Source organism: Mustela lutreola, chromosome 15, assembly GCF_030435805.1.
Source record: "Mustela lutreola isolate mMusLut2 chromosome 15, mMusLut2.pri, whole genome shotgun sequence".
In the NCBI taxonomy this organism is placed as follows: domain Eukaryota; kingdom Metazoa; phylum Chordata; class Mammalia; order Carnivora; family Mustelidae; genus Mustela; species Mustela lutreola.
This window is the reverse complement of record NC_081304.1, coordinates 24,683,366-24,825,639: the sequence shown is the minus strand read 5'-3', so window position 1 is coordinate 24,825,639 and position 142,274 is coordinate 24,683,366. Positions and strand designations below refer to the sequence as shown.

Below are 142,274 nucleotides of genomic sequence, written 5' to 3'. Positions count from 1 at the left end.
AAGAATGCTGCTCTCCCAGAGAGGGGTCTCAGAGTTGGGGTTGGCAGAGGGGAGGAATTCAGTGAGGAAAGAGACTTCAGGGAGACCCAGTGGTTCCATAAGGTGAGGCGCTCAGTGAGGGGAGAGAATCTCAGTAGGGCAGGGCGTTCTGGAAGAAAGTGAGGACCCAGATCTAGAAACACGTTTAGGAACGCAAACCTGGCCAAAAGACCTGGTTTGCCAGCCTCTGTTTACCTTGGCAGCCCCCACCACAAACACAGCAGGCACAGGAGATCAGAGCGCCCTGGGCTCTCATCCCCTGTGTGGGCGGGGCTCCAGGGGCTGCCCCTGCCCCCAGGGACAGGTGCCACCACCCTGCTTCCCCTTGCTGGCGCTATGTCCGGAGCACCGGAAGGTGGGGAGATTCTGCCTCACTAGCTCTGGGGAGGAAAGAGTGGAACACCTGCCAGCAGGAATGCGGAAGGGCCAGGAGCTGTCATCAGTTTGGGGCTGTCCCCAGGGCAGGTGTGTGATGCGCACTCACGTGCCTGGGAGTGGATGGGCCTCTGTGAGGATGCCCATGTCTGTCTGGGCTTCTGGCTCAGGCTGGGTAGCTGTGCCAAGCCCTTTCCCCAACAAGCAGCCGGGCGATTTTTCCTGTCTCCCTCCTGCTGTGGTCAGAAAGCCCGGGACCAGCCCAGTGGTCAACCGACCATCATTGGGCTCTGAACTCACCCCTCAGCTATGCCCCCAGGACAATGGGGTTCTTTCTGCACAAGATGGGCACGAGGGACCCTGTCATCGACTTGTGACCTGAGAAACAGAACTGCCCTAGGGTACACCCCCAGTCTTGATCACACTTGTGGACACTGCCTGGCCTAGAGCCAGAGTAGACCAAAGAGAAAGAGAGGTTCTCCTTCCCGCCTGCCTCAGGAAGGCTTCCTGGGGGAGGGGGCCAGTGCTCTCCCCAAGCTCCCTGATATTCCCTGGTTCTAATGTTCTGGTTGGCCTGCACGCACGGGGCTCCCCTCAGTGCAAGCAGGAGCCGGAATGGGCACGTTACCTGTCTCCTGGAGTGCCAACGCTCCCGTGCCTGCAGGCCGACCCCAAGTAGAAAGGTGGGAAATTCAGCTAGAGGAAAAATCAGAGCCAGATCTGTTGGAAGACAGAGCGCCCTGCCCTGCCCTCAGAGAACTGAGCTGGAGAGAAGGAGATGTGTCCACAGTCTCCCTGGGAGCCGTAATGTAATCAGAGACTCAATCCTAGTTCCCTTCCTAGCTAAATCTCCCCCCAACTCTGAGAGCACCCCCCTCACTGAAGGAAGGGTCAGTCTGGCTGGGGGGGAATTTGTCCACTCGGGGTTCATGCCTTCTCACCCCCCCCCCCAAGAACAGAGACCAACGCAACCCGGTGAATAGGCTTTGAGGAGGAGGAACAGATGAGGAAAGGGCCCACCCCTCAAAGAGAAGACTGGGAGGGCTTCCTGGAGCAGGGGAGGGTGGGGCTGGGCCGGGACCTGCGGCAGGGACTCTCTGGGCCTGGGGACATAACCTAGTAAGGGCTCAAAAGAGGGTGAGGGTATAGGAAAGAGCTTCCCGAATGGTCTCCTTCCCGTTTATCTGGAGCCCCTCAAAACCTGGCCCAGAGAAGCTGTCTCTGCCCCCAGGTAACATAGCTCAAGAGAAGAAAGGGCACAAGACTTTAGCCCAGGTTTCTGACTCCACACCAAAGCCTTTCCCCTCCTCTTCCCCCTTCCCTTGCAGCCCACACCCCCCAGGCAGCCCGGAGAGATCAGTGGGGGGCAGGAAGCTCTGCGCCCTCGGCCTGGACAGCTGTTCTACGCAGCTGCTGGGGGCTCTGGGGGCTGCGGCGGATTTGATTTGATTCAGGCCCCAAAATAGCCGTCCTAGCAGGAAGCAGCCCCCCTTCCAAAACCCCTCCAGGACTCTGCATCCGGGGGCTGAGTTGACACCTTAGAGGTTCTGTCCCCTCCTCCTCCCCTGCACTCACCCCCTTGTCTCCATTTAACCCCCATAGCTCACAACCATTGTCCTTCCGCTTCTCCTCCTCCAGGAAGCCCGCCCTGGTCTCCCCTTCCCCCCACTGGGTCTGTTGCAGTCCTTTGCCCACACACGATCCTGCCCCTCCCCCACTAGAGCCCCGCTCTTGGGGAGAGCGGGTCGCTGGGAAGGGTTGGGGGGCAGTCTAGGGCTAGGGGCCCGTGGCCAGGCACGGGCGGGCTGCGGAGGGCACACAAAGACGAGGGCTGCTCTGGCCTTTGATGAGTAATCGCTGTTCCCTGGAGCCACGATTCCACTCCGCCGCCTAGACCCCCGCCCCCGCCCCCCTCCAACTCCTCAAATAAGACTCGTTTTTGTTCAGAGGACACAATGCGAGAAAATGTCACCCAGGGGGCGTGCCCTCTGGCCCCAGCCCTGACAACCGGAGCTCTTAATCACCCGGCCTCCTTCCTCCCCAGCTTCCCTCTCCAGCAGCTGGCTGAGCTGGGGGAGGAGGGGAAATTAAGGGTAGGGGACGCTACCACCTCCTGGGTCCCAGATTTCTTCCAGCCTGAAAGTCTAAGGCCTTCATGTTTCTCCCACTCTGGGGTTCAGCCTCCCCCTCACAAGGGCTCTGTTCTCAGCTCTTCTCTCTCCATCAAAACCTGCCAAGTTCCCTGGAGCTTTCTAGAGAAAGCTCTAGAAGGGAGCTGCCCCAGGGAACTAGGCCAACACTTGGATAAGTACAACAAAGCAAGTTAAGGGTATGGAAGCAAGTGATGGTAGGGAGAGGGCCAGAAGTTATCTCTCCAGCAAGGCCCCCAGCAAAGCAAGAGCCTTCTGTGCAAAGGACCTGTGGCCTGTGGTCATGTTTGAGTGGTTTGGAGGGACAAACCCTCCCTCTCCATGATGCCCGGAAGCATCCCTCTTTGCCTGCTCCGTAAAAAATGCACTCTAAATAAAAACAGTGTGCTTGCTATGCACACAGCTTCTAGCAATTTCCCCGACCCCTCTTCTGACCCAATGACTGCCCCCCAAGCCCATCTATATAGAAATTCTGGAATCTTCATTGCTTCGATCTTTTTCTTTCTTGATCGGCACATCACTCGCACCGGCCAAGATGATCTGCTCTCCCTCCAGAGCCTATACCACTTATCCAGTTCCTCTCTCTCCACCACCAGCCCTCCCGCTCACCCCATCTCTCATCTGTGCCTCTTCAGTAGCCTCTGTCTGGTCTCCCAGCCGCACTTTGCCCCCTGCAACGCATTCTCCACATGGCAGACACAGCAATCTTTATAAAATGAAAATCATATTATGTCACTCCCTGGCTTAAAAGCCTCCGAAGACTTCTCATTCCTCCAAGAATGCAAGCCTAACTCTCCCACAAGTAGAGGTAGCCGGAAGATCTGCACGAGATACGTGTTTGGGGGTTCTCACCGTGTGTAAAGGGAGAGACCGAGAACATGGTCCGAGGGCAATGGCAGTGACAAGGGCGATGATAGCCCTCCTCTGCCTCCGAGGTATAAGCTCATTGATTAAATCTGGGTACCTGAGATCCAGTAAAGGGGAAAAAAAAAAAGAAGAAGAAGAAGCCAACCTCCTTATTTTGGTCTGCAAGGCCTCAGCTGGTCTGGTCTCCCCCACTGTCCCCACCCATCTCCTGCCACTCTGGCCTTTCCCCGGCTCAGTGGGCTCCAGCAGAGCAAAAGGGAAGATTTCAACCGAGCGTGCAGTTTCCCAGGCTATGCATTCAAACGCTTGCGTTGCATCCTACCACCCATCAAGCACTGATCAGATATGGAGACAAGATCACAACAGGGGCTTACAGCCTAGCAGGGGAGATAATAGGAATGGAGAGAAGTATGATGGGATACTTGGGAAAGGCTTCACAGCCTTGAGCTCTGTTTTCAAGGAGAAGTCCAAGTTCACCAAGCAAAACTCAGGGTCAGGATTCTTGGCTGAGGGGACCATGTCTGCAAAGGCAATGACCCTGAACGAACATGGGCTGATCAGGGACATGGTGGGGAAAGGGTGGCATGGGTGGACCAAGGAGCATGCTGGGAGGTGAGCTTGGACTGGGAAACAAGGGTTGGACCATGAATGCACTTGGAAGCCTCATTAGGACTTCGGATTTATCTTTCGGCCACAAGGCTACAGCCAAGATTTTGAGGCAGAGATGTGCATAATCAGATTAGTGTTTTAGAGAGAGCTCTCTGGTAGCAGCACAGATGGGTGATAGATTGGAGAGAGAACAGACTGGAGTCAGAGAGACCAACTAGTTCCGGAAAGAAATGATGCCGCCCTGAACTAGGGCAGGAGCAGCCAGAGAGCGAGAAGTGGACACCCAAGGTAAGGTAAGAGTGGCCGGACTTTGGGTCACGTGATAGGGAGGCAGAAGTGTGAGATGGTAGGGATGGTTGTTAATACCCGGACCTCAGTCTTGGCTCACTGGGAGGGTGCCGGGGCTACCCCTGACATGAATACCCCTGACAGTCTGGAGTCGGACTGTGTGCTAGGGTGCAGGTGCCTGAGAGATGTGCAGGCAGAGAGCCTGCTTAAGAAGCTGGGAACCCTGTCTGTACCTGGGAATGAACTATGGATTGAGAGGCCCAGGCGATACCAAGAGCATTGATCTTGATAGAGGTCACCAGTCTCCCAGAGACTCTACTTCTTATCTCTACACACAGTGGAATGTCCCTAAATTGGGGTGGGGGGCAGGAAAGGGGACAGGTAGCTTGGCAGTGGGAAGGGCTGGGGCGCACCTTGCAGGTCCGTGAAGGGCCATGGGGGAGGCAGGGGAGGGGAGAGGCCAGTGCTGGGAACTCGAAAACCGCAGGATCCCCATGGCTATGGAATCCTTGCTTTAAATGAAGCGTGGGATCTCAGAGATCATCTCGCAGATGGGGAAATTGAGGCCGGGATGGAGCAGAATGCCCTGGCTAAAACTGCCCCCCTACGTTGCTCATAATCTGGGTTGGTAAATTGTAGTGTTGATCGGTTTTGATTTATGCACAAGCTGTCTATTTTCATAGAACCTGGAACCCCACTCCCCACTACAACCATGTGTGTGACAGAGAAAGAGCTAGCCCAGGGTCAAAGGAGAGGTGTTTGGGAGAGGCCTGAAGACCCCTGATGCCATCTTTCCCCATCCCTAGAGAGCACCACCCTGTAGCCCGCTTGAGGACGCTGGCTCCTCCTAGCGGCCATAAAGAGCACTGTTCCTGGTCCCAGGTCAGTTTGGAGTCGGAGTCCGCGGGGCATGGGACTCAATTCCTTCTGAGCAATCTCCAAAATGGGCCCAGTACCAGTTATCAGTCCCCAACAGATATTCTGCCTGCCCCTGTAGGATTCGTTCTTGAGGCTTGACCCCAGCAAGACACTGTCTTCTCCAGGCCAGAGTCCTGGGTCATGATGGATGTGTTTCCATGGCTGCCGATGAGGGGCAGGACCCATATCCCACGCAGTCATATGCAAAGGCTTTCCACCAGACTAAGAGCCCCTCGAGGGTGAGAACCATGCTTACTTCACCTTCGTTTCCTTAGGGTCTGACCTAATTCAGAAAAAAGGCGAGACACAAAGGTGCATATTACCCTGATTCTGATTATTCCTATATTAAAAATGAAAGAAAGACCAAAATTCTAACAGCAATTATTCAGTGAATGTTGAAGTTAGAGGTGGTTTTAATTTGCTTTTGTATGCTTTTCGTTTTTCCTTTTTTCTACCGTGAATACATTTTTCCATTTTCTGATTCAAAAATCAAATATCAGAGCACCTGGGTGGCTCAGTCGTTAAGCATCTGCCTTTGGCTCAGGTCATGGCCCCAGGGTCCTGGGATCAAGCCCCACATCGGGCTCCCTGCTCGGTGGGAAGTCTGCTTCTTCCTCTCCCTCTGCTGCTCCTCTGCTGGTGTTCCCTCTCTCACTGTCTCTGTCAAATAAATAGATAAAATCCTTTGAAAAAAATGAAATATTATACAAAAGAGGAGAGACATCTCCCTCTGGCTAAATGCCCGTTGTGATTCTGGGGTTGCCTGGGTTGCTCAGTTGGTTAAGCATCTGACTTTGATTTCGGCTCAGGTCATGATCTAAGAGTCGTGAGATCAAGCCCTGTGTGGGGCTCCACGCTCCGTGGGGAGTCTGCTTGAGATTCCCTCCCTCTGCCCCTTCCCCCCCAAATCATAAACAAATCTTAAAAAAAAAAAAAAGTTGGTTGTATTTCTGCCTAGGAAGAATAGATGTTTTCTTACACTGCCTCATTATCATGGCCTTCATCATCTTAATTATTTGTAGCAGTTCAGGGAGCTAACTTCTGCTGTATGTTCTGGTATGCTCATGTATCCACTTCCTCCTTTAAGTTATCTTCCGTCTCTTTTTTTATTTTATTTTTTATCAAAGATACATATGCATACAGTTAAAGAACTCAAAGAGTTCCAGGAGGCTTAAAAAGACAACCAGAAGTTCCCATTCCTCTTTTCACCCAAATTCCTGCTTCCCAGAGGCCAACACTTGCAATTTTTTTTTTTTATCTATTTCTCTTGGTATTTCTCTCCGTTGTTTCTAAGTCACATGCTTTATTCAACTGTAAGTTTTTGGCTGTAAATATTACTTGCTGTCTTCCTGGAATGGAAGATGGAGATTTAGTTCACTCACATACACACCATCTTTCCCTTCCCCCATCTTCCCCTAGAGCTGCCATCTTGTATTTTATGAGATCATTAAGTACTTACATTATTATGACTGTGAAAATGTTATTCATAACTGAGTCACGTAGTATACTATGATACTATTTCCTATCTTAAATAACTCCACTTCTCCTGGAATTATATTTGTCTCTCTTTTTTATTTTTTTAAAGTGTTTTTTTTTTTTTAAAGATTTTACTCATTTATTTAATAGAGAGAGACACAGTGAGAGAGGGAGCACAAGCAGGGGGAGTAGGAGAGAGAGAATCAGGCTTCCCACCGAGCAAGGAGCCTGATGAGGGGCTCAATCCCAGGACCCTGGGATCAGGACCTGAGCCGAAGGCAGATGCTTAACGACTGAGCCACCCAGGCACCCCTGTCTCTCTTTTTTAAAATGTGCTTACTGGAGCACCTGGCTGGCACAGTACATGGAACATGCTACTCTTTAAACTCTTTTAAAAAATAAATAAATTATGCTTACTTCTCTATGTACTTGTTGCTAATTATTCCCCACATTTTCCGACAGTAATTGAAATTCTCAGTATTTTCTAACAAATTTTTTTTTCTTTCTTTCTTTCTCTCCTGGAACCCTGTTTCCTTCTGTTCCCATCTGGTCTGGGTGATTTCTAGGGTCCTCTAGGCCCTCTTTTTGCCTCTCTCATGTTTGGATCATCCACTTCCTGAATCCTATGTTTTATCTTTAGTTTTTTGCTCTTTTTTCTGCTGCATCTCATCCTTAAGTAACTTCCTGAGAAATAATGCATAGAAGGTAAATTCTTAGGGACCTTGTATTCTGAAAATGTCTTGATTTTAGCATCTCACTTGATCATTTGGGTGGGTATACAAAACTAGGTAGCGAGGCAGTTTTCCTTAGAATTTGAAAGCATTGTTTCTTCGTATCTAAGTTCCAGTGGGGCTGGTAAGATGTCCGGGTCATCCTGACTCTGGTTCTTTCCTCCTTGTAGGCATTCAAAATCTTTTTGTCCTCGTTGTTCTGAGAGTTCAGGATGATGAGTTTTGGCATCAGCCTTTCTCATTCATTAAGTTATACTTGGAATGACCTTTTTTTTTTTTTTAAGATTTTATTTCTTTATTTGAGAAAGAGAGAGTGAGCGAGAGAGAACATGAGCAGGGAGTAGAGGGAGAAGCAGGCTCCCTGTGGGCAGGGATCACGATGTGGGTTTCGATCCCAGGATCCTGAGAGCATGACCCAAGCTGAAGGCAGACACCTAACCCACTGAGCCACCCAGGCACCCGGGAATGATCTTTTAATCTTAAGTTCATGTCCTTAAGTTCATGATATTACTTATTTGATCATCTGTTTTCTCTGTTCTCATTTTCTGCAATTCCTACTTATCACATTTTTTTTAAGATCTACGGTTTGTGTTTCTGTGTTCTACGTAAGAAATTTTTACCATAGTCATGAAGATTTTCTCTTGCTTTTCTCCTAGAAGTTGAATAGTTTTATTTTATTATTATTACTTTTTAGTAGGCTCTACACCCAACATGGGGACTGAACTCACAACCCCTAGATCAAGAGTCGCATGCTCTACCGAATGAGCCAGCCAGGCGCCCCAGTTTGATGGTTTTAGCTTTTATGTTTGGGTCTGTGATCTGCTTCAGGCTAATGTTTGTGTATTGTATAAGATAAGGGTCAAATACTTTATTTTCCTCAAATACAGATGATCGGTTACTCCAGTGCCATTTTCTGAAAAGACTATCTATTCGCCATTGGATAACATTGTTAGCTCTGTCAAAAATCAATTGACACAGATGTGCAGGTTTATTGCTGGATTCTCTGTTCTGTTCTGCTGAGAACCAATACCAACACTCCAGATTATTGTAGTTTTAATGGATGAGTGAACATATCCTTCAAGTACACTAAACCTTTCAACCTTGTTCTCTTTTTCAAAATTGTTTTGATTCAATTCTGCAATTCCATCTAAATTCTAGAGTTAACTTGTCGACATCTATAAAAGAAAGCTTGGTGAAATTTTGGTTAAGATTGCTTTGAATCTATAGACCAGTGTGAAGAGAATTGACATTGTAACAATATTGAATTTTCTCTTCAATGAATATGGTGTCTATTTTTCCACTTATTTCAGTCTTCTTTCATTTCTCTCAGCAATGTTTGTAGTTAGTGTTTGTATGTTTGTTTGTTTGTTTGTTTGAAGCAGGATCCAAGTGCAGCATGGAGCCAAACATGGTGCTTGAGCTTGAAACCTTGAGTTCAAGACCTGAGCTGGGTTCAAGAGTTGAGCCATCCACATACCCCAATGTTTGTAGTCTTTATTGCACAGGTGTCATTAAATTCATCCCTAAGTATTTCATGGTTTTGATGCTATCATAAATGGTATTTTTAACTTTCAATTTCCAAACGTTTATTGTTGATTTTTATAAATTGACATTATGGCCTGCATCCTTGCTAAACTCACTTATTAGTTCCAGTAGGCTTGTTTTGTTTTGTTTTGTTCTAATAGTTTTTTAAAATCATTTTTTAAGGATTTTCTTCATACACAATACAGTTTTGTTTCTTCTTTCCCAGTCTAAATGCCTATTTCTTTTCCTTTTTTTAAAAATATTTTCTTCTGGGGCTCCTGGGTGGCTCAGTGGGTGAAAGCCTCTGCCTTCAGCTCTGGTCGTGATCCCAGGGTCCTGGGATCGAGCCCCACATCGGGCTCTCTGCTCAGCGGGGAGCCTGCTTCCTCCTCTTTCTCTCTGCCTGCCTCTCTGCCTACTTGTGATCTGTCAAATAAATAAATAAATAAATAAATAAAATCTTTAAAAATAAAATAAATTTAAAAAGATAAAAATATTTTCTTTTGTCCTAGGAACCACTGTTTATTCAAGTCTTCCTCTTCCTATAACACACAATCAGATTTATATGTGGTTTTTTTTTCTGTATAATATTTCATCCGCTTTTTAAAAAAATTTCTTTTCAGTGTACCAGAATTCATTGTTTATGCACCACACCCAGTGCTCCATGCAACACATGCCCTCCATAATACCCACCACCAGGCTCACCTGACTTCCCACCCCCCACCCCTTCAAAACTCTCAGATTGTTTTTCAGAGTCCATAGTTCATCTCTCCCTCATCCATGGTTCATCTCTCCCTCCAATTTCCCCCAACTCCCTTCTCCTCTCCATCTCCCCATGTCCTCCATGTTATTTCTTATGCTCTTTAAAAAATATTTTTAAAGATAACAGGGGCACCTGGGTGGCTCAGGTGGCTAACTGTCTGCCTTCACCTCAGGTCACAATTCTCGGGCCCTGGGATCAAGCCCCTTCTCAGGCTCCTTGCTCAGTGAGGAGCCTGTTTCTCCCTCTCCCTCTGCCCCTCCTTCTGCTTGTGTTCCCTCTCTGTCTCTATGTCAAATAAATACATCTTTAAAAAATAAATAAATAAAATAAAAGCTTAAAAAAGATAACAGACTTTACTGCCCAGCCATTAGAAGTATTCAAACATGTATTTTCCTACATAACTTAAACTGTGAGGTGACCAATGTTAAATAAAATGTTCATTTTCATCATCTGCTTCAGTTCAGGTCTTCTTGACCAATTCTTCATTTTTCCTTCCAGCTGCAAGCTTTTGAGGCAATAAAGTTTTTTTTTGGGGGGGGGGTTGCAGTGAAGAATTTTTAACCACAATAGGTGGGTACTTGAACATTCATTGGCTTGTAACCACTGGTATTCGCTTGTTACATGCAGCCATGTTCCTCTTGGTTTGATCACAGCTGTCTTCTGAAATGTTTCTGGAAAACATCAAGATGACCTTCATTCACCTTCACTTCATAGGCTGGTGTTGTACCTCAAAGAGCCCAGTGGGTGGCCTGTGGACATTGCCACCCAGCATTGCGGGCCCTGCAATGGGGCTTCACATGGCCCTCTGGCCTCAGTGACCACGCAGAAAGTTTCCTATTTATTTCTCTTGTCTATTGTAGGCTCTTATACTGGCTAAGACCTCCTAATGTTGGTTAGAAATGGTGAGAGTGGGCAGCTTTGCCTTGTTCTTGACTCTGAGGGGGAAAACATTCAGCCTTTCATCTCTACCTATCTTACTTAATAGCATCTTGTTCTAGGTTCGTGGGTAGTTGGATCTTTCCCTTCTAGGGTTATATTGTTTAGCATTTTCATGCTCCTTGCTTTGTCTATGATTCTGCCAACTATTTTCTTTGTGTGGCTTTTGTTTTGTTTTTCTTAGCTGTTTGTGTCTGGATTTTCTCTCTCATGTTATGGCTTTTCTCAAATTTGGCCTTTGTCACTTTCTGAATGTTCTGTTTGAGAGTAAGGTACTCAGAACTGCTGGTTAGCCCTCAAATCCCTTCTTCCTGTCTTTTTGGCTGCCCAGCTAAAGAATACATTTTCCAGCCCCTTTTGTGACTAGATGAGGTCACGTAACCAAGTTTTCATCAATAAAATAGAATAGAATTTATATGTGCTTCTTCTGGCTCGTTTGCTTAACAACAAAACTACTGTCCTAAATTTCCTGTTTTCCCTTCCTGCAGGCTGCAACACAGATGGCCCAGTTAGGTTAGGTAAAGACAATCTTTTAGGGGGTGGCCAACCCATGAGATGAAAGGAAACTAGGCCCGTGAATGGCCCATGGAGCAAAGAGAAATTAACTTCTAACTTCTTTAGTCCACTCACTGTATTTGGGGGGGGGGGGGTGACTCCTTAACACAGCAACTTAGACTTTGTTCTAACTAATGATGTGGTTTTGGAATATAGGTGAGGTTGGGAGCCTAAGACCAAGAAAGAATTCTTGAGGCGTTTTTGGTGCAAAATGGTGGGTTATTAAAGGACAGAACAGCAACCGTGGGCAGACAGAGCTGCTGCCCTGGGGTTGTGAGGCGTGGCTGATTATTTTTATATATATGAATATTGGGGGGGAGAGGTAAGGAAAAAGGGAGGTTTCAAAAGAACTTTCATATACTAAAGAGGACCTATAAGATACCTGTGGCCTTGCCATTTTCAAGTTAAGGCTGTTTTCCCCTCCAGCAAGGCATTAACATTAAGACAGTCCAGCGATTCCTGGAAGAATGTCACACATGTCAACCCAGGAGTGGAGGTGGCAGGGAGGTTGTGGGGTGTCCGCTTCTGCTTTGTCTTCAGCTTGCCTTCTGCTCCTTCATCTCACTAATATCCCAAGTAACTCAAGCACAGAAGAGTTGGTCAGAAGCTTCATGGGCTTGAGTGCTCATCCAGTGGCAGGTTTCTCTCCAAGACAGTGACCCTCCAGATGCCAAGCACTGTTGCATGTTCTGGGAACAGAGCATTGAAGACAGCCAGCTAAACCTTCAGCTATCATAGAGCTTGCATTCTGGAAGTCAGAGGAAAAAACTGTGGTTGGTTAGGGCAGACTCATACCATCCGAAGGATGCCACTGTGGCTATCTCTGGTCATTTGACTGCACCAAGTGGAGCCAAAGAAAGGGGCAGAGAAGAGAGGAAAAGCAGGAAAAAGAAGCTGCAAAAATCCAGTCCTACTAGAATCCAGAAATGGATCTAGTTTTGTTAAAATTAAGTGTCCATACACCACTTGGGTAGTAATCCAGTTAAAAACTCAAAACCTGTATGGAATCATGAAGAAACATCAGACAAAAGCAAAATGAGAAATACGCCTTTTGTTTGTTTTAATGTAATACAAGGAAGGCTGAGGACAATTTTCAGATTAAAGGAGATTAAAGAGACATGAGAAATAAATACAGTACCTAATATTAGACTGCATCCTGTATGGGGGTGGGAGTGTGTGGAGATTGCTATAAAGTTCATTATTGGGTCAGTGGATAAAATTGGAATGCAGGGGATAAACTTAAGTTATATAAGAGGATGCCCCTATTCTTAGAAAAATACAGAGAGAGAAGATGGGATGAGAGGGAGAAAACAAATGATAAAGCATATGGAGCAAAATGTTAGCCATAGACGTATTTGAGTAAAGGAGATAATGTGTTCTTTGTATTATTCTTGCCACTCTTCCGAATAAGTTTGTGTGTGCGCGTGCATGTCCAGGGGACACAGACTCTTGAGCCCAGAGAAATTGCGCAATTGGTGCATAGGCGTGAATGAATCCCTTCCCCTCTCTAGCCCTCTTTTTCTAGTCCAGATGGTTTCTAAGATTCTTTCTGGCTCTGGCAATCAATGTCCAAGACTCAGGACTCCTATTTCCTGACAGGGCTTTGGAAAGATGGCCCTATCTGCTCCTTTCAAGGTCTCTCAGCCCACCAGTTACCTCCCCACAACTTTCTCCAGGGTGCCCACCTATCTCCCTTCATCAGCCGTAATCTTGGCCCGGCCCATCCCTGTCACCACCAGCCACTCTTTACGGAAGCCCTATGGCCCACCTCCTGGCAGGGTCCAACACCTATTCAGGACCCGCACGTGTATTTAACCCCAAGGCACTACAACCCCCAATAGGCTTTGCGACAACCCTTCGTCAGTTCCCACCAAAGAGGAAAGGGTTTTCAGCGCGGGCCAGGCACTGAATGGCTTTTTGGGAATTGTAGTTCATTTGCGAAGAGCCGGGAGCAAGGATAGGGCCACAAGCCACCCTTCCCAGAATGCACAGCGCTCATTCTCACCAATCGGAGGCTCGAATCTTGGAAGGGGGCGGGGAAGAGAAGGAGCTGCCCAGCGCATGCGTGGTATGTGTGGCTGGGGAATTCATGTGGAGGTCAGAGTGGAAGCAGGTGAGAATCGAGGGAAGGTTCGGACCGACGTCCGGCGTCTCTGCAGATCCCTTCTGTGTTCCCATTCGCAATTTGGGCGGGTGGGGTCTGTGCGTTGGTCTGCCTCGCTTCGGAGGGGGAGAGGTGGTGAGCCCGGGACGAGCCTGGGGTTGCTTCGAGTAAGGAAGGTGTGTATGGGGGCGGGGTGAGGAATAATCCAGAAGCTATTGGAAATGGAAAGACTGAGGGGTCCGGACTGTATGCCCCGGCCTCGGGTAAGGAACGCTGAAGTGCACCGGGAGAGATCACGGAAGCCTCGGGTCTAGGAGGGAAGAAGGGAAGATTTCAAGGGGAGACGACGCTGGGGCGGGGCATTAAAAAGTTCAGTGCGGGAGTAGGTTCTAGTTAGGTCAGTGGTGCTCCCGCGCCCCCCCCCCGCCTCAGCCCCGCCCTCCCACCTCTTCCAGGGTTCTCCTTTGCAGTGCAGCTGTGGAGAGAGCCTGTTTGCCCCTTTGGTTCTTCTGATATCTTGGTCCCAGGATGTCGCCCACCGCCTGCTTCCATAATAACTGGTTATTCTTAATAGCTGATGGTGGAGAACCGCTCCGGTGAGGAGTTAAATCGTTCCTGCTAGACTTGGACCTCCAGGTTCTAATCCTGCTTCCACCATGGAATGGCTGTGTGGTCTTTGGCTTCTCTTGTAACCTTGCTGTGTGCCTCAGTTTCCTCCCCTGTAAGAACCTGCTTCTTAGGGGTTGGTGTGAGGATTAAGTAATTACCCTTAGAGGATTGCCTCCTGGAATAAAAGCTAGCTGTTAGTGTTATTTTTGCTGTTGGAATCACCATGTAGCGCATTCTTTGAGTTACTTTCCCAAACCAGAATTGTCCAGAACCAACCACACAGCCTTCATCTTGGGGTCCTGCTTGTCCAGCAAATGGAATGGTGGTTTAGTGTGGTGCGGAGTTCTCTGTGGATATCCAGCCCATGCCTTGTTCCCATTACTGAATTAGGTGCCCCAGACCGCTTTTCCTTAGTGGTAGAAAAAGAAGAAAGAAGTGGAAAATTTTGAAAAGCAGAAGAATCGATACTACACTTTTCCAAGCTGTAAAGTTACTTATGAGGGGTCCTTCATTGCATGATTTAGAGCTCTCACAAGTGGGGAAAGAAAGAGCCAGCGTGAGAAGTGAATATGTTGTCTCAGTGAAGGCTTTCTCTTTGAATTTTGGGATCGAGTTGTTTTGTTTTGTTTTGTTTTTATTCCCATAGGTGTGAGTGGGTCCAGCCGAAGGAGACATGGCTGCCAAGGTGTTTGAGTCCATCGGCAAGTTTGGCCTTGCCTTAGCTGTTGCAGGAGGAGTAGTGAACTCTGCCTTGTATAATGGTGAGGCACTGGGGTAGTGGGTCACTGCCCTTTGCTGGAGGATTCCCATTGGTTTGCACAGCCCATGCGACACTCCTGGTGGCAGCCGCTGTCTGTGAATGTGCTTGTGACCAAAAGGGTCACCTGCTGCCATCCCACACCATATGGTTGCCTTGTCAGTCGAGCCTCTGTCATTCCTTGTAGCCATAGGTTCTCTCAGAGCCTTTCTTCCCAAAGAGCCTCCCAGCCTGCTTGTTAATGAAACATTCCCTGTTGCTCTTGTTGGTTTGAAGGGAAGCCGCAACTTCCCTTGTGTCAGGGATCTCACTGGCTAGCTGCGAAGGAGAGCTCATCTGTTCCCCTTCTGCCTCCGTGTGGAGTAACTCAGCAAGGGCTTTAGCTCTGGTGCCTTTATCCAAGCAGGAGCTTTTGCTCTGCTGCACGTGGGTCATTCCAGACAAAATATCTTCAAGGTGCATTGCCCAGCTTTCAACAGCGTGGCAGTGGCTTAAGCTGACGTTCCTTCCAACTTTCTTGTGTGACCTTAGGCAAGCTATTTCCCCCTCCGGAGGTCTCAACTGCTTCTCTGATTGAGCGGTAGGACTGAACTGGTTTATCTTCCAACTCTGGTAATCTCTGGCTCTCATGGTTGGAAAGCAGCAATAAATGGACCTACCTCATGTGTGACTGGCAAGAGGAGGATTGCATTGAGAGTGAACATATTTGGAGCAACTTTAAAGTCCAGTAAGGCAGAGACAGAGAGCCCCTGACGAGAAAAGCTTACTTGGTTTAAACGGCACAGCTCTGTGCTCTGATCTTTTAGCCACTCCGCACAACTAGACCGTAATTACTGGCACTGATTTCCTTTTGAATCAAAAGAACAGCTCTGTTAACCCTTAAAACCTGAGAGAAACCAAGTTCTTGGAAAGAGCAGGATCTTCCAAATTTTAGGATTTCCACAGTTAGGGCGCTGCTTCTGGGAACACTGGCTTAAATTGGAACTAGGATGGAATGTAGTAACAGTGAAGACCTGGGTGAGTTTTAGGAAGAAGTTTTGGGAGGTGATTTCCTGAACATGTGTTGGGGGATGGGATAGTTAATCAGAAAATCAGCATCAAGTTGTTTCAAAGAGAAAAGATGCTGAAGAACAGCTCCTCTTACCAGAGTCCTTGGGAAGACCCTAGAATGGGAGGGGACTGCTGAGTTCTGTGGCTATTTAGAAGCTGCTAGGGCCCACAAGTGTGGGAAGACAGAGCAGGAGAGGGGAGACTTAATAACAGAAAGCACCAAGGTACTTTCACAGATAGCCTTTTGGTTAAAAGGTGAAGGGATTTTTAGTTTTCTTTTCTTTTTCTTTTTTTTTTAAAGATTTTATTTATTTGAGAGAGAGAGAGATCACAAGCAGTGGGGGAACGGTAGAGGGAGAAACAGACTATCTCCTGAGCAGGGAGCCCGATCAAGACTTAATCCCAGGACCCTGGGATCATGACCTGAGCGGAAGGCAGATGCTAATGACGGAGCGACCCAGGTGCCCCTGAAGAGATTTTGCTGACTTGTCATTATCATTCGTTCCTAGTGGATGCTGGGCACAGAGCTGTCATCTTTGACCGGTTCCGTGGAGTCCAGGACATTGTGGTGGGAGAAGGGACTCACTTTCTCATCCCCTGGGTACAGAAGCCTATTATCTTTGATTGCCGCTCTCGACCACGTAATGTGCCAGTGATCACTGGTAGCAAAGGTGAGTCTTGCCTGTGGGCCACATAAAGGAGGGTGTGTGGGAGGGTTGCTGTAGGATTCCGAGGAAGCTGACCCTCCCCTAATAAGAATTCCTTGCATATTTTTTCTGGATAATTTTAACGTAGATTCATAGAAATATGTACCCAAGGTGGACACACAGACAGCTGTACAGATTTAGAGAAATACATGAAGGTCTATTTCAAAAGTTGTGTAGTGCTCCAGTTTTTTTTTTCTTTTTTTTAAAGATTTTATTTATTTATTTGACAGAGATCACAAGTAGGCAGAGAGGCAGGCAGAGAGAGAGGGGAAGCAGGCTCCCCACTGAGCAGAGTCTGATGTGGGGCTTGATCCCAAGACCCCGAGACCATGACCTGAGCTGAAGGAAAGGCTTTATCCCACTGAGCCACCCAGGTGCCCCAGTGCTCCAGTTTTAAATCTAAAAGTGCCTTTGCTCCCTCGGTTGTCCCTTCCCGTTTCGCATTCCCCGCAGTGACTGTGTAACTGGGCTACAGCCCTTCTGTGCGCCTTCACAGCCCACTTACCCTTTGCCTTGTTCTCTGAGGCCTCTGTTGCCAGCAGTGCTGGCCTCACACTGTCACTTAGAGCTATTTTTTTTTTTTTAAGAGAGGGAGAGAGAGAATCTTAAGCAGGCTCCATGCCCAGCATGGATCCCAAGCCAGCGCTCCATCCCAGGACCCTGAGATCATGACCTGAGCCGAAATCAAGTCGCTCACGGGACTGCACCACCCTAGGGCCCCTTGCACTGTTATCTCATAGGCAGTGGCCTGAGTCCCTGAGAGCAGACCCTTGGCTGACGTGCCACTGGATTGCCAGGGAGCCCAGAACGAACTGCCATCACCAGTCTCCTACCAGCGTGCAGAGAGAAATGCACGTAGCAGGCGGTGGCCCAGCAGTGACTGCGCTGCAAGAGGCGAGGGTCGTGTGGATGTTGGTTTATTATCTCGGGAACATTTGATGCCTTCAGGGCTGTTCCCCGACAGATGTGTGCTTACTGAGACCGTCAGGTTTTGTGTTGGGTTGCAGGGTAGGAGGGCGGTTCAAAGATACCTGAAGCGGGGGCCTCAGGGAGCTCAGTCCCCCAGGGCTGTAGACATGAATGCGTAGTTAGAGTGAGCGCGGGGAGTCCTAGAGTCAAGGGTGTGCGGCGGAGGGGAGCAGAGAAGAGAATGACCAGCCCCACGGGTAGCTGCGCAGGCACCTGGGAGGAACTGGGTTTGGGCTGGGACAGCCCTGCGGCTCAGGCAGAGGCGGGGAGGGGTAAGCCGGCGTTGAGCAACCTGGCCGGTCAAGGGTCTGGCTGGCCTCCCACAGGAGCTCAAAGGTGGGGTTAATCGAGAAAAATAAAATTTTAACTTAGGAGCGTAGTTCTAAGCTTTCCTCCTCTTTAGTGGTGCTTTCTCTGCCGTTGTACAGCCCTTATAAGGATACGTTACTTATCTTCAGAACTGTTGGTAGGCAGTTCCAGAGATTGGGAACTAGCGGGCGTGCATTTCCTGCTTCTCTGCTGCCTGATTCGGGACTAGCCCATAGGCACTTGGTCTCTGTCATGGACAACTGCAAACACACTGACCACGCTTCAGCCTCAGGCAGGCCTGCCTCGTGGCGGGGAGGTTGTAACTCCTGTCATGTGCCCTCCGCTCCTTTGCCTGGGCCAAGTCATGAGAGGCAGGCTCCAGAAGAATCTGACGGCCCCTTCTAGCTGTTGTGCATTTGACACGGTCCTCCTTCACTTCCCGAGACGTTCCAGGAAGGCAGATGGAATGACCCCCATTCTGACAGGCACGGAAATAGGCCGAGATCGGTTGAGGCTCATTGAGGTCACATCATTCGCAAACAGCAAGGTAGGACGGCAGCCCAGGCCTTCCGATGGCTGGTCCAGCCAGAGTGGACTGTTTCCGCTGGACCTGTGATGACCTCCAAGGCATCCTCCTGACAGGGGCCTTGGAAAGTCTTCACCAGAAAATTCTTGCCATTGGCCTGTTTCCTTAGAACATTTGCTGTTTCAAACACCACGTGGTAGCTAGCTCTCAGACACGGAAGCTGGACTGCGTCTATCAGAGGGCATTGGGTATTTAACAAAAAGCTATCATCACCACAAGCCTTTAGGAATTTCTAGCTCTGCTGCTCGGCTGGGTTCTGTACCAAGGAAGCTATGCCCAGGGCTCCTGCCCTCTAGGATCTTAACAGCAGCAACTTTACTTACAAATCACAGCAGATTGAGGGTAGGAGAGGTCCTCTAGAAGGCCACTGTGGTTGTTACTTGTAACACCAGTGTCTGCCCCCGCCCTCAGATTTACAGAACGTCAACATCACCCTGCGCATCCTCTTCCGGCCCGTTGCCAGCCAGCTTCCCCGCATCTTCACCAGCATTGGGGAGGACTACGATGAGCGCGTGCTGCCGTCCATCACCACGGAGATCCTCAAGTCCGTTGTGGTGAGTGACGGGGCTGCGGCCTGGAGCCCGGCCCCCAATAGATGGCGAGGGGGCAGGAGGAGAGTGGCACTGGCCAGTAGTTCTCGTGGCCTCTCTGCTTCGTCGTCCTCTTGACCAGCTTCTCTGCCCTTCTTTGGAACCAGGCTCGCTTTGATGCTGGCGAACTGATCACTCAGAGAGAGCTGGTGTCCAGGCAGGTGAGCGATGACCTTACAGAGCGAGCAGCAACCTTCGGGCTCATCCTGGACGACGTGTCCTTGGTAATCTCCGCGGGGAGCCTGTGGGAAAAGGGGCTGCGGTTCTTGTTCGGGGGCTTGGCTCCATTTCTGGGTGGACGCTCTTGGTGCGGCCTTTCACTTCCCTAGATGTGAGGCTCGAAAATGCAGAACCTTCTTGACTCTCAGGCAGTCTTCTCGGCTTTGTTTGCAAATGAGGCTTCTTTTGCTCTCCTCTGCCACACCCATTTTTCTTCTGACTTCCAGCCCTACCCAACCTAGGATCCCTAAGCACTAGATTTTCCACCTTCCCAACGCTGTGAGTGTTCCCCGGAGCTTCCTAGGAAGCAGTGTCTGGCTAGCCCCGTTTGATGTAAGAAGAAACCACCTAATGAGGCTAGAGAGGGCTCAGAGAGTCTTTGTCCCCAGTGCAGACCTCCAGCCTGACCCTCGGGAATTTCCTGACACTTAGGGTCTGAAACTCAGTGAAGTGAGTTCTGGGAGCCCCCGGTGAAAGGTGATAGAGTGTGAATGAGTGGTTCTGCTCCCCAACGCCTGGTGTGGGGGGCAAGGGACATTTCTGAGGTGTGAGGTAGCCTCCGGAGACTGTATAGTGTGTGTATTTATAGGACATTGAATGCCGTAACTCAGAACGCAGTACAGGCAGGATAGCGTTTCAGATCAAGGAGGGAGGGGAAGGGGTCGTGTTTCTAGATTTTCTGGGAAAAATCACTTGGAGTGATTTGTTCGGATAGCAAGGTGGGGTGTTTCCTGTTCGCTCTCCTGTGCATCGCCGGGGAAAGGTACCATTTCCCCCCCAACATCTGTGCAGCTGTTTAAACAGCCGAGCTCCACGGCATCCAGACACCCAACGCCCACCCAGGTCCACCTTGTGGTAGTCGCCGGCGGCAGAAGGGCCTCCGGGCTCCCTCTACTGGCAGGAGGCCAGGCTGCAGCCGCTCATCTCCCGGGCGAGCAGTTCCTCGGGCTGTGAACCCGAACACCTCGGCTGTGAGAAAACCCTAAGTAAAAACCAGAGGAGAAGCTTGGCATTTCGCTAGGCTTTAACCACATACTCCATTCTGGGGAAATGTGGGCTGACCGCAAGAAACCGTATCTAAGAGGTGTGAGAAGAAAATTAGATTTCATGGGGAATTTGCTGCCCTCACCTGGCCTTTTGAGAAAGAAACTTTATTCCATAATTACGCATCTCATTTTTCATTTCTCAGGACTATATTTTCCTCCCCAGACTTTGAACCCGAGTCCAGAAATGGAACAGGCGAGCTACAACAGCTGCAGTTTAAGAGCGAGGCATGTTAAAAGTTGTGGAAGACAGTGGGACTAGGATTGACTCCTGAGGAGAAGTTTTGGGGCGGCTTATGTTGTTTTTTTTCTAAAGCCGAGTTTGGGAGGGTCGGGGAGGAGAGGAGGCAAATAGATTTTGATAGCAAAACCAGTGCCACCCTTCCCTGCATTTCTTCCTTTTTAATGTAAAGTTGGATAAAGGAGTAAGTTGCTCTAGACCAGGCATCAGGAGTGGAGTTCTGTCCCATTTCCGCTGTCACTGCACACCATCGCCTCAGCCAAGTCTCAGTGATAACGTGTCAGTGGAGAAGGTCTGTGGGTAGTCAGAGTTGTAAACCCTCACCCTAAGCAATAGCTTTCCCTGCCTTCTCTCTTAAACCCTTTACCAGAAGCGCTCACACATGGGGAATAATACCAGGATTTGCGTTCCACCGTCCCGTGTCCTCTTCCTGTTTCGCGGTGGGGCTGCCGTGAGAAGGGAGTGGACTGGTTAAGCCATAAGCAGAGAACATCACGCCCTTGAATCCCTGAGAACCAGCTGCATCCTTCCCTCTCAGGGGCTCAGTTTTCCATCTGGCCTCTCTGAGGGCTCAGAACAGGCCATCAAAGGACCTTGGATGAGCCCTAGTTGGAGGTGGGGGTCCGAGAACCCACAGTCTCTTCCCCTGGGGAGGTGGTCAGTTGAGCAGGTACCTTCTGGGGCCCACGGGCCATTTTCTGCCTGAGTGCTCCATGCCACAGGCGACAGAGTGACTTGCAGGCACTGTGGAGGCAGCCCAGGCTTCTGGGGTGTGAGTTCAGTCTGGACACGGATGTGGAGGTGGAAGGGTGTTCTGGCCTCCAGAGGCCTCCAGCTGCTAGAGCCATTCCCAGCCTCTTCCTTCCCAAGGCCAGGGGGTCAGGGGGCCTCACGGCGGCGCTGCCGGAGCAATTACACCGCCTCATCTCGCGTGCGCGCTCTCTCCCCTTAGACGCATCTGACCTTCGGGAAGGAGTTCACAGAAGCGGTGGAAGCCAAACAGGTGGCTCAGCAGGAAGCAGAAAGGGCCAGATTTGTGGTGGAAAAGGTGAGCGTTCAACCAGATGGCAGGAGCCTCTCTCCCCTCTCTCCTGTGCTCAGCCTCCCTGTTTGCTGGGTGGCCTGGAAATTCATCATCTGTCATCTGTCCTTCCGGGATCATCGGAAGGGGATTGAAGGAATCGTCCTCCTGCAATTGGTTCCAGAGTCTTTGGGGGCTAGTCAGGGATATGTGGAGTTATGTTCCGAAATCACCGAAGGGTCATTTTTCTTCCACTTCCCTAAGATCAAAAAAACTCTCCTGCAAATAAAAATGTTTTCTCCTGGAATATTTTCAGCTTCCCTGCAAAGTCATTTTTAACCATGGTCATGCAGTGAAAGCTGACAGCAAAAAGGATCAAACGTTGTGCCAGATGCACTATCGTCACTAGTTTTTTCAAGCCCTAAATCCATCCAGATGTGGTGGAGCGTGCTGGGACACGCTGTATTTGCACAGCAGCCTGGTCTTCTGGTCTTTGCAAAAGTGTTATTTTTTGTTGTTCCCTCTTCCCACTGCTAGTTTTTCTTGGGTTAGTTCTCATCCAAGAACCCTTGGTCCTCTAAAGCAGAGAAAAGAGCGATATATGGGCAGCCAACATTTAATTTTAGGGAAGGTAAACTCTTTGTCGGCTGGGACTTCCTTGCTTCCCCCACATCCCCCTGCCGGCCATCTCCAGAGCCTAGAACGTGTCAAAGATCTTACTTGGGAATACTTAGTAGATGCTCAGTTAACATTTGTTGGTACCTTCCTCCCATGACTGAGTTGTGCATCACACATAAGGAGATCATCCTGTTCATGCGGGCAGGGAGAGCCTAGAGATCTCATTCTGTCACCAGGGTTCCTAGTCAGGAACCAGCTTAGCCCAGGGGCAGCTCACGGGTGGGGCGTCCCATGTGCCTGCAGCTCCTGCTCAGCTGCTGTTTCCTTAGGTGTGTTAGAGGAATGTCTCCTGGACTTGGGACAGGAGGGACAGGCGAGCCTGAATGTGGCTTCTACCTTTTCTCTCTCTCCTGTTTTCCTTGGTTTGGATCCTCCTAGCTCAGAGTAAGGCGGCTGGGCAGGATTGCTGTTCACATTAACAAGGACTTTGAAATAAGACAGTTACGCAGCCGACAGAGATGTGTCACCAGGAGGACGAGAAGTGGGCAGTGTGCTGCAGGAGAGAGGAGGGTTGGGTGGGTAGTGTTTGTTGAGCCTGTCCGGTGGAGATGAAGGTAGATTCCAGAATTCCTGCGGGAGCCAATGAGGGCCTGTAGCCTGGTCCTTCCAAGGCTGCTGGATGGCAGGCAGCACCCTAAAGTGTGATCTTGGTCTCCCCCTACCTCCACTGTCTTAGGCTGAGCAGCAGAAGAAGGCGGCCATTATCTCTGCCGAGGGCGACTCCAAGGCCGCCGAGCTGATTGCCAACTCGCTCGCCACTGCAGGCGATGGCCTCATCGAGCTGCGCAAGCTGGAGGCCGCAGAGGACATCGCATACCAGCTCTCGCGCTCCCGAAACATCACCTACCTGCCAGCTGGGCAGTCCGTGCTCCTGCAGCTGCCCCAGTGAGGCCCGGCCACCCGGGGCCCAGCCCTGAGCACTCTCCACACCGCCATCCCTCTGCCCCCGCCCCAGAAATCACTGTGAAATTTCATGATTGGCTTAAAGTGAAGGAAATAAAAGTGAAATCACTTCAGATCTCTAATTATCAGATGAAGCTTTTTCATTCTTCCCATTTCTATCCACTTTTTGATCCACCTCCCTCCCCCAAGTTGCCAAGTGCCTACGCAGCCCAGGGCCCGCTGGCGCTCGGACCTAGGCACCGGTGGTGGTCGGCAGGAGATCGGCTGGGCTGCGGTGTCGTGGGCCGGGAGCACTGGGAGCTGCCAGTCTGTCCTTTAGGCGAGATGTGAGGAAGTTGGCACACGCAGCTGTATGGAGAGCACAGGTCTCCATGTTTCCCAGCGGTTTCTCCACAGACCCAGCTGAAGAGCTGACGGGCAGGGTCAGAGAGGAAGTCATCTGTCTTACCAGAAGGCTGATTCTCTTTAACCACGGGGCCAGTGGAAGCAGGTGTGAACAGCAGGGCACAGACCCGAGACTCTGCCCTTGGGAAGGTGGGTGGCCCTGACGCACTCCCCAACCAGGGGCCGGCCGCCAGGATGGACTTGGAGAGCGAGCAAGCAGGCCTGGACAGAGACGTGAGTCCTGTTGAAGACTTCCTTTCCACCCCCAACCTTGAAGTCTCAGAACACCCGACGGAATTCCAGCTTGAAGGATCACATCCTGCCGAGTCTGAACACGCCTGCCAAAGACGTGTGCGTCCTGCGTTCCTGGCTCCCTCCTTCAGAGACCACGCTTCCAGGAGGCTCTGTGTGCTCGGAAGGAAATGTCATGGGAAGAAAACAAATGTGTGTAAACTGCAGTCAATAAATGACACCCAGAACCTTCTAGCTCAGTCTTCTGGGTTTGCTTTTTTGTTTGTGGGAGCCGTGGGCTCAGAACAGAGCATTCTAGCAGTTTCCACGCGCACATGTTTGCATCGCCAGCTGGGACAATCTCCAGCAAGGCAGAGAATGGTTTGGTTTTAGAAAATCTAGCTTTGTGCTGTGTTCTAGATCCTCCCCAGCCTGAAATAAATTTCCACTGTGTGTGGCTTTTGGGACCACTGTGCCTTCCCCCTCGCAGGAAGGGGCAAGCGGCACGGGGTACACGTGCAGTTCAGTGCCCACAAGTTCAATGTTCCGTAAATGGCTTCAGATGTCTGTGGTGGGTTTATATGGCTTACTCTGTTTTGCCTTGTTTTAGAAATGACTTGGCATTTGAGGGGGCGAACTTGGTGCATTTTGGATGATGGGGAGGGAAAGCAGACCCACCACTGAGAAATGGACCAGTCTCCCACCAAAAATCCTTCCAGGAGCAAGACAGAAACCACAGTGCAGTGAGCACTCAGTGGACACTTTAACCCTGTGCTCAGTTTAATCCCTGGGTTCCCCACCTGGCCGAGGACAGCGGTCTTTTAAGAGGACTCTGCAGCCGGGTCTCTGACCTGAATTCACATTCCCTCTCCCTGAGGGGGGGCCAGCGGTCAGTAGTCAGTGGTCATTCCTGCACCTGCTCCCCTCCCAGGGCTTTTGAGTGGGGGTCCAGTCCCTTCCCATTCTCCCGGAGCACTCCGAAAGTGCAATGGGCCTAGCTAACCCTCCCCCCAAAGCCTGGTCCTGCTTGACACCCATGAACCCTCGTCTGGCCCAACTCCCTCACCTGCCCTGGCACCCTTTGTCTCCGGGTGTCTCTTCCTACTTGCTTCTTGCTGTAAGATTAGTGAGGCCTGCAAATGAGGTACCTGCCCTCCAAGCAGGTCACAACCCCGAGCAGAGAGCCGAATTCCTAAATAACTTCCAGAAAGGCTTCCTCCTTTCCTGCTGTTTATTGCTGTGGACGCCCCTTTTGGGGGATGGGGGAGAGGGCAGCAAGGGGCAGGGCGGCAGACCCTCCCCACCACCTCCAGGCACTTTATAAAAAGAGCAGTTGTGTTTCTTGCATTTGGTGGGAGATTGGGTTTCTTCCTCCAGGTGTCTGCAGGGGAGCCCTCCACAGCTTGTGTGTCCCCCCCTCCGCCTCCAGGCCAGCTCTTCTAGCTGCAGACAGGTTCCTGCTGGTTTGGCCTGTGGACGGAGGAGGCCGCTGGCAGCCCAGGGGCCTCATTCTGCCTTGACTTCCGCCAAGTCATTCTTTCCACAAATGCTCAAGTGATGTTAACTGGCTCCTTAGTCCGGGAGCCCCCTGATGGCCTCTGGGTTTCTCCAGAAGCTGCCACAATGGGCCTTTATCAGCTTGGGATTCTCTGGGCCTTGGATCAAAAGCCATGTCTTGTCCCAGCCAGGGAAGGGCCAGAGTTAGGGAGTGCTGTCCTCCCTCTCTCCTTGGGTCAGGCTGAATTGCCTCCTTGTTCTGGCACTGAGAGGTCCTTGCTTACTAAGGCGGCAGTGGACCCTGGATAGGCAGGGGAGAGAAGAATTCTCAAAGGGTTGTTTTTTCCTTCCTTCTGCTAGTTTGACACAAACTCTGCCAGTGTGGACCAAGGGAGGAGGAGTTGCACTGTGGGCATGCCCAGGTGGGTTGATCCGAAAGACAGGAAGAGGCAATGGAATAGTAGTCAAATCCTCATTTAGCAAGTGCTATTCTAATAGGCCATTTCAGCGATGGGCAGGGGGGACGTGCCGTTAGGACGTCTCCTTAACCTTTTTTTTCTTTTTTTTTCCCTTGACCTTTGACATCCACCAATAATTGTGAGCTAAACAGCCCACCCTGATTAAAGATAACTTGGGTGAAAAGGTCCTAAGAGGTTATAACAGATTTCCTTGCCTTTCTTAGGCCTTCCATTCATCCTGCACATTGTTCCAAACTGCATTTTTCTTTTTTAAAATTTTCTTTATTTATGTGACAGAGAGAAACAGCAAGAGCAGAAACACAAGCAGGGGGTTTGGGAGAGGGAAAGTAGGCTTCCCACTGAGCAGGGAGCCCAACTCGGGGCTCGATCCCAGGACTCTGGGATCATGACCTGAGCCAAAGGCAGATGCTTAATGACTGAGCCACCCAGGCACCCCTAAACTTCATTCTTCTAAAGGAGACCTTCTCTCCTCCCTCCTGGAAAACCTTCAGTGGTGACTCCTTGCTCACTTCATAAAGTGCAAGTTCTTATCCTGGCATTCAAGGCCCTCCCTGGTCCTGCTAACCACGGACTACCTTTCTAGTTCAAGTTCATAGTTTCCTACTTGCCTTCACAAACCAACTTAGTGGCTCCAGGGGAGTGGGGAGTGTTGAGAACGCCAGCACCTAGTGGTTTTGGGGAAGGAGGGTGGCAGGAATGCTACAAGACCTACTTTGTATGGGACAGACTCCTAATAAAGAATTGCCTCCAAAGAAACGCCAGTAACAACCCTCCCCCAGTGAAAACACAGATTGAGTTCTTGTCTACACTGGCCCATGCTTTCCCTGCACCCTCTTTGCTCAGTGTTACCTCAAACGGAGAGCCCTCCCCCCACATTTCACAGGTCCAGATATCCCCACCATCCAGGACTTTCTCTTCCACAGGACATCTGCGAAGTCACCTCTGCCCCCTATTCTTGACCTTGACTTGCCAGGGTTCCTATCCACATACCCATGAGGCATTTAACACTCTCTGCATCAGGTTGTAGTGTGTGGTGTGTGTTCTCTGTCCTACTCTACATTTAAAAAGGGCAGGACCTTTTCATGATTAAGCATTCCCCCTTCCTCTTCTTTCCCCCAACCACTGCCCAATCTTTCCCCCCAGTCAAAGGTCCCTGCTCCCCGTGGGAGTTCCTGAGTGTTTGTTGAAGGACCAGATGAAGAGCTATAGTCAGCACGGGACCAAGGTTGGGACGGAGGGTCAAAAGCAGGGCCCCTGAGCTCTCCCCCTGCCACATCACATTAAGTTACTTCAAGCTCCTCTGGATCCAAGGCTCAGGGTGGAGCAGCCCAACCCCTCCACTGATGTGCCCCCTAGCCCGACGTCACAGTGCCCTCACTCTCTTGCTTCAGATGGCCTCCATGTGGGACTCTGCCCTTGCCACCGTCGCCTGCCTGCAGCTCAGTGCCTCCTGCTTCTGTCTTGAACTTCTTTCTCTCTCCCTCCATGAGTCCCGGTCCTTCTCCCTGTTTTGGGCCCAACTTAAAGTCCCTCCTCTGAAGGAATTCGTCTGTGGCCGATTTGTCCCAGCTTTCCAAGCATATAAAGTCTCGCTTTATAAGAAGAACATGGGCTCTGGATGCCGGCAACACGGGGATTGAGAATTCAACAAGGAAAGAGCCATGAGGCCTGCCCGAGCTGGTAGAAGCCTGGATGCTTGGGCAAGGCCGGGTGCCCAGAGCTGGAAGCGAGAACATGGAAATGTACTGGCTCAGGGAAACCACTTATAGGTGAAAGAGAACCCCTTTGCATGGAACCCTGGGTGGATGGAGAGGAGGGGATCTTTCTAGCACCCTCCAATCAAGCTACCTTGGAAGAGAGAGAAAAGCCAAAAGGACAAGGCCACTTTGGGGGAGCTGAAAGCTGTTGTCACCCCTGAAGTGTAAGCCCAGCCATCCAGATTAGCCACAAAGGCCAGGATCGAACAAAGGCTTGGGCCACCTGATTTTGGCTGAACCACCTCCAAACACTTGGGTCAGGGGTCTGGTCCCCCGGGCCACGGGCCCACTGGCTGAGAACAGCGCAACTGTATAGCTTACAAGCTAACAGTAGTATTTATGCTTCTGAATGGTTGGGGGAAATCAAAAAAGAAAGACAATTTGGTGACTCATGAAAATTAGGTGAAATTCAAACTTCAGTGTCCACAAGTCAAGTGTTGTTGGAACATAGCTATGCCCATTACCCTTCAGCAGCAGGGCTGGAGAGTTCCAGCAGACCCCCTCATGGCCTGCAGAGCCAAAAGTATTCACCCTTCCTCCCACTTTGCAGGACAAGTTTGCACAGCCCTGACTCAGGGGATTGGATAGTCTTGGAGAAGAAGAGGAAGAAGCCCGGAATTTGGAAGTCTCAGGCACCAAGCAGGCTGAGGGCTTTAAGTCTGATACAGTGTAATTGTCACCAGAGTTCCTTCTCGTGACAAGGCTGAGGCTTTTGGCGATCTGGAAAACAGAGTGACACCAGGGCCCTGGCACACAGATTTATGATGCCCACTGATCTCCGTGGTTTGCACATGTTTCTGAACTAGATAGGAGGTGGGAATGAATGGCAGTAGCAAACAGATGGGAATTAGGAAGGACCTGATGGTCCCCTAGAGTTTCGAGGATCTCCACATCTGGAGTAAAAGCACTTCCTTTCCACCCTTTTGCCCTCCAGGTGGGTTTTGCTGCTGGACCGTCCTTCCAAAGCAAGGAGAGGCCACAGCTAAGAAAGGGAGCCCAGTGCTCAAAGACTCCCAGAAACAGGAGACTCTGGGAGTTTTAGCCCCTGGGTGGAGAAGTCTCTTGGTTAAGACCACATCTATCGGGGCACCTGGGTGGCTCAGTGGGTTAAGCCTCTGCCTTCGGCTCAGGTCATGATCCCAGGGTCCTGGGATCGAGCCTCACATCAGGCTCTCTGCTCAGTGGGGAGCCTGCTTCCTCCTCTCTCTCTGCCTGCCTCTCTGCCTACTTGTGATCTCTGTCTGTCAAATAAATAAATAAACTCTTTAAAAAATAAAAATTAAAAAAAAATACCACCTCTATCCTGGGGACACCAGGGTGGCTCCATTGGTTAAGTGTCTGCTTTTGGCTCAGGTCATGATCCCAGGGTCCTGGGATGGAGCTCCTCGTGGCGGGAGGGTGAGGGGCAGTCCCTGCTCAGCGGGGAGTCTGCTTCTCCCTCTGCCTCTGCCCCTCCCCCTGCCCATGCACCCACACATGGTCTCTCAAATAAGTAAACAAAATCTTTTTTAAAAAGGACCACATCGGTCCTGGATAACCTGGATAAAAGAGCTACAGATGCTGTTCAGTGTGGATTGTGCCAGGCCGAAATTCTCCCAAGCATTCAACAGCAGGAGCTTGCCGCCTCTCGCTAGCCACTGCCTCTTGTCCCTGCTTGCCTTTGTCAACCTCTCAGTGTGAGCATTTCCCTCCTCCAACCCTCCCTTCTTCAAGATCCTGTCCAAAACTCACTTCCTTCAGGGCTCCTTCCTTGTCTGACTCCGCCCCTGCCAAAATCACAACAGGAGAAAACTGAGCAAGAGACTTTCACATCCTCAGGAACAAACCCTTCCTCGAGGTGAGGAGGGAGAGGGGACTTGCCCTACGTCCCACAGGATGCGGGTGACAAAGCCAGGGGTGGAGTTCAGGCCTCCTGACCCTCTGACCAGGGCTGCTTTCATCCCACCTCTAGTTTGCCAGTCTTAGATCTGAGGCTCCGTGTCATAGAAATCTTTCCTTGCACTCACAGGTGAGTGAGCGCGTGTGAAGTCTTCATCACTTCCCCAAGCATACTTTCTTCCCTGTCTAGACTCTCGTAGGTGAGGGACAGAGACAATGTCTTCCCTTTGGGGAGGCCCTGACCCAAGGCAAGTCTGGGCTGGGCTGGACTTCCCAAATTTCTTGCTCCAGAAAGCAACTCCATTTATTGGAAACAAACGGGTTCTAGAATTAGAAAGATTTGGGATTGGAGTCTGATTCTGCCATTTATTAGGTTGGGAGACATTCAGTAAATTACTTAAATACTTCAAGCATTCTTTTTTTCTCTTAGCAAAAAAAAACTGAGGAAATGGGAGTGCCTGGCTAGCCCAGTCGGTAGATAGCACACGACACTTTATTTTTTTTTATTTTTATTTTTTGGCACATGAAGCCCAATGCGGGGCTTGAACTCATAACCCTGAGATCAAGACCTGAGCTAAGAGTTGGATCCTTAACCAACTGAGTCACCCAGGTGCCTGGAGCATCCAACTCTGGATCTCAAGGTCGTGAGTTTGAGCCCCACATTGGGTGTAGAGATTACTTAAAAAATAAATAAGTAGGGGCGCCTGGGTGGCTCAGTGGGTTAAGTCTCTGCCTTCGGCCCAGGTCATGGTCCCAGGGTCCTGAGATCGAGCCCCACATCGGGCTCTCTGCTGAGCAGGGAGCCTGCTTCTCCCTCTCTCTCTCTGCCTGCTTCTCCACCTACTTGTGATCTCTGTCTGTTAAATAATTTTAAAAAATAATAAATTTTTTAAAAAATTTAAAAATTAAAAAAAATAAGTAAAATATTTTTTTTTAAACCTGGGAATAAATATCCACATCACAGCGTTGTTGAGGAGTCAATGAGCAAATGTGAAAATGCAGGCCTCAGCGCACAGTAGATGCTCAAAATATTCTTGTTCCCTATTTGTGTTCTGTGGGACTGGCTGCGTCTTCCAGTGTCAGAGACCCAGAAACTTCTTTGGCATCCTGAGATAGCAATGGGCATCTCTGTGCCCCTGATTGCATGCTGGCTATCGAGAAGGGAACATAGGGACCATGATGGGTCCGACTCTGATTTGATTCAAACAAAAAGATGCAGGAGGAGTAGGGTTCAGGGCTTCTCCTCCCCAGGAACCCAGATATCTTGGAATAGATGTTTTGACTGAGCACTCAGCACAAGCTGGGTCCAGCCCATGTTTGTACCATGTTTGTACAAGTTGACTGGGCCAATGCCCAAGTGCATTTTGTACAAGGACTCTGTGTTCTAGCCTTCCTATGCCACTGTTTGCACAGGTCGCTTCATATCCCCAAGGCTCCGTTTTCCCATCCTTACAATGATAGCAGCAGTCCATTAGCCATATGCCAACGGAGCTCAGGGGAGAGTGTCCCTCAGGTCCAGTGGGGCTCTGAGTCCCTCCTTCCCCTGCTGCAGCCAGAGTAGTGAATTGATCAGTCCAACATGAAGACCCTAGCCATTGCTGTCATTTGAAGGAAGGACTCCATGGCTGCAAAAGTTTGAAAGCCGTAATCCCGGTTGCCAGAGGTTCCTTCCATTACCCTTGGATTTCAGGCCAGCCTGGGTAGGCAGTGGTCTCTCTTCTCCACTAGATGGCAGCAGCCTGCCTGCTCCCGCAGGTGCCAGGCTACCCCGGTGAGTACAGGATGTTCAGAAAAAGATCTCAGGGAAGGACTAGCAGGCTGTCAGCGCCAGCCCTGAGGACAAGTAAGTAGGTCGAGGTGACCCTTTGTAGACAACTTCTGGATATAGAAACCCTGGGGCATCTATGGCTGTAAATATACCAAGTGTCCTGCCCCAACTACCAGCCAAACGGGTGCTACCCCTCTTTGCCAGGTGGGAGATTGCCACCCAGCTCAGCTTTACTTCTTTCTTAGACCCGGGAGGCTCCTGGGGAGCTGGGTACTCAGGCTTTGGCAGCCGGAGGTCCATCTGGGGAGCTCCCGCAGTTGTTAATGAACTAATGAAACTCAAAGGAGATGTCAGAATCTCTTTCTGAGACTCCAGGAGTTTCCTTCCAATTTCTCAAAGCACACCTAAGGAGGAGCAAACAGTAGAGAACAAGTACCATTTCCACAAGTTGCTCCATGCATTCACCCACTAATGATTGTCGGGTACCCACTGTGCACGGTCCTGGGATGAGAAGACAAATCAGACACAGGTCCTTTATACAGAAGCTCTTACAAGTTGGTCCAAATGACAGGTGATCATGTCATGGGTATCAAAGTACCTTCTATTGTTTTTCTTCTTCCCTTCAGATTTCTCTTCCTTGTTGTTTGGTTTGGGTCAAAAGCAAAATGATGAGGCCATGGAATGGGGAACGAAAGTGGGAGTGGAGGTGTTTGGAAGGAAGCCACAGACAGCTCAAACGTTTGCCGTAAGGAATCCACGGAGTGGAATGAAGAACCGGCCATGCTGTCCCTTACTGATGCGTACAGATCTTAAAACAAAGCGTTTTCCCGTCCTCTCCCATAAATTTTCCTGGAGAGTCTCTGACCCACCAGCTTCATCTTATAAATGCACACTGCCTGATTCTTTATATTGCCTTAAAAATAACCCTTAGTGGTTCAATGCCATTTTTTAAGTTTGTGGGGTTTTTTAAAAGATTTTATTTATTTATTTGACAGAGAAAGAGATCATAAGTAGGCAGAGAGGCAGGCGGAGAGGGTTGGGGTGAAGCAGGCTCTCTGCTGGGCAGAGAGCCTGACGCGGGGCTCGATCCCAGAACCCTGAGATCATGACCTGAGCCACCCAGGTACCCCTGTTTTGTTTTGTTTAAAGTAATCGCTCTACCCAACATGGGGCTCGAACTCACAACCCAGAGATGAAGATTTTGCATGCTCTTGTGACAGAACCAGCCAGGCACCCCGATGCTTTTTATTTTAAAGGATCCAGAGACATGTAAGGAAGAAAACGGAATGGAGCAGAATTCCATTGTCCGCAGGTAATATTTTTGAAATATATAAACCTTACTAAAAAAGGCAAACAGTCCCAAAAGATAACTAATGCAGAGTGAAACCTTCCTACCACTTTTCTCCCAGTTCCTCTCCCTCAAAATAACCACTGTCAGGTTGCTTCAATTTCTTTCCAGACACGAAAAATCATGCATTCTTGCCACAGCAGCATCTACTAAGCCGCCCCCTTCTTCTGCTACGGCATTTTTCTCTGTACGGATCTATCATGTTTTGTTGTCACCAGTTGGTTTGCGGAGGACTTGGTGGTGGTTTGCAAGTATTTTGCTGTTGCAAACAAAACCACAGTGCATGCTGCCTGATTTCTTTTAAATGACCTAGTGATCGGTGATCTCCACACAGGATTTCTCTAGAGAGCAAGAGAGTTGTGCCTAGGATCCTAGGAAATAAGCTTTGGGGTCAGGGAAAGGCAGTGCTTGAGCCCTCTCCCCCCTGCAAGCCGCGCAGAGGCTTTGTGTTATGAATGCGTGACTCTGGCTTTTTTAAGGAAGTCATTACTTCACCTCCTGTCCCTGCCAAGCTGGCATGACTGCTACGGGGCCAGCCAGCTGAGCATGGCCACCCCAGGACACATCTCCCAGCTGGTTGAGGGCTGGCTGAATGGGTGGATGGGCTCCCTGGCACCCTCGGCTTGGGCCAAGGTTGCTCAGCTCAGCTGGTGTTCGTGGCTACACGGGCTGCTCTGAGATTCACAAACAAACAGGAAGCCAGTCCACTTCCTCCTTGCTGGGGCTGGTCCCCCGTCCTTATCGCCTGTTAGCCTGGAGGGGAAGGGGCTGCTCAGGATTCCCAAGGCAGTTTCCTGGCAGAGGTGGCTGGGCAATCATGGGTCCTCCTGCCAAGATGGGCTCCCCATCTCTGTGCACCCATTTGCCCAACTGGGACAGCTTCATCGACGGCCAAAGTTAAGCTCAGCTCTCTCCCCTTCGGGAAGCCTTTTCTGATAAATCCCACCATGTTTGTCTCCCTCTCCTCCTGTTAATTCTGAGATGCCTAGCACGGGGCTCTCTAGGTGCTTGTGGTGGGAGAGTTTTCTCCCTGGAGAAAACTGACCTACTTCCTTTTGCCGCCTCCTCCTACCCACCCAGCATGGCTCTTTCTGCCCAAGGGGGACACCTGAAAAAGGTGTGTAGACTGAATGACTGACCAACTCATAAAGAAGGGCCAGGACAAAGGAGACGGAACAATGTTGCAGCCACAATGTTGCAACCCTCATGGTGGGGCCAGGAGGCATCGCTCCTTGGGACCCTGGGACAGTTGCTCCGGGGTGGTGACAATCACCAGAGCGTGAAACAGAGGTGTGGCCAGGGTGGAGGCAGGAGATGAGAGGGACTGATATTCTGTCTCATCAGTGAGTCCTCAAGGCCCTCTGGTCCGCGTGGAAAATCTGTTCCCTGCTTTTTAATCCGTAGTACGTTATACAGGGGGGCTCATTTTTTAAGGAATTTTAAAACACGGTCGACAGAAAAACAAGGCCCTTGCTCCTTGGCAGTGACTCAGAGCTTGCAGTAGGCCACAGCAGTGCCCGGGGCCGTCATTAAGACTATGGCTTACTTTCTTTGGAGAACATTAGCCCTGGGCCCAGCAGGCCGCAGTGAGTCACCGTCAGTTGCTTTAAAACAAATGAAAAAAAAATCTCTGACACCAACTTGTTTAGTTGCCACTGTTCTCTTTTTTGAGAAAGCCGGGCACAGAAACCGAACTTCAAAACAAGCAACAATTACAACAGAACCTTGAAAGGCCAGTTATCTCCCCATTTTGCAGTTGCTGAGGCTTCAAACAAAATTTCTCTGTTGAGCTCCTGGGGTGCAGAGAATCATGAGACATGAGACAGGGTGGGGCCTGGAGATCAGCAGGTGAGGACGGAGTGGAGAGTAGCTGGGAGGCTGGGCTGGGGGCTGAGGTCAGAGAGCTAGGAGCACAAAGGGTTTCCTGGTAGCAGAGACCTTCCAGAAGTTTTGAAGAGGGCAGTTGGGGGTGGGGGCGGGGAGCAGCGGTGAGGGGAGCTCTCTGAGCTGCATCTCCCAGGATGAGAGAATTCCCCAGAAGTCCCCCTAGAGCCTCCAAAGGGCATCAGGAATGTGGGTCACACAGGTGGCCTCAGAGATGGCCCTGGTGGCCCTTCTGGGGATGTGTGAGGCTCTGGCACTCTTGAACTTCACCTGGCTCCACAGATGGTCTTCACTGCCTCCCCCAGGGCTAAGCTCAGCTCCCCATGTGTCCTGTACAGTTCCCAAGGCTTCAACCCACAGCCAGTGTGGGGGGTGTTTACTCCCCCAGCAGAGGAGGGAGAGCTTACCAGAAGGGAGGGTGGGGGCTAAGGCTGGAGCCAGTGGTGAGGGACACAGCGGTGGCCTCCGAGGCTGGCATGCCGCTCTCAGCCCTCCAGCATGCCCGCAGCCCTGCCCAGTCCTAGCTGGACAGTGAGAGGTGAGTGAAAACCTCAGGTTAAAAATACCCACTCTTGTTGTAAAGAGAAAGAAGAACAGGAAGGAAGCGTGGGGAGGCAAGGCAGAAGAGACAGAGAGCCCCAGAGGAGAATGAGCTGTTATTAATGGCCCAAGCCAATTGGGTAGAAAGGTGGGGAATGCCCTCCAGGTGCCCGAGGGGCCAGTGGGCAGGGGACAGGGTTGAGGGTGTGCTTCAGGCAGCCCCTCCCAGAAGAGTGATAGGGTCCCACTGATGCCAGTTTTCAGATCTCCCAGCAAAGAGCCTTGGCCCAGGAATGGAGTGAGCAGGCAGAGAGCTACCCCCAACCCCCACCTGGCAAGAACAACAGGGTGGGGGGCACCTGGGTGGCTCAGTGGGTTAAAGCCTCTGCCTTTGGCTCAGGTCATGATCCCAGAGTCCTGGGATCAAGCCCCATGTTGGGCTCTCTGCTCAGCCGGGGGCCTGCTTCCCCTTCTCTTTCTCTCTCTGCCTGCCTCTCTGCCTATTTGTGACCTCTGTCTGTCAAATAAATAAATAAAATCTTTAAAAAAAAAAAAAAGAAGAAGAACAACGGGGACACAGTTGTGCCTGTCACTTGTCCAGGGGAGAGAGCCATCTGGGTCACAAGTCCCTCAGCCTTGTGCAGGGTGGAAGGTTGTTCCACTGGCCTTGGGAACAGCAGCCACTCTTGTGGAGGGAAGGGAGAGGGGTGAAGGTCAGTGAGGTATGGGGCACTGCCGGTGCCGTAGAGGTCACGATCAGAGCTCCGGATCCAGGAGGCAGAGTGTGACTTCTAGCTGTGCCCTCGACTAGCTGCGTGACCTAGGCCTGTCAGGAGGCTTCCCCAGACATCAGTTTGCTCATCTATAAAATGGACACGCCAGAAGTGCCCACATTACACGGCGCTATGGTCAGCATGGGGTCAGCTGATATACCCAAGACGGCTAGAGCCATACCCGGTGCCTAGTAATCACTTTAAGTGTTAGGTGTGGGGGTGTGGAAGGGGGGAGTAGTGCAGGTGACAATGGGGAAGAAAGGCCTGACACCGCAGGTCCGTGGGACAGCTCTTCCCAGAGAGTCTGCCACCACACCGGGCAAGGAGGGAGCAGGAAGAGGAAGGTAGAGAGAGAAACAACATTTGTGCCCAAGTGTTCAAGAACCAGCATCGAGGGGAGGATACAAGCAACTCAACCATCACATGTCGGCTTAGGGAGTTTCCTTCCAAGCACTACGGTGTGGAGAGATGCAACAATTTTCAAACACTTCGGTGTTTGGAAGGTGCCAGGCTGCTGGTCTTGGAGGTTAAGTGACAGAATTCAGCAGGCAGAGCAGAAAGAACGTGAATTGCTGAGTAAGAGTGAACACGGGCCTCGGCCACTCCTGGGTGGTTGGCTAGGGGTGACCAGTCTGGAAAGGTCTGTAGGGTGAAGCCGAGAGTTCACACTTTCCCCTATTGGCATGTGGCAAATGGAGAGGCTAGGAAGAGGGGAGACCCCAATCGGGCTTGTGTGTCTGGCAGATTTCTCTGGCAGAGATGTGGAGAGTGAAAGAAGGGAAGAGCGTGGCGGGAGGCTGAAATGTCCCTAGCAGGGGTCAGGGTGCTCCGCCACGGATCGGGTTTGCGGTTCCTCGTCTGTACGACGGAGCATTTCATGGGGCCCTTAATGGACCTTGGGAATAAAGCGAGAGAAGTGGGCTTTACAAAGAAGGCTTTGGAAGTGACCTTGAGGTGGGCTGAGAGAGCCAGGAGGGCGTTGGAGATGGCTGAACTGGCGCGTGCGCTGATGGAAAGGAGGTGGGATGGCAGAAGAGCCCCTGCTCAAACTGAGTCAAGGCAACAACTTCACTGTGATTCCAACACGGGACTGGACGGGAGCGGAGGGCCATTGTGTGCCCCATGGGGGCTCCTGGGGGAAGCATGGGAGCATGGAGGACAAGGCTCTCTCCACCTTTACAGATCACAGCTGGAAAACCGCAGAGGATCACAGTTTACGTTACCGGGTTAAGTGACATTATGGATTCTGTTATCTAACTTGAACGGAATCAACTTCCCCAAAAGTGGATGCGGGGGCAGGTGGGGGTGAAAAAGATTCCTGCAGGTGCCTGGGTGGCTCAGTCCGTTGAGCGGCTGACTCTTGATTTCGGCTCAGGCCACAGTCGTGATCTTGTGGTGGGGGTGGGGCTGTGAGATTGAACCTCACATCGTGTAGGACTCCCCAGTCCACAGGGTATCTGCTTCGCTCCCTCTCTCTGCCCCTTCCCCTGCTCACTCTTTCTCCCAAACAAATGGATGAATCTTTAAAAAAAAAAAAATATATATATATATATAGAGAGAGAGAGAGAGAGAGAAATTCCTGCAAAGACACCCCAGAGCAAAAATTCCTAATTCGGCACAGGAGAAAATAACATGGCTGCAGCTTCTCAGATGAGCTTTTTATTTATTTATTTATTTGTCTGTTTGTTTATTTATTTATTTATTTGACAGACAGAGATCACAAATAGGCAGAGAGGCAGGCAGAGAGAGAGGGAAGCAGGTTCCCCACTGAGCAGGAAGCCCGACGCGAGGCTCGATCCCAGGACCCCAGGATCATGACCTGAGCCAACGGCAGAGGCTTTAACCCACTGAGCCACCCAGGAGCCCCTGAGCTCTTTTTTAAGCCCCATCACGAGGTGAAAATGTCTACAGTCTGAACAGGTCTAACATGAAGAGAGCCACAAAGAACTCTTTTGTCATTTGTAATTATCAATTATATTGAAACGGGAAGTAACCAGGACACCTGGCTGGCTCAGTCAGTGACTCTTGATCTTGGGGTTGTGAGTTCAGGCCCCACAGAGGGCATGGAGCTTACTTTAAAACAAAACAAACAAAAAAGAATAAAAGAAGTATGAGCTTACCCTTCTACCATGGTTGAAAACGAACCTCACCCCAAGTTTACACTGTCTTGAGATCCATGTCACGGCATGCGTATTCGGGGTTCAATGCTCAAATCCCGTCACTGATGAGCACTGATGGCACGGGAGTTGTCACTTGTGCATCGGTTTGATGCGGGCAAGCGTTCCTGAAGGCAGAGCTTTCGGGTCCCAGGGTACGCACTGGTCTCCTACTCGATCAGTTTCATACACCTGTCATACTACAGATTGCATTTACCTCTTAGAACAAGGAATGCTTCTATTCAAAGCATGGCCGCAATGGCTCACCTCTCTTTCATTGCCTGGGTCCCTCTCTTCCTTCTGGAGGAGAAGATTAGTCAAGCTCCCTGGAGAAAAGCATTCAGTAGAAAAGCATTCAGTAGAAAAGCATTCAGGCGTTACTGAAGTCACGTTACTATTATTAACAACAAGAACAGGCCGGGTTGAACACCGCTCTGAGGGTTCTACTAAGGACCCAGGTGAGAGGTTTCTAAACACATCCCACATCATTCAATCTCTTTCACCTTATGACCCCAGGGGGCCTTCTGGTGTATAAGTCCTTTGGGGCATGGACATTGCTGGGGCTTTGAAAAACGGAAGCCCCCAGAGGGTGGGACTGCCCTTCTCCAAGGAGGGAAGGGCTCACCTCCTACTAGGAAAGGTTCGAGGTCACACTGGACCCACAACTGCTCGGGGAAAGCATCCCACGGGTCAGCCCAGGAGTCAAAGCCAAGGAACCAATACCTTTACGGGAGACCCAGGGGCCCACTCCCCACTAGCGAGGATGCTGAGAGGGCAGAAGTACAAGCATAAACTTTTATATTAAAATAATTGTGAAATGGATGCATTCCTAGAAACATATAAACTACCATAACTGAACCAGAAAGAAATAGAAAGCCTGAACAGACCCATAACCAGTAAGGAGATTGAAACAGTCATTAAAATAATTATTTTTATTTTTTTTATATTTTATTTATTTATTTGACAGACATCACAAGTAGACAGAGAGACAGGCGGGGAGGGGGGAGTGGCGGGCAGCAGGCTCCCTGCTGAGCAGAGTCCAATGCAGGGCTTGATGCCAGGACCCTGAGACCATGACCTGAGCTGAAGGCAAGGGCTTAACCCACTGAGCCACCCAGGCGCCCCTTATTTTTATTTTTTCAAAGCACAATTGTGTGGGGAATTGTAGAGGGTGGGGATGATTTTTGGCTATAATTTATGTCCCACACTTACTGAGCACGTTCCTCGTGCACAAGGCGTTGTACTAGGCAGATGGGGACAGGCAGATGAATGAGACTTGAGCACAGAGATGATCCACGCAAGCAGGGCTCCTGGATGGCACAGTTGGTTGGGCGGCCAACTTTTGGTTTCTGCTCAGGTTGTGTGATCTTGGGGTCATGGGATTGGGCCCTGCCTCCAGCCCTCTACTTAGCTTGGAGTCTGCTTGGTTTCTCTCTCCCTCTCCCTCTGCCCATTCCCTGCTCTCTCTCTCTCTCACTCTGTCTTTTAAATAGATAAATAAATCTTTAAAAACAAAACAAAACAAAACAAAAAACAAAGATAAGCAAGCAAGCCCCACAGGAGGTGGCTCCCAGAACTCGAGAGCTTTACCCAAAGAGGAACCAACATTCCGTGGTGGGACGAGAGTCAAGCATACCTACGCTGGCAATGAACTCTGGCTGGGGCTTTGAAGGCTAGGATGGGCTGACCAGGTGTAGATGAAGGACATGATATTTCCCAAGCAGGACTGGAGCGACGCATGAAAAAGCATGGACTACGTATGACCAACAGTGAGCGGTTACTTCCGGCCAGCGTCTAGAGGATAAAGAAGAGCGGGGCTGGAAAATTGGATAAGAACCAGATTTTAAACAGCCACACACTAGACTGTGAGATCCAGAGTTTATCTTCAGTGAGCAATGGGGAGTCTCTGAAAGTTTTGGGGCAGGTGAGGCAGCGAACCCAAAGAAGTCAGAAAAAACACCAAACTCGCCCACGGTCCTACGGCGAGTCAGTCTGTGGGCCAGCCAGGCCTTGAAGTCAGAGTTGTATTGACACAGGCAATGCTCCTGGGCCCCACGGTGACCAGACCCAGATGGCTCTGTGGGAAAGTGCTCCAGGCCAGGTGCGGGCAGGCAGCTTCTCTGGGAAAGCCTGGAGCCCGAGTTTCCAGGGAGCTGGGCGTTCTGTCCTGCCGTTGGCTTGGGTCATGTTGAGCCGAATCTTCCCATGGAACCTGGGTGGTGGATGAGCTGGTGGCTGGACTGCACTCCTTGGGAACCCAGAAGGGTTGGGCTGGGAATGGCAGACTGTGGGATCGTTGCAATAAAATGAAGGGAGAGGAGCCCTTCGAGTGTCCTGGGGTGTGAGGCGCACAGGGCGTGGGGCCTTGCATTCCTGGAGGGTTAAGACGCCACCACTGATGATTATCATTATTATTCCTGCTCTGGCTTCTCTGAGCTTTCATCCTGCAGGACCCTGCCTTGCTGGCCTGGCCCCACCAACCAGCGAGGCCTCCTGGGGCAGGGCACGGTGGGCGGCTCCTGGCTGCGAGGAAACGCAGCCAGACTATAGGTTTCTTACCCCGTGAGCTCAGGGAACTTTCTAGTGCTGAGCAGCTTCCTAACCCTAGAAGCACGGTCAGAATTTCTCAAGGGGGAAACTGAGGCACGGAGTTGAGGAATGATTCGACCTAGGTCCTAGAGTAGAGACCCTCCCTCCCCCTCCCATCCGCTACCACTAGGCCAGGCTTACTTATCCTTCCCCAACTGGGGCAGATCTTGTCAGCCTGGAGGAGACCCAGGGAAGGTGTGGATTCTAGAAGAGAGAATTGGACTGTGGCCAGGACAGCAGAGCTGGTTCTCTGCTTGCCAGACGCTGCGGGCATCATGAGGTCAGGTTCTTGGTTTCGCGTCTCCCTGGAAGGTCCTGCCATATGGGCGGATCTTGCCCAAGCCCCTAAGGGAGGCCAGCCCTGCAGACGTGCAGAACGCCCAGCTCTCTCGCATCAGAGGCCACAGTCAGCACAGCATCCCGGGAGAGGAAGAGTCTTGTAAAGATGGGTCAGGCTAGAGGCAGAGGGACAGACAGTGACTCAGAGACAAGGAAAGTGGTGTGTGTGTGTGTGTGTTTGCATTTGTTAACACAAGGAGGCTCCATGGTGACATGCTGCTGCTTGTCAAGATGCTAGGATGGGGAACTGAGCGGGACCCCACAATCTGCAAGGACCCAGTCTAGCCATGGGAGCCCCAGGAGAAGGGAGGGCGTGGCCCGCAAAGCTGCAGGTTGAGACCCAGCCTTGTAGGGGCTAGAATCGCCCTCTCTACTACTTCGGGTCCACCTAGAGTGTAACAATCTTTGGGAACATCGTATGGTTTTTATTTTGTTCATTTGTTTGGTTTTTGGTTTGTTTGTTTGTTTGTTTTAAAGATTTTATTTATTTGACAGAGATCACAAGTAGGCAGAGAGGCAGGCAGAGAGAGGAAGGGAAGCAGGCTCCCTGCTGAGCAGAGAGCCCGATGCGGGGCTCAATCCCAGGACCCTGAGATCATGACCCAAGCTGAAGGCAGATGCTTTAACCCACTGAGCTGCCCAGGTGCCCCCATTGTCTGGTTTAAAACAGAGGAGGGATGGCTTAGAAGAATAGACCAAAGCACTTGGAGCAGAAAAGATAGGCAAGAGAACTCCGATGGCCTCCACGTGCTCTCAGGCCTCCCAGAGTCGGCCAACCAGCCAAACTCACCTTTTCCAAATGTTCATTTAGCAGCTACTGCGTGTAAGGCCCTTTTCTTGGAGCTACGGGTGTAGATACATAAGACCTCTGTCAGGGACACCTGGCTGGTTGGAAGAGTGTGCGACTCTTGATCTCAGGGTTGTGAGTTGGAGCCCAAGCTGGGTGCAGAGATGAATAAACAAATAAACTTAAAAAAAAAAAAAGAACAAAAAACAAAAACAAAAACAAAAAAACCCATGATGGCCTCTGTCCTCAGGAAGCTCTCTCTGGAAAAAGACAAATCTTCTCTTTTGGCTTCACCCCCACTCCATGCAATAGGACACCAGAATCCTGATGAATCTTCTTCCTCCTTGCCCGGCCGTTCTTGGCCTTGAGCGTGCTGGCTTCGGCTCCTGCTCCAACCACCACCTCCCTGAGCTCACACAGGAGTAGCGCTCATCCTGACGGCCACCCCGCTGAAACATTCCGCCTCTGGCCATGAAAGTCACCTCTGGAGCTTGCCATAGTGACCAAGCCACTCCAAGAAGCACTGTTCTTTGGTGACCCTCCAGTCTTCCAGATCAAACGCAGCCTGTTAAGCCTCCACCCACTCACCGGCTCCTGGGGGTGACCTGAAGACCTTGCACTCATTTCCCTGTTGCTTAGCAGATACAGTTGGAACTTTTCGGCTATATTCCAAGGGCTACCTAAGTCTTTCTAACTATCATCATTATCATCATCATCATCATTATTATTATTACCCAACAGCGTCCCTTCTCATCCCCAGCACACCAGTGTTTGCGTGTCGCTCTGCTTCAGAACAAGAGCGAGGAGCTCTTTAAGGGAATCCCTTCCAAGTTCAAGGTTGATTGTTGATTTATTGAACAAACATTTACTGAACCGTGGCTGTGTACCCGGCACTGTGACAGGTACTGAGCCAGCTCCGATGGCCACGAGGACAGACATGCCTCCTGCCCTGGGGGAGCCCATGAACTCGCAGGGAGGACAGACACCAGTGATGAAAGTAGAGTTTGGTGTGTGGTCAGACTGGATGGCCACCCGGGGCCGAGAGTCTGGGCTGTCCTTCCACCATGGCTTCTTAGATCTCTTTGACTTCCTGCTTGGATTCCCCACAGAGTGGATTGTATCTTGCTGAGGAGGCGGGGACAAGAGTCCCACAGGATGTCCACATGGTAAGACCCTAAAGGCGCCAGCCCCCATTCTGTGTCCCCCCCCCCCCGCCCCCCAGAGGTGAGGTCCCTCCCTTCCCGAATTCCAAATTCCGTCTCCTAGGGAAGTGAGGCAGGAAGCAGGGTCGGAACAAGAGCCTAAGAATTCCACATACAAACAAACCCATTTTTAGTGAGGAGCCCCTTCACAATGTCGCCTCCCTGCCAGGAGCGGTCAGATCCCTCCAGAAAGCTGCCACCTTGCTGCCTGTGAAATCCACTCTCCCTCCTCTGGTCTCTGACGGCACTGCCCCTGACAGGTGGTGCTGTCGTGTCTCATTTTGAGACTTGTCAGTGAATGAAGGCTCGGACACCTCCTGAGGCTGTGGGCTGTTGAGTCAGTGTTTAACCACTATAATTGGGAGAAACGTCTTCCAACTGTCTAACCCAGACGAGACAGACGCTGCAGATTCCACCCCCTTGCTCGTGGGCTGCCCTCTGCAGAATGTAGAAAACAAGGACAAGTCATAAAGAGCTCCCTACTCCCCAGGCTCCCGAAAATCCTCTATAAAACCAACATAAGTAAAAGGCCTTTGGATCCAAAGACTCTCCTTCTTTCTCTCCTTCTTTCCAAGTGTCAGCATCCCGGGCAGAGTTGATTTCGAGGGTAGGGAGGGCTTGGGGGGGTGGGTGCTTGCCTGGGGCACACGGGTGGGTGCCCTTCTCTCCCCACTTGATGCCTCTGTCACTGGCTGTGGGGTGATGTGCATGATCAAGGAACTCTGAAATGGGCCCTAGGAATGCTGGGGGATAGGGGGTGAGTGGGGGATGGGGCTGTGCATAAGAATTGTGGTCGAGGGTTCCTTCTTAGGTGTGCCTGGTAAAAGTGAAAGTGGCTGGAGCAATAAAATGAGAAACACATTAGAGAAAGAAAAAAATTTTTTTTGAAACTTTTATTTATTTATTTGACAGAGAGAGAGAGATCACAAGTAGGCAGAGGCAGGCAGAGAGGGGGAAGCAGGCTTCCTGCCCAGCAGGGAGCCCAATGCAGGGCTCCACCCCAGGACCCTTAGATCATGACCTGGGGAGAGACCATGAGGCAGCTGCTTAACCATCTGAGCCACCCAGGTGCCCCAAGAAAGAAAATTTTCGAAGGCTGCTGCCCTAAGTCTGTGGGGGTTTCTGAAATGGAGGGGCGACTCACAATACTGCGAAGAGTTTCCTTCCTTTCCTTTCTTCTCTTTTCCTTTCTTCTCCCCCCACCCTCCTTCTCCCTCCCTCCCTCTCTGTCCCTCTCTCTTCCAAAATCTAAACCAGTGAGCTCCTAGATGAGGAGCTCATCTCTCTAGAGCCACATCCCAAACACATTCCTATTCTGTCCTGCAGCCTCAGCTCTGCTCTCCTTTCAGGTGGAGCTAAAGCATAGCATCTTCGATGCCACCTTTCCCTAATCTCTGGTGGAATGCTTCTTTCTCTGACATTTCCTTTAATTCCCATTAAACTATGCAGCTTGGTGTTGATCACACAGCGGCCCAGTCCCCTGCTTCCCCACTGTTCCATACACAAGAATCTTGTCTTCTCAACCAGGTTGCAAACTTCTAGAGGGCAGAGGCCATTCCGTATGTTTTGGACTCCTTTGGCACACTGAGCACAGGGCCGGGTACATAATAGACCTTTACTGAGACCTCCATTTGCCTTTTACTTCTCATTAAACATCAGAGAATTCATACAGGGGGAAAAAATTCGTAAGTGTTATAAACATGAGTAAGTCTTTCTTTGGGTGGAGTAACCATCTCATACAACATCAGAGAATTCCTACTGGAAAGAAACTCCGTGTCTGATGTGTCCATGGGAGAGCCCTCAGGTGAGTTTGGAGGCTCGGAAGACACATCTGACTCAGTATTCTGGAACTCAGTCCCATGAATGCAGTGACTGTGGGGAAACCTTTGCTCAAGATGATACCTAACGTCGGCGTGCCTATTAGAAACCACAAACCCTAAGAATGTGGGAAAGTCTCCCCCAAGATCTTCAGCACCCAACACCGGAGAACTCACTCGAGAGTAAAGAGCAGTGCTAAGCGCGGGGGTCGGGGTTGCGGGGGTAGCGGGGATACAATGGGGTTCAAAACCAGCACAGCTCCTGTTTCTGTGTATCTTGTTTCTAGACTCATTTCCCAGCTCAAGAAACCGAGACCCAGAGAAGAAGCATGGTACGCAGTAGATACCATGGGACTGTGACAAAACTTTGATTTGTACCTTCTTCTTTTTTGAACATGAAACAGTGCCATGCCTGATTTCCTTTGTCTTCATCTCTCACTAGGAAGGGGGAAGGGAGAAAAGGGGAGGAGATGGGGGGTGGGAGGGAAGGTTCTCCCAATGCTTGTTATCCAAGGAGAGGTGGGGCTGGAGGGGTTGCATTACGTCCAGGGCACAAGTCTGGGTAAGAGCTCTAGTCTCCGGGGACCTTTATTTCACATGCCAAGGACTGTGCTGGGTGCAAAGGGAGATCGAAGGCGAGAAGAGAGGTCCTGTGCCCTCAAATAGCTTATAGTCCAGGACGGGGACAGACAGGTCCTTTAATGGGAGTGCATATGAAATGCAAGAAAGGAGCCCCAGGAAAGGCTTCACAGAGGAGGTATTGTTTGAGCTGAGACAGAAAGGATGAGAACTTTGCCAGACAAACAAGTGAGGAGTCTGTGATCCAGGTGGAAGAAATAGCACGTGCGAATGCACGGGAGTGAGAGAGGCCCTGGCCCCTTGAAGATCCTGGAGAAGTTCAACCTGTCAAGCCTGGCAGGCCATGTGGGTGGGGGTGGGGACCGGGGCTGATAACTCAAGCCCCCCCCCTTTTTAAAGATTTTATTTATTTATTTGACAGAGAGAGATCACAAGTAGGCAGAGAGGCAGGCAGAGAGAGAGGAAGGGAAGCAAGCTCCCCGCTGAGCAGAGAGCCCGATGCAGGACTCGATCCCAGGACCCTGAGACCATGACCTGAGCCGAAGGCAGAGGCTTTAACCCACTGAGCCACCCAGGCGCCCCTCAAGCCCCTTTGAACGCCTTGCAGAGCCGATCCAATTTCCCTATAAGTCATGGGGAGCTGTATTCGTGTTCTACTCTACGGCTGTTATAACGCTTTAGCAGCCATGCAATGGCTTCAACAACACAGATTTATTATGCTACAGTTCTGGAGGTCAGAGGTTTTGCGGGACCAAAATCAAGGTGTCCGCAGCTTATGTTCCTTTTGGAGGCTCTACGGGAGATCAGTTCTTTGCCTACTCATTGCTCGAGGCTGTCCACACTCCTTGACTCACGTTCCTCTCCCATCTTCAGAGCAAGCGCTCACAGCTTCCCGGCCCTTGCTTCCATGGCACGTCTCCCTCTCTGCCTCCTGCGCTCCCGTCTCTCTCTTCTAAGGACCTTCATGATTACACGGGATAATCGAGGATACAGTCTGCATCTCAGGATCCTTACCTCGATCTCAGCTGCAAAGTCACAGGTGTTAGGAATTGGGATGTGGACATCTTGAGAATATGGACATCTTTCAGGGGCCATTGTTTGCTTACCGCAGAAACCATTGAAGAGCTCTGAGCAGAAGGCTGGTGTGACTGTATTAGGGTGTTAGGCAGTGTAGAGTCTAGGTTAAAACAGCAGGCTTAGGGGTCTAAACCTGGGTTCAATGCTGAGCCCACCATGAAAGAGCTCTGTAACCTTGGATCATTTCTACTTCATTTTTCTCTGCCTTGGTTTTCTCATCTGTAAAATGGAGCTACCTACCCCAAATGGCGGTTGGGAGGATTATACGGGACAATAGAAGTGAAACAAGATAGCGGAAAGCACTCAATGAATCGGGAACATCTTGGTACTCCATAAGTGTTAAGCATAGAGACCTGAACAAGAAAACGCCATTCACAGTCCACGTCATGAAGAAGAGCAAAACCTAGGCCCCTACGGGCCCATTTCCCCCAGGACCATCAGCGAGATAAGGAAGGGGGTACCTGAGCACCAGAGGATTCTCTGGTCCAGAGGGAAACAGGCAGCTCCTCCAAATGGCACATTTCTTTGTGGGGCATTTTTCTTCCTCCTCTCTTTTGGCATAAAGAAATGAGGGAAGGAGACTGCCCTGATCTGTTCCAGTTATAAGGTGGGATTCTGTCTGGATGTTGGATAATACTAAGGAGTAGACAATGGTTTGTCTTAAGCTTTCTTCTGTGAGATGGTGAAATAATCATTTAGTTTGATGTGGGAGCCAGTGAAAGACTTGGTGACATTTGTATCCATGTACCCTGTATGTTGATGAGTGTGCTTATCAGAGTTGGTGGGCACCTGGTTCTGGGTCCCTTGATTCCTTCAATACATTTTGGCCATCTTCTCTGTTCCCATTTGCCAGAACCAATAAACCTGAAGTTCTCAAAGTATGCCTCTCCTCCCCGTCGCTTTTTTCTCTAAGAAATTCCAAAAGAGTGAATACGAATCTCCTAGCAGTCAACCTACAAGTAGGCTTGCCAGATAAAATACAAGACAATCAGTGCATCTGAATTTCAAATAAACAATGAATAATTTTAGTATTTAGTACTAAATGTTTAGTACTACTGTGTTAACCAGATTCTTTTATTAACCAGAACATTCTGTTCCCAGCTTCAGTGTGTGACACTTTACTGCATATTCTTTGATGCAGTCTACGAAGTTCTGAAAGTTCTAGTACCTTCTCACGGGTGACTTTTTCTGCAGTGACTCAGAGAAGGACAGGAAGGCCATGATTCTGGAAGGATAGCAAGGGTCAGGAGAGTGAGGGTTGGTCACTGTCCTAAACCATGACAGAGTCTTCTGCTACTGCTCAACTCTGAGATTCAGATAAGCTTAGCTCTTGCTCTGGATCTCACGTGCCTCCTTTATTCATGGGGAGAATCATGCCACCACTGTGACCTAAGGACTACCAGAATACCCTGTTTAAGTATATTGAGATTTTTTGTTTAAAAACGTGCTACACAAGGCACGCTCTAATTGTCTTTGATCTTGACCAGGATAAGGATGATGGCTCTCACGGTCTACGGGATGCAAATGAAAGCATGTCTTTGGACTAGGTGCATACACTTTGTAGTACTCACTGTTATGTGAAATACAGAAAATGAAACAACCGTTGAAATCGACAAGGCTGGTCATTGTTGGCACTCAAGTTTTCTCAAGGCTTTGGCTCTCAGGCTCCACCCCACGTGATTCCCCTAACGTAGAATAAGCCCCCTCTGTTAACTAGCCTTGAGTTTTCGCTCTAAATTTCCCTCCTTGGTCTGCGGCAGGTAGCCACCCCAAGTCCTCCAATTCACCTTGTTTGCAACCGAGGCTCAGCCTCGCCACTAGTTAGGGCTTCACAGGTGGTCACTGGTCACTTCCAAGTCCGTCTCCATTGTGACACACTTGACCTGGTGCTCTAGGGTGGGGCTTGAGTTTTCACATCAAAGTTGTTTAGGCATTTGTGGAGACTGAGTTCTACATTTTTGTACTCATCCCATTTACACATCATTTCTAAATAAATGCAAGAGCTTGTAACAGTTGATGAAGCCCCCCCCTTTTTTAAAGATTTTATTTATTTATTTGACAGAGATCACAAGTAGGCAGAAGCAGGCAGAGAGAGAGGATGGGAAGCAGACTTCCTGCTGAGCAGAGAGCCTGATGCGGGGCTCAGATCCCAGGACCCTGGGATCATGACCTGAGCGGAAGGCAGAGGCCTTAACCCACTGAGCCACCCAGGCGCCCCAGATTATGAAGTCCTTAAGAACCCTGGATTTTTAAACGAACTAACCCATCCAGCCAATAGCAACGGGCAGAAAGGCACAAGGATCGCCTGTGTCCTCTTGCACTCCCATTACTTCTAGAAAAAGGTGGCCCGAGGGGCCAGGGGAATTAATGACTTAATGCCTACAAAGCTCTAAGAATAACTTGCTGCAGATAAGGTCTCATTATCGTTAATTGTTATTATTATTGTTATTATTGTTATTAACTCAACCCGTATGAAAAGCTGCCACAGCTTTGTTAAGCACCCCTCAGGTCAGGGGTTTAATTAATGCCTCCTCTGAATGCCAGAGGCCCACAGGCCATGTTCCCGCCCCCACATGCGGGCTCCACCTCCTCTGAGCTCCACCCACAGGGTCCTCTCCACCCCCAGTCTTTGAGGTCCTCTTGCCCCTTGACCGCCCCTCCCCATAGTCTTGCATACCTCCTTGAACCTTGCCTTCCCTTTCCCGCAGTTGCCTACCCCTGCCCAACACACTTATTTTGGCACCCAAGCAGTTCTCAAGAGCCAAGATTCTGGGGGATTCTGAAAGTTAGGAGAGTGTCCCCTGACTCCCCCACCACACACACATGCACAACCCCCCAACCCCGCAAAAAAAAAAAAAAAAAAAAAAAAATCCCCCTTGGAGCCCTTGTCTCCTGCACTGCCTCCTGGGTCTCCCGTCCCACTTCCCTGAGAACCTCAGGATTGCTCCTGGAGTGGTGAGGCCGGTTGGGTGGGTTGGCTGGTTTAGGGTTACGGAGTTTGGCACTAACTCACAGCCCATGTAGAGCTGCCTTCTTTAATTAATTAATTCCAATTTTTGAAAAACCATCACTTCAATTGGACCACGGTCCATGCCTCTGGGGTATATGTCACATCAATTACAGACAACAATCAAGCATGCTGCCTAGATGAATCCGTGAGCCTCTTTAAAGACTCAAATACAATTCAGACTTAACAGCCTTAGATCACTCTGCTGGCGAAAGACCCTGAGGCAGAACCCCCAGAGGAGGTATCGGCCTGCCATAGTTGGGATAGAAGGATGTTCTGCTGGGTGAAGCTGCCCACATCCCTAACCCCAGGGTCCTCTCTGCCTTTGCCTAGCTACTCGGAAGCTAAGCTGTTGCAGGTGGGGCGGTGGCCTAGCTTTTCTGGAATAGTACTAATGTCCCCCAAATTCCAAATCCACCTCTGTGCTGTCCTAACCTGCTGTCTTGTATGGCTAAGGATGAATCTCAGGCTCTCTATGGATAGGATAGACACTGAATCCATCTGTCCTTTTCCCATCAGCAGAGGTGGTAGAGGCAGGTTGAATGGAAGCTTTTGCAACAGTTTGCTATTAGGAAAAGGGTTGAAGATGTCACTTAAGGGCAGAGATGATTTCATAATGATGGTTCTTGATTCGCTCTTGGGTGACACTTGGTAGATGTTTCCAGGAACATTGACACAACTTTGAAGACAGGGAGCCAAAATAGTGAAAGAGTGCGCAGCACAGCTACAGTGTTTTTCCATGTGCAAAGCAAGTAGGCAGAGGTGGGACTGGCTGAAGACCTTAGCCTCATTAATAGTGCCCTCTCCCTGGGGTGCCTGAGTGGCTCAGCTGGTTAAGCGTCTGCCTTCAGGTCAGGCTCAGGTCATGATCCCAGGCTCCTGGGATCGAGTCCTATGTCCTGCTCCCCCTGCTTGTGCTCTCTTTCTCTCCCAAATAAGTAAATAAAATCTTCAAAAAATATATTGCCTTAAAAAAATTAGTAGACCCAGTAAACCTAGCTTTCCTTATCTACTCAACTCATTTATTTATTGGGAACTGATTGTGAATCACTTTGCCCTGTTATGTTTGCCAGAACTGTGGCTGTCCATTTAAGTCCAAACTTCCAGAGAGCAGAGACCATATCTGTTTAATTTGCTTTGTATGGCATCCAGCAAAGGACCGCAGCACAGTGTCACAAAGTCCGGAGCTTGGATCTTAGAGACCCAAGTTCTGGCCATGTGATCCTTAACATCCAGATCTCCTTCTTATTTGCTGTTGTTATTAAAAAAAAAAAAAAAGGGGCGGGGGGTGGGGGCGCCTGGGTGGCTCAGTCCGTTGGGCATCTGCCTTTGGCTCAGGTCACGATCCCAGCGTCCTGGGATCAAGTCCCAAATTGGGGTCCTTGTTCAGTGGGGAGCCTGCTTCTCCCCCTGCTTATGCGGTCTCTTGCACATATGCATTCTCTCTGACAAATGAATAAAAAATAAAATCTTATAAATATCTATATATTGTAAAAATAATTATAAAATGCATTTTGGCATATAGAGACCCTAGCTGGGGGACTGTGACTCAAATGATGGCCCCAGGTCATGCTGCAGCTGAACTAAGCTTTGCCTGAAGGGACACTGTCTCTTCCCATAGCCTCCCTCACCTCTATCCCCAGCACAAAACAGCCGCATTCATGGGTCTGGCCTTTTAGGGTGTCCTTTCTTTTTCTTCCAAGACATCCTGGCATTTATTTCACCTCTTCACTAGAATTCAAGCAGGTGTGGTGGGAGGTGAGGGGGCAAGGAGTCAAAGTGCCCTTGACCCATATCCCTTTAATACTGGGCATAAACATAAACATATGCATGCAAGCCCTATGGCAGAAAAGCCAAAAGTCCAGCTTTCTGAGCTGTCTGTAAACACCATCACTTAGAGAAGTGAATAAAACAGGAGAGCCCAGGCCAGCTTTATTCATTCTGTGAAGGGGGCAGTTTCTTGTAGAAAGGGCTCGGAGATAGGAACTGGATAGTGATTCTTAGCGAAGGAATGGCATTGTAAGACATTAGCGAACAAAGTCAACTTTCTAGAATAGAATCCTAGGTATTGGATCTGGGAGGCTGTAAGAGCCAGATAATCCCGTCTTTTTACAGAGTCTAAAATGTGAAGGGAATGAGCAAAGGTTGCAGCACGGCAACTATGAGAACCTCGGAGCCCATGACCAGGGCCCTAGCCGCAAGTCTGATGTGCTAGGACTGGGTCTTATTAATAAGGGGACAAGGAGTCCCAGCCACCGTCCCTATGTAAGTAGAGATCTTAAGAACTAGCGGTGACTGCGGGTATGTTCTTGGAAGCTTGGGGAGTGTGGAAATGCAGTGAACTGGGAGCTTGCAGAAGGCCGTTTAGGAACCAGATATATCTGTTTGCTGTTTCAATGACATCTCTGAAGGTTTTCAGAACTGTCAAAGTGTGCAGAACTGTACTAAAATTATGTCTTTGTTTATTTGAGTATAATTGGCAAACGGTGTTTCATTAGTTCCAGGTGTAAAACACAGAGGTTCAGCTGCCCTCTACCTTATCCTGTACTCACCATGAGTGTAGCTATCACCTGTCACCATACAATCCTGTTATGATATCATTTTTTTAAAATTTCATTTATTTGACAGAGATCATAAGTAGGCAGAGAGAGAGAAGGGGAAGCAGGCTCCCCACTGAGCAGAGAGCCAGATGCAGGGCTTGATCCCAGGACCCCGAGATCATGACCCGAGCAGAAGACAGAGGCTCAACCCACTGAGCCATCCAGGTGCCCCCATTACGATAGCATTGACTATATTCCCTCCACTGTGCCTTTTATTCCTGTGACTTATTCTATGACTAGAAGCCTGTACCTCCCACTCCCCGCACCCCATTTTTTCCAACCTCACCTTTCTTCCCCTCCAGCAACCATCACTTTGTTCTCTGCATTTGTAGGTCTGATTCTGCTTTTTGTTTGTTCATTTGTTTTTTTAGATTCCACTTCTAACAGATATCATATGGTATTTGTTTTTCTCTTAGTTCATTTGGCATAATACTCTAGGTCCCTCCTTGTTGTAAATGGCAAGATCTCATCCTTTTTTATGGCTGAGTAATATTCATGTGTGTGTGTGTGTGTGTGTGTGTGTCTACTAAACCTTTTTTTAAAAATTGGCTTTTATGGGGTGCCTGGGTGGCTCAGTCAGTTATGCAGCTGCCATCAGCTCAGGTCACAATCACAGGATTCCTGGATCAGGCCCTATGTTGGGTTCCTTGCTCAATGAGGAGTCTGTTTCTCCTTCTCTCTCTGCCACTCCCCCTGGCTCATGCTCTCTCTCTCTCTGTTAAATAAATAAATAAAATCTTTTTTTAAAAAAATGGCTTCTTCTGGGTTTTGTCCACTGCCTTAATGAAGAAGTCAGTGAAGAACTATCCACGGCCAGGAAACCAGGATGACAGAAGCCTGATCTTCCAGGGAGGCCAGATGTGGGTACTAAATGGTGCTTGCATTGACTGTCGGCTGTAGTGTCAGCCGCTGAAGAAGGGGGGATGGGCTTAGCAGTCTGGCTGAGAGCAGATGCCTTCTTCTTGTGACACATTGACAGAGGACACTGTTTGGCAGCTACCTGCTGCGGGTAGATATATGAAAGGGAAGAATTAAGAGAGAGCAGAGCAACTGGGTTCTCCTTGCCAGCCCTGTGGCCCCAAAGGCTTCCAAAGTACTGGTCACCAAGGCTTCAGAAAAACAGGGGCCAACTCTAGGGTCCTGAAGAGAAGAAAAGCGGGAATACACGTGGAAGAGAGGAGACACAGGTATAGATAGAATTGTCCATTAAAATTATTCTCTATCACGTGCCAAGGCTACCTATTTTTACCCACAGGAATATGTAGCAGTCTTTCAGAGTCAAACCCTCCATTGTTTTCTGGGTTGAGTGATTGACTGGGCCATTAAATATTCCTTGGCCCAAATTTCCTTCACTGTAATAATACCTGTCTTGCCTGCCTCATAGACAGGATCTCATGAGATAATGGACATAATCTCCCTTCAGAAACCATAAAGCACTCCTCGAGTAGAAGGTAATAATATTGCTATTCTAATTACTAGGACCCCTTTGGGGGACTGGCCTGTGGGTGGAGAGTCACAGACAATTGGAAGGTTATGTTGCTTCTTTAGCCATTGCTATGCACTGCGGTCTTCTAAGCTGGATTGCCCTGACAGGCAGAGTAGGGAATGGATTAAATGTCCTAGAAGGGCAACACTAGACATCTCAGTTGGATGTTCTGAGCTCATCAGTCCCTGTGGAGGCCAAGTTCTTTCTTGCATTAAATCTAAGTCCTTTTTTTTTTAAGATTTTATTTTACTTATTTATTTAATAATCTCTACACCCAAAGTGGGCTCAAATTTACAAACCTGAGATCAAGAATCACATGCCCCACCAACTGGGCCAACCAGGTGCCCCTAAGTGTTTCCTTTTATTATTTATACATGCGTATTTCCTCCTGCTCTGCCTGAAGATTTTCTCTCTACCTGCTGTATTATGATGTCGTTTTTAGTGTTTATCCACCGAAGGCGCTCACTACTGAGGAACACAACCCAAAGGTGCCAAATTACACTCCCTGGAGTGTGGAGTCCAAGGATAATAAAGACCAAGCATCTGTTTTCAGAAAAGGGGCCAAGGACAGAGCTAGCCCTGGAATACTTTTGTGTATCAAGTTTCAATCTCTCCCCTAACCCTATCCCAGATTCAGGTCATTTTACTTGCTATAGGGATTTTCTTTTTGGGGGGGTAGGGGGGCAAAGGAAGGAATGGTTATTTGGGAGAGAAGTAGTTGCATTGAAAATGGGTCAAGAGGTAGGTCTTAATGCAAAGATATTTATTAAGTGTGTTTTTCATAATGGAAGGAAGATGAGGAGTTCCAATGGAGATAAGATTTAACATCGGGGAAGTTTGGTTTCTGGTGGGAAAGGGTCATCCTGACCCTCCAAGTTACTGTCTTGGGTCCTCTCTTCCCCAGGTCTTTACCTTGCCTGCCTCACTTCCTTCTCCCAACGCCAAGCACTTACAATTACGGACACCCTCTCTTGGCTCGGAACTCACATAAATGCTACCTTGTTAGCTAATAGTACCATTAATTATATTAATGATTAATAGCTAATTAGTCATATTGCTGTAATACTTTCAATGGAGGCTTCCTTTCTTACAGCAATTCGGTGTCTCAAGCACACACACATCCCCTTCCCTATTCCTGGCTACAGAACAAACGCGGCTCTAAATTTGTTTTTCTGACCGTTCCGGCAATCTCTAAATTTCCCCAGGTTTTCTTAGCTGTCCCATTTATCTGGTGAATGACCGCTACTGCTTATATTTTGTCTCCTTTATTTCTGTCCTCTGTCACTCACCCTACCCTCCAGTAACAGAAGCTACAGTCAAGATTTCTTAAAACATTTTATTTCATAAGCCAAAGGCTCCTTTACTTCTAAATCTCACTTGGTCCCACTTTCCTATTTCGGCCCCCTTTCTCCACTTTTACCTTTCCTTAATCCTAACCCGCCCCTACTTCGGGGAGGCTCACACCCTCCGCCCCCAGCTCCCTCCCACTCTGCGTTCTGGCTTCCTTTCAGCAACCACGCCCCCAGACCCAGGGAGAGCGGTGCGCACGCGCAGTCCACGCCTTTACCTGGGCGCTCAGCAGTGGGCGGAGTGGGGGAGGGCGGGGGTGGAGCGGGAGTCGGCGGTTATCTGGGCGGCAGGGCGCTCACATTGTGGCAGCGGGGAGAAAAGGTGCGCCAGGGCTGGCCCCAGGGGCTGCGCATGCGCGCCGCCGCGCCCAGCGGCCGGGATGCCAGGGGGGCGGGCGGAGGGAGGTGTCGGCTCCCCGTTGGGCGGGGGGGGGAAGGCGGGCGAGGGACGGGGCGCGGGCGCGCGCGCGCTCTCGCCGCCGCTCGCTTTCCCTCCCTGCCCCCGGCTCCGCACACACAACCACACACGCACACCCCCTCCCCTGCCTCCCTCCCCGCGCGCCGCCCGCCCCGCCGGCCCCGCTCGCCCTCGCGCGCTCGGAAGGGAGTCGCGAGACGTCGGAGCGGCGGCCACGTAGCGCTGCGGCGGCGGCGGCGGCGGCGGCGGCGGCGGCCGAGGCCGGGTCTGTGGAGCGGCCCTGAGGACAGACGTTGGGCGGGGGGGAGGGGCCGGCCCGGCCGGCGGTTGTTACTCGAGCGCCGCGGCTACAGGCCCCCCGCCGCAGGGATGGACCGCCGAGGCGGCGGTCGGGGCGGCGGAGGCGGAGGCGGCCGGCCAGGGTGAGTAGGGGCCCCTGCCCCCCACGCACACGCCACAGTCGCGGCTGCGCCCCTTGCAGCAGCCCTTCCTCCGCCGCCCGGGGTTCGGGCGCCGGGTTAACCCTTCGCCGAGGCAGCTGCGTGCACTAGGCCGGAGCAGCCCCCATCCGGCGGGGAGGCCCGGGGCACTGCGCTCCCCTGGTCGCGAGCTTGGGCCGGGGGCGCCCGCTTCTGCTCCTTCGTCCCCTCGCTCCCGGACCCGGGCCGGGCTCCAGTTTTGCAGAGAGCCCGCTCGCCCAGAGGCCCGAGGGGAAGCTGGGGTTGCCTGGGTTAGCGGGCCGAGGGAGATTTGCACCGGTCCTCCTGCGAGCATTCCCCTGCCCTGCAGCTGGCAGCTTGCACCCGTTGCCTCCCCGGCCCTGCGGTTGCGCCCAGACCTCCAACCTCTGGGAGTATTGTGCCGCCCGAGATAAAATGCATCGGTGTATACCCGAACGACACTCACCCCAGAGGGTAATGCAGACCTTTCTCCACCCCCACCCCCTCCTCCCCTCCAATCAGCCTCTACTTAAGATTCTTAGATGGGAGACACTAATGGTAGTGACACCCCCGTTACATCTGCACATAACATGCTCATTGTCGAGGGATGTCTTCTGTAGAAATGATAAATGCCCCTGCCTCACCCTCGAAGTCTGTCTTGACGATTTGAGATCCCATATGTTCTTCTTTGAAGAGGACCAGTCTTTGATCACATTTAGTACATCCCTCCCCCACAACATACACACACGCGCGCGCACACACACACACACACACACACACTTCCTGATTGCCAGAGCAGCCCCTGTCATTGCGGATCCATTGTCAGGAAGGGCTTGTGCCAATCAAAGGAATGTGCTTTTGCTTTTGGAGAAGGGTTCTTTCCACAACCATGGTCTCAGGATGTTCCTGCGTGAGTGTGTCTTTGATTGTCCCCATGTTCAAGCATCGTTATCCTAGTGTTTTCCTGATCTGCATCGCCTGTGTACCCTCAGCAACACCTGAGTGATGCTTTTTTCCCCTCAGTTGATTAGATGCATTTCATTTATTTTGTCTCCGTATTTAAGATCGTCGTCAAGACATAGTAAATAAATAGGGTCATGTTTGGGGAAGAATGTGTATTTTTTTTTTTCCAGAGATGGCCAGGCCTGTATTGTTCTGGGAATGACAACTAGCACATGCTTTGTTGACAACATGTGTATGCTTAAGGAATGAAGAGCTGCTGGGGCTGGCATGTGTGTGCAGGCTGAATGCGGGGGGGGGGGGGGGTGTGTGTTCCCGCCTAGGGCTCATTTGAGAGGGGTCAGCTGCACAGAGATGGTCAGTACTGGCAGGCAGCTTGGTTGCCTGTGTGGGGACTGTGCCCATGCATTTAGATAGATAATTCCTTTAGTATAATTTTGTTTAAAATGTTCACTTCTGAGTTTTAGCAATTCCGGAAATGTCTTCTTCAGTGGTTCTTAACCTTTCTTTGGGATCATGGAAGCCTTCAGGATCCTCTTCTTGGTGAAAGAGACACTCCTAATTTTTGTGTGCATTACAGTCCTCTTGAAGCTAGTCCTGGGACGGTCAGGTTGAGATCTGTATTATGCAAAAGTGAAAGGAACTTGAGTTTTGTGTTTTGTTTTGTTTCTTAAGGATTGACATTACAGTACTTTGGTCCTGAGCAACAAAGTAGGTGATGTGTGTGTATCCTTGTGTTTTGTTCTTTGATTACAGCGGGTTAGGGGTCTGTAAGGTATCATTCCCTGTTTTCCTGTAAAAAGGAGATGTGTGAGAGCATTTCAGAAAAAGTTCAGACTGGAGTCAAGATAATTTGTCTGAATTTGACCAGTTGATGATGTACGTTCCTTGCCCTGTTTTCTAAAGATAGCAGATTTCAAAAGCAAAGTCAGTGGTCTGTTTCATGATGCCTGTCCACGATGTGCTTATGGAGGTTGATTTGATATCTTAAAAGAAGGCTTTATCTTTCCCATAATAGAGCACCTGCTCCGTGCAGATTTTTTTGACTTTATTAGATATGATTTCATGTCATAATTCAGGATGACATTGCCACCAGAATCATCGATTTTAAAATTTTGTTTTAATGGAAGGATCTTGGTTGCAGTTATGGAATTCAGTCTCCGTGTTTAGAATTTAGAACAAGGGATGAATGTTGCACTTTTCTATCAACAAGCAGGGGGTAGGGACCCCTGGGTGGCTCAGTTGGTTGGACGACTGCCTTCGGCTCGGGTCATGATCCTGGAGTCCCGGGATCGAGTCCCGCATCGGACTCCCGGCTCCATGGGGAGTCTGCTTCTCTCTCTGACCTTCTCCTCATTCATGCTCTCTCTCACTGTCTCTCTCTCAAGTAAATAAATAAAATCTTTAAAAAAAAAAAAAAAAAAAAAAAAAAAACAAGCAGGGGGTAAATATCAGCTATTCTTTCTAAATCATTCTGGATCCAGCTTTGCCCTTTTGATTATATTTCAACCAAGGGGGATTTATTCTACTTGTGATAGTGTTGTGATGGGCAGTGACATTAAAAAAACATAGTCCCCAGGTCTCCAGGAGCTTACAATTCTGACATTTTTTACTTAAGGAAGAAATCCTTCGACTTTCTTTCTTTCTTTTCTTTCTTTCTTTCTTTCCTTTTTACATTTTTGGGTTTCTGAGAGGCTAAGCAATTCATGGTTTTAACATTTCTTTGGAAGGTTTGGAAGGCAGGGGGGCTTTGGAATCTTGCACAGAACCTGTTCCACACGCCTGAAGAACAGCATCTATTCTAATAATTATGCAGTGTACCCTGTGAAGTTTGAAAGCATGCTGAGATGGCAAATATTGCATTTTTTATTATCTAATAAACATGCTTGAAGTGACTTGGATTACAGGTTATATTTTTTGTTCGTGTCACGCCTAGAGCATTACTGTTGGAAATTATTTGCCTATCCTAACCCCAAACCATTTCAAAGTTACAAATAATGTTACTTTGTCAGCGTCGTCCTATAGTGACAGATCACTAAAATCTCAGGGGATGGTGTGCTTCCTTGATTTAAAATTGCAGAACCTCTTCTTACCAGTCACTTACCTAGTTAAACACCCACACACCACAGAGCAGCTGATCGCAGAACACGTATGGTTGTGAGAACAGCATTCTGTCTGCCAGATTCAGAGCTTGGAAGCTGGGAAACAATTGCACGGCAGAGAAACACTTAAGAAGCAGTAGTGCCAGCAGCTCCCTCATTAATACAAACAGCTTGCTTTAGTTTCTTCAACACTCTTCCTCAGACACCCTTCCCTTAGGAGGTTTCAGATCAGCGGCTCCTACTCAGGGGAAACAGCACCTACCTCCTTTCTGCAACTGTGGCCTCCAGATCTGATTCGTGACGCCCAGAGCTGTTTCCATTTCTGCTCAAAGTATGGGAAGTAATCTTGTAGCGTGGTAAGAAAATACTTTTCAAGTCTGTAGAAGAAAGTTGATTAGTAATGCTGCTGATGCGCTTTTGCTTTTGAAAGTGTCCGGAGCCTAGCAAAGCAGTAAACTGTAAAAGTGAACTGTTAAAAAAAAAAAAAAAATCACCCTTTACTCAAGGGTTTTAGGTAATTTCACAAAAAATGTGAATATACCCTTGAGTTTCATTTCCCTTGTTGTAAAAAGTCAGTGGAGAGACCGCCAATAGCAACAACAACAAAAACCCCGGTGGAGTCTCTTACATTTTGAGCCATAGCCTCTGGACCTAGGTATGTTACAGGCGGTGAAGGCGTTTCCTTGTGGGGAACTCTTGGATCTTGTGCTCCAGCTGTAGGTATGGTTGTCTTCTCAGCTACTGTCACCATTACTTTTCTTTTCTTTTCCTTTTTTAAAGATTATATTTATTTGACAGGCAGAGATCACAAGTAGGCAGACGGGGGGGGGGGGCGGAGACGGGGGGGGGGGGAGGCGGGGACGGGGGTGGGGGAAGCAGGCTCCCCGCTGAGCAGAGAGCCTGATGCAGGGCTTGATCCTGGGACCCTGAGATCATGACCGGAGCCGGAAGGCAGAGGCTTTAACCCACTGAGCCACCCAGGCACCCCTACTGTCACCATGTCTGACAGCACTTGAATTTTTGAATTTACTTTGATAGAGGGAAACTATGCTGCAGGTAGTGAATTTAGCTGAAGGAAGATCGGGGAGATGGTCCTTTGGGGCCCGGCAGGACAGGATTTGAATCCGCTCCACCAGTTACCAGCTTTCCGGCATGGGGCTAATCACCTTGACCTCTCTGGCCTCAGTTTCCTCAGCAATAGGATGGGATTTGTTTTAAGGGGTAGAGCTAAGATATGCAAGCTGCTAGCACAGTTCCTGCCGCATGTCCATGTCCTTAGTAAGGACTCAGTAAATGCTAGGACACAGCGGATGCAGGGAAGAGAAATCATTTTGGCTGGCAAGAGGCCTGGTGCGAAGATCTGCATACTTTCATTTGTGCAGATTTGGGATGAAAAAATGGCAAATATTTGACTTGGAGCATACCTAAGCCTTGCAGGTGCAGTGTGCTTATTGGAACTTTGATTTGTTGCTCCATGGCTGGCTGAACATGGTGAAGACGACAAAACTTGGCCCCAAATTCTGCAGTGCTACCCACAGGCTGTGCTTGTTTTAAGCCTATTCAGAGCTTGTGTGGTGAAAGGGGTGTCTTAGGACATTAACGTGTCTCAATGAGTTCTGTGTCCAGAGTTGAATCACGTGCAAAGCCTTGTGTAAATTTTCATGGTTAATGCAAGCCATAAAGTGCTTGACAGAATCGTGAAGACATCAGAGGCTTATTTTAGTTAATCTGTTTGTTTATATAGCAGTTATGTTTGATTTGAAAAAAAAAAAAAACACTTATGAACATTTTCTCCTAAAGAATTCCCATTGCTCATCTGAGGTTTTGATCATAAACTGTTATTTGGGTTATAAATTTGAGTGCCTTAGGCATTTTTGCTTTGGTGGGTGAAGGAAAGAAAAGTCAAGTCCGCCGACCTGTCACATTTTATCGACTCTCCACTTTAGGTCTATACCTACAGATTGTGGGTGTGTATCCCTAGCCTTGTTTTTAGGCCGAAAGGTAACCTTATGGTAAAATGTGACTTTTTTTTTTTTCTCTTTAAACCCTAGTTTAAGAGATGGAGTCCTTTGGAAAGTAGATTCTATTCAGTGCATAGAGCTTTTAAAATAGAATTTCTTGGCTTATGTAGAATTAAATTATACTGTCATTTTTGCAGGATACCATTGTGATAAGTCTGTAAACCCACAAGAGTTACCTCGAGACTTTTCTGATAAGGTAGACACATCGGTAATGCATTAGGCTTTACCTCAAGGGACCCTGCTAATCCTTATTTTCTTTATTACTGAGCCATGTAAGGCTTTCCCATCAATGAAATCAGTCACTAGTATTGGATTGCTGATAAAGAGGGATTGGCAAATAATGGTCTTAGACTTGCCTTAGATTTTGCAGAACACTTGAAAAAATTTAATCTCAGCCAGATGTATAATAATAATAATAATAAGAGCACTTGTGCTATGTGAGCCCAGACTGACTAAACAAATGAAATTGAGATGATCGAGTTACATATTTTTTTTCTCAACTCTTAAGACATTTTGCTAAGTAAACTTTTTCTGGGGAGGAGAAACTTTTTTTTTTTTAAACTATTATTTTTTCTGGTATAGTAGAGTCAAAGGCCTAGCCAAGCTATAGTTGCTTCTGTCAGTTTCTTGATAAACCAATCAGTGTGTGGCGAGAAGGGATTGTTGGAAGGGAGCAGAAAGAGGAAGAGGCATGGTGGGAGTATGACCCCAGAGCCTGATTTCTTGGTCTTGCTATGCGTGTGGTACCAGAGGGCTCTTACTCTTAGCTGGATTTCACAAAGACAGTGTTGGGTGATTCCTTTTGTTTTTAATGCTAGTGAAGGATAGAGTCTTTAACCGCTTTGGAATTTAGACTTTTCAGCTTTTTGATTCAGTTTTGGAGATTCGATGGAGTATGATTTCTTTTTTTTTTTTTTAAGATTTTATTTATTTATTTGACAGAAATCACAAGCAGGCAGAGAGGGGGGAGAAGCAGGCTCCCTGCTGAGCAGAGAGCCCGATGTGGGGCTCCATCCCAGGACCCCAGGATCATGACCTGAGCCGAAGGCAGAGGCTTTAACCCACTGAGCCACCCAGGCGCCCCTGGAGTATGATTTCTTACTTACTCTGTGTGGCCTACAAAAAGAGATTTTAACTAGGCCCTTATGAATTGTTTTCATCCTTTCACAAGTATCATATTAATGTCTCTAAAGTATTATCTGTGGCCTGTGAACATTGAAACACATGGTGAGGTGTGGGGTTTTTTGAGGGTTTTTTGGTTTGTTTGTTTTTTTGTTATGAGGGGAAGAGGAGAGTGTATGTGATCTTAGTTGTAGAGGTAAGTCTATGTTTTTTCCCCAGTTCCTCTTAAGACTGTGACACTGCTGCCCAGAGACTTTTCCTGTATTAATATACTCTTAGAGCTGGGATTTGAAGTTACCTTGCCTAAAAGATCCTCCTTATAGAGAACCCTACGGTTTTCTTTCTAGCATACAAATTCATCTAAATAAACTCGGCAAAAGTTTGGGTAAAACCTAAATGTCTGTCAGTGGAGACTTGGTAAATAAATTAGGGTATATTCATGCACTAGAATATATTTTTCAGCTGCAAAAAAGAATGAGGAAACTCTGTGTATTGCTGTGGAAAATCTCTAAGCTGTACATAGGTGAAATACAGTGTGTACTCACTCATGTGTGTATAGTGTCCTTAGCTCAAAATTATGTTTATAAAATTCACTCATGTTTTCATGTGTCACAACAATTAGTTTTTCCTCATGTAATATTTAGTTGTATGAATATATTATAATTTATTTGTCCATTCTACCTTTGATGGACATTTGGATTATTTCTGGTTTGGGCTGTTATGAGTAGTGGTGCTCTGTTCACTATATTTTTTTCTGTACTTAAATTTCTTTTTAAAGATTTTATTTATTTGTTTGACAGAGATCACAAGTAGGCAAAGAGAGAGGGGGGAAGTAGGCTCCCTGCTGAGCAGAGAGATGATGCGGATGTGGGGCTTAATCCTAGAACCCTGAGATCATGACCTGAGCTGAAGGCAGAGGCTTAACCCACTGAGCCAGCCAGGCGCCCTGTACTTAAAATATTTGATCCAATGTATACCCACTAAATAATTTTTTCATTAAAAAAGCATCCTTCAGCTATCCATAGGAAAATTATAATGTCCTATTTTAAATTAAATATTGAAATATTTAGTGGAGCAAAATAATTTCGAACTTTTTTTTTTTTTTTAAGTACATTCTCAAAGGCCTAGCTTGGTTTTTACAATATTAAGAGAATCCCCAAATCTACCTGAGAGTAAACCCTATATACTTTTATCCTTAAAGAGGGGTTAAATATGACAGAATATGTCTTAAAAATAGTTAAACATCTCTTGAAAGATTTATCTTTTAACTGCTAAATATTTCTTTCATTGCCTCATTTCATAATAATGACATAATAATCCTTCTTGCATTATTAATTATTTAAAATGTTTATTTAATATTTTTATAACTGTGATACATTTAAACTTTTTGGAAACCCAAGGTTTTAAACAAATAGCAACAGGAGAAAAGTACTTCAGTATAGTTAACCTGGCTTGGAGTGTTGTGAAGTGCAGTGGGCCTGCCCCCAAAGCCCTGTGGGGGTGTGGGGGGTAGGGGGTGGGGTAGGTGCTTCTGATGGCCACCTGGGCCTGGCCCATAATCCCTGCTGGGGCTCCATGTTTCTGTTGAAAAGTGCACTTGGTTACATTTTTTTGCTGTAATTGCACTATTGTCATTTTCTCTCTCTTCTTGTCCAAACATGGAAATAATGATTAAAATACAAACCTGTAGAGCAGTGGTTCTCAGCCAAGGGCAATTTTGCCTCCAGGAGATGTTGGGTGATGGCTGGAGAGATCTCTGCCGCAAGTGAAACCTGGGGGGTACTACTGGCATCCAGAGGGCGGGGGCCAGAGAAGCTGTGGACCATCCTACAGGGCACAGCACAGCCCCTCACAACAAAGAGTGGTCTGCTCCCAAATGTCAGCTGTGCTGAGGTTGATAACCCCTGCTCTACACAACTCACTCGCTGAGGTGATGCTACAAGGCCGGGAGCAATTTTAGCATTGACTTTGTTCGATTTAGCACACGAAAGTCCTATTTAGCTTATCTAGTGTAGAGAAGAGATATGCTAGGAAATTGCCTAAATTGTAATAAGGTTTTAAATATGAAAACGGATTTGAGTATAAGTTTTAGTGAATAAGTCACCTTAAAAATTTACTATTCTTTTTTTTTTTTTTAAAGATGTTATTTATTTATTTGACTGAGATTACAAGTAGGCAGAGCAGCAGGCAGAGAGAGAGGGGGAAGCATGCTCCCCGTTGAACAGAGAGCTCGATGCAGAGCTTAATCCCAGGACCCTGGGATTATGACCCAAGCCTAAGGCAGAGGCTTTAACTCACTGAGCCACCCAGGTGCCCCAATTTTTTACTATTCTTAAATAAGGTTTACCCCCAACCTGGGCCTCGAATTCATGACCCCAAGTCTAAGAATCACATGCCCTATTGAATGAGCCAGCCAGGTGCTCCTAGTCATCTTTTAAGAAAATAGGCTATTTATTTGGGGTGCCTGGGTGGCTCAGTGGATTAAAGCCTCTGTCTTCAGCTCAGGTCATGATCCCAGTGTCCTGGGATCAAGCCCCACATAGGGCTCTCTGCTCAGCAGGGAGCCTGCTTCCTCCTCTCTCTGCCTGCCTCTCTGCCTACTTGTAATCTCTGTCAAATAAATAAATAAAATCTTAAAAAAAAAAAAAAAAGAAAGAAAATAGGCTAATTATAGTCTCCTAGTGGGTGAAACCAGATTGTTTTGGAAGATAGTTCTTATCTATAAGATTTTTCACAAAGAGAAAAAATCTTTGTATATATTACACAGTGTGAAGACTTCTCTTTTAAAAAAAATTTATTTATTTATGACAGAGAGAGATAGGGAGAGAGGGAACACAAGCAGGGGGAGTGGGAGAGGGAGAAGCAGGCTCCCTGCTGAGCAGGGAGTGGGATATGGGGCTTGATCCCAGGACCCTGCCATCATGACCTAAGCTGAAGGTAGACCCTTAATGACTGAGCCACCCAGCACCTCGACTTCTTTTTCAAAAGCAGATACATTTTAAAGTGTATCTTGTTCTGCTCTAAAAGAAAATACTTGGTTGTTCGACATAAAGTATATTTAAATCTTGTATACTGTGTTAAGTTAAACTTAATATTGGAAAGGGACCCAATGTTTAAATTAAATTTGGAAAATACATGCATAGTAAACAATTTTCTGCTTTCAAATGGCTAGTTTCTTCCTGTTAGGTTATGGTAAAGAATGTATAGAATTCTGGGGCACCTGGGTTACTCAGTCGATTAAGTCTCCAGCTCTTGGTTTTGACTTAGGTCGTGAGCAGAGATTCTTTCTCCCCTTCTTCCTCTGCCCCTCCCCCGCCTCCCCCCCCCCCCCCGCATGCATGTGCTCTCTCTCAAATAAATAAAATCTTAAAAAAAAAAAAAAAAGAGGGCACCTGGGTGGCGCAGTGGGTTAAGCCGCTGCCTTCAGCTCAGGTCATGATCTCAGGGTCCTGGGATCAAGCCCCACATCGGGCTCTCTGCTCAGCAGGGAGCCTGCTTCTTCCTCTCTCTCTCTGCCTGCCTCTCTGCCTACTTGTGATCTCTCTCTATTGAATAAATAAATAAAATCTTTAAAAAAAAAAAAAAAAAAGAACGTATACACTTAGGCATCTATTCCACCTTGTAGGTATTACAACAATATCCAAAAGACAGTTTGTTCCGCCTCCCAGTCTCCAACCTTTTCATCAATTCAAATGGAAAGTTAGATTTTCTCTTTCTTTGAAGATGACTTCTGTCTCTAAGGCCAGGTGCTGCAGTGAGCACTGAAAGACTTGTCCACAGAAGCCAGAGAGTGCAGAATTGGACTCTTCTCATTCCAGAACTGTTTACTGAATTCCCTATAGCACTCTTTCTTAAACTTTTTTGACCATGACCCCCAGTAAGCAGCAGTGCACGTGTGGTCCTATGTGTTCTCATATTCATACCCCACCCACAACTGAAACGAAACCTTCAGAAAACAGTACTTACCCTTACTGGTTGTGAGGCAGTCTGTTGTTTTTTTTATTCCAATTCATTTCTCAAAACTGGGGTGGGTCAGGCAGTTTGAAAATCACCCTATGTGAAAATCACCCTTTTGTGCTTAGCAAAAATTATTTTCTTGAAGTCGATCCTAAGCGGAGACTTACTAGATTAAATGGGGTGTGGGAGAGTGCTAAAATTAAAAGCTATGCTTAGAGGTAGTTTGAAGTAGAAATCCAAGTAATGTGGCATGGAGAAAACCATTTTATTTATGACCTTATTCCATGTAGAAAGTAATTTTTTAAAAATATTTTTTAAAAATTTATTTATTTGACAAAGATCACAGGTAGGCAGAGAGAGTGAAGGGGAAGCAGGCTCTCTGCTGAGCAGAGAGCCCAATGTGCGGCTCGATCCCAGGACCCTGGGATCATGACCCGAGCCTAAGGCAGAGGCTTTAACCCGCTGAGCCACCCAGGTGCCCCTAGAAAGGCAATTCTTTTTTTCTTTTTTTCTAAAGATTTTATTTATTTGACAGACAAAGATCACAAGTAGGCAGAGAGGTAGGCAGAGAGAGAGAGAAAAGGAAGCAGGCTCCCCGCAGAGCAGAGAGCCTAATGTGGGGCTCGATCCCAGGACCCTGGGATCATGACCTGAGCCGAAGGCAGAGGCTTTAACCCACTGAGCCACCCAGGCGCCCCTGGAAAAGCAATTCTTTTTTTTTTTAATTTTTTATTTTTTATAAACATATATTTTTATCCCCAGGGGTACAGGTCTGTGAATCGCCAGGTTTACACACTTCACAGCACTCACCAAAGCATATACCCTCCCCAATGTCCATAACCCCACCCCCCTTCTCCCAACACCCCTCCCCCCAGCAATGGTCAGTTTGTTTTGTGAGATTAAGAGTCACTTAGGGTTTGTCTCCCTCCCAATCCCATCTTGTTTCATTGATTCTTCTCCTACCCACTTAAGCCCCCATGTTGCATCACCACTTCCTCATATCAGGGAGATCATATGATAGTTGTCTTTCTCTGCTGGACTTATTTCGCTAAGCATGATACGCTCTAGTTCTATCCATGTTGTCCCAAATGGCAAGATTTCATTTCTTTTGATGGCTGCATAGTATTCCATTGTGTATATATACCACATCTTTTTTATCCATTCATCTGTTGATGGATATCTAGGTTCTTTCCATAGTTTGGCTATTGTGGACATAGCTGCTATAAACATTCGGGTGCACGTGCCCCTTTGGATCACTACATTTGTATCTTTAGGGTAAATACCCAGTAGTGCAATTGCTGGGTCATAGGGCAGTTCTATTTTCAACATTTTGAGGAACCTCCATGCTGTTTTCCAGAGTGGTTGCACCAGCTTGCATTCCCACCAACAGCGTAGGAGGGTTCCCCTTTCTCCACATCCTTGCCAGCATCTGTCATTTCCTGACTTGTTGATTTTAGCCATTCTGACTGGTGTGAGGTGATATCTCATTGTGGTTTTGATTTGTATTTCCCTGATGCCGAGTGATATGGAGCACTTCTTCATGTGTCTGTTGGCCATCTGGATGTCTTCTTTGCAGAAATGTCTGTTCATGTCCTCTGCCCATTTCTTGATTGGATTATTTGTTCTTTGGGTGTTGAGTTTGCTAAGTTCTTTATAGATTTTGGAACTAGTCCTTTATCTGATATGTCGTTTGCGAATATCTTCTCCCATTCTGTCAGTTGTCTTTTGATTTTGTTAACTGTTTCCTTTGCTGTGCAAAAGCTTTTGATCTTGATGAAATCCCAATAGTTCATTTTTGCCCTTGCTTCCTTTGAGTTTGGCGATGTTCCTAGGAAGATGTTGCTGCGGCTGAGGTCAAAGAGGTTGCTGCCTGTGTTCTCCTCAAGGATTTTGATGGATTCTGGAAAGGCAATTCTTAAAGACCAAAAACTCTAGAAGGGTTATGGTTGGATCCTCATTTTGCCTAGTGTTTTAAGCTATGGTATTCCAAGAGGTAGTACACCTGCTGCTGCTTAATAGACAGACAGACAAACAGACTACACCTGCTGTTGCTTAATAGACAGACACACACACACACACATACACACGGTCTACCTGTTATTTATTAAGTTAAATGGAGCTGAGGAGATTAACGAATATGTGGAAAGATTTTTTTTTTTAACTCCATAACATGACTTTCTTTAACACAGAGCTGGTTTAGACAATAATTTGCTTATGTAGAATGGTTACAGAATAAAAATCTCCCAAGGACTCAGCAGTGAGTGTTCACTTCTCTGTAAAAATCCAGTTCCAGGGTTGGACTACATTCAGAGACAGCTCTGTCAGAAAAGCACTCATCGGAACCTAGTTCTCCAGAAGGATAACACTTTAAAGTCACTTGGTTGACACTGTCTTTGATTTCTGTCTCCAGAGTTATATATACTGTCTGTATTTTTGTTATTCATCAACCTTTACAAAGCATTTGCTATTTAATCCTCATATAACCCTTTGAGGTAGTATATTATTATTACTCCATTTTACCAGCAGGGAAATTGAGACAAAGTGAGGTTATGTAACTTGCCAAGTTAAATATGTTCTTTTCTTGGCAGTGAGATTTTATGAGAAAGGGCCTGTTAAATCATTCTATTTTGTTGATTAAAAACTGAAGTTTAGAGGTATCTGGGCAGCTCAGTCTCATTTAAATGTCTGACTCTTGATTTCACTTCGTCATGATCTCAGGGTTGTGGGATCGAGCCCCACGTCAGACTCTGACACAGTGTGGTGTCTGCTTGAAGATTCTCTCTCCCTCTCCTTCTGCCCCTTCCTCCCGCTCACTTGCACATGTACACACTCTTTCTCTCAAAAAAATAAATCTTAAAAAAAAAACAAAAACTGGGGCACCTGGGTGGCTCAGTGGGTTAAAGCCTCTGCCTTAGGCTCGGGTCATGATCCCAGGGTCCTGGGATCGAGCCCCACATCGGGCTCTCTGCTCAATGGGGAGCCTGCTTCCCCTCTCTCTCTGGCTGCTGCTCTGCCTACTTGTAATCTCTGTCTGTCAAATAAATAAATAAAAATCTTAAAAAAAAAAAAAAAAACAACCCTGAAGTTTAAAAATAGAATTTAAAAACCCATAAGTATTTCTGGCTTTAATTTTTTTTTTAAGATTTTATTTATTTATTTGACAGAGACACAATGAGAGAGGGAACACAAGCAGGAGGAGTGGAAGAGGGAGAGGCAGACTCCCTGCCAAGTGGGGAGCCTGATGTGGGGCTCGATCCCAGGACCCCAGGATCATGACCTGAGCCAAAGACAGCTGCTTAACAACTGAACCACCCAGGCGCCTAGTATTTCTGGCTTTTAGAAACCAGAGACTGAATAAGTCCCTTGTTTTAACTTTCAAAGTAAGGTACAGTAAAATTGACATTGTGGTGTATACCATTATGTGAATACCCGTACATATTAGAGATTCATGTAACCTCCACCACAGTCAGGATACAGAACAATTCTGTCACCTGAAAACGCTCCCTGCTGCAGCACCTTGGCCTTCAGACACCGCTCTGCCCCCCGGCCCCCACCATGACCTCTTGCTAATCCCTATCCTTTTCTCTTCTGGAGAATGTTCTATAAATGGGATCATACCATATGTAACCTTTGAGACTGATTTCTTTTGGCATAATGCCTTTGAGATACATCCCAGTTTTTGTGTGTCTCAGCTGTTCCTTTTTTATTGCCAAGTAATATTCCATTGATGTGAATGGATCACAGATTGTTTTTCCATTCACCTGTTGAAGGACATTTGGATTATTTCCATTTTTGGAAATGGAACCTGTCCATACATATTCACGGACAGGTTTCGGGATGAATGGTGAGTTTTCATTTCTCGAGGGTGACTCCCAGGGAACGGCCCCTCTGGGTCATACTGTGCTGTGTGGGTCGATCTGTTTTCCAGAGCCATGTGTTCTTTTGCATTGACACCGGAAACATATGAAAGTTCCAGTTGTTCTGGATCTTTGTCAGTGCCTGATATTGTTGGTATTTTTCTTTTTTTAAATTTTAGCCATTCTAACAGGTGTATAGAAATAATTCATTTTGGGCCTTATATGACCAGAATCTGGGTGGTAGGACCAGCTCTGCTGGCAACTAGCTATTGACTTTAAAGGAGCCCTATAACTTTTCTGAGCTTCTTGTTTCCTCGTCTCTCATATAATAGGGAGTACTGAATGTGCTGTGAGTTCTCCTGCAATTCCTAAATTCGTTGATGTGGAAAGAGAAATCCTTGGCAAGAGGACAGATTTATGTTTGCTTATGTACCAAAAGTCTCTTGACTGATCTTCTGAGCTAAAGTAAAAACACTAGAAGCAGTATACATATTTATAAATGGAATCCGTATGAAATTACTTGATATTTATAACTATAGTTTTGTCTTTTGGAGCTAAACATAATATTGTGATGGTGTGTGTCACATCTAGAAGCAAAAATTACATAGCTAATGTTAACTGTTAGCACTGACAACCTATAATCTTTTGGCTAATGTCTGACGTTATAATATAACTTTCTCAGCTTTCTGAGGTTACAGTTTATAAGGTTTAATCACAAATATTTTGCCATTTCCTGTCATGAATGGGGGATCTTTTTTTTTTAAAGATTACATATTTAGGAACTTGCCCTTAATGACTTTTTTGAGTATGAGACAAATTGCTTCTATATAGCATAAAAAAGAATAGGCTTATTATTTTTCTAAAAAAAAAAATTATACATGCTTATTTACAGTTATTTAAGGATTACAGAAAAGTGTAAAGAAAGAATCTCCTTCCCCACCCTCACCCCATCCTAGGATGTCTCTAGGTGTGACTGTACATATGCGTACTGTAAAGTCATAGCTTCTACATTAATGAGATGGCATGATCCTGCCCTTTAGTCTTTTTTTTTCTGATGTGGACTTATTTTTGTGTTAATTAATATAAATCTATATCATAATTTGGATGGCTACGTAGTATGCCAGTGTCTGTGCATACCATTACTTGGGCTTCAAGTTTTTTGTTATAATAAATAATGCTACAGCGATTGCCCTTGTATATACAACTTTTTATGCTTGTGGCATTATCTTCTAATGGTGAATTCTTGGATGGCTGGGTCCAAAAGTATGCACACTTCACACTTAGGAAAATAGCACTGACCCCCTCTAAGGAAGATTACACCGTACTTTGGTAATTGGCTGTGCCCAGTAATGTCACACATCAGTCAGGCTCCCCTGGCATTAGCCGGTTTGGGATTCAAGCCACAAAATGTGTGCACGCATGTTTGTACATGGATCCTGTTGAAAAAAACCAGCCCATTTGCTAATGGATAGTCTTTACCAAGTAAACCTGAGAATGTTTAGAAATATCAAAGCTTAAAAAGGCAAAGTCAGTTTTAAAAAAACCTCACTTTGGAGAAAAATAAACAGATAAAGCAATATGCTTTTTTATATTCAAAGTTAATCTTTTCTTTTTAAGATTTTATTTATTTATCTGACAGACACACAGAGAGAGAAGGAACACAAGCAGGCGGAGTGGGAGAGGGAGAAGCAGGCTTCCCGCTGAGCAGGGAGCCCAATGTGGGCCTCAATCCCAAGACCCTGGGATCATGACCTGAGCTGAAGGCAGCAACTTAATGACTGAGCCACCCATGTGCCCCAAAGACAATCTTTTTTTTTTTTTTTTTAAGATTTTATTTATTTGACAGACAGAGATCACAAGTAGGCAGAGAGGCAGGCAGAGAGAGAGGAAGAAGCAGGCTCCCTGCAGAGCAGAGAGCCCGATGGGGGGCTCGATCCCAGGACACTGGGATCATGACCTGAGCCGAAGGCAGAGGCTTTAACCCACTGAGCCACCCAGGCACCCCCCACCCAAAGACAATCTTAATTAAGGTGGTTATAACTCAATTTTTGTAATCCCAATAAGTCTCTTTTAAAATTTTTTAGATTTTATTTTATTTTTATTTATTTTTTTTTTTTAAAGATTTTATTTATTTATTTAACAGACAGAGATCACAAGTAGGCAGAGAGGCAGGCAGAGAGAGAGAGGAGGAAGCAGGCTCTCCGCAGAACAGACAACCCGATGCAGGGCTCGATCCCAGGACCCTGGGATCATGACCTGAGCCGAAGGCAGAGGCCTTAACCCACTGAGCCACCCAGGCGCCCCTAGATTTTATTTTTAAATAATCTCTATACCCAGCGTGGGGATTGAACTCACAATCCCAAGGTCAGGCGTGCACTGAGTCTGTCAGGTGCCCCTCTTTTTAAATTTTTTAAAATAAGTTTTAAATTTTGGAATAGCTTGAGGTTGACAGAAAAGTTGCAGAAAGAATATTTGTATACCCCTCATCCAGTTCCCAATTGTTAAATTCTTACCTAACCATGTTAAAATATTACATAAACTGAGGAAGCACGATTGGTATATTACTGTCAACTCCAGAGTTAATTCAGATTTCACTAGGTTTTCAACTAATATCCCTTTTCAATTTCGAAACATCCTAAATCAGGTTTTTAAACCCTATGCTTAGGTGCCTCCTTAGCGCAGTAGGTAGCGTGTCAGTCTTGTAAACTCTATGCTTAAATGAGCACAAATATCTGTTCATAAATTAATTTGAGTCGTACATGGTATGCGTCATATATAATGCATCTGATCTCCACTCAGATAAATTTCAGTTCTCTTTAACATTGATGCCTTGAAAGTTATCTTTTGGCATTTTCAGACAGTTCTGCCCAAGGCCATTTTAGGGTATGCTTAAAGGTTTTTTCCCTACCCCTCTGTGTTCCATATAAAAACACGATCTATAATGTGGAGGAGTGTAACTCATTCACAGTGGAACTATGCATTCCGGTATACTTACGAGCTGCTGTCTCCCAGAGCACACGAGACGGAGCCATCTTTTGTCTATAAGGAAATTAACTTGTCTGTTAATCGCAAGTGATAGTCACCAGTTTACTATGCCGGATGGTTTCACACACTCTGCGATGACTGGCTTTTCTTGAGGAAAAGGTGCTGGCCTTGAGGCAGAATACTATTATAGATAGGGAAATATGTGGGTATCTTTTACTCCACACTTGCTAATGCGCAGAATCCCCCCTAAGGCAAACCATGGCATCTCAGCTCATGATACTAATTTGAATTGTTCCTTGAAGCTATGGAAGAGGAGGAAGGAATTGGCAACATCAAACAGATGTGGGTTTTTAAAAATCACTTTCCCCCCAGAATAAGTGGAACTCTTTAAGTCATTTAACTCATTAACATGCCACTTTTTTTTTCCTAAACAACCAAAAAGTCCTCTTATTCTAGGAAACAAAAACGGGGTCAAGAAAAGCTTCAAGAGGAAGGTGCATTTGAGCCAGGTCTTGAAAGATGGCTAGGATTTTATAATTGAATGGCGTGGAGCAGTGTTTTAGGCAGAAGGAAAGGATGACATAGTCAGAGGTTTAGAGGTGGAAAAAATCAAGGTGTATTTGAAAAATAGCATGAGGAGGTTAGGTAGGAGAGGCGGCCTTTGGGAGCCAACACTAAAAAAGTGGGGCTCAGATGGTGGAGGGCTTTTGGAATGCTCTGCTGAGGAGCTGTATTTTCTTCCAAGGCTTTAGAAACCAATAAAGGTTTTGTAGCTAGGAAATTATGTGATCCACATTCTTTAGGGAAATGCAGTTTAGAAGATTTCTGTGTAAAGTAATTTAAAAGAGGGAATCAGAGATTGTTCTAAGCTGTGTATGAGGTGATCAGGGCCTGGACTGGGAGGTTGTGTTAGCCATTGGGACAGGGAAGACAAGGCAATTTGTAAACCTAGGACCTACTGGTTCCTTACATCATGGGGCAAGGTAGAGGGAACAGCCAAAAATGAGCAGAAGTTTAGAGCCTCAGTCAGAGAGACTAGAGCAAATTTGTCTGGATCTTCTCAGACTTGACCATAAAATAAAAACTTAATAGCATCTTAGAACTGAGGGGAAATGTGTAGCAGTCTTGTTTTAGAAACAATAGAATATGTGGCTTAGAACTGAGGATACATGAAAATTGCTGACTTAGGATGGAGGGAGCAAACCAGGAAGGGAAGAAGGTGACTTTCTATTTAACAGTGAGAGCTGTGGTTATCACCTGTGCTGACGTTCAATTTTTGTGCAGTGAAATGCTTCAAACCGTTGTGCTCACGGTGACGCGGCAGCATGGACTGAATAAAAAGGAATCGTGGTCATCTCACGGTGTGGCAGAGATAGAAAACCATCTAAAACGATCGTCTTCTCGCACCTGTGTGTCTGTAAACATGTGTGTACTGTGTTTGCATAAGTCTCTTAGGTGGACCTGTTCATACGGAGGTGGCAGAACCGCTGTCGAGGGTACCAGCTTGAGAACACACACAGAGCAGCCTCAGTGCCAGTTCCTGCGGGAACACTGGCTGTGCCCTTGAGCCATATAGATCTACAGCCTCACCTACAGCTGGATTTGCTTAGTTACACATAAAGACCAAGGTTTTGGCTTGGTTTTATTGTTCTGTCCTTGACAAATTAAAAGCAAGATGCGGTGGTGGCTACTGTCTAGAAGGTTAGATTCTAACCTTGACTGAGCAATGACCTTCCTAGGTAAAATGTCTTACTTCTAACATGTTTCATTTTTCCTTTATTTTATTTATTTGACAGAGGTCACAAGTAGGCAGAGAGGCAGGCAGGGAGAGAGAGGGGGAAGCAGGCTCCCTGCTGAGCAGAGAGCCCGATGTGGGACTCGATCCCAGGACCCTGGGATTATGACCTGAGCCGAAGGCAGAGGCCTTAACCCACTAAGCCACCCAGGTGCCCCGATTTTTCCTTTATTTTTGATCATTATGTGCGAGCATATTTGGGATTAAATTAAATCAGAAATATATCATATTGCCTGCATTAGTTTTGAGAGAGGAATTTAAGTTGTATAAAATAGGCAGTAGTCCTAATATGAAGGGATTTTCGCACTATATTTTATGTGCTCCCCACTTCCTTCATCATACCAAAAATTAATTTAGATTTGATTCTGGTTGTACAATATTTTTTTCTCAGGTTAGGGTCCTATTATGTTTCTAAATTATGGTACTGTTTTTGGTCTCTCAAAGGAGATAATGCTGCTTTTGAAAAAGAAAACCTTTTTATATTATAAAAATTCTCAAATATAAAAAATAAAAAGTGTGACAAACCTAATATGCCCATTTCCCATGGCCAGTCTATTTCATATATAGCTACCCTCACTGTACTCACCTTTCCAATTACTTTGAAGCAATTCTAGGAGCACATAGCTGCCTGGCTTAGTTGGTAGAGCATCTGACTCATGATCTCTGGTTTGTGAGCTCTAGCCCCATGTTTGGTGTAGAAATTACTTAAAAAACATTCTAGACATCATAACATATTATTTATAAATATAAGAATTCTTTCTTTATAAGACAACTGCCATACCATTATTACACTAAAAAACTTCCTGAACATCATTAAGTATTTAGTCAGTGTTTATGTTTCCCAGTGAACTCATAATTGTTTTTTCAATCTTTTTTTTTTTTTTTTTTTTTTAAACAGACACTGGCTAGGATGTTGAATTGGGGTCCAAATAAGAGTGATTAGTTAATATGTCTGTTAAGTCTCTTTAATCTTATAGATGCTCCTTCCTTTGTTCTCTCTCTCTCTCTCTCTCGTTTTTTCCCTTACAGTTTTAGTTGAAGAATCTGGATCATTTGTTGTATAATTTCTCAGTCTGGATTTTGCAGATTGCATCAATGTGGGGTTATTTAACATGTTCCCCAGTCCCTTTTATTTTTTATAAATTAGTTTTTAGAGCTACAAGCTTTTTTTTTTTAAAGATTTTATTTATTTTATTTGACAGACAGAGATTACAAGTAGGCAGAGAGGCAGACAGAGAGAGAGGAGGAAGCAGGCTCCCTGCTGAGCAGAGAGCCCGATGTGGGGCTCCATCCCAGGACCCCAGGATCATGACCCGAGCCAAAGGCAGAGGCTTTAACCCACTGAGCCACCCAGGCGCACCCCATTAGAACTACAAGCTTTTTGTTGTGTTTTGTTTTTTAATGTTCAATGTCACAGAGTTGCATTTTATTTTATTTTTTATTATTTTTTAAGTTGTCTCCATGCCCAGTATGGAGCCCAACATGGGACTTGAACTCAACCACCCTGAGATCAAGACCTGAGCTGAGATCAAGAGTCAGACGCTCAACCACTCAACCATCTGAACCACCCAGGCATCCCCTGAGTCTTTTGAAACAGCTCCTGTCTTTGATAGCTTCCTTGCTTTCCATTATGACAAGATGTTCCAGACTCATCTTAGACATTTTCTGTCCTCTTTCCTTGTAATAGGAAATATCTGAAAAGTTCTCAGTATTGAGCTAAACATAGGTTAGAATGTTGAAGTAATATTTTGAAAAGAACTACCTGCCCTCAGGGGTTCATAGTCTTAAAAGTTTGGTGGTTTTTTTTTTTTTTTATTCATTTGATTTATTTGTGTACATTTTTGATGTGATAAAATCAGATTTTGATTTCCTCTTACTTTATTATAGCAAAACTTTGATTTCATTGTATAACAGGTACATATAGCAAAGTGAGGTATATGTTTAAAATAAATAACTTTTTATAATTTTAAGATTTTATTTACTTTTTTGACAGAGAGACACAGCGAACAGGGAGAGAGGGAACACAAGCAGGAGGAGTGGAGAGGAGGAAGCAGGCTCCTGCTGAGCAAGCAGCCCAATGCAGGGCTTGATCCCAGGACCCTGGGATCATGACCTGAGCTGAAGGCAGATGCTTAATGGCTGAGCCACCCAGGCACCCCATAACTTTTTATAATTTAAGATTTTTTAAAATGATTTTATTTATTTATTTGACAGAGATCACAAGTGGGCAGAGAGGCAGGCAGAGAAAGAGGGGGGAAGCAGGCTTCCTGCCGAGCAGAGAGCCTGATGCAGGGCTCTATCCCAGAACCCTGGAACCATGACCCGAGTCGAAGTCAGAGGCCCCAACACATTGAGCACTCAGGCGCCCTAATTTAAGAAAATTTAATAGGGGTGCCTGGGTGGCTCAGTAGGTTGGGCCTCTGCCTTTGGCCCAGGTCATGATCTCGGTCCTGGGATCGAGCCCTGCATTGGGTTCTCTGCTCAGCAGGGAGCCTGCTTCCCCCTCTATCTCTACTTGCTGCTCTGCCTACTTGTGATCTCTCTCTCTGTCAAATAAATAAATAAAATCTTTTAAAAAAAAGAAAAAAGAAAATTTAATGTGTCATAAGAAATAAATGAATATATTTATTTTATTTTTTAAAAGATTTTATTTCCTTGTTAGAATGATAGAGACAACGCAAGCAGGGGGAGTGGCTCTGCTGAGCAGGAAGCCCCGCGTGGGTCTCGATTCCAGGACCCTGGGATCATGACATGAGCTCAGAGCCACCCAAGCATCCCAGGAATAAAATGAATTTAAAAAGAAAGATAAAATCTTGAAATGATATACATTTTATGAACATGGTACCCTGTGGGAAAAGTAATTTGTTTTTGCATAAGTAGGTAATCATATAATTTATTGTGCAGACTGGGAGATATGTGAGAGGGGCATTATTAGTAATTACTTTGGAAGAATCAGGTATAATTCAGGACTTTGCCCAGCAAAGTAGAACATAAGCTCACCCTACTTATAAACTAATTGATGATATCCTTAAGTTTCCTGAGACCAGGGATCATATCTGTTACATCCACAGTAATGTCTGTGGTACCTCATGTATTGTCGGTGCTCAGTAAGTAATGGTTGACTGTTACTAAAAGCCTGCTGATACTTGGAGGCTTGGTGTAGATTTTAGGTGTTTTTTGTGCTTAGTTAAATTATGATTGCGTGTTTTTCCAACTTTCATTAACCCTTGCATCTAAATGATCCTGTATATTGAATCTGAAGGAATATGATGAAATCATTTTCATCAATTTTTTTAGTTTAGAATTAGATGTTTTGTTTATTATAGAAATAATACATGTTCATTATAAAAATATGAGAAAATCTAGGTAATCTCCTTACCACCACCTCTCCACTCCACTTAAAAAAAAAAAAAAGGTCGGGATGCCTGGGTGGCTCAGTTGGTTAAGCCGCTGCCTTCAGTTCGGGTCATGATCCCAGGGTCCTGGGATTGAGTTCCACATCGGGCTCCTTGCTCAGCGGGGAGCTGCTTCTCTCTCTGCCTCTGCCTGCCACTCTGCCTGCTTGTGTTCTCCCTCTCTCTCTCTGACAAATAAATAAGTAAATAAAATCTTAAAAAAAAAAAAGTCATCTGTCTTCTGGTTGGATTTTAAGGGAGAAAAGAACAGAGAAGTTACATATTGAACTACTTCTCGCTCTTTCAGAATCCCTCTGACTCACCTTTTACCCAGTGGGCCTTAGTTTCCTCCATTTATAAAAGAGACTAGTACTTATCTGACAGGAACTATGTGACTCTTAGATAAATGTGGTTTCTTCGGGGGGGGGGGGGAGCTGAGGAAGGAGGGAGTGATTGCTTGAACAATGTTTCTGTGATCAGTACTAGCTTTGATCACTCTAGCCACATTTCTTAAAGAAATTGCCAAAAGTAGGGATAGAATATTTGCATTGATGTGAACTACTGTGAAAATTATTTGATTGTGGTTAAGGGCAGTATATGTGGAGTCAGAGTCCATGTTGCTGACTGAAATGTTTTCTCCAACATAAAGAGATGAAGGGGAATTAAATTTAGTCGTATGTCCTCAGGCCTCTGACTGGGCAACCTGCTTGGTCATGTTGGCTTGGTGATCTTGACCACTCATTGGATTCGAGTAATGTCAAAAGTTATTTAGAAAACAAAAGTGAGCAAATAAATATTTGTTCAGGTTTTTTATTACATCTATTTATAGCACATATATTGTGAAGAGCTGTGGTTTTCCTTAGATTAAGAAACATTATATAAAAATCATCCTCCCCACATAAATGTTTCCTCCACCTACTCATTTGTCTACAAGCCAAGGGTCTGTTCACTTCCTCTTGAGCTCGGTGCCTTTGCTGTTCATAGGCTCATTTTTTTAGACATTCCAGTGCAGTTAAAATATAAATCTCCAAAGTGTGTATTGTTACTAATTAACTTATTTCATACCTTAAAAGTAACTTCTCTGAAGCTTATGAACAGATAGTGTCTTTTTTTTTTTAAGATTTTATTTATTTATTTTACAGAAAGAGAGAGATCACAAGTAGGCAGAGAGAGAAGGAAAAACAGACTCCCTGATGAGCAGAGAGTCCGATGCGGGGCTTGATCCCAGGGCTCTGAGATCATGACCTGTACCAAATGCAGCCCACTGAGCCACCCAGGCACCCCACAGATAGTATCTTAAAACAGGTTGTTCATCCAGAAACCTGGATGTTTGGGATTTTTGTCTTACTGAAACATGCACAGTCATTGACAATTCAATATAGAGAACCATTATTTTGGGAAAAGGCAATTAAGAATTCTGTGTGGGGAAAATAACTTGGATTTGAACATCTTCCATCAGCTTTTCCTGCTCAGGTTATTACTAACCAGCTCTTGGGCCAGGAAGCAAATAGCTGAGAATAATTTTGTGTGATGCTGAGCGTGTTTTTGTTTTTTGGGTTTTTTCCCCCCTCCTAACAAGCAAATTGTTAAATTGCTACATGTTCTGTAGGTTAGCCTGGAGTTAAAATTTTAGTGTTGTGTCACCAGTAACTAACGGAGGTTTGTTGGTATGGGGTGTGTATATGTTTATAACGATTGGACATATCTTTACTTAACCTGAAGAGTTAAGATGAGTTGTCGCATGAAGATGTATTGAAATTGTCCCCCCTATGCTTTACCTGTTATCTGGCATTTAATGAAAAAAACTTGCTCGAAAGTTGCCTGTCCCTTGAGGGCAACAAACACTACACTCAAAATGAAACTAGGTTACTGTTTCTGTAACATGCAGTGGTTTGTATCAAAAGCTGTTTTGGTCTTAACTTTGAGATTATCCCATATTCTTTGAAGTGGTCATATTTTAACTTGGAGTGGTTTTAAATTTAAGAATTTCCTGAAGTGAACATAAAAATGTTTTAATATTTTCTTATGTGGTTGTTATACACAAGTGTATAGAAAGCTTATCTCCAGACAACACGTTTCTTCAGTAAGACCCAAAGAAAAAAATTCTTAAGATTTGAGAAAGTATCGAAGACGGACAGTGTTTTAGGAAGGTATGCCAAATGGTTTTAGGTAGCTCTGTAACAAATTTCCTTTGCTTTTGATACCTTTGTGGTTTAGTACTTAGAGTTTGTATTTTAATGTTAGGACCATCTTTATAGTATAACCAAGAGAAAATTAGGTGCTTTTCATTTACTATTTACTATCACTACTTTTTGTAACATCCTTTTTTTTTCCCTTTGGGTTGATAGGTTCTGAAATGAGGTGGAGCTAAAGATTGTGGCTTTATCATACCTTTCCTCCGAAAAACAATTTTTTAAAAGCCTGACGAACTAACCTCCCACTCTAATGAACTGCAGAATGTTTTCTTGTGATGGATTCTTTGTGCCAAGAGGTGTTCCTTCCCACAAGCATTCAAACACACTCAAGGTCTCTCCCATCTCTCAAAAACCAAACTGAGACCTTTTCCTTCTTTTGACTCCGACTCCTCTGGCTTCTTTTCCTTAGCTTCCATTCCCTCCTGGTCACACCCCCGCTGGGGAGTGAGCGCTCCAGAACCCAGCCCAAACCTGAGCCCTGAGCCAGTATTGTAATTAACTCAAGACTGCTGGTTTTCCAGGGAACACGAGGCTTCCCGAAGGACAAAGGGGACTGCAGGTGAGGGAACGACTAAGCCACTGAATTCAGTGGTCAGTTTTCTCTGTCTTACTCAGCGCTGTGCAGCATTTGCTACAGCTGACCAGTTCTTCTTTCTTGAGAAAAGGTGTTTATATCCTGCCTTCTGTGCTCCGCAGTTTAGTGTTTCCTTTTTCCTCTGTGTTCATTTCTCTTCTCTTTGTTGGCGGTCTCCTCTGCCCTGAGGGTGCCCCAGAGCTTTGTCTGCTTTATTTACCCTGTTGTCCCAGCCCCCAAATTTAAATTCTTTCCGTATGCTGCTGTCTCCCAAATATTCACCTCCAGGCCTGACTTCCCCTTGATCTCCACACTCTTCTAGCCAACTGATAACTTGACAGCTGTACTTAGATGTCTAGTTTGCATCTTAAATGTGACTGTATCAAGTAGGAGGCTTTCATTTTTCAACTGATAGAAAATCCAATTCAAAATAATCTCAAAATAGAGAAAATGTGTCATTACAAGTAGCAAGAAGCCTCAGTCTAGGATTGGTTAAAGTCTGGTTTAGTGACATCATCGAGGGCCCACGTTCTTTCCACCTTTCTCCTCTGCCGTCTTGGAGATGTCTACTTTGTCCTTTGGCCATCTCCCATCCTGTGTGCAAGATGGCGCCTCCATTCTAGGCATCATATCCAGACAAGAGGGCATCCAGCAGGGGGTGGTTATTGCTTTCTTTTGCCTTTTAAGAGTTTGGAAGTCTTTCTCAGAAGCCTCCCAGCTGACTTCCATGTAAATTTCACTAACCAAAACTTGGTCCTGGGCCTGCCTCTACACCAATCACTGGCAATGGGAATATGGACATGTAAACAATTGTTATACAAAATAGAATGAATAATGATACTAGAGGTAGTAGTTACAAATACAGGAGAAGTAATAGGGCTGGGAATTTCAGGAAGAAATAAGTAGTGTTTGAACTGAATAGTGAAAAATTAGGTTCACTTGTTGGGGAGGGAGATAAGGGCATTCTTGGCTGATGGGGCAGGATACACTAATGACCAGCATAGAGAAATTCTAGGATGCCCAGAGAACTCTGAGTAGACCCTAAAACTGGTACATAGGGTTTGTGGGGAGATGTGGAAGGACATGAGAGTAGGGAGGTAAGGTGAGGGGTCTAACCTTGAAGGAGGTTTGACCTTAATTTTTCGGCAGTGGTTGTCACTGTAAAGGAATTTTAGCAGTATTTAGCAAAAGGCTTCTCTAGCCACTGTGCGAAAGAGATGTTCTCTTTGAATTTGAGGCTGATTGTCTTATTTATATTTTTCATTTCTCCTCTCCTACCTGTGTTTTCCTCTTAGCTGTAGGAATGGAAATTCAAATTGTATATATCATCTTTGTTCTAGTTTTTTCTTTATCCATCACATCTAATAAGCAAATTCTGTTGACTTCTCCTTTTTTGCCCATCTGCCTTTGGTGTTGTGTGTTTTTCTCAGCCTTGCAATCAGAGCCCTCCTTTTTTTTTTTTTTTTTTTTTTTAAGATTATTATTTATTTATTTATTTGACAGAGAAAGACCACAGGTTAGGCAGAGAGGCAGACAGAGGGGGAAGCAGGCTCCCTGCTGAGCAGAGAGCCCAATGCGGGGCTCGATCCCAGGACCCCGAGATCATGACCTGAGCCAAAGGCAGTGGCTTAACCCACTGAGCCACCCAGGCACCCTGTAAGAGCCCTCCATTTTCTGTCCCTACTCTGTATTTACAAGGCTATCACCTCCTAATCCCTGGCCGGACTCCTTTGGCTAGGCCTTTGTGTTGATCACTCCCCAGAATATATTCCGCTTATTCCTGATGGCAGCTTCACTCACACAGTCCTCTCCTCCACCTGCCTTTTAATTTCCTCTCTGCCTTTTCACATCCTTCCCATTTGTCAGGACCTAGCTCAGTTCTCACGCCCTGCACAGGGCCTTCCATAGTCTGTGCATCCGACATCCTTCTTGTCCTTTTAAATAATCGTATGGCACCTTTAAAAGAAATAGCATTTGTTTTATTTGGCAATTGTGACTTATTTTTTCTGCATTGTTGCTTGCTCTCCAAACACATTTTAAGCTTGTGAAGATTAAGGCCAACACAGTAATTATTTGAAGGAATGAGTAGTTAATATCTTCTTATATTAGATTCTTGGTACTTTGTATGTAGGTGATAGTCAAAGCTTATGAATAAAAAGTAGAGTGTGAGAATCGGACAGAAAATGCTTCATGGGGTCCCCTGGGTGGCACATTCAGTTAAACATCGACTCTTGGTTTTGGCTCAGGTCATGATCTCAGGGTCATTAGATCAAGCTCTGCATGGAGCTCCATGGTCAGTGCTGAGTCTGCATGAGACTCTCTCCCTCTCCCTCCTCCCCTGACTCTCTTTCTCTTTCTCCGAAATAAATAAATAAGTCTCTAAAAATGCTTACTGTATAAACCCCTTTTAACTGTAAATGTCACCTTTATAATCAGAAAAAAATCAAGGGCTATTTCTCTGTTTGGAGGAAAAGAGATCTGGGCTTTCGTAACTAAACCTTGTGTTTGAATAACAGGGTTAGTGAACAGAGTCCAGTCACTTCCAAGACTGTGAGATGCTGGATGTACGGTCATGTGAGATTCATAACTGTAACGCAGTGCGGTGAGCGTCACAGCCCCAGCCCTAGCCACCCACTTCTCTGTGCTCAGCTCTGTTTCCAAAAGGGAGAGAGGATCCATTGGGTCCATTTGCCAGTATCCAGTGTGGAGCACCTCTACTGAGTAAAGTTGTGCTCAGTGCCATCGCTTTTGCCTTTAATTTTGATGTAGTTGTGGCATGGTCACCTGGTCTTATTTCTTTCAGCTTGCAAGGTATGTTTAAAAAAAAAAAAAAGGACCATTAAAAAAAGGAAAAGGCAGTAATGGATATTGGCCAGTATCTGAGGCTTCATGGATTTCTTCCACATCCTGTTGGGCATCTTGCCTTAAATGCTTTCTTACTAAGGCAAAGGACTGAATAGAATCGTCCAAGGAATGGTGTTAAGTGTGGTCATGTCTCTACCCCCGGAGAAAGTGTGGTGGACCCAGTTCTGGAAAAACTGTTTCTGGAAAAACCTGACCTATACCATGGGTAAGGTTGTGGGCTTGTTCTCATTTGTATCATATTTATTTCAAGACCATACATAATATATTCCCTTAATCCAGGCATCCCCAACCTGAGATTCATAAGCTGATTTTAAAGATTTTATTTATTTGAGAGACAGAGCAAGCACGAGCGTGGGAGGGGAAAAGGGAGAGGGAGAAGCAGGCTCCCCGCTGAGCAGAGAGCCCTACACAGGGCTCAATCCCAGGACCCTGAGATCATGACCTAAGCCAGAGGCAGACACTTAACTGACTGAGCTGCCCAGGCACCCCAATAAGCTCATTTTAATGTTCAAAAATCAAATCGAAATTATGGCAAAGCTGGACAGTCTAACCAAAAAGTTAGATGGCTGTTTTGTTTTTTTTTTTTAATATTTGGTTAGTAAGAAATAAAAAAGTATGATCTAAATGCAAATTCTGAGACAATATTTTAAAAGCAGTGCTCCCTGGGAATGTGCAGGGAAGCCAGGGGTGGAGAGGGGAATGTATGACAGCCCTCTCTTGTTGAAAAGGTTGGGAAGAAAAAAAAAAATGAAAAGAAAAGGTTGGGATGGACTGCGTGGCAGTAGGTGAGCAGGTGATTTCGGCAAAAGAATGAAAACAAATAACACAAACTGTAAATGTCAGTGCTGGAAGGGAGCCCCTGAACTGTATGGGTGCAGAAACCCAGGGCTGGCAAGGGGATGGAGCCTGGCTTGCCATGTGGAGCACGGTCGCCATTTGGCTTAGTGTCACTGTATCCCTGCTATTAGAGCCCAGCTCTGAGTTTCTGGCCTGCCTCACCATCCAGTAATACCATTTTTATGTAAACTGTCATAATTTTCAGATCATCTTATTTTTTCAGACCACCTTGAGACTATTAGTGTCCGGATGGCCTATTTTGTTTTCTCTTTTTTTTTTTTTTTTTTTTTTGAGATAGAATTCATCTACCACAAAACTTGCATTTTCAAAGTGTACAGTTCTGTAGTTTTTGTATATTCACAAGGTTGTGCAACCATCACCAGTGTCTAATTCCAAACATGTTTATTCCCCCGAAAAGAAACCTGGAATCCATTAGCCGTCCTCTCCTGCCTACCCCTGTCTCCATGCATTTGCTTATTTGTGACCGTTTCATAGAAATGGAAGCATACAACATGTAGGCTTTTGGGTCTGGCTTTTCTCATTTAGCATAATGTTTTCAGGATTCACCCATGTTGTACTTTGTACCAGTACTTCATTCCTTTTTTTGATAATATTCTGTTGTATGGATACACATTTTACTCATGCATTCCATTTGGAGCCATTATGAGTAATGCTATGAACATTTATATGCAAGTTTTTGTATGAACATTGATTTTCAGTTCTCTTGACTGTACCTAAGAGTGAAATTGCTGGGTCATATGGTAACTCTATGTTTAACTTTTTGAGGAACTGTCACACTGTTTTCCACAGCGGCTGCACCAGTTCATATTCCCATCAGCAGTGCACAACGGTTCCTTTCTCTCCACATCGCCGCCATCACTTGTTGTTTCCTGTGTTTTTGATTTTAGTGCTTTTGACAGGTGTGAGGTGATCTTTCATTGTGGTTTTGATTTGCATTTCCCTGATGATGAGTGATGTTGAGCATCTTTTCGTGTGTCTGTTTAGCCCATTTCATTCTATATATTTATTTATAGGGCAGGAAAGAGAAAGAGTGAATGGGGGACAGAGGGAGAGGGAGAGAGAGAATATTAATCAGGCTTCATGCTCAGTGCAGAGCCCAGTGCAGGGCTTGATCTCAAAACCCTGAGATCATGCATGACCTGAGCTGAAATCCAGAGTTGGACATTTAAGGGACTGAGCCAATTGGATGGCCCTGCCCATTTCATTTTTCAAACTTACTTTCCCTTCCCTATCTTTGGCCTTTTTTCATCTTCATTACGTCATGTTCACTATGGAAAAATGGGTGCAACAAACCCTAAAATTACATAAATCTCTGCTTTGCCACCCATAATTTGTAACTTCTTTAAGAAAGAGTTTCTCAAACAAGAAGGAGAAAGGACCCAGCAGTGAACCCTTCCCCCAACTACTGGAAGCTTTGCCTGTTATCAGATTATATCAGATCTGTTATCAGATTATAACAGTACCCAATGTGGGTACTGTTATTCTAGTTTTACAGGGGGAAACTAGGTGAAATCAATTGCTTTGTCCAAAGTCTTATACCTGGTTAATTAGCATATTGGGGTTCATACAAGATCTTTTATTTTACATTTAATGTTATTCACCACTGTTTTCTCATTCAACTGTTAATTCACTTGTGATCATAGATGAGCTGTAGAGATTGAAAGGAAGGAGATTAGGAAGAGGAGAAAAACTTAGTTTATATACTTCTTCTAAATATACATTACAAATAAGGAAGAGCAAAATCTGCTCTCTGATATGAGGTCTTAGCTTGGGGTTTTGGGATCCCTAAAGGTTCCATGGATGGGTTTTTGGAAATAGGCAGACTCCTTGAAATTGCATGTAAAATTTTGTGTGTTCATTTTTCTGGGGGAGAAGATTTTTAATTTTCCAAAGATTCTCAAAAGTTCAAGAATTGCTGCTAAGAAGAGTAACATAACAGACTTATGGGAAGGAAAAGGCGGCCGGTATGTTAGCATTTGTTCTTTCCCATTGACCCTGTTTTGGGTGGGTTATGGTTTGGTTTAAACTTTCTCATCTGCTGTCACATATTTTTGCTGGTTGAAGACTCTCTTAGTTGAACTTTTTTCCCAAGTGTTAATTTTTTTTTTTAAGATTTTATTTATTTGAGAGAGTGCGAGGGCATGAGCAGGAGAGACAGAGGGAGAAGGAGAAGCAGACTTCTTCTTAGCAGGGAGCCAGACTTGGGGTTCGGTTCCAAGACCCTGGGATCATGACCTGAGTGAAAGTCAGAAGCTTAACTGACTGAGCCACCCAGGGACCCTCCAAGAAAGCAGTAACAGTCTTTTGGTAGGTCTAATATGTAAATTATAGCATCCTGATGTTGTTTACATGTCTGAAATATTTGTGATTTTTATTTCTGTAAAATATAAGAATGTAATGAGGGCCTTTCTCAGTTATTGTCACTTTCTGAATGAATTTTTTTATTCATATTCATGATGATCTTGTCAGTTGCCATATAGATAGGCCTCTCCTAATGGCTTACATTATAGGTAGCCACAGTGTGAAGAAAGATTCACAAGGCCTTTTAAGTCTCCAGTTTTTCTTAATAAAGCTAATGAGCAAAGTATCACTAAATAATGATCAGGGTACTCACGTAGATACCCATTCTGAAAACAGACTAGTGCCTTAGCTAGTTGCATTCCATAAAGCAACTTCAGTCAAGGCCAGACTGAGATTTTCCAAGATTATGTATCTCGTGAGTATGTTCTGACTGTTTTTAAGGGCACAGAATTTCATCTGAGCATTCCTGCAGCCAGGACTTTGTCAGATTTTAATGGAAAAGAGAGCAGTAATACAAAACTCTTACTCTTTTAAAAAGAACTCCTTTGTTTAAATTATATTCTCCTCTATCTGTAGATGACGTTTGTGAATTGAATAATGGAAAGGTGTTCTGAATATACTGCATGATCATCGAGGCCCAGCAGTGTAGCCTACTAAAGTATTTGATTTCTTCTTTGGCCCTAGGGGATTAGGGGTGAAAGTTAAGGTTGCTTAAGCCACTGTGATGAGTAATGTGTATTCGTTTTTATTGTCTTCTATGGAAATGTGGGTACTGTTGATGCTTGAAGGTAATTAGGTAGTACCTTAGGAGGAGTACCTCTTTGTCCTCTTTTTCCTAGCTTCTCCTATGTATTAGTGAGGAAACACAATGGCAGTCTCATTTAAATGCATGTGGAATTCTATTTTTATAATAGCTTTGTCTAAAACTGAAGGTGACAGGCATTTCTCAGTTCCATTTCTTATAGAGAATGGATTAGATGGACTGCTTAAAAAATAATTGTATGAAATTGTATTAGGTGAGATTGCATTAAAATTAGTTGTATTTTTCAGCTATATAAAGTATAGGCATCTGAGAACATTTTATAATATTTATCTAAAATATGGTACAGTGATGTGTGTCGTCTGAGGTTTTGCTTGTTGTAGAGTTGACTCCCACGTGTTGTGTTGGTAGCTTTTCTAGTGCAACCTAGGTTGATTTTGTGCTCCCCTTTAGGACTGAAGGACGTTTTATGCTACTGATCTTGTGGCACAACTTTTCTTGCGGTAAATTTTGTATCTGTGTTTGCACTTTACACCTGGAGTTTAAAGTCCACAGATTTTATTTAGGTTTCTTCCTTGGAAACTAACAATTTTGTTGCAAGAAAATAAACAGAAACATAATTTAAATCTTTACTTGGTCAGACTGGTTACTGTGAAACACAAAGTGCTGATGAGTCACTCTGGAAACTGAAATGTATCCATGTGAATTTCATTTAAGATTTATTTATTTATGAGAGAGAGAGAGAACGAACACAGCAGGGGCCAAGACAGAGGGACAAACCGGGTCCCTGCTGATGGTGGAGCCCAAGGAAGGGCTCCATCCCAGGACCCCGAGATCATGAGCTGAACTACAGTCAGATGCTTAACCAACTGGGCCACCCAGGCACCCCTCCCCATGTGAATTAATCCAACATTCCAGGCGTTGTGGAGGGAGGTGGGTAGCTAAGGTTTAACTTAGACCCTCGAACCCTGGTCTAGAATTTTTTTACTTTGTATCATTAGAGATATTTTTCTGTTCAAGGCCTCAGTAGATTGCTTGAAGTAGTTGTTATTTACTATGTTAGCTCAATAGAAGACGGTTGGTAAACTAGGACAAGGAGTTAAAAAACCAGAATTCCAGCCCTTATTCCAACACTTAACCAGCAATGACAGGGGCAAAGTTAACAAACTGAGCCTCAGCTTTGAAATAGGAACAACAGTCCCAAGTCTTTGTAGGGTGGTGATGCTTAAGCGAGACATACAAAACCCCATGTGGTTTCATTCCTGTCTTTTTCATGTTGAGTTTCTTGCATGCAACTTGCCTACTTCCCTTCTCCATTTCTCTGACTTCTGCTTGTCCTTTTTTTTTTTTTTTTAAAGATTTTATTTATTTACTTGAGAGAGACAGTGAGAGAGAGCATGAATGAGGAGAAGGTCAGAGAGAGAAGCAGACTCCCCATGGAGCTGGGAGTCCGATGCGGGACTCGATTCCGGGACTCCAGGATCATGACCTGAGCCGAAGGCAGTCGTCCAACCAACTGAGCCACCCAGGCGTCCCTCTGCTTGTCCTTTAAAACCAGCTCCATCCAGCTTTATCTCATCTGTGAAACTTCCTCTGATAGCTCTGCCACCTTTTACACCAGTCTTCCGTTCTGTTTTCTGCCCTGCGTCTGTACCTGATATGTAGAGGCAAGTGTGTTTAATGAAGAAACCTAACTGTGCTCTTGTGAGCATTTATACTTATCAGTCATTTAATCCCAGTAACACACCATGAGGCAGACACAATTATTATCCCCATTTTACAGATGCAGAAAATGAGGCGTAGAGAGCTTAAATAATTTGCCCAAGGCCACCTAGCTCTGATACGTGTCTGAGCCAGATTTTCAGGGCAGGTGGTCGGGCTCCAGTGTGTGCCCTTCACCCCTGGGCTGTGCTCTTCAGTAGTGGTCTTGACTACACTGTGCTGTGATTGCTGGTTTCGTGTCTGCCTCCCTCGTTAGACCTGTGCACACCTTGATGGCTCCAGCTCCTACATTTCCGAACACATAGTAGGCACTTAATAAATGTTTAGATGTGCTCTGTGCAGACTGCATGGCATCATGTAAATGCAAATTATTACCACCACTGCCGTATGCACTTGGCACATCGGAGAGTACGGTTTACTGAGCTTCCAGTTTGGCAGTTGGTTTTCTTGGCTCCCACTTTTCAACTTGGCAGACTGAGTACAGATCGGTAAAATTTAAGGGTTGACATTACCAGAACTTGGGCTGAAAATGAACTATAGTTATTGGTCCCATCGTTAAGACTGTTTGGTCGCACATTCTTTGCCAGAATAATATAGCTCATTTTCTATACAAGAACGAGATCAGAGAGGTCTGATTGATTCTTACTGTACTTGTTAAAATTATGGAGCAGTTTAGGATCTTAAGTAGTCAGACTTCCAGTGTCGGTGTCTTGAAAGTTGTCTTACTCTTAGAGGCTCTTCTTGAGAAAAAGACAAGGACACAGTGAGATTTCATTCATTTCAGAAAAGTAGAACCTGCTGTATTAAGAAAAAACTTAGGGGCGCCTGGTGGCTCAGTCGGTTAAGTGTCTGCCTCTGGCTCAGGTAATGATCCTGGGGTCCTGGGACTGAGTTCTGCATCCGGCTCCCTGCTCAGTGGGGAGTCTGCTTCTCCCTCTCGCTCTACCTCTCCTCCTCTCAAATAAATGAATAAAATCTTAAGAAAAAAAAAAAGTTAGGGGCACCCGGGTGGCTCAGTTGGTTAAGTGGTTGACTCTTGATTTCAGCTCGGGTCATGATCTCAGGATCCTGGGATCCAGCCCCAGGTCAGGCTCCGCACTCTACAGGGAATCTGCTTGAAGATTTTTCTCTCACATTTTCCCTCTGCCCCTCATGCCCCATTCACTCACTCTCTTTCTTTCTCTCAAATAAATCTTTAAAAAAATTAAGCTTTTTGTGTGGATATGAGTTTTAAACCCCTTAATTACCAGGTAGAGAAGTAAAATAATTATTTCATAAGGAACACATTCTTTTTTTTTTTTTAAGATTTTATTAATTTATTTGACAGATCACAAGTAGGCAGAGAGGCAGGCGGCGGGGGGGGGGGGGGGGGTACAGGCTCTCCATTGAACAGAGAACCCAGCGGAGCTCAATCCCAGGACCCTAAGATCATGACCTGAGCTGAAGGCAGAGGCTTAACCCACTGAGCCACCCAGGCGCCCCAAGGAACACATTCTTCTAAAAATTTTTTTAAATTAGGGTGCTGGTGTGGCTCAGTTGTTAAGCATCTGCCTTCAGCTCAGGTCATGATCCCAGGGTCATGGGATTGAGCCCTGCATCGGGTTCCCTGCTCAGTGGGAAGCCTGATATCTCTCTGTCAAATAAATAATCTTTTAAAAAATTTTTATTATAATTCAGATATTTACATTTTTGTTTTTGTCAGTACTGATAGAATATTTAGTATAAAATGGTTTGTGCTGATTTTATCTTAATTCTCAGTATTATCTTCCCTACTTCAAATTTTTTTACTTATTTTTAATTTATTTTATCTTGTTTGTGTGTTTACTTTATTACATGTAATATAATATACATATATACATTTGTCCTTCACGCTTTTCTGAAATACACTGTCCTTCAGACTTTTCCCAATTTCTCCAACTAGGTGTGATTTTTCTCTTCTCAACTTTCAGATTTCTACTTTTTTTTTTACTTGAGTGTATAGTAGTTGTTAAATAGTTATGTGACTGTCCAAAGACTCTGAGGTTAGTTGTTACTTGCAGACGTGTCACTAACATACTTTCCTAGTAAGAAGTGAGTAGCCTTCCGCAAAAGTTGTAAAGCTTTGAGTAAAGTATCAGACCATTATTATCACAGACCCAGTTGTCATCCTGCCCCTTCTTCCTAGTAGATCTTTTTGGGGAGATTTTTGCCGATATGCACTTCTCTTTCCCTGCTTCTTCCTTTCCCTCTCTTGGTAGTTGTACTTCTGGCCTGATCCTCATGGACAGTTGTGCACTTTGGAAACCTCTACCCTCAGCAGGAGGGCAGTCTGGCCGTGCACGAGTATTTCGAGCTTGGCAGACAGCCTGGTGGAAGTGGGATGAGCATAGGCAGCAAAGTGATACGCTTTACAGAGCTGTCCTTTCAACTGGAGGAGGCTCACCCCAAATACAGTCTTCTTGACATACGAGGAGGATGTATAGGTATATTTTAATAGAAAGAAAACTGCTGGACTTCTCAAAAATTAACTGTTAAAATGTTCCAGGGAACAAAGTTGGTTTTCTTTTAAGACAAATGTAAATACACATTCTGGAAGACTGTGTAAACTTATTTGTCTACGTTGGGGAAAAAAAAATGGCATGAGAAAGAAGCACTTTCTGGAAGTTGTATTTTACTACTATCTATAATATGCTATTATATTTTCTAGTCTTTTTCCTTTTTTTAAGATTTACTTATTTATTTTGAAGATTATATCTATTAATTTGAGAGAGAGAGAGAGAGAGAGAGAGCATGAGCAGAGGGAAGGGCAGAGGAAGAAGCAGACTCCCTGCTCAGCAAGGAGCCCAACACGGGGCTCAATCCCAGAACCCTGGGATCATGACCTGAGCTGAAGTCAGAAGCTTAACCAACTGAGCCACCCAGGTGCCCCTAATTTTTTTCTTAAGATTATATTTTCTTCCCAGTAGCTGATCAGGCAGGCATATAGAGTGCTAGGCTCTGTCGCTTCTCAATTTGTATACCCCTTAACAAACATGCCAGTTTTTTCCCAAATTCTATAACATTAATTATAGCAAGCCACTAAGGAATGACCTGCTTCGGTTTGGAATTTAAGAAGCAGGAGAAAATGATCTCTAAGAACTTAATACCAAAGAGAAATGAATTTGAACAACTTCAGATATCAGTGAGGGTTATTTCTTATTTGCCGCTTCTGTCCACTTTCAGGTTCTTTGAGCTCTGTGTACTCACCTAAAGAGTACTCTGAAAAAGGAAGTTAAGATGAGCAGTAATAAGTCAGTTAGAACTGAGGGCACACATTAAGAGTTGGAAAATGAAACCTGGAACGTTCTGATTTCCCTAATGGGCTTTTGGTTTTGTACAGTTTACTCAATTGTGCTCTTAGGAGATAGTTTAAATCTTCTGGAAGGAGATTAAAGGAAGATTATCATCAAAACTGAGATAAGGGAAAAGGTGCCAGGACGGAATGAAGAAAGCAGAATGTGGGCAGAAAGCCGATGTGTGTTTCAAAGTGAACAGATGCATGTCCTATTGTGACCGTGTGCTTTGTCGATGTCTCCGCGAGTTTCCCTGATTGTGACAGTGGGGAGACTCCAGTCTCAGGTTTATATGGGAAGGCATATATGTGCGCATCATTTAAAAAAGAATAAAATGAAATAAATTTTTTAAAAGAAAGAATAGTCTTATTTTCTAACTTATTAAGTAGAAAATTCCCCTGTGAATTGAGCCCTTTTTACTTAGTAATTTTTAAACTTTTTTTTAATGTTTTCTTACTTTTTTTTTTTTTAACTTTTCACTTAGTAATGCTATGTGTGCTGTCTAGCTGAGGACTGAGATAGCTGACACATGTACTGTATGCATGTACATATTCATGAAGAACCCCGTTAGCTAGATGATGCTGGGGCGCCAAACCACTCCCCAGTCCCGGGGCTTGCATCAGTGGTTCACGAAGCAGGTGAACCAGCCACTACTTGTGTTAAAGGAAGGTACAGAAATAGGATGTTCAGCTTTCTTCTCCCAGTCTTCATGTATTGCTAAGGCTGTCTTGTTCATTGTGAGAAAGCTTTCTCTTGATCCCTCTAAACATTAACTTGCAGGGGGAAATCTCATGTTAACCGAGGGGACTTTACTATTAGACTGACATCATTTCCCCATTTCCTAATAGCATTTGGACTAATTCACATTAGAGAAATGGGCTTTGTAGCCAAATACACTAAGAAGCTGCTTTGGGGAGAGAACCTCCTCATGTCTCTTTGAGAAAAGCTACTTTACCGGGTGCCGCCTTAATCCACTGGGCGGTTTTTACCCGTCTCTGCGGAAGCACGTCTTCGGCAGGGTCCTGCCTCAGGACCAAATTCTAGTCAGCATTTGTAGCTCCAGACCTCCTCTATTTTTATTAAGCGTCTGCTTCTAAGCTCTACAAATCGCTAACTTTCTGAACTCCTTTAATCCTGATTATTGACCGATCAGTTCTTTTCTGAATTCGTCCTTTTCGTGTAATGATTTGTCAGATACAGCCAATAGTAACCAACACGCTGCCGTCACAGTGCGTTTTCCTGTTAGAGCCGTGAGCTCTCTAGCTTCCGAGAGAAATAGGGGATAGTCTCCCCGAGAATTTCACCGCTGCTGTCCTGTTAGCCTCCTGTACCTGTTTCCTGGCCCCTTTTCACCAGCTCCTAAGCCTTTGCCATGTGTGTGAGTTTTCTGGATGAGGCAACACCCACTCCTGGGTTCTGTCTGTATCAGCTAGGAGAGGCCTGTACTAACCAACGTAAGATCTCAGAGGTTTTAAAAACACACTCTGGGTAAAATTAAATGAAAAAGAAAAAAAAATCCACTGTACCGCACATAGCCCATAGGTCATTTTTGTCACTCTGGGACCTGGGTGGAGAGCAGTGACAGCAGTTGTCATCTTGAAGATGGGTGGGTGGTCCCTGTCGCAGAGGGAAGAGAGCCAGAGGGTCTCATTGGTGGGAAAATGCTGTGTCCTGCGCGCCCCTCCTGCTCAGGAGGTACTCCGGTCCAGAAGTAGTCACGTGGCCCCACCCAGCTGCGGGGAGGGGACCGGGTCAGAACACGCAGTCCTGCCACGTGCCCTGAAGGCTAAGAGCCCAGAGGTCTTTGGGAAGAACACATTCATTATGACCACAGAGGATTTCCCCTCAATTATTTTTCTTTGTCTTCCTGCTTTTTGTTTAATTCCTAGCTTTTGCTGGTTAATTGAATTTTACTGTCTCTCCTCCCTTGCTTAATTTGAGAAAATTAATGTGAGTAAGTTTAATGGTATTTGTAGTAATTTAGATTAGTTCCACGGGTCAGAAGTTCTGGCACAGGCAAAAATAAGGCTAAGCAGAATTGAAAGCCACTGAGATCTTCCTACTGAAAGTGTGAGGCGGGAAATTTTGATATGTGCACAAAGATACGTGGTTATAGGGACAACCAAGTTTAAGTTATTTTAGAGTGTCATTTGCCAGAGTAGCAATAGTAGTAGCTCTTGCCAGACCATGAGCTGTGGAGTCAGGCAGGCCTGGGCTGGGCACTGCTTCTGTCATTTAATAGATATGTAATACCGGACAAATTATTTAGCCTCTTAGAGGCATGAGTTTCTTATTTATAAATACAAATAAAGGGCGCCTGGGTGGCTCAGTGGGTTAAGCCGCTGCCTTCAGCTCAGGTCATGATCTCAGGGTCCTGGGATCGAGTCCCGCATCGGGCTCTCTGCTCAGCAGGGGGCCTGCTTCCCTCTCTCTCTCTCTCTGCCTGCCTCTCCGTCTACTTGTGATCTCTCTCTGTCAAATAAATAAATAAAATCTTTAAAAAAAAAATACAAATAAGTACAAATATATCTGCAGATGGCAAGTAAAGCATGGCGGCGTTTATCACCAGGACTTTCCGAACTTTCACTGAAATGAAAGTATAAAATCACTTCTTAATTTTTCTATTTTTAATTTTTTTTTTTAATTTTATTTGTCAGAGAGCGAGGATGCAGGCAGGGGGGGCAGCAGGCAGAGGGAGAAGCAGACTTCCCGTGGAGTTGATCCCACAACCCTGAGATCATGACCTGAACCTAAGGCAGACGTTTAATCCACTGAGGCACCCAGGCACCCCTATTATATATTTTTTTAATTTTTAATTTATTTTTTATAAGGAAGAGGTAGAAGTAGGGAGAAGGGTGGCAGGGAGAGAGAGAGAGAGAGAGAGAGAATCCCAAGCAGGCTCCACAACAGCACGGAGCCTGATACTTGGTCTCTTGACCCTGAGATGATGGCCCGACCCAAAACCAAGAGCTGGACACTGAGCTACCCAGGTGCCCCAAATCATTTTTTCAAAAGGGCAAATCCATAAGGATGAAGAAAACAGAAGATAGTAATGAGGAATGACAAAGTATTTGGGGACCACATGTTAGAGTCGTCATAATGTAAGAATAAGTATTGACTTACCGAGAAGCTATGGTAGAACTATCGCAGGAGGATAGAGGGAGGACTGGGGGCAGTCAGGTGAGAAAAACTGGTGGGAGACAAGCAGTAACATCTTAAAATGAAAAACCTCAAGAAATAGAAACATAACCATGTTTAGGAATATGGAAGGAGGGGGCACCTGGGTGGCTCAGTCAGCTAAGCCTCTGCCTTCAGCTCAGGTCATGATCCCAAAGTCCTGGGATCGAGTCCCACATTGGGAAATCCCTGCTCAGCAGGGGGTCTGCTTCTCCCTCTGCCTCTCCCCACTGTTTGTGCACTTTTTCTCACATTCTCTCTCTCTGTCAAATAAATAAAAATCTTAAAAAAAAAAAAAAAGTGGGAGGAAATACTGGGGAAGAAGACTAAAGTAGTTGAACATTTTCATCTCTGGGCCACGGGATGAGATAGGATGGAATCGGCAGAGGGCTACTCTTCTTGCTACAAACCTCGCGGGGTACATGACTTGGACAACGATGTGCGCTTTGCTGCATTTTTTTTTTTTTAGTGATTACTTTGGTAAAAAATAAATAAATAAAATAAAACATGAGTTTAAGAACCTGTTAAATAGGTCTAAGGAGAGGCCCCTTTGCCTGCTGGTACATGGGGCAGGCCCTCAGTGAGTGCTGGTTGCCTTCCTTCTGTCGGCTGGATGGGGGAGGTGCTCGCAGCACTAGTCATGACTCAGGGATGAGGTCTTTGGCCAAACAGCAATGTGAGCCGCGGCACAAAGCAAGTTAGGCACCTCTCTCTCTCTCTCTCTCTCTCTCTCTCTCTTTTATTTAATGGATGGTTTCATTTTTCTTGGAACCGTATCAACCTGATGGTTACTGTTTCTTAGAATTTATTAGACTTCTGTGCAACAGACACATGAAGAATTCCCCGGCTAGTGAGTGGATTTTAAGCCATGGGACAAACTTAAAAATATTTAGCAGCTTTGAAATTACTCTGATGAACCTGAACCCAGTAATATCTATAATAATACCTCTCCCGAGATTATACATTACTTCAGGCCACGGACAGTCTCTGTCTCTTCTGTAGTTACGTCAACTAGCTATTGTGTCTCCCTGGTCCACAGTGCCTAGCTCACAGCCAGCTTGGTTCTTTGAGCCCTAACTGGTGGACAGTGGTGACTGGTGTTGAAAACAAAGCCAGCCAGCGGAAAGCTCTTGCGTGTATCACCTAGGACACCTGTTTAGATGACAAGACTATAAACTTCCTGTGGACAGAGACCACATATTCTGCCATATCAGCTCATCCTGTAGCCTCTAGCATAATGAATGCCAGGGGACAGTACCTGTCCGTTTTGTCATCAGATTTGTACCGAACACCCATGAAGTGCTTGGCTCTAAGGGTGGCTCAGTGTGTGGGACAGACAGACTCCTGCTATCTTGTAGTCTACATTCTGACAAAATGGTGTTGAATATAGTAAACCAGCAGCCCGGTAAAACAGTGGTCCACGCTGAACCCTTTAAGCAAGGATCAGGAATTGCCTCTGCAAAGAGTCGCGCCCTTTTCAGCCGTATCGTATGATGTACGTGCATGCTGTGGGAAGGAAATCGTGGTATCTGACCTTTTTTCCTCTTTGCTTTGCTTTGTAGATAAGATGGTCCAAGTCATCTGCAGCTCTCCTCAAAAGAAAAGTCACTAGTGCTCTGCTCTTGCCGTCATACCAAACCTTCTGACTTACGCTTTGGTGCTGCCACACTGGAAGAATTGCATACAGCCTCCAGGAACACCTTTTTTTTTTTTTTTTTTTTTTTTCCATTTGAGTGATTCTTTGTGGATGGAAAAAGATTGGAATCTTAATAATTACCCTGTTTTGAAGCGATTTCTCTACAGTCTGAACTGCGTCCTCCCTCGGGCCCCTGACCCATGAGCCACACAGCCAGCTCTCGGCAGGGGCCGGGAGACAGCTGCGCCGTGCCTGCAGCAGGAATGGCACAGGAAGACAGCCGTCGTGCTCCAGTGCCGCCTACCTTTTATCATGGTGCCAACCAAGAACTTGACCTGTCCACCAAAGTGTACAAAAGGGAGTCAGGAAGTCCTTACTCGGTGTTAGTGGACACCAAGATGAGCACGCCCCATCTCCATGAAGCGGAGGAACAGCCGTATTTCAGGGAGCCAAGGGCAGTGTCTGACGTGCGCGCTGTCAAAGAAGACCGGGAGAATTCCGATGACACGGAAGAGGAGGAGGAGGAGGAGGAGGAGGAGGTCTCTTACAAAAGGGAGCAGATCATAGTGGAGGTAAACCTTAATAATCAAACATTAAATGTATCTAAAGGGGAAAAGGGTGTCTCTTCTCAGTCCAAAGAGACTCCTGTTCTTAAGACAAGCAGTGAGGAGGAGGAGGAGGAGAGTGAGGAAGAGGCCACCGATGACAGCAACGACTACGGGGAGAACGGAAGGCAGAAGAAGAAGGAGAAGACGGCGGAGAAGGCCAGCGTCACCCAAAGGAGAACCAGGAGGGCCGGCTCCGTGGCTGCGGCGACCGCATCCCCGACTCCCAGGACTACGAGAGGGAGGAGGAAGAGCGCAGAGCTGCCCAAGCGTAAGAAACGGGCCGCCAAGGAGCCCAGAGCGCCCGTCCAGAAAGCTAAGTGCGAAGAGAAAGAGACTCTGACCTGTGAGAAGTGCCCCAGGGTGTTTAATACGCGCTGGTACCTGGAGAAGCACATGAACGTTACTCACAGGCGCATGCAGATTTGTGATAAGTGTGGCAAGAAGTTTGTCCTGGAAAGTGAGCTGTCCCTTCACCAGCAAACAGACTGTGAAAAAAATATTCAGGTAGGTCTCACCACCGAGAGGGCAAACTTCCCAGGATAGCACCTGGCTGTGCAGACGCATCAGGCGTCAGCCCAAGAGAATAAGTACCGTAGAGGCTGAAGGGACAGTGGTCACCGATTTATCTTGTTTCAGAGCTCCTGCTTTGGGTCTTTTGAAAACCCAGGCTTAACGTTTTCTTTCAAAAGCATTGCATTTACCTGACGCTGGACTAGTGGGAACGCAGGTACATTGGAAGGGGGAGTCTGTCGTAGGTGATTGATGGCCCGGGAGGTAAAGTCAACACCGGCTTTGCACTGAGATTCACGGTCGTGAGACGTGTAATATAGAGTTCATTCTGGCATCTTCTGTGCCGAGGTGGGAGATACTGAGTGAAGGTCAGGAATAGAGAGAGGTCCCCTTCTAGGTCTGAAAGGACGCCAGATTCTAGTGCAGCGGCTGGGGACAAAAACCGTAATGACTCAGACCAGTGAAAACGGAAGATCTCCGGGAGTGAGTTGCTCTTACCAGTGGAGAGATGACAACATTAAATTTATCAAGAGGCTGAGCCCATGGGAGTATGCAGACTTTAAACCGAGGCTGAGCTGGTTGGAAATGTTGCCCACCTGGCACTAGGGTTACGTAATGCTTCTGTGCAGTATTATTAAGGTAACAGAATGTGGTTTTCAAACCAGGCTGATGTCTCAAAAGGACTATATTGCGGTAGGGTAAGAGGTGCGTTAATTATATGATGTCGAGTGAATTAATTACGTTGAGCTGCGTTGGTTTATACCTGTGAATGCATGTTAATGAATATTTATAAAAGGTAAGTCTGTTACTGTCTCCATAAGATGTGTAAAATACACATGTGTTGTGCCGTATTTAAGCCAAACTTCCTTTGAAAAATGCAGTTGTTTTGTTTGGGTTTGTTTCTTGGAGTGCGCCTGACCTGGAGTGCTCTCCTTCCTTCTGACTTTACCTCTCGCTTTTCATCAACAGCTGAGATCGTTGCTTTACTTTAAAGAGATTTCTTCAGTATAAATTATGTTTGCTAAAAATTCACCGCTTTTTGATTCATCAGTTGTGACTTGGTCTCTTACATGCTGGGTAATTAAAAAAAAAAAAAAAAAAAAAAAGGCTGAGTCGAAGCGCCCAGACCCTCCAGAAACTCCAGCTCCCTTGCTTGGTTAGGACTTGGTTGTGACAGTTCAGGCCGAGGGGAGTGTGGTGCAGTGCTGCACCCTAGGGGTGAGATTGGGGCCCTGATGATGAGAGGGATAGCTCCATGTCCATATTGTGGGGTTTTGGGGTTTTTCTGTTTTTTAAAATACTTGATTTATTTATTTGACAGAGAGAGACACAGCGAGAGAGGGAACACAAGCAGGGGGAGTGGGAGAGAGAGAAGCAGGCTTCCCGCTGGTCAAGGAGCTGGACACAGGGCCCGATCCCTGGACCCTGGGATCATGACCTGAGTCGAAGGCAGCTGCTTAACGGCTGAGCCACCCAGGCGCCTTGGTTTTTGTTTTTGTTTTTTTAAACTTAAATTTGCTTTATTAAGTTACAGAAAGAAAACATTTAATACATCCTCATTCTGTGACTTTCATCACTGTTGCTCACCATAAGGCACTTTAGCTCACATTCAGGTTTTGTGGATTCTGCTGAAAGAGCTCCCTTTACATTCCTGAAGAATACTGCTTTGTTCATACATATATGGCTCCTTATGATCCTGGTGATCCAGTAACAAGGAAAAACTGAAACCCTGCCTGCTGGTAGGGGTAGGTCTGTCCTCTCGAGCAGGTCCAACCAGAGGCTGATTTTTTTTTTTTTCACTCTTCTCAGAGTCCTTGTTTCCTGAAGTGACTGATGTTCAGAGATTGTTATTTCCCGTGAATAACTTGTTCCCCTAAATATGTCCAAGGCGGTGGTTACCCAGAACTTTCTAGTATCATTTTGCTTTAACCAGAAGCACTTTATTTTGATACACTTTATGCCTGATATCCCAGACTATTACTGATTCATAATACAAGGAACTCTAGGCACTGTTGCGTGTGTTTCCTGTAGATGCGTGGACAGAAGATCTGGGGCTGGCTACCGGGGAAGGGGAGGAGGACACTGACGGCTGAGAAGTCACAGGAAATTCTGCCAGAGGGATGTGTTCCATAGAGTAAATTAGATAGGGGAAAATATAATAAAATCTCAATAATGCATGTTAAGGAAGGCTTCAAATGCATTCTTTAAGGTACAGAAACATTGTTCTACTTCCACAGATCTATAACCATTAATATGTGTTTTATCTTGCTTTTATTTGTGCTTGTTTAAAATTAGTTTGTATTCCCTGATAAACACCTGTTAACTGCATAGCGACCTGTGTAGGAGGCAGCTGCTCTGCGTAATCCGTTTATTTTTCAAAACTTAGTTCTCCACGGGTACACTATTAATTTGATGAAAGCAATCAAGTCTTTTACATTAGCAGAACTTGCCATTTCTTTTTTGTCTTACTTTTGGCCATTGTTTTCGTACTCCCAGAGCGTCTCTAAAAGATGCGTCTTGGAAAATAGAACATACAGATGTTGGTGTTGGCATCCGGGCTCCTGGGAGGACTGGCATCTGTTTGGATTCGGGCCTCGTGCTGCGAATCCCGCAAGCACACCCATTTCGTCAGCCAGTAGGCAGCAATGGCTTTCTGCAAGCCCCTGTAAATAAAGATTATTTCTCTTTATCCTGCTCAGTGTGTTTCCTGTAACAAATCATTCAAGAAACTCTGGTCCCTTCATGAGCACATCAAGATCGTCCATGGATATGCAGAAAAGAAGTTTTCCTGTGAAATTTGTGAGAAGAAATTCTATACCATGGCTCATGTGCGGAAACACATGGTTGGTAAGTTTCTTCTGCTGCTTTTCTCTCACGCCTATAATTTGTCCTTGTTCTTTGGTGTGTTTTATGCTTCAGATGGGGCAGGATCTGAGGAAGGGCCTTCTTTAACCCGTTCCAACTTGTCAAAACTAACTGCGGCTTGTCCTCCGTCCGCACCACCGACTGGCCCGGGACAGGTTCCTTTCCAACCTTGTTATTTCTGTTTCTCTTCAGAACGTTGCTATTAAGGCCTCACAGGTTAAAGTGTAGAAAGTCCAGATGGCATGAGTCCCCTGTAGTGGGACATGAGTCTTTCCTGGCTTGGGCTTTTCGGGGGCCTTATTCTGAGTATGGTGCATTCTGTGTTGCAGCACACACGAAAGACATGCCATTTACATGCGAAACCTGTGGAAAATCGTTCAAACGCAGCATGTCTCTCAAGGTGCACTCCTTGCAGCATTCTGGAGAGAAGCCCTTCAGATGCGAGGTAAGGAGCACTGCTCCCCCAGGCCTGGGGCAAGCTCATGTATTCGTGGCTTGCAGTGCAGGAGAGGCGTGCGTAGGACAGGCGTGAGGCCCTCCAGACACGTGTTCCGGGCGCCCTATGTTCCCTCACTGCCGGGTAGAGGAGGGTCATCGTTACCACGCCGTCAACCCTCTCAGACGAACTCGAGCCCAGGAGAGACACACGAGGAGTTACTCTCCTTCCCTCGGGAATCAGAAGAAGTTGGGTGTGACTACAGTGCTAATTATTGGGGGAAATTCCCCTTTTACGAATAACTGAGCGGCAGAAAGAGAGCAGAGCCAGAGCAGCCACAGCAGGTTCTGTTTGAAGGAAGAAAGAGAAGCCTGATCTCGGAGGCTTTGTAGGGGGTGCTCCAGGGAAGCTGCTGCGCTTGGCCCTCAGGAGTTCCCGCTGTGTCCCATGCAGAACTGTGACGAGAGGTTCCAGTACAAGTACCAGCTGCGCTCCCACATGAGCATCCACATCGGCCACAAGCAGTTCATGTGCCAGTGGTGCGGCAAGGACTTCAACATGAAGCAGTACTTCGACGAGCACATGAAGACACACACTGGTAAGAATCCGGGGGCGGCGCCACCGGGTCTCTAGCGCTTGTCCACCATCGCCTGTGAGTCTGTTTGCGTGAAAACGGAAAGCACAAACATGCGTTCTAAGGGCAAGTTCGACTTGAAGTAAATCTGGTGTATAAAAATCCAGACTGATTAGCATGAAAAATTGGGCTTTCATCCCTCTGTTCATTAAAAAAAAAAAGAAAGAAAGAAAGAAAGAAAGGATTATTTGTGAGTGCCTTTTAACTGGGGGGGGGGGGGGGTCCCTTCAAGACGCTGGATCCTTTTCTTAGGGCCCAGGATCTCCTAAAATTGTGTGCCCCTTGTCTTGTGTATGTGCACTGTGCACGATGCATGTGGTATTTTTTAAAGGAAAGGCTTCTGGACCTCTCAGAGCTGAAGGACACTGACGGCTTTAAACAGAATACCCTCTCAGTATGCTTAAAGTTTGATCGGATTGGATTTCCCCCACATTACCACTTTTCCAGAACAACTCCCGTCAGATGAAGTTAAATCACATTTTAACCATTTTGTTCATTTCTGGGGGGTTCTGCTTCCTAGCGTGGATGGGGCCCTTGTAAGCATTTGGCTGCCCAGTTTGCAGGGACCCGGCTGAAGTAGTAGCATCCCCTCCCAATCCTGGTGCCCACCCCGCCCCACCCCTCCACCAGGCAAACACTGCATCATTCCATCTCAGCCTTGACTTGGTGTTCTGGGCTTAGCTGTCTTGGTACAAATGGAACAGTACGACCCATTTTCAGGTTTCTGAGTAAAATCTAATCACAGGATTCTACATTGTGTCAGTCCGCGGAGTGGCAGAGCGAGAAAGAACCACGGGAGGTGAGCGTGCTTAGTCCTTGCTCGTCTTTGCTCAGCCAGAGATGAGAAGACTCCGCCTTGGCTGGGTCGCTCTGGTTCCCATTTTTCTGTTGAAGTCCAGAGAAAAGTGCCTGCCTGGTGGGCTTCTTTCCCATTCAGAGCAGAGCACCCTCCGACTTTAAGGATTCCCGTAGATGAAGAGTCATGAGAGGAGCTCAGTGAAATCAGCTACACTCTAAAGGGTAATGAGAACTCGGAAGCCTAAGTGGATGGACAGCCCGATATAGCAGAGTAATTAACAAATTCTCCTCTTAAAACTTGGTGGCTCTTGGACAGGCTCTTAGTTCCGAGTCGCTTTTAGGATTCGATTTTTTGTTGTAAAGCAGGAAACTGTGCAACTAGGTGAAAGATAAGCTTTTCTGAAGGCAAGTTGTGTCACTTTCACACATGATGCTTGGGACGCAGTGGGCACCCCCTGATGTTGGCCACATCGGGAAATTGGAAGGAGCCCTGACACCCCCGTCCCGCCCTCCTCTTCTCTGCGCCTCTCCTGCACGGCTTCCTCCCGGTTCTCTCTTCTCTCCTTCTGCCTTTCTTTCTCTTCCTTCCTTCCCCTTCGTCCTTCTCTCTGTAGACCCTGAAATGGCCATAATGTGAAACCAGAGTATCTTGTGACTGACGTGTTTGTTGAATAAAATTTTATGTTAAATATTCTTTGACCAGAGGCAAGCTCAGTACTTCCTATTTCTTCCAAAGAAATATAGCCTCCTAACACCCTTCTCATTAAGAGAGTAGTACGTACTTACTAAAAAATATATTAGAGGGGTGCCTGGGTGGCTCAGTGGGTTAAAGCCTCTGCCTTCGGCTCAGGTCATGATCCCAGGGTCCTGGGATCGAGCCCCGCATCGGGCTCTCTGCTCCGTGGGAAGCCTGCTTCTCTTCCTCTCTATCTCTCTGCCTACTTGTGATCTCTGTCTGTCAAATAAATAAAATCTTTAAAAATATATATATTATTAGAAAATGCGAAAGTTAATAACAAAAATTATCATCACTGAAAGATCATTACTGTTAACAGCATACATTTTAAGAAAACTCTATAGTTTCTTAACACATATAAATAGATACTGTACATAAATGTTTATTAATGTATATAGACATAAAACAAAAATTGGGTCTTTATTGTAACTGGCTTTTCCTTTTGACTGTATTTTGTCATTAAGGGCAATATCATTTTAATGGTTGTATAATATTCCTTATGGTAAATTTGCTGTAATAATAGCCATTGTTTATTATGCACATATATGCCAGGCCCTGCCTTAAGTGCTTTACATATGTTGCCTCCTACAGTCAACGTCACCTTTACAATAGTCCTGTACAGTAAAGGACATTGTTTCCACTTTATAAATCCAGTTCTCTACTGGACATTCAGATGATTCTTTTTTGCAGTTTTTCTTCTGTTACAAATAATACTGGATAAATAGCTTTGTGGTTAACACATCCATGATGATTCATTTAGGATGAATTCCTGGAAATGGGATTATTAGGGCAAGGAGAGGTGCACATTTTTATGACTTGGTATATATTGCAAAATAGGCATCCACATATACTCTTACTAGGTGTGCACGAAAGCACCCTTCTCCCCAAATACCCTTGCTGGCTTGCTAGGTAGGAAATGGTTTCTTACTGTGTTCGTTGGCATTTAATTCATTGCTAAGTGAGATCAGACGTTCTCTCCTGCGCTTACTGAGTGTCCGTGTATTTTCCTTCTGGAATCACCTGTGCCTTTTTCGTGTTCACCTTGCCATTATAGTGTTTGGCTTTTTGTTTTGTTTTGTTTTGTTTCTACTACCTCCTTACATATAGTTACATATGCTGGACCTTGTTCCACACCGATATTAAGGTACTTTCCCGTGGTTGGTCATCTGCCTTTTCATATTGCTCATGATACATTGGGAAAGTGGCTGGCCAGTGGGGTTTGGCACACCTGCTCTCCCATTCACTGCGGCCTCTTTGGGTCTCTGGTCCCTTGGTGTTACAGAAGGATGACGGGAGTACTTGGGAAGATACAAAGAGAAGGGTTAGCCCTGAAGAAGAAAAGAGATAGCTCTTTTGAGGCTGGAAGTAATCACCTTTAGGTATTTTTGTTGGTGATGAAGGCCATTGCAGGAACTGCCCTTGACTGGGCTGTTTCTTTGCAGTCAAGGAAGGGAGTCTAGGGAGGCTTCCCAGCACTCAGCCAGGGTTTGCCAGGACGTTGTGGATGTGGGGTGATTTCTGCATAGAGTAATTGCTGATTTTCCTCGTACCAGGTACAGCGCTAAGTGCCTGGATGAATTCAGACCTGGTTTTCGCCCTTGAGGAGCTTCTGCTCCAGAGACAGGGACAGAGGTGGTAATAATCCTAGTCATGATCACAGAAACGCTACAATGCATCGAGTGTCTGCTGTGTGCCAGACACTGCGCTGAGCGCTTTCCTTGTATTTTCAACTTATCGCAGTTGCCTACTGCTGTGAGCTTTGTTTATCAGACGAGGAAACTAAGGCTCAGAGATTAAATAACTTGTCCAAGGCAGCCTGACTCCAGAACCACATATTTTAATGATTCTGAACATAATTTAACGTAGCAAGTCATAAAATGGAGGGATAGGCAGGACATCGGGAGAGCAGAACGCACCATTCTAGAGTCTGGGTCTCAGCTTCCAGGACGAGGCAGTGCACTCAAACGATCAGGCTCAGAGGGATCGATCTGTGTTAAATCGTCTCAATGACATATAGATGAAATTGCTGATTGATTAATTTACAGTGGAAAGGCTGAGTGGCAGATGGTTCAGAACTCTTATTTCTTTGGTCATCATGTTCTTTGCCTGAATAAAAATCTATGTTAGAAGCTAAATTATCATCAGAAGTTTGGAAGGGCCAGGGCATTACAGCAGAGGAAAGTACTTGAGTGATCTTAGTGGTGAGTACCATCCGTCCTCAAATCCAAGAAGCCATCCCTTGTGAGACAAACCCAATTTGTACACTGCCGAGGAAATGCCAACAAATACAGCATGCCATCAAGTGTGAGGCCGATGTCCGTGTCAGAGATGTCCGTATGCCCGGGAACGTATGTCTCAGAATCAACAAATACTGATTTGTAAACATTAAGTAAGAACTTACTAAATTTGGCTCTTGTAGTGAACAGGACTGAAATGTCCCCAGGTTCACAGGGCTCACAGTCAGGCTGGGTAGACACGCAAGCTTCCCTGAAGAGCCCGGAGCAAGTACATGAAACTAAATGAAGTTGGCTAGACTTTGGTGGATGGGGGTGGCTGGGCAGGAAGTCCGATGAGACCTGATACTGGAGAGCGGTAAGCAGGTGCCAGGTCACCAAAACAACCCATAAGCCACGTAAAAACGTCTGGACTTTATTCTAAGGATAGTGGGAGGTTCTTGAATGGTTTTGAGCAGGTTATAACCCGATTCTGAACGTTCACTCTGGCTGCAGGGTAGAGGGTGGGCCGGGAGGTGGGGAGCAAGAAAAGAGACGGCAACAGCAGTCAGGTGGGCGTGGCGGTAATCTGGGGAATGGGGGTGATGGCGTGGACTGAGGTGACGGCAGCAGGTACAGTGAAAGCGACACACACCATGGGGTCAGGTGAGTGTGGGGACTGATTAGATAAAGGTGGTGTGAAAGGGAAGAATCAAGGGATAGTCCCAGATTTGGGTCTCGAATGCCATTTGTCAAGACAGAGAACGGTAGAAGGAGGAGCCGGTTTGCCAAGTAGGATAATGAATTTAATGTTGCACTTGCTAGTTTTGAGACCTCTATGGGACATTCATGTGGAAATACCCCGTAGGCAGTTTGCAAAATGGGTTTAAAGCTAAAGGCTTTAGAGAGATTTCGGCTGCATATATACATACACAGATTTCTGATCGCGGCTCAAGGATATTCCTACTGAGTAGACTGGAAGCCAGATCGCTTGTTCCTTTGAACAGTGCAAAAGACAGCTAGGTAGCCGGACAGATTCTTGTTCTTTCGTGTCTTCCTGTAGCATCTCTGCCTTCATGTGTAACGTTCATTCTTCAGACGCATTACACTCCTGCTTCTTACAGTCAGCTTGGTTTTATATGTGGCAACTAGGTCATGTCCTTAGGTGTATTGATGGTGATCGAGGTCCTTTTCTAGTTACCCCGATGGACTTAGTTTTAGTGTATCCTCCAGTCACCCCGTTCCAAGCTCTTAAAATGGGATGTCATGCAGGTGATGGATTGCAAATGTTACGTTTTTATTTTTCCTTGTTTCACCCTCATTGTAAGCTTACCTGGAGGTCTCAAGGAGACCTTAACATCACTCATTAGTACAATCAGGGGATGGGGCCGAATGAGTAGTGAGAGTTAGAGGTAAGTGGGATTGTAGGCTTACGTCTGGAACAACAAATGTGGGAAATTTGGTAGGACATCAGGAAATGAATAAAAGATGACTAAGCAATAGAAAAAAAATCCATTTTTAATTTGAACCCATGGGTTGTGGTAGGTGGGTTCTAATAGTTTTTGGCCTTTCTGTGGCAAATCATTATTAGCCTAGAAGACTACAAACGGGGCGATGGCTAGAGAGATCCTGAATTTGATCCAGGGTGGGACACGCAACAGAGAGTTAATGTCCATATATTTCAGCAAGCTTAGTGAATCCTGTTTGTGGATGCAGGGCCTGGTGTGCTGAGAGGTGGTTAGTGAGTTGGGTGAGAGTGTTTGCTCCAATTAGGCTAATTCAGAGAGTGAGTCCTTTGACTCGGTTTCCATATAGTTGTTGGGAGTAAAGAGTACTAACCCTGGAGAGCCCGGGGTGGGGGAGGAGAGTTGAGAGCTTGTCAAACAGGTATGCTTTTAAAACATTGTATTATCCAAGTAAAGTGTGTTTGAGAGAAACAGAAAGTGCACATAAGCCTAAAAAAGGTTTTAAAACATCAGTCATCATCCCATTACCTAGAGAGAATCACTGACATTTGTTGTTCTTTCCATGTTTTTTCTATACCTATTTTTAACTTAAAGTGGATAATACCATGTGTGCATTTTCATAACTTGCCCATTTTATTTAATAGACTATAAGCTTAATAGATTATGGATTTTCATGTTAGTAGTTAGATTTCTGTACCTTCGTAATACTGTTTTCAATGGCGCTTTCCATCAGATAGATATACCATATTGACTTAATTAATTCTGTTTAACCAGAGATATGAAGTTTTGGGGTTTTTTTTTAAAGATTTTATTTATTTGACAGAAGACAGAGATCACTAATGAGCAGAGAGGCAGGCAGAGGGAGAGGAGGAAGCAGGCCTCCTGCTGAGCAGAGAGCCCAATGTGGGGCTCAATCCCAGGACCCTGGGACCATGACCTGAGCTGAAGACAGAAGCTTTAACCCACTGAGCCATCCAGGCACCCTGAGATTTCAAAGTTTTTAGGTAATTGGAGGAAACAGATTAAAAAGGTGGAAAACCTGATGGGCTCTGAAGTTATCTAGGAAGTTGCGTATGAATCACAGTGAAGAGCCTAGCAGTGGTAGTGATTGAATAAAGAAAAGCTGAAAGAGAACAGAAATATGTCAGGAACCAGTATTGGTGATTACAGACGAGACTGATCCCTCCTGACTGCCCAGTCCAGTCTCTTGAGGAAGTGAGGAAAATTCTGGCTTTCAGAGAAGGAGGGCAGCGGGAGCTGTCCGTTTCCAAAGGCAGAGAGAACAGGGACCACGACATGGGTGAAGAGGTGTTCTCTGCTCGTGTACAGCGTGTATGAAGGGGTCCCTGGGTGGAGAACAGTAGGGATCTCATTTTCCCTCATGCATGTGGGGCGCCCAAAGCATCAAGTTGTGAAGTGCCGTGTTTGATGTTCCAGAAGCACGCTCCAGATAGAACAAGACGGCAGCTTGAAATCCTAGCTCTCCTCCAGCTGTAGAACTCAGGCACTTTCCTCAGTTTCCTATCAGTAAATAGAAGTGGGAACAACGGCCTCATACGGGCTGTCACTGTGAGAATCACCAGAATTCACAGCTGGAAAGTGGGCAGAAGGGTACCAGGCACACAGGAAGCCTCCCCATATGGCAGCTGTTACTGTACGGAGTAGAGCGAGGGTACCGTTGGAAGGATGGGGAGCCTCTGCCGGGGCGAGAACAGCCTCTTGCAGCAGGAGCTACGGTAAAGGCACAAGCGCCGTGCACTGAGAATTGACAAAGGAATTAATCAGTACAGGCGTGTGGTCCCTGACACACATGTACACAGGTGCTAACTGCAGCATTCCGTATTAAGTTCATTTTCAAAAACCATCTCATGGGGCACCTGGGTGGCTCAATGGGTTAAAGCCTCTGCCTTCAGCTCAGGTCATGATCTCAGGGTCCTGGGATCGAGCCCTGCATCGGGCTCTCTGCTCGGCGGGGAGCCTGCTTCCTCCTGTCTGCCTGCTTCTCTGCCTACTTGTGATCTCTGTCTATCAAATAAATAAAGAAATCTTTAAAATAAGAAAAAAAAAAGCTTGGTTAATAAAAAAAAATTAAAAAACAAAAAAAAATCTCTTTTCCCGCTGTGGCCCGGGTAGAGAAGCAGGCCGGCCGTGGAACCATGTCACGGTCCAAAGAAAAGTTAGGAGCCCCAAAAATGAAGCCCTTATATCCTCCCTCAGTGCCTTTAGTATTCTGGAATTTCGTTTCCTTTGTGGCTCCTTGGTCCCCTGCTTCTCAGCCAGGGCCAGCAGCCCCCGTCCCCGCCCTCCCCACACCCGTGGACATTTAGGCGTGGTGTGGGGACAGGTTGCATTGCCAGAATCTCTTGGGGGCAGTGAGTAGGCTGGCACCTGGAATGCTGGGTGCTCTTCAGATGGGCCAGCTAGTCCCACAGAATGAAGGACTTGTTTGCAGAAATGCCCACAGGCTCTCTCACGAGGAGCTACCACGGTGTGGGAGGCCTGGTGGCAGGTGAGGCGTCCAGCACATCCAAGTCCAACACCAGAAAGTATGCCACACGCTAAGGCTTATGTGCAAGTTGACCAGAAGAGACTTGCTTGCCCCACAGGACATTTCTAGCAGTCCTTCTTTTATTTGGAATTCAGAAGCGACTAACAGATGGACTTTGCCTAAGTTTCAGAGGTAGAGACAGGCCCCCGGTTTTAGCTGCCTTGAAGGCAGGAAGGTGATTGGAAGGGTTCTTCGTGTAGGATGTGAAGGATCACTACCTAGATGCCTCTTTGTTTTTTGATGTTGTTGTTGTTAAACTGTGCTCCCATAGTATAGGCTGTATGTGAGTTTTACTCCTATCTGCTCTTACCTGTTAATTCCCAACTTCAGGAAACACTTTGGGGACTATAACATGGCGTAAGGGAGAGGAGTGCTAATCTCCGCATTAAGGATGAGGAATAGAAGGAGCGCTTAATTACCCTGCACTATGTTAATCTTTTTGTGTGTCTGTGTTCATCTCAGGAGAGAAACCCTTTATCTGTGAAATCTGTGGCAAAAGCTTCACCAGCCGCCCCAACATGAAGAGGCACCGCCGAACTCACACAGGCGAGAAGCCCTATCCGTGCGACGTGTGTGGCCAGCGGTTCCGCTTCTCCAACATGCTCAAGGCCCACAAGGAGAAGTGCTTTCGGGTGACCAGCCCCGTGAACGTGCCGCCTGCTGTCCAGATCCCACTTACGACGTCCCCGGTGACCCCAGTTCCATCTGTGGTGAACACCCCCGCCACCCCCACCCCTCCGATCAGTATGACTCCCGTGAGCACTCTCCCCCCGCGGCCCATTCCCCACCCCTTCTCGCACCTCCACATCCACCCACACCCCCACCACCCACACCACCTCCCCATCCCTCCGGTCCCCCACCTCCCCCCACCTCCAGCTCTCTTTAAGAGCGAGCCCTTAAATCACAGAGGCCAGGGTGAGGACAACTTCCTGCGGCACCTGGCCGAGAAGAACAGCTCAGCGCAGCATCACTAACGCCCTTCTCCCCGCGTGCGTTGTCCGCGAGCCGGGCGCCCGCGTGCGAGTGCGGAGACGGGGCTGGCGGGCTCTTCCCGAGCTGTCAGACCCCCCGGCCTCCGCCGAGAGCCGCTCACGGTCCGGGCGAGCCGACGCGCCGAGGGGGTGAACGCCAAGACTACCTGGAGCTCGCGGAGGGAACGGTCATCCAAACCAGGGGAACCACCGAACTAAAGGCCACTTTGCTGGCATTTTCTGATGACTTTTATAAATTTCAAATACTCAGACTTGTGGAATTTTATAATTTCCTATCAGCTGATGAGGTATGCCTGCTTTTATATCCCGGACTTCTCCTCAAAGAGGGGACAGGCCTGGTTTCCTTTGTACTAATCGGGAAGGCTGTGAGATTAACCCAGAGCATTAATTGTATCACTGTGTATCCGAACAAATTCTTTTCAGCTTTTGGTGCTGGCTTCCCCACGGAGCCGGCCGTCTTTCCCAGTCTATCCAGCATTAGAGAGAAAGACGGGAAGTTTCTTCTTTGTGTAGCTCTCCTAACGCACTCTTTATTTTACTACAGAAATTATTTTAGAGTTTTTGTATAGACTTCTTTAGTGGTCTGTTTCTAAAATGAAATGTATTTCAATCAGCGGTGTAATTTTTTCAGTGTAGCTGGGCCTATGTTGTAAAATAGAAAAAAAAATTTTATAATCAGCAAAATGTGATTCTTAAAGATGCATATAACTTCTATAGTTCAAAGTTATTCTTACATCCGTACAACTCAAAGGTGCTTCAGAGACTAGCTGTATCCGAGAGGGTCTCCAGACACCAGGTTTCTGCCCGAGGACGTTCTGCTTTCAGATCTCCACCCCACACTCAAGTGTCAGTGCGTTAGGCTCACTGACATGCCCCTTCCCGGCCTCCGCGTTTCACTCGGTGGGGTCACCACGTGAAAGGGAACGATTTGCAGGGAGTCGCCTCTTTCCCCGGGGAAGTCACCCAAAGCTTTTGTGGGTTTTAAAAACCCAAGTCAAGCTGTTCCCCATCAGGAGGAGGAAGCAGTGGGGGTTGTGTGTCCTGAGTCCTGTCTGTTTCTCACTGTCCCCGGGCCTTGCCCGTGTTCTACCTGTGGCGAGGACGAATGGAAGTCTCACGATACACTGCTCGTTTTGAGGTTGCTGTGTTTTTCTAGAATTGTTGTGGCCAGATAAAAATAGTACACTAAAATCACAAACGTGATGTTGCTGACAGGAGCTGAGAAGTTGGGATGAGAACAAACTGACTATGACTTTTCAAATATGTCTCTTCACCGGCTGTATCCACAACTTCGAGCTGTTCTCTCACAGTTTAAATTGTAGCAAGGGAAAGAAAACTCCTGCATTTTGCTGCCCTGTTCTCTGCAGATAATTATGTGACAGCAGTGTCCACAGGTGGTGAGGGCAGCGTCTCTAATGCCTCTAAGACAGGTTTACTTTTCCAGGTTTGGGAAGCTCCGTGAGAGCATGATTGATCAGGAGCTTGTATAGGAAGGGCTGAAGAGAAGGGCTAACCTATTGCTCGTCTTTAACTGATCCGATTTCTCTAGACTCAGTCAGTATAGCTGAAAATTGTGTTTTTTGGTTTTGGGTTTGTTTTTCTAATCTCAGAGAACTGAGTTCCAAAGCTGGGTCTGCTTTTCTTTCTCTCTCTCTCTCTCCCCCTCTCTCCCTCCCTCCCTCTGTGTTTTTAATCTGGACATTTCTTCATTTTTCTTTCCTCAGGTGCTTAGATCATTGCCTAAATCAGAACCCTGGCTTTTATTTATTTTTAATATTAAATGTGCGGATATGCCTCAAGCACTTTTCTGGCTGACTAGCTCTGTGGTAGGAAAAAATGGAACTCTCAAGTGAGGTCAAGACCCTATTTTGTAAATACCACATTCTCTACTAGGTTTTTGGTTTTAGATTTCCTCACTTTTTCCTTCTGATTATTGCCTTTCGTTCTATGATGAGCATAGGAAAATTTTGGAATGAGGCAGAAAAGTATCCAAAGACCTACTTTTCTTCCTGTTTGTGGATGTAATTTCTAAAGAATGTTATTTTGAAACTTTGTATAGGGTTTTTGGACACCCAGGTACCCAAACCAGTAAGGAAAGTTAATTTCTTGTTTGTGACTGTTATAAAGTGGTTGCCTCCCTTTCCTCCACACTCTCCTTCCCACTCCATTGACAGGTTTGTGGATGGATCTACACTTTCATGTAGACATGTCATTACTTAATGGCCAAACCTATGATATTAAGATGGTTTTTAAAAAGCTGTTAATTGGTTACAGTACCTTATTTTGTTCTACATACATTTACCATTTGGGGCAACAATTCTGAATTCTAGACTTGAGACCATTGAATCAACTATTTTATGAAGTGTACTATCATTATACACTGGAAAATTCAGGTAGTCCTATTTGATTTTTTCATCCAAGTGAATATAGCCATAAGAAAATGCCTACTACATAGGAAAACCAGTATTAAGCAAATAATCACCACCACCCTTAACAGAAGCAAAAAAAAAGTCAAAAAAAATTTTTTTAATCAGCATCATCACATAATACAATTCACAGTGAAATGTATTGTGGAACAATGTGGAAGCTTCTAATTTTTTTTTTTTTTTTTTTAAACCCTAGATAGGTATACCTTCCCTGACCTGGGGTTTGTGGTCTTCAGGAACACTGCTCAGAACACAATGACTCCTCATCAGTGTCATATATCACATATAAATAATGAAATTCATTAAGAATATTTGCAACATTCATGTTTCTGAACCCAAGAACTGCAGGATTAAGCCTTAAACATATATGTGCATCAGGTTGAACGTGCTTAAGACTCACACTCAGGGTTGGAAATCTGATTGGGGTCCTTCACTAAGATGAGAGTTGCATTCTGGTGTGTTCCCTCCGACAGTGAGCACAGCTCCCTGTGACTTGAGAACTTCATGCCTGCTTGCTATCTGTTCATGACAAAAAGAACCATGGAGGGGTTTGAGTTCCCAGCCCTTCTCTGACCTTTGTCTTTTAAGACAAACCAAGGCCACACTTCAGCGTTATATAGATATCCAATTGAGGCTCTTTTCTCATTTTTTGATTTTACTGTCTTCAAAGGCTTCTATTGCTGGTAGGGTTAAGGCTTACTGGAGGAAAATTCCCCAAGGACTTTCTTGAGTTGACATTACTTTTTTTTTTTCTTTTCCTTGTTCTAGTCTTTTCTCATAGATTTAGCATTCAGATATAAACTCTTCCTTAGCCTTAACGAAAGACTGCATGCTGCTTCCTCAGATCGAGTCAGGTAGGCTCATCCTGAGTTAGACTTTTTTAAAATTTAAATGAAAAAAATAAGACGAGCAGTTTAAAGGCACGTGGCTTCATTTCCCTGTATATTTGTGATTTGATTCTTTCTTTTTAGCAAGCAGGGAGGCTCCACATAAGACTTTATGGGAGTTCCGAGAAATCTTTGCAAATCAGTTATTTTACTTCCCCAGTCTACCGTTTACGTGAATTGGTCTAAATTAATGACTGAGCATGCCATGACCGTGGTTGTACGATCTTTTTAAAAACTACCTTTGTTGGAAGTACCTTTTCATTTGTGGTTAGAAGGCTCCCTGTAATTTGATTGTCCCTAGGAAACTAACTGAAGGCAAAAAGCCCACTGAAGAAATGCTTGTCGACTTTGAATTTTCTCGTTCTTGAAATTGTTTTCAGTTCTTCTGTTTGTCGAATGGATATGTGTGTTTCTCTTTTACATCACTGGAGGTTTTACATTTTGAGAAGCTCAGGCAGACATAGAAATCCGTTGCCGATGGTTATTTATTTTCCCCATCTTGCAGATCTCAGTCAGTGAAGCAGAGTGGTAGGTGGGATGTTATCATAAAAGAGAAGAGGAAGAAGAAAGGAGAAAACAAAAGTTAGGGAAACCCTTCCGTTTCAGCTACTGTATAGAAGGAACAACTTGTATGAGCCACATGGTGAACATTTCCGTGCTGTTCTAGACGGTACGGGAAGTGGCTCCTGAAAAGGGGGATAAGTTTCACTTAAGAATTTTAGCAACTATTCTACCGTGACAAAAACCCACTCTCTTGGAATCCTTCAGACGATAAAATTGAGCAAATAGATACTGGGTTCTAATTTCTTTTTGCCTAAACCAAGATAGGAAATTTCCCAAAAGACCATTTCTTTTCAGGAATGAAAGGTCATTAAGCCACTGGAGAGAGTGGCATTTTTATGCAATAAGAACAACCGAACTCCCCTGCTCCTGTCACCTGTAGCACGTGTACTCAATGACAATGGCCTTCCAGCCCTGGACACTACCTCGATAAAGCAAACCAGAGATCCTCCCCACACTTTCTATGGAAGCCATAAAAGTTGCCATCAATATGTCCACTTTCATAGTTCTCTACTTTTATACTCTCTAGACTTTTTATAGACTCTATGATCAGATCTTTTTGTCTTAGAGGATAGGTTTTGCAAGATTCAAAGGAAAAGCAAACTTCCTGGTTGTCCCAACTCTGAAGCCTTAGCTTCAGTAAATTTGTCTAAAGAACCAGATAATGTGCCATTTATCCAATTCTTGATTTGAAGTCACAGCTGTTTCGCAGAGTGGCATATCCAGAAAACAGACTTCTCTTTCTTATTCCCTAAGCAGAAACTATATTTGTTGTAAGAAACTACTTATAAAGTGGATTTCTACTACCTTGTTACTCTATGTATTCCTCGATAATATATGTATTGTCACAACGTTCCTGGAGTTGTGTTTATTTCCTTGTGAGAGATAATGAGTCCACACTTCCCCCCACCCCACTGACCACCCCCTCCCCGACCCCCCTGTTAGCTCACTGCAGCTCAGTCTTTCACTCTGTTCTTGAGTGCCTTCAAAAAGCCAGCATCCCAGAACATTCTTTCCCTGGTCTGAATCCTACCTCTGATTATTTCATTCTCCTGAGTATTGGAAATCTCCCTTATTATTCCCATTGGTTTGGCTCTGCAAAGTAGCTAGACCCTTGGATGGGCATTCTGGACCTATTCCCATTCTGTTTTCCCATGTCACTTTTAAATGACATTTTATGCTTTTGCTCTGATCTTATTTCTGGACCTACTCCATCGCTAATGATGAAAGATTTTATCCTTACAACTCATTCTCTTTCCTTTCATCAGAAACGAGATGCTCCTTTAAAAATGAAAGGTCACTGAGCACCTCTTTTGAACAGCTTCTTCTCATGGTGGGTCTCCCTGAACGCCTCCCCTTTCTGATGAAGGGACCCCAAATGCTGCTGTTGCCCTGCGCTGCTCCTGCATGCCCTCTCTCTTCCAGAAACATTCCGGAAGATTATACCCATAATTCTAGTGGAGTCAGATGAATCTAAAATTGCTCTCTGGGTTAATCAGAAGTCCTTTACTGGTTGTCGACCTGCCTCTCTCATCCGCCTGTCCCTCAGAAACTTCCAATTACCTTCTTTTCAACTTGTTCTCATCTCATTAATTTTTAAAAGTGTGATTGATACATAATATATGAAGGATGTAATTCAAAAGGGGGTTGCAGTGCGTGTTCTCCGTGTGATAGGATCACCTTCTCGATAAACCGCTGTAGCACTCGGCTCATCTTTCACAGTCAGAACTGATGTGTGTGGTGTTGTGTGGGTTCCTTGGTCCTGTTTGGTTCTCCTCCAACACTAAAAACAAATAGAACTCTTTAAAATGAGGAACTTGGGTTGCATTTTCTTTTCTTCACGTGAACGAAAGCTATGGAGTATTTGGGTCTTAGTCAATAATTGTTCCTTTCTCACCCAAAATGCCATGTCCCTTTCTTCTTAACGTTAATAATACTAATACTCAGGTTTTCAAGACTAATAACCACACAAAGTGGGAGTCCATGAAGGCAGCTGTTAATAAATTCCTAACCCTTTTTGCCTGGCGACAGTACATTAATCGGTGAGATAGTGCAAAATTGTGAGAATTGGGTTATGCTTGATGATGAATAAATTCAAGACATCCGAAGGCCTCCTTGCCCATTTGAAACTGAAAGGCCAGTCTACAGAATACAAAAAAAAAGCAGACTACAGAAATAAGTAACAAGAGTTATGTGGCTTAAATCCTTTCCACTTTCCTTTGCCTTGATGGTCCCTGTTATTGACCTAGAAGTTTGCCTCTTTTCTTGGAACTGGCTCCCTAAAGTAACTACTTTGAAACATGTGTCAACTTCTCCCTGAAGTCACAGGCAGTTCAGCAGGTTGGGGAGAGGCATGGTAGCCTCACACTCGGGGGAGCCACATCCCTGAGCCAGACTGTTGGCTTGTTCCATATCTTCTAAGATCAGGTGTGCTTGGTGCAAGTATCACAGGACCCCAAGAAGCGTCCCCTCCACTTTCTAGTTCCATGTTCCTTTCACACTATTCAAGCTCCTCCGGTGAGATATCAGGGATGTTACAGACTACTTAACAATTTTGGGGACACGTAGGAATTGGGAACGGGGTAAGAAGGGGTGAGAGCCGCATTTTGCTTCACTTCAGAAGGAAGTTTATTCCTCGCATTTGCTAGTTTGGGTCAGCCGGAGAGCCTCTCTCTGACTCGGATGTGCCAAAGAGCCCAGTTGTTTCTGAATCTTCCTGCCCGCCCTGAGCGAACCCGGCATCTTCCCTGCCTGTCTTTCACAGGGGAGCAGGGACCATGTGACCAGAAGGGCAGAAATGTCATGTCACATCACATCCTGCAGAGGACTCAAGGCTGCACTTAACTGTGTTTGAAAGTTGGGAAATATTTTACTCTCTTAGAATCTCTTAACACTCCCTTTCTGTGCGTGATGACCCAACTTGTTAGTTTTTTTCTAAAGGGAAAAAGAAAGCGACTGTGGCACGATTTAGGTGTTTACTCCTAAAGATGTATCCCAAAGGACAGATCTGCAGCCTCTGAAAATCGGCTGACTGCCTCTCCATCTTCCATCGGTCTCAGTCCGCATTTTTTTCGCGTCTGGGTCCGGGCAGGGTGATTCTCTTCCATCCGCAGTACTGGCTCTGTCCACAAGAGAGCAACAAAGTCCTTTAGCTTCTTTATTCTCAACCGTAGGAAGAGCCCGCTTTTAAGTCGAATATCCTCTCTGGGCTCTGGGCTCTGAGCTTCGTTTTTAAGACATTTTCCCTTATTGCTAAATCCAGTAGTTGCTCAGCCTTCAGTATGCAAATAAACACAGGCGAGTGGGTCACAGGTCCTTGTGGCATCTTAAGGCATCTTAATGAGCTGCATTAAACAACAGTGCCCCGAGACGGAAAGCTTAGGACCCTCCTTTGGGGGCTCGGTTGCACAGAAGGACAGCAGCCCTGCTTGCTTCTTTCTCACACACCCCACCAGCAGCGCGGGATGACCACATCTCAGAGAGGGAGAGGCAGCGGGGCCGACTTCAGAGTAGGAAAGAGGAAATGCGTCTCCCCTCCGCTTCAGGGCAGGTCTGGTAGGCGGGGGAGCAAGTCCTCGGGGTGGGGGGGAGGGTTCCGACCCTGCATCCTGACACATGGGAGGTCCCCAGCTCCAGCTGCTTCTCCAGGCTGGAATTCAGTGTGTGGTTCCCTCTCTGTCCGGGACTTTGTCCTGCAGCTCCTGACCCTCACGGGCACTCTGACCACGAGGTTTGCTGTACTCCTGGCAACATCTTCCTCACAGTGAGCCTGCTGGTCCTAACTGAGGGCAGACCCCCGATCGTCACTGTTTACCCTGTAGAGGCCGGGGGCATCGGCACCCCGAATGGGCTTCTTTACCGGATCCCTGCCCGGCTCCTTGCCCACCACCCCCAGCCCCAGCCAAGTCCGACCCACTCCTACACATGACAAAGAGCAAAACCGAAGCTGTGATTGGTTGAGGGAACAGGCGGCCAGGTGTGTAACTTGTTCATTTTTCTTTTCGTTCTCCCCAACAGTACTGAAATCACTTGCACTTTTCCTCATTTCTTAAAGGAAAGAAAATCCCGTTTGCTTGCCAGGAATTGTTTAGCGTTAGGTTTACAAAGCTCGTTGTTGAATGTTGAACATTTGTCCAAAGGAGTTTGACAAAAACAGAAGCTGCTTGGTCCCTGTTCCGCCTGCTAGGTCCCAAGGATTCAGGCCACGCGGCTGGGGTACTTGTGTCAAGTCCAGAAGGGGGCAGCGTCCCTCTCCTACCTCTGTGAAGACGCAATTGAAGGTCAAGTTGGACGCTCGCATAGGGCAGGTACCTCTCTTGCTGCAAAGTGTAGAGGAGTCTTTGAGTTGGGGAGGTGACAGGTAGGTAAGACAGGATCTCTGCATATGGGGAAGATAGTGGGGAAAGGAGAGCTCTTGGCTCCAGGGAGCTGCCGCGAGGCAGAACCAAGCTCCCCGCCCCCGCATCTCCCAGCTAGCCTCGCTTCCCTGAGTCATCTCTTCCAGCATCCTGTCAGGTCCCTCAACGTACTGACTTACCCCCCTCCCCCCGTGTTAACTATACCAATATTATTTTTTTAGCAATTGAAATGCACTTTTTTTTATTTCAACTCAATCATGATTTTAAGTATAAAAAATTTATAGACTGTTAAAACTACTTTTTTGTGTATTTTTAACCACTCGATGTAGCATTGTCTATTTTATTCTCGTGAGACTCTGGTACAAGGTGTGCCACTTCATGATTATTTCTGACATGCTGGGCCTTTGGATGTGTACGGTAACAAAACTTAATGCTAATGTTCAAAGTAAAAAAAAAAAAAAAAAAAGCCATATTAGTTGTGTGTCTTTCTTCCTTTCCTTCTCACCCTCTGTCAGCAGCGTTTTGAGTTCTCCTTGCTCAGTGAATTGTCCTTTTTTTTTTTTTTTTTCAAGGTGAACAGTCCTGACCTGTTGTTGTCTGTGGCCTTTGGGCCTGCCCAGCTCACAGAGCCGACGGCCTCTATCTGAAGGGAGACCCGTTTGCAGGGCCGCTGGCCAGAGTCAACGGGAAGGGTTCTCATCAGCTGGGGCCACTGGGCTCCATGGTGGTGGGTTTCAGCAATGCCACTCTGGCCAGCTGAGCTGCGATCTGAACATATCCAAGTGTTTGAGGAAAAGATCACGACTAAAGAACAGAAAGCCTGGGTGGAAGCAGCTTAGCGGAGAACCTTCCGTGAAAAGCGAGGATCAGGGGCACCTGGGTGGCTCCATTGGTTAAGCCGCTGCCTTCAGCTCAGGTCATGATCCCAGAGTCCTGGGATGGAGTCCTACATCAGGCTCCTTGCTCAGTGGGGAGTCTGCTTCTCCCTCTGCCTTTGCCTGCTTGTGCTCTCTCTTTCTCCCTGACAAATTAAAAAAAAAAAAAATCTTAAAAAAAAAAAAAAAGGAAGGAAGGAAAGAAGCAAAGCAAGGATCATAAGATATGGCCCTGGGACCCCTGGGACGGAGGCTTCTCTTCCTACACCCACCCCTGTTCACTCCCTCATTCGTTTAGCCCACGAATGTTTGAATGGTTGTTGAGTGTCTAGTATGCACCGGGCACTGATCTGGCCAGTGGGAATTCACACGGTGAACGAGACCATGGAGCTTCTGTCCCAAGTGGAGGAAACTCAACAAGAAACAAATACTGCGCTGATACACTGTCAGGTGGTGAGATGCTGGGCGAGGCTGGCGCTGGGAGCTACCGCCATAGCCCGGGGCCATTCCAGCTCGGGATCCACCCTGTTTCGTTCTGGCTGAGGAGGCTGAGGATTCCCGCCCGGGAGTGAAGGATGTGGGAAAGCACTCTGACTGCTCAAGTTCCCTTTGTTTAAACCTTCTTAGAATGGAACAGAAAGGTCCAAATCCCGGAATACCACTCTCACTTTTTATCATCTTATCACGGGGACTAGTGAGGAAGGTGTTAACACACCTTTCCCCCCTGGATATAGACTAGATACACATACACCCCAGGTAGATGCTAAATCTGTGACTTTCAAACTTTGACTATGACCCACAGTAAGAAACGTATCTTCTCATTACTCAGCTAATCCATATGCAGATCTATAAGCTTATTTATATAAATGAATTAAAAATTTAAGGCAAATATCTTTCCTAAGTCCTACCTGTGGTCTGAAGAATCCTGTTCTAAGGCAGTGTATATGTGTATTGTTTTATTCCAACCGGCAGCCTGCATTCACTACATACAAAATCTGTTGTAACTGGAACATCCAACATCTTAAGTCTGACGGGTTTCTATTTCTAAGTCCCAGCTCTGAAGCTTCCTACAGCTTAGCCCACTGCTCATTCCAGCACCCTGCAGTGGACACGGTTCAAATCACGGGCACAGTGCAGTGCTTTCTCATGGGGCTTGTGACTCACTACCAGAATCAGGTAACTAGGACCACGGTTGACTCTTGAACAGCATGGGGGTTGTGGGTGCTGCCCCCCTGTGCAGTCACAAACCTGTGTATAACTTCGGACTCCACCCTCCCACCCCCACCGGCACCAGACTTAACTATTCTATTAAAAGCCTTCTGTGGACAGGAAGGCAGACCCATACGTGTCAATTCACACATATTTTATATACTCATTTTTACTGTTTTCTTACATTAAAATAAGCTAGAGAAAAAATGTTTTTAAGAAAATCATAAGGAAGGGGCGCCTGGGTGGCTCAGTGGGTTAAGCCACTGCCTTCGGCTCGGGTCATGATCTCAGGGTCCTGGGATCGAGTCCCGCATCGGGCTCTCTGCTCGGCAGGGAGCCTGCTTCCTTCTCTCTCTCTCTCTGCCTGCCTCTCAGTGTACTTGTAATTTCTCTCTGTCAAATAAATAAATAAAATCTTTAAAAAAAAAATCATAAGGAAGAGAAAATACAGGGCGCCTGGGTGGCTCAGTGGGTTAAAGCCTCTGCCTTCAGTTAGGTCATGATCCCAGGGTCCTGGGGTCGAGCCCCACATCGGGCTCTTTGTTCAGCGGGGAGCCTGCTTCCTCCTCTCTCTCTGCCTGCCTACTTGTGATCTCTATCTGTCAAATAAATAAAACCTTAAAAAAAGAAGAAAAGGAAGAGAAAATACCTTTACGGTACTGTGCTGTTTCCCCCAAATCCACATTATGTGTTGACACTCACAGTTCAAACCCATGTGGGTCAAGGGTCAACTGTACTTCAATGCGATTCAAACAGAACTGCCTTTCAAGGCCTCCATTGTAAATGGAATTAATAATGACCCTGGATGGGTCTCACGCCCTAGTGTTCCCGCCCTGTCTTGGTGTGTCCCCCAACTTCTCCCAGTAAGCTCCCAGTTAGTAGTGTGGCCATTCTCCACCCTCCCGAATCTGGGCTTGTCTTGTGGTTGCTTTGACCAGTAGAATGGGAAAAATGGGGTGCCAGGCCTGGAACCTATTCTTCAAGCTGTCTTGTAACTTCTGCCTTTATTTACCTAGAGCATGTCTGCCCAGTAAGACCAGAAGCCCAGGCTAGACCACTCAATGACGCCTGTGTGGAGAGAGAGGTGCCAGCGGTCCCTGGCAAGGCACCAGACACGTGTGTGAGAACATCGCAGAGCCTTCAGCTTAGCTGACCCTCCAGTCTAATGCATGCTTAGGAGCCCAGGTGAGACCAGCAGAATAACTGCCCCACCAATCCAAAGAATCACCAGCAGTAAATTATTATTACAGTAAACCACTAACATTTGGGGTGGTTTGTTACACGGCAGTGGATAACTTGGAACAGCCTTTGGATTTAGGTCAAGCAGTTATTAAGAGCTTATAAGTTTGCATAGCTCTTATGCAAGAAGCTTTACCTTTTCTGGCCATATCTGAATAAGGGTTATAGCTCATTTGTTTTTAGGTTCCTGCTCCCTTTGTTTCCAGTCCATACTTAGAGTCAGCTGCCAACTGGAAGGGAAGGCAGGTCTCCTCACATCCACAACTGATTTTCAGAGATCCCCTCCAGCCAGGCCTCTGGCTTGCTCCTCTGTGTTCCCAGCCTTATTGCTGAACTTCCCGAGTTAGGCGATGCCTGGCTGAAGAGCCCTGACCAGTACCTCTCCTCCTGGAGATCCTTCCAGAGATGTTATTGAGGGATACCTTGTAGTACAAGAGAACCACAGGCTTGTTCACAGACAAATCGGGCCTCAATCTTTCCTCTCCCACACAATAATCTGTGCGGCTGTGAACAAGCTGTGTAACCATTCTGAGCCTGTTTCCACATCTGCTAAAAGAGGATATTAATAGCAGCTCCCTCAAGGTCATGGTGAGGATTAAATGAAGCAATGCAGCTTAGCTCAGTGTTTGGCAGGTCGTGCCTGTGACAGGCAGCTCCAAGATGGCCCCAGTGATCCCCACCTCCTGATGTCCATGCCCTTGTGGGGTCCTCTCCCGTTTGGTTGGGCTGGATTCGGTGACTCGCTTCTACAGAATAGAATATGACCAAAGGGACAGATGTCACTTTCAAGATTAGTTACGGAAGGACTGGGTGTGGCCTCTGTCGTTCCAATCACCAGTGGCTCTGTCATGAAAACACAGGCCGCCTAAGGAGGACGTGGCTGGGAACAGAAGCTTGCTAGCAACCACGTGAGTGAACTTGGAAGTGGTCTTCTGAGGCCTGCCAACAGCCACATGAGTGAGCTTGGAAGTGGGTTCACTAGCCACAGCAGTCTTGAGAGGTGACTGTAGCCCAAGCCAGCAGCTTGATGACCTAACGAGAGACCCGAGCCAGAGATGCTCTTCTAAGCTGAGCTCAGAGTCGTGACCAACAGAAACCATGAGATGATGAGTTGCTACTCTTCACTCCTGAGTTTGGGAGTAATTTACGAACCAGCAATAGACAATATGAAGTACAAATATTAGCTATTAGGAGGTACAGAAGACAATAATCATAACAGATGCTGTGGGGCACCATCCAAATTCTCCCCCTTTCAGAATCAGTTCACCTCTGGGTCCAACTTGACCTTGGCCCAAGCCTACTTCACAGACCACTCTCCAGGTTTTGATTCTCAGCATTCAAGTCTGTTCCTAAGGAGCCTGATTGGACAGAGTTGGTGCCAGGATTGACTGAGGGAAAAAGAGCCTAAACTGGGACTTGGGACCCTCGCTGGGGAGCCGGTGCTGAAGACCCCATCACCAGGGGTAGGTGGAACTGACACGCTTTCCCGCGCGAGTGGTGCAAGTGTTCCAACTGTCACTAGTGGCGAGCTGGGAGATGGGGGGCACTTGGTGTGGGGAGAGGGCGATGCCACAGGTTTTCGGGAGGTTGGGGGAAGCGCTCGTTCTAAGGACAGTAGAAGCTGAAGGTTATTGGTGAGTGGGCTCACGGAGTAAGGAAACATAATGGATGGCTGTGGTATTTAATCATCAGTGAAAGACAAACAGGAAAGTCAATGTTGGCTTGTTTAAATCCATTGCGATATTTGTTACACAGGGGTAAAAAGCAAAACAGATGTGGGTACTTGGAAGCAGAGTGCCATGACAAAAATATCTAAAAATATGGGACTGGCCCTGGAATTGAGCTTCTAGAAAAAGCCTAGATTGCTCTGGATAGATTCTTAGTAAAAATACGTATGTTAAAGACACTGCCGGTCAGAAGAACAGGAGGAAAAGTCCGACCCTGAGCTGCCTTAGAGAAAGAAAGGCTCAATCTCCATAAAACCTGGGCTCTTTTTTTTTTTTAATCTTTGATAAAAGTGTGTAATAAAAAGCTTTGTGGCAGGGGTACCTGGGTGGCTCAGCAGGTTGAACCCCTGCCTTCGGCTCAGGTCATGATCTCAGGGTTCTGGGATCGAGCCCTGCATCAGGCTCTCTGCTCAGCTGGGACCCTGCTTCCCCCTCTCTCTCTGCCTGCCTCTCTGCCTACTTGTGATCTCTGTCTGTCAAATAAACAAATAAAATCTTTAAAAAAAAAAAGAAAAAGCTTCATGGCAAATGCGATTGCAGGATATATAATACAAAGAATTCTTATTTTGTCCAAACAACAGCAGATGTATTCAGCGGCTCCCCAGTCCCTGCCATGACTTCCCGTGATGACCGCGCATGAGCTTATCTCTTCCACCCCGTGTGCTGAAGGATAACTCCACACCCAGCGTTGAGGCAGCGGCTTTTGCCACGGCTGGTGTTCTGTTGTGTTTTTAACTGAATTGTAGGTGACACACAGTTTACATTGGTCTCGGGTGTACAACGCCGTGATTCCACAAGTCTTCCCACTGTGCTGTGCTCACCACGAGTGTAGGTACACTGACCCCACCCCCACCACGATGCTACTACAGTCCTGCAGACCGTGTTCCCTGGGCAGCATCCTGAAACCTGGCCGCTAGGACACTGATGGCCAGGGCTCAGGAGGAGGTGAGGAGTAAGTATATCATTGAAACTGAAGGAAGGGCAGTTCTTGTCCTGTAGCGGCAGAAAGCTTAGCAGGACTGTGTCTTGCAGCTATACAGAAAACAGAACTTACAAGACAATAAACCTGAGTGTTTTCAGTGAGATTTTCTAGACCAAGTCCTATCTCTTTTTGCTGCTTGCATTAAAGTGCAAGAGGAGAGAAAGAAACTAAGGGGAAGGGGTGCCTGGGTGGCTCAGTGGGTTAAAGCCTCTGCCTTCAGCTCGGGTCATGATCCCGGGGTCCTGGGATCAAGCCCCACGTTGGGCTCTCTGCTCCGCAGGGAGCCTGCTTCCTCCTCTCTCTCTCTGCCTGCCTCTCTGCCTACTTGAGAAGGACCCCAAAGGCCAGTCACAGGAGAGCAAGGGTGGCATCAGCGTACCAGGCTGCCGCGATGAAGGACTACAAACTGGGCGGCTTAGGTAATAAAAATGCATCGCCTCTGCCACAAAACCAGGATCGAAGTGTCCTCGGGCTGCTTCCTTCCGAAGCCAAGCATCCTCTCTGTGCCTCTCTTCCACATCTGGCCGGCTGCCGGCCATCTTTGGCTTTCCTTGGCTTGTAGAAGCATCACCCATGTCTGGTCCATCTCTACGTGGAGCTCCCCTGTGCGTGTATCCAACAGTCGCACTTTTATAAGGACACCAGGCATACTGGATTAAAAGCCCACCCTATTCCAGGTTGACTCATCTTAGAGAATCACCTTTACAACAGCCCTATTTCCAAATAAAGTCACCTTCTCAAGGGCTAGGATTTCAACATATGAATTTCAGGGGGACACAATTCAGTCTCTATCGAGGGTATGCTTCATAGTCTTAACCAAACTGGGGTCAGGGAAGCTCTAGGAAGCTTAGGGAGTGTGGCCCCTTAGCCTTCCCAGCAGAAGTCAAACAGAGGGGATCATCCCAGAAAGATCGGTGGGGAGAGCCTTTGGTCTAACAGAGCAAAGCAGATCCCTGGGCATTCCGGGCAAAGCCCACCGGTTCTTGAAAACTTTATGCCTGGAGAAACAGCATGAGGATGGACTGGAAGAGACAGAAAACGAAAGAAGCTTTTGGCTTCCCCCAATTTTACTGATGGAAAGCAGGTCGGTAAACACTCTGTAAACACGTGCTCTCTTTCATGAGGAAAAGGAAGAGTGACTCAGAGGGCGGACCCCAGAGCCCAAAGAGCAGAGTCCTGAGCCGTGAAGAATTATTCCCAGGCCTGAACCCTAACAGAGTTTGCTTGACTTGATTCTAAAACTTCTTGGGACTGGAGACATTTCCCCCTTTTGGCACTGAACGATAACTGTTGTTCGATGCCTGTCTCGCCCTGTAAGCTGGTAGCGTTGGGGGGCATGAAACTTCATTCTTCGGTTGCATGGGGCCATAGGTGGAGAGAAACTGTGCCCAGGAGCTGTTCTGAATGGGTTCTACTCAGGGAACTCCTCTGTGTCTGATGTGGACCATGCAAGTTTGGACTTTGTCGCTGATGATACTTAGATGAGGTTTTGGACTTTGAATTGATGCTGTAATAGGATGAGACCCTTGGAAACCTGGAGGAGGGGTGAACGTATTTTGTATTTGGGAGGGCTGTGACTCTGCAGGAATGTGATCAGCAGAAGTCTGCAAGTGGCCCCCCAGGATTCCGCATCCTAATCCCCAAAACCTGCCATGTCACTATGATGAAATCTTACTCCTACAATCATGCTGTGTTTCGTGGCATAGCTGACCTCATGCCCTGAGCAAAACCCTGTCCAGCCCACCCAGACTCCTACAGAATTGTGTGATAATCAATGGATGGGGTTTTAAGCAGCTGCTAGTGGTAATTTTTTTTTTAAAGATTTTATTTATTTATTTGACAGAGATCCCAAGTAGGCAGAGAGGGAGGCAGAGAGAGAGGGGGAAACAGGGTCCCTGCTGAGCAGAGAGCCCGATGCAGGGCTCAATCCCAGGACCCTGGGATCATGACCTGAGCTGAAGGCGGAGGCTTTAACCCATTGAGCCACCCAGGCACCACACTAGTGGTAATTTTTTTTTTTAATATTTTGTTTATTTATTTGCGAAAGAGGGAGAGCAGGGGGAGGTGCAGAGGGAGAGGGGGAGAGAGAGAGAGAGAGAGAATCTCCAGCAGACTCTGCACTGAGCACAGAGCCCCACATGGGGCTTGATCCCACCACCCTGAGATCTTGACCTGAGCCAAAACCAAGAGTCAGGCACTTAACTGACTATGCCACCCAGACACCCTGGCTTCTGGTAATTTTTATGCAGCAATAGAAATCTAACTGCCTTGGGGTCATAAGAAGCAACTCTCGTCTCTTGTAGCCAGCAAGCAGAAAAGCTGAAGATCAGGCCCAAGACTTACTTATAAAAGCATCAGAGCTCCAGATAATGTTGAATTCTTATCCACGAGAAGCCACTATGACAAGGTCCCGACCCTGGTTGGGAAGGGGTGGGACTCTGACATTTGTGTTGGAGACATCTAGGTCCAGTAAGTTCCAGATTTCCTCTCACCCTCTGGGAGTGCAGAAGTGGTCCACCCCTCCTGGCAAGAGGATAACGTCCCCCTCTTGGTGAAAGCTAATGTGGATCTCTACCCCCCTGGATCGACCCCTCCCTTCCCCTGGCCTCCAGCCCAGTAATGAGGGTCAAGTCACAACCCAGCTAGGGAAGCACTGGCCTTGCTAAAGGGAGAAAAGGCCTGGGCCAGTTATTGATTTTTGATCCATTGCAGGAGAAAGGGGTTCTCTTCCTGGTTCTAGGGTGAATCTCTTGGCAGGCTCCCGCAGTCTCTCCAGCCTCTGACTTCCGTGGCCCCAGGCAGCTTCCCCAGTGTCTGGTTCTAAGACTAGGCCGTCAACACACCCAGTGGCCAGCAGCTTCCCCAGCAACCCCCTCAGACACTAGAGCATGGACTGCCTCCAGTGACTGACCTCCTTACGCCTGGGAAACCAGGCATCCCAGAGGGCAGACCTTGGTGAGTTCTGCAGGGCAAATTTCCCACAAGACCCATCTGCTCAGCAAGACGACTTTCCTGCCATTCGATGAGCCATGACTGTGTCCTCTTGATGAGATAAAGGTCTCAGCCCTGGGGAGCCCACTTAAGGGCTCTATCTCAGTATTAGGGGAAGTGGCTGGTCCTTTTATCTGCTATTCTTAGATACTGTTGATTTCTCTTTGTATTTTTGTGTTTTTGTTTTTTTGGTTATTTTACTCACCAGTGCCTCATTACTCTGGTCCCTGTTAGACTCCAGTACTTACCTATGAAACATCCCCCTTCAGATGACCGCGTGGACTGGACTCTCAGGACCCAAGCTCCGTATTGTGAAGTTGCAGGACCCAGCCGCCACATACGGACAGAAGCTGCGCCATACCTCTGGGTTGGGTTCAAGGCCTGCAGCATGTATAAGGTTGGACTAGACTCTCCAACAGCAATGGGGATGATGGGATCCTTAGGTTACAGAGGCCAGATGGCAGCAAGCATCAGAAGGAGGTGAGTTCAAGGATCATAATGAAGGGCTGGGTCAGATCTGGGGGTGGGGGAGGGGCAGTGATCTGCAGAGAAGGAATTAACAGAACATGTCAGGAGCGGCCGTCTCGAAGATCGCCTCATTAAATTCACCAATCTGTCCCTGCAAAAACCAGACAGAGCCTAGGGGGCTCAAATGGACCAAATGAGGGTGCCAAAGAAAAAAAAACAAAATGGGGGCGCCAGATGTGGTGTCTTGGCTAAAGCCGATTGACATGGCCTTGGGCACCTGCTTTATGGCCCCTGATCTACTGAATGCTTTCTTCTCCCTCCCTGACAAAGGGAATCAGGAACAATTTACATTCATTTAGACGGATAAACGTGCACATTATGGTCTAATTCCCCCTCCCCCCTACCTGTGTTGCCACCCCCCCCTTCCCTCTGATATGATATGGTACAAAGGGACCTACCTGACATTCTGGAGAGCATCACAGTGACCGACTCTTGGTGATATCATGTTAACCAGACCAATGGGCTAGAAGCGGCAAGTACATTGAGGCTTTGCTAAGACATGTATACTCCAGAGGGTGAGAAACAAGCCTTAAGATTTATGCACCTGCAGGACCAGTGATATGATATGTCTAGAGGCCCAGCGATCCAGGGTGTCTGAAATAAAGGGCACATTACTTCCTCCTGCACTTCTCACCCCCCAAAAATAAGCTTAATGCGTACGAGGCCCTTCTGGATTCTGGAGGCATCTTTCCATACTTGAGTCATCCTACTTCAGCTCGTGATACTGATGGCACAGAGTGAGGCCAACTTCGAGCGGGGTCTGGAATAGGAAAGGTTCTTCAGCAGGTCCAGGCCATGGTGCGAGCAGGCCTACCCTTTGCCGGGTGAGGGCTTTACAGCTGTGACATTAGAGGCATCTGTGAAGAAATTATGCGGAGCTTATGGCAAACCCCGTTAGGAGAATTATGTAGACACGGGCCTGTGCCATCTGTGTAAGATCATTAGAAACCTTTTGCAGAACAGCTTCTGGAAGGCTGCTGGATCCTGGTAGGAACAGAACACCTGTCCATGCCCATCAATGTTCATGCAGCCAGAACCTTCCCTCATGAGCTCAGTGCTGTCAGACCCACCAATGCATAAAGTCACACGGGCCTAGCAGCACTCTAAGATGCAAAGATTATATATCCAGGAGTGCACTTGGGCAAAAACAGGGGACATGGGTAAGATGTGGGAGCAAGCTACACAGGCATGTGGCCCAGCACCCCGTGCAAGCCACCACTGTTGACACTGGTACCTCGCCTTCAGTTCACATGTGTGGTGGCTATTTGGGAGAGGGTGTGGGGCTGGAGGGTCTTTTATGACCATCAGAAGGTAGAGGGGGAAGCATAGAGCTTGGTTCACAGATCAGCGGGCTTGCGGGATGCAAGCTGGGAATAGACATTGCCTGTACTATGGATGGTCCTACTCTGGGCGATCCTGAAAAACAGCAGCGAGGGAAACTCCCAGTAGGCAGAGCTTTGGCAACGGACCTGGGCATTGACTCTGTGTGGAAAGAAAAATAGCCCAAGGTAGGAATATACCAGAGACATGGATAGCCACAAATGGCTTGACTGGTTGGCCATGGGCTTGAGAGAGGAAGTTTGAAAGATCAGGGACAAAGAGGCATGGTAATGAGATGGGGGGGGGTAGGCCTGTGGGAAGGGGCATGAGATGTGAAGATCTTCACGTTACACATTAACGCCCATCACTGGGCTTCCTCCATGGTTAATGCATTTACACGACAAAGTAGACCCAATACCGGGCCAGTGAACATAAACCAGACCCTGACATTGGTGAGCCCAGTCCTCACTCAACAGGTGCATGAATGGAGACCCACGGGAGTACCTAATGAAAGCTATAAGTGGGCCAGCTAGCAAGGGCTCCCACTCCCAAGATTCATCCTGCTACTACGAACAAATCTCTCAGAGACCAATGCCATGGCCCTAACATGGCATCACCATCCCTCAAAAAAATCAACCAGCCACTTGATGACAAGTTGATTAGATTGGATGACTTCCAATTGATGAAGCAACAATTAATCATGACTGGAATCAACACATATTCCGAGAATGGGTTTGCCCTTCCTGCCACAGGGCCCGTGATGGTTAGTTCTGTGTGCCAACTTGGCTAGGATAGAGTGCCCTTATTCAGCCAAATGCTAATCTAGGTGTTGCTGTGATGCGATTTAATATCCACCGTTAATTAATTTTAAGTAAAGGAGACCATCCTGGCTAATGTGGTGGGCCGCATCTCATCAGTTGAAAGGCCTTAAGATCAACATCGAGGTTTCCCTGAAGAAGAAGAAATTCTGTGCTTGCTCCTGCCTTGGAGCTTCAGCCTGTGGGCCTGCCTGCTGAACTTTGGATTCATCTGGCTGGTGCCTGCAATTGTGCAAGCCGATTGTTGCGGTAAATCTCAGGATAGATGATACAGATGGATATGAAGATAAAGGCGCAGCTAGAGAGGGAGATACCTCCTCCTGTCTTCCTGTCTCCTTCAGTAGAGCCCTGACTAAGACAGGGCCTGTGCCAACATCATTATCTGAGGGCTTATTTAAAAAGAGAGAGAGAGAGAGAGAGAGGTGGCTGGGTGGCTCAGTCAGTTAGGTATCTGCTGTCAGCTTGGGTCATGATCCTGGAATCCTGGGACCAAGCTCAGCATCGAGCACCCTGCTCCACAGGGAGTGTGCTTCTCCCTCTGCATCTCCCCCTGGCTTGTGCTCTCTCTCTCTCTCTCTCTCGTTCATTCCCTCTGTCTCTCAAATAAATAAATAAAATCTTTAAAATTTAAAAAAAAAAAAAGGAGCAGTGGGGTGACCAGTAAGCCTCCAGCTCCCAAATCAGTTTCCAGAGAACCCAATTTAAGGCCACCGCTAACCTGTCCCAGGCCCCTGTTGTGTGGTAGGCACTAATATGGACTTGATGGGAAATGGGAGACCAGGCAAGAGAAAACCATTCAGGACCTCAACCCCGCAGACCAGGATTCCATGCCGCCCACTGTGCGCGGGGTTAATGGAGGTAAGTCATGTTCCGTAACGTTGTATGTGGGGTGGCAGGAATGGTAACCACAGAACGTGGCCAGCCTGAGTGGGTGAGCACAGATCAAGCCAAAGACTTTCCCTGGGAAGTACCCCCCATACACACACACAAAGCACCTTGGGGAAATGGATAGGTGTTGATATTTGGGGCAGGGGGGCAGAGGGGCAGGGGTCCCCATAGGGTGAATGCAGAAACACGGTCCCCAGCAGCCCCTCAGGGGTGAAGTGACCACAATCAGGGGGCCAGAAGCAGACAAATGCGAGATTCTCCTGTCAGAGGACTGAGGGACACTCCCCTGGAGTCAGGCATGTTGACCTGAAAAATGAGAACCGTGGGTATTCTGTGTGCAGAAAGGACTTTCCTTGCTTTCTGGTTGTGACTTTATGATAATTGGTTTAGGATGGCACCGAGCTGCTCTCTGACTGGGGCTGCGACTTCACAGCTGAGTTTTGTGAGGTCTTCCTCGGGGCCCACGTGACAGGACACCCATTCCCGGTGGCCATCTTGGTGGTAGATTAAAATCCAGCGAACTCATTAGGAAAATGGCAGTCCAGGGCAGCCCTGGAGCCACAGAACGTTTAAAGAACAGGAATGTAGGCTGGCTAAGGTGAATGACGGCGGCTTGGGTTCGCAAATAAGATGCCAGCCAATCTTAGACCACAACATAATGCTCACCCTGGCAAGCTACAAAATTAGAACTTCAAACAAGAGCTGGTTACAAATTAAGACTCCTTTATTTACCTTCCTCGTCGTGGGGGAGCCCCGTCTTCCTGCCCAGATCCCCACCACAAGGAGAATGAGCAGAATTATGTATTTGGGGATGATGTGACATGTTTGGGTTGGGTCTATTAGGACTCACACCCACTGTCTTGAGTGAAAGAACAGAACCCTTTTCAAGGGTTTTGGGTTTTTCCACTTCTTTAGGATCCAAGTTTTTAGATCCTGGGGACAGGTCCCAGAGAGAGCTGGGAACTTCAGCTCAGGACACCAATGAGGGAGAATCTGAACCCTTCCCAGAAGTGGGGGACCCACTCTGGTGGATCCCAAGAGCTGCCCCATGAGTTGAACATGAGTTGAACCACAGTTTGTGGGAATGACAGGAAAGTAGGTTTCATCAAGGCCTCCTCACTAGCCACAGGCAGATCTGTCCTTAGTCCTTCTGCTGCCTCCCCTTCTTCCCTCTAGCCACGCCCCCACCCACCGCCAAGAGCCTCCCTCTGTCTGTCCCTGAGACCATCCTCCCTGTCCCTACTCTGCAAGCACTCACTCAGGTCTGGGTTCTGGGCACACAATTCTGCTTCTCCACCCTGGCCATATTCCTTCAGTCTGGCGTTCTAGATTGATGTGCGAGATGGTCACCAGGATACACTGTTTTCCACTCGGCAGAGACGAAATCAGGCAGGTGAAGGTTCAAGAGTCAGAATTCTGTAGGGGCACCTAGGTGGCCCCATTGGTTAAGCATCTGCCTTCGGCTCAGGTCATGATCTCGGGGTCCTGGGTCCTCAGCTCTCATGTTCTAGGTAAGGAAACTGACTCCCCCCAGAGTGAAGGGGCCATGAAACCAGCCTGCAAGTTCACGGCCTTGCTGTGGCTCTGCCCCTCAAGAAGTCAGTCCCAAGACCTCCCTGTAATACTCCTCTCTCATCCTTTCGCTTGCATATTTCTCTTATTCCAGGCTTTTTTTTTTTTTTAATTTAAAACTGATGAATTAACAGAGAGTGTATTATTAGTTTCAGAGGTAGAGTTTCGTGATTCATCAGCTGCGTATAACACCCAGTGCTCATATGCCGGTCTTTTAAAATAATGTAAAAATTCCAATTCATTCATATTTTAAAGGAAGGGAAGCCATATAGAGACTAATCCAAAAAGAGCAGTTGGCTCCAACTAAGTTTTTATTGGATGTTTGTTCTATAATTGCACGTTTAACCCAGCCAGTTGCCGTTCTGAGTTGGGTTTGTCCTGAACCAAAACACTTGCCTCCTCTGAGCACCCCATGCCAGATGGCAAGGACCAGGAAGTCTGAGAAACAGTTTCCCCTCTGGTGGAAAAGCCACACACAGACAACCAAGAATCCACTGTTTGATTCACCAGGCTATACTTCTGGTGCCTATGAGTAGAGAAAGAAATAGAACCTCCCTTTCCTTCCTCCCCTTGCCCAGGCAAAACAGAATGAGACCCTGGGTTCCCTCCAGGCTATGCCAAGAATTTGAAAGATTCGAATCTTCACTGCTGCCTGGCATGTGGCCTGTCTGATGGATGGGTTGGCTCTTATTTCCTCCCTCTGTTGCCCAGGCTGGTCTGGTCTTGCCGATGGATGCAGGGTCAAGGCTGAATAGCATCATGACCTTTCCCAGACTACGGCATGGGTGCCCCAAGTCAGGCAGCTGGGATTTCAGGTCTTCAGATTCCCTAGGGAGTCGTCTCAGGGTGATAGAAAGAGTGGCCATTGGAGGAAAGAGCACCAGCCAGCCTAGGAAACAGGGTTGGAGTCCCAACTCAGCTTCTATCCCAACTCACCTTTCTGGGCCAACCATTTGTCCTTCAAAATCCAGCTCAGCTATCACCTTCTCTGTATATTGGATTCTTCCCCCAGCAGAGCTGGTCCCTCCTTGGTCCCGACTATGCCCTGCACATGACTGTCACACTTCTTCTCACACTGTTTATAACTAGTGTCTGACTTGTCTCCTAGTCCCGCTGTGAGCCTGAGCAAAGAGAACAGTCTTCAGTGGTAACACATGGCAGATACTCAATATTCATATTAATGACTATGGAATGGCTTCAAAATGAGAGAGCAAGTGGGAGTGCCTGGGTGGCTCAGTCGGTTAAGCGCCTGCCTTTGGCTTAGGTCATGATCTCAGGGTCCTGGTTTGAGTCCTGTATCAGGCTCCCTGCTCCGTGGGGGGTGTACTTCTCCCTCTGCCTCTGCATCTCCCCTCCCACCACTTGTGCACGCTTGTGATCTCTCTCTCTTTCTCTTGCTCACTCTCAAATAAAAAATGAAATCTTTGTGGGTTTTTTTTTTAGATGTTATTTATTTGACAGAGGGAGAGAGACAGTGAAAGAGAGAGAACACAAGCAGGGGGAGTGGGAGTGGAAGAAGCAGGCTTCCCACTGAGCAGAGAGCCCAGTGCGGGGCTCGATCCCAGGACTGAGGGATCCATGACCTGAGTCGAAGGCAGCCGCTTAGGGACTGAGCCACCCAGGTGCCCAATAAATGAAATCTTTAAAAGAAAAAAAGAGAGAGAGAGAGAGGGTCAGGATGCATGATCTTGAAGGTGGCTTCCCTATTTAAAAATCTGTGATGACATCAGTCTCTCTTCCAGGACTGGGCCCTAATGGCTGAGATACACAAAGAGGCAGAAGACCCAGGATTCCCAAACCCTCAACAGAACTGGTATCAGGGACATAGAATTCTTTATATACATTATACACACAGGTATGACAAGGACTGGGAGGTTAGAAGTGCCTCTCTTCCTTCTGTGGGTATAGATCAATAACCCAAAAGTGTCTTGAGGTCAGTCATTACGCTGTGAGATGAGATGCTGTTTTCCTAATAGGTGAGAAGACAGAGTGGTTCTCCAAGAGGGAGTGGGGTTGGAGGCAAAGTCTTAGAGGGGTTGAATAATTTGCTCAATCCCACACATGTTGAAGGTGATCTAGACTTTGAGCTGGGGTTCTTGGTTCCAATTCTGGGTTACCCTGACCCAGACAGCCTTGACTGAGCCAAGTTTTGTAATCTACCATCACAGGGCAGCTGGCCATTTCCTCACTGAACAGTCAGGGGGACAGGCCTGGGATCTAGGAGGAGCTACATTTGATGTGGGACTTTTAAGCAAAGAGTCATCCTTGGTGTGGTTTGAAACCATGCCTTGGTGTGTTTGGACAATAGTTAAATTAGCCCTTGGTAAAGACTGGGAACCAAGGGACATCTACATGTAATCACAGTTTGAGATCTGCAATGGGTAGAACGCAAGAACCCTAGCTAGAGGTATAAGACAGTAGAAGATCCAAATCCCTCTCCTATCCCCACTTGCCCAGCCCTGGCCAGTTTCTAAGGGTAGAGAAAAGGGGAGGGGGGAAGAATAAAAACAAAACAAAAAAAACCCCACACAGGCAAGGGGTCATATCAGGCCGCTGGGCATTTCTGCCCCTTCCAGGTACCAGAGAAGAAAATGCCATTGTGTGTGGGGAGGGGGTGGGGCAAGAAAGGAGGGGGGCGGGGCGGGGGTGTTGCCGCAGTGAGCTGCCTGCCTATGTCAAGGCTGAGCAGGTGATCCTTGGAGACAGTGGGTGAGCGCAGAGAACACCCCCGCCGGGGGAGACAGCTTTTATTAGAAACCTTCCATTTTTTTTGTCTGGCATTTCACTAATTTAGCCAAACCACTCTTGGCAAAAAGTCTGGCTGTCCTTAGCCCAAGGGTGGATTTGATTTAATTTAAAATAGGGTACGGGGTGTCGGAGAAAGGGCCCTGGCCTGGGCGACCAGACGTGGGCGAGGCGCTGACTTAGAGTGGGGACCTGGAGCAAGTCAGGGCCTTTCTCGGGACCTGGGTTTCTCATCCCGCAAGCCACAAGGTAGACCCGGAGGTTCTCTCCACCCTCCTCCGCGTGGGAGGTCATCCTACAGTTCACGGGCTAGCTCTGGCTTGTTCAGGGGCAGGGGCGGCCGTCCCGAGCGGAGGGGCCGTGGAGGAGGGCGCCCCAGCTCGGGTCGTCGGCGCCCCTTCTTCCCGGTTGGCTTTGCTTCTGGCCCCCAAGTTGCCAGCTCTCAGCTGACCGAGTGTCGGGGCGGTGAAGGGGGTCCGGGAAGCGCCCCCTCTTGGGGACAGGAGCGCGGCAGGCGCGCGACCCGCCTCCCCACAACCTCAGCCCCCACCCCGCCCCGAGAGGGCGTCGCGCCCGGGGACCGCACCCGCGCCGGGACGTGGCGCCCGCAGAGGCGTGCCCGGAGCTGGGCGGGGACCGCTGCCCGCCGGACGCCGGATCCCCGCGGCTGCTCGGCTGGTCCTTCCCGGACGTAACCAGCTCGCCCCCCCCCCCGGGCCACACGTCAGGCAGCGGGGGACGGGGGGAGGGGGAACGCCCGGCGGGCGCCCGGGCCGCTTGGGGCCGTGCGGGCCGCGCGCCGAGCCGAGCGCCGGGAGGAAGGGCGGCCGCGGCCACCCGTGGGGACCCGGAGTGCGTGCGACACGCGCCTTCTCCGCCCGGGCCCCCGCCCCCGCCGTCCGCAAAGCTGCTCTGTGTCCGCGGATCCCGGCGTCGGGGCTGCCGATTGTTTCCCTCCCAGACTGGCTGGCTCGGTGCAATTTCCAGACGCCTCTTTGGGACCGGCCCTGGGAGGGCGGGGAGGGACCTGTTTCCGGGCAGCCAGACACAGAACCTGGCCTCTGCCCTCCTCTCCTTTGATCTTCCTAGGCCATCCTGGCCTACGTACGCAGTGTGGCAGGGACAGCGACCCCATTTCGCTGGTGGCAAAACTGAGGGGAGAAGGGACTTGGCCAGCACATCACCAGAACTTAAAGGAACAGAACTAACAGGAACTAGAGAACTCCTGTCCCTCAGTGTTGTTCCCCCCGGGTGAGGCTCTGGGCTCAGAAGAGGACAGGCCAATCTCCCTCTTTCTCTGTCTTCCTGGTCTGGGGAGGAAAGGACAATCTTAAGGATCACCAAGCATGAGGGAGGGAGGACCGAGGTCCTGGATCCTGTTTTGGGCTCCCCGCCCTCCTTTTGTAGGAGGACACCACCACCCCCATCTGTCCCCCAGACTCCACCTTTCCCTGCTTCACTCAATTAGGATTGGAGGCTAAGAACAAACACTCCTATTTTCTCCTTAATAAATCTTATTAAAGATGGCCTGAGCCTTGTGGACCTTGGGCCTTAGTTTCCCATCTATGTAAGAGAGAAGCCTTCCAGCCCTGATATTCCTGGATACTTTCTCTGCAAGCAACAGCCTCCCATAGAAGTTGTGTTCTTCCTTTTCTCTGCATCACAGTTATACTTGCCTGCCCAGCTCCTGTGCCCATAGGAGTACACAAGAAAAAGGTTATTAAATAAGCTTAAAGGTATACCTTTGCCCGTCCCTCTCTCCTAACAAATTCCTAATAATGACCAAAGCAACAGGAGAAAATAAGTGGGTTATCAACCCTTTCCAAGTCTCTCCGCATCTGCTTGTGTGATAAGGAGCAGCTGGCCACTTCCCCAGGCTGGTGGGGTGGCAGAAGACCAAGATGATCCTAAAGTCGCCCCCATAAGGGGATCCGGAGCCCAGCTGGAATGGAAAAGGCGGAGTCTAAGCTGTGAGGTATTGGTGGCCAGGTGCTATGGCTGTGGCGGGGGGCAGCGGAGAGTCTTCTCAAGCGGGTACATCTGGGGCGCAGGGGCGGAGACACACTGGAGAAGCAAGACCGGGATTTTGCCTTGGAGGGATTGACATTGGAGGGTGGAACAGCCCAGCCCGCAGATTAGCACCAAACCTGGAGGCACTTGCTATAAAGTGTCTGTCTCTAGAGCGAGGCGGGGCGGGGCGAGGCGGGGCCGCCCATGCAGGAGTACTTGTTCCTGGGTTTGTGTGCTCTGCTGCTTTGACACCTCTGCCATCATTGGCAGCTCCTTGCAGGGAAACATGCACCACCCTTCTCACCCACCTTTTGCTTTGCCTGAGGGAGAGGTCCCCGCCCCTTGGGTGACTCCCCCGCCCCTTCTCTTAAGATCCCTGGGTCACTCTGTCCTCCCAGAGGCCTCGGGAACAAGTTTGCTGGCTTTCCCTGTGGTTCAGCTCCAGTCTGCAGTGGTGTCGATTTCTTAACTTGTACTCGAACCATGCTTTCAGTGTTTTAAAATTGTTTTTCAAACACACTCAGATTTTTTGGAAAGATTTTATTTATTTATTTATTTATTTGACAGGTAGAGATCACAAGTAGGCAGAGAGGCAGGCAGAGAGAGAGAGCGGGAAGCAGGCTCCCCGCTGAGCAGAGAGCCCGATGCGATGCGGGACTCAATCCCAGGACCCTGAGATCATGACCTGAGCCGAAGGCAGCAGCTTAACCCACTGAGCCACCCAGGTGCCCCCGCTCACATTTATTTATCGATGTATGTGGTGCAACTACACAGGCACATGGTACAAAATTCGAGAATACAGTGGGAGTAACTCTTCCTGCCTGTCCCGACGTTAAGCCTCCCAGCTCCCTGCCCCAGAGCTGACCGCCCTTACTGGTTCCTTACATATCCTTCCAGAAATCATTCCCTGGTAGGAGTTTTTTCTAAAAAGTAGTGTTTGTCAAGACCTGGTGTGTAGAGTCAGAATCACCAAAGTAGCTGCTCCCCAGTCACAAACGTTATAGTCAGAAAATACTGCTTTGAGGGACGGGACAGCTACCGTCCTGTGGTTGGAGAAATATTTCCATATGTGCCTCCTATTTCTAGATGAGGAGGCTGAGGCCAGCCCTGGTCAGATAATACCAGCTCTGGAGCCACGGTTTCTTTTTTTCTTTTTTTTTTTAAGATCATGTTTATTTATTTGTCAGAGAGAGCGCAAGTTGGGGGAGCTGCAGGCAGAGGGAGAAGCAGTGGTGTGGGGCTCCCAGGACCCTGGGATCATGACCTGAGCGAAAGGCAGACGCTTTATCGACTGAGCCACCCAGGTGCCCCTAGAAACAAGGTTTCTTTTTCATTTTCTTTTTCTTTTTTTTAAGATTTTATTCATTTATTTGACAGAGAGAGAGAGATCACAAGTAGGCAGAGAGGCAGGCAGAGATAGAGGGAGAAGCAGGCTCCCTGCTGAGCAGAGAGCCCGATGCGGGGCTCGATCCCAAGACCCTGAGACCATGACCTGAGCCAAAGGCAGAGGCTTAACCCACTGAGCCACCCAGGCACCCCAGAAACAAGGTTTCTATCGCTTTCAGCTATATTGATGTTTTGCAGAGTGTGTGCGCATGCGTGTTGTGTGTGTGTGTGTGTGTGTGCGCGTGTGTGTCCTTAGAAGGAAATCCTCTTTTGAAATGAAACCATCCCTGGAAACACACATGTAAAATAAATAAAAGCAAGTTCCTCCCCCTGTCGGAATGGGAGTGGGGCAGAGGGAACTCACTGAGCCTCCCCTGCCTTAAGCAGCTCCTGGGACACCTCCTTGGGACCCAGGGGTTGAAAGACCACAGTCTCATCTTGTGGGACGTCCTAGAGGTGACAGGATTTTAGTATGCAGATGGTCAAGTCCAGAGTGGGGGAAAGGGATCAGAAATTCCAGCTCAACTCTCCTAACGTCAGCCCCAGATTGCTTTCCCTCCGCCCCATGCTTGATCACCTCCAGCCCTCCTCATATCCCTCAAGCCCATGGGAGGGCTGGTGTACACAGAAGGCTGCTTGGAGCCCATGCGGCCCCAGGAAGAGCATTTTGAGCATCCACATCTGAATCAATTCAAGCGTATTTACAGAGACCTGTGTGGTGCCCAGGGCAATAAACTCTAAGCAGTTGAAAATGAGTCGAGTCCCGCCCACTGGGGCTCTCAGTCTAGCTAGAGAGAGAAGACACAGAAGAAGGTGATAAGGACATTCAGCAGGGCTGTGCTTGGGGAGGAGTAAAGGCAGGTGGGCAGGCAAGCGAGTCTTCTTTGATGAGGGGGAGTGAGAAAGGACAGGGTGGTGTGGAGAGGCAGAGGGTAGGCTGGGGCTGTGCAGGAGCTCAGGAAACACTGCCTTCCAAGGGAAGCTCAGCCACTCTCCCTGGAGATGTGAGGTGAAGTCAGAGTCAAAGAAACAGCAAATCGGGACCTGAACCCTTAATCCAGCTTAATTAAACTCACTGGCTTGAGGGACTTGAGTTAGAATTTAGGAAAATCTGGGCCCTGGGTGGCTCTGTCAGTTGAGCATCTGCCTTTGGCTCAGGTCATGATCTCCAAGTCCTGGAATGCAGCACCATGTTGGGCTCCCTGCTCAGCGGGAGCCTGCTTCTCCCTCTCCCTCTGCTTGCCACTCCCCGCTGCTTGTGCTCTCTCTCTCTGTCAAATAAATAAATAAAATCTTTTTTTTAAGATTTTTTTTATTCATCCATTTGACAGAGAAGATCACAAGTAGGCAGAGAGGCAGGTAGAGGGAGAGGAGGGGAAGCAGGCTCCCTACTGAACAGAGAGCCCGATGTGGGGCTCGATCCCAGGACCCTGAGATCATGACCCGAGCCGAAGGCAGAGGCTTTAACCCACTGAGCCACCCAGGAGCCGCAAATAAATAAAATCTTAAAAAAAAAAAAAAAAGAATTTAGGAAAATCTTCACAGCACTCAACTTCCATCCTTCAAACCTGCTTCTCTCTGGAGAACACCTCTCTCCTTCCAGCCACTGCCCCCACTCAACCCCTGGCCTCCTGCTGCTGGTTTCCTCAGCTGGAAGGCTCTTCCCCAGCTGTCTGCACCGCTGGATCCCTCATGGTTCCCACAGCTTCCAGCTGCCCTTGATTAAGGATCACCCCTCCCTCCCCCTCAGTACCCTTCCCGCTCTCTCTATTCCCTGTAACACACATCGCCTTCTGGAATTCGGTATATTTACTTGTTGGTTGCCTCTCCCATTAGATGTGAGCTCCATGAGGGCAAAACTGTAGCCCTGGAGCATAGAATACGTCCAGATACACGATAGGTATGCAATAAACATTCACACAGGAACGAGTACGTGCAGGAGGGATTCCGTCTTGGTTATTCTCCATGGAATGCTCCCTAGGATAGACCCAGTGCGCATGCTGGCCAGGAGCTGTGATTTTGTGGACAGCGATAGGAGCCAGCCACATCTGGTGCATTTCACCAAGCCATGAGCAGTCCTAACAGCTCGATCATAACCCTCACCAGGACAGCGGCCAAGTAGATGTTGAAGCTCCCAGGCCCAGGGAGGCGGGGGAGGGGAAGACCTGACCTTGGAAAGGGACTGCCCAGGGCTAGGGATGAGTTATCTGCAGGTGGAAGGTGTGGTTCTGCACTCCCTGCGGTGGTGGTACTCCTCCGGAGAAAGAGAGAGGAGGCAGTCAAGCCTGAGGGGAGCGTTGGTGAGGATGCCAGACAGGTGTCACCTCCTTTTCCGGGACTCAGTCCCCTTAACCTGCCCTTGGCTCCGCAGATGATTCAGCAAGTTCTAGTCTCTGAGGTTCCTTGCGGCACTTCCCCTGGGGCAGACCAGAGGATCTTGCACGACATTAAGTAACCCACAGGGCAGGGCAGGAGGCTCAGAAAGCCAGCAGTAGTAGCCTGGGGACAAGCGTCATCCAGCCCAAACCTATGTCTCTGTATGGAGACCCCCTAGCTCAGGAAACAGCTGGTGGTGCTGGGAACTTGGGGGTTTGGAGGGAAGGGGATCGTCCTCAGCGTCAGCACCTTGGGTATAGCAGTAGAGGAATACAGTTTCAAGGCACCAAACCTTCACCAGTAAATACATAAATAAATAATAATACATTTTTTTAAATGTAGGTGTGCCTTGCTTTAAGCCACAACCTATAGGAAAACTGAATATCTACCAAGGATAAACAAAGGGGCGATTCCTCATTTTACTTTAACTTTTTTTTTTAAGTTTTTATCTGTATGATCTCTGCACCCAAGGTAGGGCTTGAACTAATGACCTTGAGACCAAAAGTCACATGCTCTACCAACTGAGCTAACCAGGCAGGCATCCCTGAATCCTCATTTTAAAGGAGGATATTCCA

General features: G+C 47.1%; 2 protein-coding genes and 1 long non-coding RNA gene across 4 annotated transcripts; all 3 read left to right on the top strand.

The window, feature by feature from the left end:
- Positions 1-13,254: 13,254 nt before the first annotated feature.
- PHB1 (prohibitin 1) lies at positions 13,255-23,887 on the top strand. Its single transcript, XM_059149036.1, has 7 exons — positions 13,255-13,344; positions 14,591-14,705; positions 16,261-16,422; positions 18,734-18,876; positions 19,020-19,136; positions 21,368-21,463; positions 22,791-23,887. The coding sequence occupies exons 2-7, from the start codon at positions 14,618-14,620 to the stop codon at positions 23,001-23,003; spliced, it is 819 nt and encodes a 272-aa protein (XP_059005019.1). The 5' UTR covers positions 13,255-13,344; positions 14,591-14,617; the 3' UTR covers positions 23,004-23,887.
- An 18,535-nt stretch (positions 23,888-42,422) lies between these two features.
- On the top strand, positions 42,423-43,160 carry LOC131816818 (uncharacterized). Its single transcript, XR_009348194.1, has 2 exons — positions 42,423-42,593; positions 42,890-43,160. It is a non-coding gene; the product is annotated as an uncharacterized LOC131816818 (long non-coding RNA).
- An 11,829-nt stretch (positions 43,161-54,989) lies between these two features.
- ZNF652 (zinc finger protein 652) lies at positions 54,990-115,530 on the top strand. 2 transcript variants are annotated; one of them, XM_059147477.1, is made up of 6 exons: positions 54,990-55,384; positions 96,922-98,107; positions 100,813-100,960; positions 101,308-101,423; positions 101,868-102,012; positions 110,272-115,530. In XM_059147477.1, the coding sequence occupies exons 2-6, from the start codon at positions 97,196-97,198 to the stop codon at positions 110,781-110,783; spliced, it is 1,833 nt and encodes a 610-aa protein (XP_059003460.1). In that variant the 5' UTR covers positions 54,990-55,384; positions 96,922-97,195; the 3' UTR covers positions 110,784-115,530. The 2 variants fall into 2 exon arrangements, with proteins under 2 accessions (XP_059003460.1, XP_059003461.1); XM_059147478.1 differs by lacking the exon at positions 54,990-55,384 and adding an exon at positions 55,463-55,876.
- The last annotated feature ends 26,744 nt before the right edge of the window (positions 115,531-142,274 follow it).

What these genes read in the sequence shown, in the direction of transcription:
- ZNF652 (XM_059147477.1), top strand. Translation starts at nt 97,196, where the DNA reads ATGAGCCACACAGCCAGCTCTCGGCAGGGGCCGGGAGACAGCTGCGCC. An exon ending in TGTGCGGAAACACATGGTTG is followed by an intron (nt 100,961 to 101,307) that starts GTAAGTTTCTTC and finishes TCTGTGTTGCAG; the next exon opens with CACACACGAAAGACATGCCA. An exon ending in GCACATGAAGACACACACTG is followed by an intron (nt 102,013 to 110,271) that starts GTAAGAATCCGG and finishes TGTTCATCTCAG; the next exon opens with GAGAGAAACCCTTTATCTGT.
- PHB1 (XM_059149036.1), top strand. Translation starts at nt 14,618, where the DNA reads ATGGCTGCCAAGGTGTTTGAGTCCATCGGCAAGTTTGGCCTTGCCTTA. An exon ending in GAACTCTGCCTTGTATAATG is followed by an intron (nt 14,706 to 16,260) that starts GTGAGGCACTGG and finishes ATTCGTTCCTAG; the next exon opens with TGGATGCTGGGCACAGAGCT. An exon ending in AGATCCTCAAGTCCGTTGTG is followed by an intron (nt 18,877 to 19,019) that starts GTGAGTGACGGG and finishes CTTTGGAACCAG; the next exon opens with GCTCGCTTTGATGCTGGCGA.